General features: G+C 39.8%; 1 protein-coding gene across 3 annotated transcripts; it reads right to left on the bottom strand.

Annotated features, from left to right (window-relative positions):
- Positions 1-20,370: 20,370 nt before the first annotated feature.
- ATP2B1 (ATPase plasma membrane Ca2+ transporting 1) lies at positions 20,371-86,303 on the bottom strand. 3 transcript variants are annotated; one of them, XM_074902758.1, is made up of 22 exons: positions 86,121-86,302; positions 56,652-57,062; positions 51,506-51,703; positions 50,415-50,669; positions 50,209-50,334; positions 49,728-49,865; positions 46,789-46,827; positions 45,563-45,724; positions 43,703-43,917; positions 42,275-42,517; positions 39,663-39,904; positions 36,456-36,693; positions 35,379-35,558; positions 35,211-35,298; positions 34,845-34,951; positions 32,704-32,895; positions 32,287-32,500; positions 31,944-32,155; positions 29,961-30,068; positions 27,871-28,053; positions 27,482-27,568; positions 20,371-23,274 (listed from the first exon to the last, which is right to left on the bottom strand). In XM_074902758.1, exons 2-22 carry the CDS (start codon positions 56,854-56,856, stop codon positions 22,963-22,965), a joined length of 3,744 nt encoding a protein of 1,247 aa, XP_074758859.1. In that variant the 5' UTR covers positions 56,857-57,062; positions 86,121-86,302; the 3' UTR covers positions 20,371-22,962. The 3 variants fall into 3 exon arrangements, with proteins under 3 accessions (XP_074758859.1, XP_074758860.1, XP_074758861.1); XM_074902760.1 differs by having other exon boundaries at positions 23,115-23,274; positions 27,415-27,568; positions 86,121-86,303; XM_074902759.1 differs by lacking the exon at positions 27,482-27,568 and having other exon boundaries at positions 86,121-86,300.
- Positions 86,304-123,458: the final 37,155 nt, after the last annotated feature.

Raw genomic sequence — 123,458 nt, 5'->3', positions numbered from 1 at the left:
CTCCCTGAAAAAGTACTGCTCCAATAGCTGTGCTGGTAGAAAGAGGGTTGACATCAACTGACAAAAGGAAGGGTTGTGGTAGCAAAACTGTCGTTCGATATGCAAGTGTTCATGAAGAAGTAACATACTGCAATTATCATTTTTTTAAAAAAATTGATTCATCTGACATTAAACTCTTAGATATACAGAATCAGGTCAATAATTAGGCCAACATGTAAGATTTGTCAGTTACAGGACAGTTCCAAATCAATTAGGTTTAACCATGAAATGCACATTTAAGACAATAATTTAAAAAGTGCTGAAAAAAGCAGGATCATCACAAGTGCATAAGAATGTTTCCATAAAAATCTGCTAGCCACTTCTTACACTGATTCTGCAGGCTGGTTAATCGCCTTTACAGCTTCAGAACGTAAGTGTTTTTAAAAAGTAAGTGTTGGGACAGGACACATTGACTTTAACTTGGACCTAACTAAAGCTACAATTTTATGTCACTGTTGTTGGTTTGGGTTTTTTTTCTGCACAGCTCACTCACCCATACCTTTGTGTTACCTCCCATGATTTAATTATCACAAAGTAAAACATAGCCTTAAAAAACAGTTGGTAATGATAAGACTTAAATGTCCCACATTCTACCACGTTGCAGGAACAGTGAGTTAACTAGTTAAACCCAGATTCATTTTCCCTCTCCACCACTACAGAAATCTATCTTCCAGCTGTTTCTCAACTGTTTTTCCAATTATCATCTTTCTCCTAGGGTTTATCAGCTGTGAATGATGCCTCTCAGCAGGGAGACAGCCAAGCTACATTTAGATCCTATCCCTCCTGGAAGCAGGTTTAGTATCAAACTTTGTGTGATCTTAAGTTATTCCATGTTTTCCTTTCCTTTCCTTTTCTCTTGAATGACAGAAACTACCCCCTGTGCTGCTATAATTGTGTATTATGGTATCTCAGCATTTCTGGTACCTTATGTTCTCAGGTTCAGATGTGTTCTGGAAGCTCCTTAAAATCCAGTGGACAGAAGCACATGTTATTTTATTTACAAGCTGAGCTAAATGACAGTTCCCAGTTGTACTGAATCTTTTTCCTTTTGCCTTCTCTACAGCTGCTATGCTTCCAGCAGCTCAGTATCCTTTACTCATTTTGGAGTGCTAGCAATAAACTGGAATCTGCATGTCCTCACAAAATTCCTGAATTATAAAGTGCTAGGTGATAGGCATAAAGCAAAGGAACAACTGTAATTACTGAGAGAAAGAGGGTGGCATCTCTCTTTCCACAAATTGTTGGAAGAGTTTCTCAAATTCTAGGGGCTTACAAAGTTAATCTGTTCCTTGCTGTTTCTCCTTACCTGAGAGTGTTTTGAAGACTCCCAAATGCTTGTAGGAAGCGAAGTATTCCCTTGCCACAGACATATAATTAACTGTAACAACTGTAGTTATAAAGCTGGCAGGCAATAGTTTTTATGCTGATTATTTTTTCTTATTAGCATGCATAGATTTTATTTTTAGAATGATTTTAAGATTACTGTAACTCCTAATAGTTTAATACAATTATGAGTTGGCATTGTCTTTTTAAGGTTGAGAATAACTGTTCTGCAATATACAAACAAACTCTACTGTATTAAGTTGTTGTGCACTGTGATGACAATGATAAATGGTACATCAGAAAATATCTTCTAAGCGTCATGCCTTGGTAGGCTGCTTTTTCAGCAGCTGTGAAGTTTTTTTTCTCAGGGAGTGAGATAAGGTAGTATATGTCCAAACAGAAATCATATACAGGGGAACACTTTAAGATTGTAACTCAAAGTTCGTGCTGGCTGCATGGTCACTGTAGGAAAGGACCCAGTAAAATTACGTGTAGAATTCAAGGACACATAGCCAAATGTGGTACCCTTTGTGCATGTATGTGGCAGTGCACACGCCAATTCCACGGATCACATATGGTTTCATAATAATTGAGGTAACACGATGCATGTGCGCAAGGGGCAAGTGTAATATACTAGCCCACCTAAAATTCTGTCATATCTAAAATGAGGATTTTTAGCTTAATGTTAATCCCACTTTAAAATAAAACTGAGAACCCCAACTTCAATTACTTGGGATCATACTGAGGGCGGTTGTGTTAGCAGCAGAGCTGCCCAGACCTCCTGAGAAGCCTTTGCTCTTGCGCTGTTGGCAGATGGGGGACACAAGCAGGTGGTGGTGCGCCATGGGTGCTAGAGGGGAGTGTGAGATATGCTTTGCCAGCGTGGTGTTGGTTATTCATCCACCTACACGCAGGAGAAGAATGTAGTCTCAGGGCACAAAGATTTAATTATAGGCTGTCTCACAGTTGTAGAACCATTATACCTTATGCCCCCGGCATCTTTCCAACCTCTGATCCTACCTTTTTTTCTGCTACATCAAAAAGGTTATGAAAATAAGTATTAAAACTGTAAAATAATTTGTGGAGTACTGTTGGGTTTTTTTTGTTTTTGTCGAAATTTTCATATCAAAATCCCATTAAATTCTGTTTGCCAATAGCAGCAAGAAAATGGAAAAGAATATCACATAGGTACATATAGATTTGAAATGCAAGGATATTTGGAATACGTTGACATTACTTTTAGTCTAAGAAACATCCCAGGGTCCTGAGGGAATTGGCAGGTGTAGTTGCTAAGCTCTTCTTCATCATATTTGAAGAGTCATGGCAATCAGATTAAATCCCCAGTGGCTGGAGAAAAGGGAACATCACAGCCAGACCCTGGGAACTACTGACCAGTCAGTCTCACTTCTGTGACCAGTAAGATCATGGAGCAGATCCTCCAGGAAGTTATGTTGAAGCATATGGAAGATGAGGTGATCTGAGACAGCCAACATGGCTTCACCAAGGGCAAATCATGCCTGACTGATCTAGTGGCCTCTATGATGGAGTGACTACATCAGTGGTCAAGGGAAGAAAAACTGATGTCATCTACCTGAACTTCTATAAGGCATTTAATACGGTCCCCCACAACATTCTTGCCTCTAAATCGGAGTGATATGGATTTGATGGATGGACTATTGGATGGATAAGGAATTGGCTGTATGGCTGCATTCAAAGAATTACAGTCAATACCTCAGTGTCCAAATGGAATCCAGTAATGAGTGATGTCCCTCAAGGCTCTGTTTTGGGACCAGTACTTTTTAATATCTTTTTTAATGGCATAGTGGGATTGAATAGACCTTTAGCAAGTTTGCTGATGACACCAAGCTGTGTGGTGCGGTTGACATGCTGGAGGGAAGGGATGCCATTCAGGGGACCTTGAAAGGCTTGAGGAGTGGGCCTATGCAAACCTCATGAAGTTCAGCAGGGCCAAGTGCAAGGTCCTGCACGTGGGTCAAGGCAATCCCCAGTACCAATATAGATTGGGGCTGAATGAACTGAGAGCCACCCTGTGGAGGACTAGGGAATACTTGTAGATTAAAAATTGGACATGAGGCAGCGGTGTGTGCTTGCAGCCCGGAGTGCCAACCATATCCTGGGCTCCATCAAAAGTAATGTGGCCAGCCGATTGATGGAGGTGATTCTCCCCCTCTACTCTGCTCTCATGAGACCCCACCAGGAGTACTGCATTCCACTGTGGGGTCCCCAGCATAAGAAAGAGATGGTCCTGTTAGAACCGGTCCAGAGAAGGGCCACGAAGATGATCAGAGGGCTGTTGTAGCTGATAGATATTTGAGATTTTTCCTTGTTCAGTGTATAGATTGTATTTGTACTGAAGGATAAATACGAGAATTTAAAGTGCCTGAAGGGAAACGTGTAAAGGGAAACTGCACGATTTAAAACCAGCACTTTAAACCAAATAACCATCTGGATTAGAAATTGAGAGTGACAATTACTCTGCCAAAGAATTTGTTTTAAAGTCATTAGAATTTGTATAAGAGTGGGTGTGTTATCCAAGGGGTTTTTCTGTTTGTTCCTTTTAATTAGATGCTTTGGTATAGAAGATACATATCTTTCTAATGACTACAGGGATTAAATTCCTTAATGTTTCTGCCTAAGTACCCAAACAGGACAGTAAATTACTGACATAGTAATGTGCAGCTGAAGCACATGCTGAGCTGTGTGTAAACCTCTCTTAGTGTTATGTCAGATTGTAATCAGTGTCAGATTGTAACTCATACTCCCTATAACATATGTCCATTATTTGAATCTGAGAATGTTTGCAGCCACTGATTGATTGTCTTCTGGTAATGGGACTGTTTTGACTATAGAATTTTCTAGGATTTTATGGAATTTTCTGGATACACACATGCAATTCTAAATTTGAAGAACATCTTTCTGTTTCTTTTTTTTTTTCTTTAATGTTTTAATGGATGATCAATACCAGTAATGTTTATTGTGTTGCCAGTAACATGGGTATGTTGGTAAATATATTTTTATCTCTGTGCTTGTATCTAGCCTTTCTAAAACTAAGAAGTTGTTTTCTAAATAGATACGTGGTATGATGACTCTTTGCCATTGTATACAATACCTGAGAAACTGTCACATTGAAAAATTCAATGTGTTGGAATAGTGCTGCTTTAACAAGTTGTTTGGTAATGTGTGTTTAAAATCAAGAACTATTCATGTGTCTCACCAGGTTCATGAGTGTTAGAAGAAGTTTGGAAGAATTTAGTACAATGTAGCAAAGGTTAAAACAAATATATTAATGCTTCAGCATGTGTTCTATAGAATGGTGTTTATACAGTATCTCCCATTAGTACTGCTTAACAACAGCATCATCTAGTGTAATATGGGTATTAACTGCAAGAGTGAATTGATGAAAATTGATGAATAGTGAACTGTTGTATGGAGATACTGAGCCTCATGAAGTAGCTGGTTAGGTATATATCACAAGGCAACACTTCACCTAAAGAATATCATAAGGAGAATGAACTAGGGAATGGAATAAACAGGACAAAGAGAAACTAAAATAAACAACTAGAAAAATGAGCTCTTGATATCAGAGCTTACTTAATTTTCGAAAAAAATGTAGCTTTTATTGAAATCTAAACTCTGTGAAACTGAATTCTGGCTTAGCTGACAAATCTGTGAATAAAAGGTGGCAGTAAATTGGTTTGCTGGGTGTTAACAAGGAATTTGCTATTTGCACATAGAAGAATTCATATTAGTAGGTATTTTATAAGTTCATGTGGTTTGTTTTAAACCAAACTACATAAAAAATGTATAGGTGAGGTTTTCAACCATTAAACTGAATCTAGAGAAAATATAAGGCATGATAAAACCTTAATACATCATGCTTGACTCAGCTTTTCAAAAGGAAAATTGGTACATGCATTAGCTTTAAACAGAAAATGTAAAGAAGCACTTGTTTTTACCACCTCCAATTACATTGATTAGTATATTTCAGGAACCCAGAAAACTGTTAGAAACACTCAGAAAATTACACAAATTTCCTTTTGTACATAGATAGACAAACACGATATGAGACAGAAACATGAACTGAAGACTGTGTAATAATCCAGAGTATATCAGTGAGGTTGGGTAGTTGATACACCATTGAAGACCAAAGACAAGAATGTTTTTTTTTCTGTACTTGACGGAACAAAACAGAAAGGGATGCATAGGTGTAACTATGAGGCTTTGGGGAACTAGCGGGATTGAATGAAAAATTGCAATATGTGCATATCATACCAAAAATAATCAGATAAATTCATATGGTGCTTTTTATTCAGAGATTGTGAAGTATTTTTCTAGTTCTATTAGTTGTTCTACAGGTAGGATGTTGCTTGCATTCTCATTTCTGTAGAAGCACACATGGTGGCAAAGGCTATTAGAAGACTGCTGTTGGAAATATGCACTCCAAAGAAGCTAGTTTTATGAAGGATTATAGCAAAATCAGAATCAGAATTAATATCTGACTCCTAATTCTGATTTCAAGGCTCCAAAAAATTACTAGCGTGCCTCCGGAGAATACATACCCTCCTAAAATTATGTAGAAATAAAATTCAGAGTTATCAGAATTGTTTTTTAAGGAATGACACTTGCTAAAATTACCTGTAAATGAGCATAACACAGTCCCACTCGGATAATGACATTTTCTGTTCAATAATCCTGATATTATCCCAGATTGGGCCAAGGTTTTGTGTCAAGCTTTGCTCAGACCCCATGTCTTATTGTACTTTATGTTAAGTTTAAGAGAGAAGTAGTCAATTCTGTCATCTTAGCTGGTTAAATTGTCTGTAGCTTTTGTTTTCCACTAGCTATTTGTTGGGGATTTTTTTGGTGGTATCAGATTCATATGGAAGAACAAGGGAATGGCTGTTTCTGTGCTTCTTGCATTGCCTTGGATATGGTGGTTTATAGCAAGAGGTATATAGGTATTTAGGCAGTACCTGGATTCACAGTGTAGCTTAGGTCTGAAACAGAACTCAAGGGGTTTTTAAAATACCTCTTGCTTATGTTGATAAATTTAAATTTGGTTTAAGTGTCTTCTAGCTCAGGCTGAAGCTTAATGGGCAGCCCAGTATCAGCAAGGTTTGTCAAGGATTGTTCATTGGCAGTATGTCTAAATATGCTAGTTTAAGACTAGCTCATGTCAGGTACTACTGCTTTTAAAATCAAGTTACTGTGTTAATTGTGAATTTTCTTGCACCCCTGTACCATATTTATACTTAGTTGTAGTACCAAAGCAGACATAAATAAATGTAGTGGTTAGCTCCTGCCAAAAGGGGCACCATCACTCCTTCTTTTCATGTTGGCATTAGAGGTCGTCTGACCTAGGACTAAAGTGGTTTAGGAAGCTAAACTAACATGAATAGTAGTGTGGTGGTTGCTTATTTATTGTTGCTTTAGTGTTCTGCCAGTTTAGTGCATTGAATTGATTCTTCTCAGGATCAGATAAATGGTAGCTGGCACACATCAAGTGGTTGGAGCTTGCTGCTGAGTGCTGGTCTGCTCCTTCTGGCAATATTTAGTCAACACATTGTCTTAGAAAAGTTGTCAAACTATGCCTGTAGGCAATTAATTTTCCTAGTTTCAGTAGCATACAGCTGCTACCTCATGCTCAACCAGTAACAACAACCATCGTGATTCATGTGCTCATTTACTTTTTCTGCTCCTGACGGGGGGAGGAAATGGACATTATCTTACTTTCTGTCTTTCATAAGCTTGCTTGTCTGCACTTACTCAAGGAGGACTAGGGGAAAACACACATAAATGTATGAAATATGAACGAATGGTGAAGGTACCACAGAAAAATTTAAGCAAGTGCTTGAAACCAATGACCAGAACTGCCAGGTACAAAGTATGAGAAATGATAACAAATGTTATTATAAGAACAAGTGAGGAAAAAACCAATATGCCACTGTGGCTGGAAAACAAGGAACATAATGGTGGCTGAAGACCTGCAGCTACAAGTGGAGGAAGGGAGTATGTAGCTGTTAAACAAATCACAAGTGGAGGTCAGTGGGCCAGTTGATCTTCTGGGTCCTCCACTAAGACTTCCAGTTGAACAAGTCTGTCTATAGTGGAAAGGAGGGGGAACATGGTATCCAGAGAGATGGAGAAGGAAGCAGAAGAGCACACTGTGGAGCACGGACAGTCAGCTGCACAGCCTGGTGCACATACCATGTTTTATCTGTGGCATTAGTTTCTTCTACTAAATGCTTGCTGAAGGCCAGGGTCCGACCCATCAGAGACTTCAGGTGCTTAGAACAGAGCTGAGCTATATGCATTTGTTTAGCAATGTCATAATGCTAGTCTCCCAGCTCCACACCACCCACGTGTCCTCTAAAAAGGATCCTTCACTCTGTATCTTATGACTGGTCCAGACATGACTTGGGCACTGGATTATTAGAAATGTCATTGCTCTCTCCTCTGCTGCCCCTTTGTGGCATGTATCTAAGGACTGAACCATCAGTTTATTTTACCAGGGATTAACTAGATTTTTGTTAGTACACTGAAAAGAATTAGGAGAACTTGATTCCACTCTTCCCTTAGTTTAGTTTCCAGAGGAACATGAGTAAGGCAAGGTGTTTCTGACTAGCAGTGGCAGACACTTCTGATTCAGGGTTGTTACAGAGAAGACTGGGTCACATGAGAAAGAAAACCTTTACAGATTACATTTTTGCCACTTCATATGCAACCCTAAATGCTGATTGATCTGCATTCATCATTGCTATACCAGAGTAGGGTAGGAACTTCTTTGTCTGGAGATGGAAAGCCTGCATCTGTAGGTGTTTTTTTGGGGGGTTGTTTTTTTGCTGTTGCAGCACTGGCTGCTTGGGCAGGCAGAGCTTTCCAGCATGACAGTTGTCAAACCCACAACATGACAGAGTACCACAGATGCTTCCTGCTGCTGCCATTTAGATTTTCTCTTCAATATTCCACACAGAAAGATAAAGGGATAACTAGCAGTTTCCGACTCTTAGAAGTTTTATTACTAAATACATTGTTCTGTTTGCACGCCTGCATCACTTATAAAAGTGATGTCTCATAAATGAGACAGCTAGACACTTGTCTGATTCAAAGAGTAAGTGCTGTAGTTACATTTTGTCAAATGCTGCTTATGAAATCATAAAAAATCTAACCAATGAGCCCAATTCCACTGATGTGGCATGCAAGTATAGTGGGTCATTTTTGGGGTAGAAAAGTCCAAACTGCAACTTCCTCACTCCACACCTTGTTTAAAATTCCCTTTCTTTTCCTGCAGGAAGGCTGTATACATGCCTAGCTGGATGTGTGTCAGCTTGCTTCAAGACCTCTTGCAGGGGGCCTGATGTTATGAAATTTTATGCCGATCTCAACATAATGACTGATTTTGTTACAGAGAGGGATGACACAGTTCCCCGTAGGATTCTCATAGAAAAACTGGCTGCCCATGGCCTGGATGAGCATACGGTCTGCTGGGTCAAGCACTGGCTGGATGGACGGTCCCAGAGTGGTGGTCAGTGGAGCTAAACCCAGCTGGCGGCTGGTCACAAGTGGTGTTCCTCAGGGCTCGGTGTTGGGACCATTTCTGTTCAACATCTTTATTGATGATCTTGATAAGGGCATAGAGTGTGTCATCAGTAAATTTGCAGATGACACCAAGTTAAGTGGGAGTGTTGATCTGTGTGAGGATAGGGAGGCTCTACAGAGAGACTTGGATAGATTGGATCAGTGGGCTAATGTTAATGGGATGAACTTCAACAAGGCCAAGTGCCAGGTCCTGCACTTGGGCCACAACAACCCCCTGCATGGCTACAGGCTTGGGGAGGTGTGGCTGGAGAGCTGTCTGGAAGAGAAGGATCTGGGGGTTCTCATTGACAAGCAGCTGAACATGAGCCAGCAGTGTGCCCGGGTGGCCAAGAAAGCCAACGGCATCCTGGCTTGTATTAGAAATAGTGTGACCAGCAGAAGTAGGGAGGTGATAGTCCCCCTGTACTCTGCACTGGTGAGGCCACACCTGGAGCATTGTGTCCAGTTTTGGGCACCTCAATACGAGAGAGATATTGAGGTGCTGGAGCGAGTGCAGAGGAGGGCAGCAAAGCTGGTGAAGGGCCTGGAGAACAAATCCTGAGGAATGATTGAAGGAGCTGGGAGAGGGGAGACCTCATCACTCTCTACAACTACCTGAAAGGACATTGTAGAGAGGTTGGTGCTGGTCTCTTCTCACAGGTGATTAGTGACAGAACAACAGAGAATGGCTTTCAACTGCAACAGGGAAGGTTCAGACTGCGCATTAAGAAAAAATTTTTCAGAGAAAGAGCAGTCAGACAGTGGAATAGGCTGCCCAGGGAGGCGGTGGAGTCACCATCCCTGGATGTGTTTAAGGGTCATTTAGATGAGATGTTGGGGGATATGTTGTAGGGGAGAACTTTGTAGAGTAGGGGCTGATGGTTGGACTCGATCCCAAGGGTCTCTCCCAACCTGAATGATTCTGTGATTCTAGGAATGGCTGAACAACCCATGTACAGTAGAGAGAAGCAGAAGGTGGCATCTGCTTAATATCACAAAATGGACCAGAGAAGAATGCTCCTAATTTTCTTGTAAAAACAAGTTTTCAAGAACCCTGCTCAGGTTCCCTGTAGCATTGTTATATCACAACACATTACATGTTCTTATCCATCTGCACACTAATTGCAACGCTCTTGCATATGGACACACTATACCCACAATCTCCATCACAGTTCAGTTGGGATGCCGCAGGGTGTTTTACAGTGGCAGCATACAGCTACTATAGAGACTGGTCCCAACTAAAGGGAGTAGGGCCTCATAGCAGACAAGATGTGCAGCACATCAGTATCGCTGTAATCCTTGAGCACTACAGAAAAGGAAACAGAAGTCAAAGCACCTTCCCTTTGAAAGTTAGAAGGGATATCTGGGCACTGCAGCTTTTGCAGATGGAGGAATCGCACAAGAAGCATGCTCTGATGGCTTCTGCCTGTTCATAACTAAACCAGGTAGATTTCCTTCAGCGTGCTGTGAGGCTGCCACCTAACAAGTATTTCCACCCCAGACAATGTCTTCAGTGGAGAAAAAATATTAAATTCCTGCTAAAATGATCACAAGACAGCCTGTTAGAGATGATAGCACAGAATTTGTGCCCTGCTTGCATTTTTTTTGCACTAATTCTTACTTAGAAATTCTTTACTGGCTACTTTCACTCTAAGAGAATTCATCCTTAACTTGCAGACAGGCCCATTTTACTGTGACACACCACTTAAATTATGTTAGCCACATTTAATTTTGTTATTTTAAATAAAAAACAGTAGATTAAGTTTCTTCCGTCAGTTTATTTGAACGTTCAGTATTCCAGTCTTGTCACACTCCCTCCAACCTATCGTCACCTATGTGAAATCGTAAAATGATCCATAGTGGTTGTCAAATTTTGGTATTCAGATTCACAACACAGATCATAGTAGGTTCTCCTCCAAACTAGAACAAGAAGTAAAGATGAGTGAAATGCTCAAGTAAAAGTATGAACTGATGGACATATTTTGTAACACTCCTAACATTAGTGCCTCCAGCTGGAGGAGCCTCTTTAGATACACACTTTCCAACTTTTTGCTCCTCTGTCTCCTGTTACCCTGCATTGCTTCCCTTGAAGCTTTCAACAACCTCCTCACTGCTCATGCTTTTCTTTCCACTCCCATTTAATTTCCTTCATCCACAGTATTTTCCCTGTTGCTTCCTCCACTTCCAATTACTGGGGCACTAGGAACCACAGAGGGGAGGACCTTTCTATTTGAGTTTCACTGTCCAGAGAGCAGCCATGCAGCAGCAGTTTACCTAGAAGTGGTTTCAGTGTGGTTCACCATGCTGTCACAGAAGCTGTTGAAATGGCACAACTGAGGGGACACTACAGGATCAGAGCAGAGGAGGTAACCTGAGCCAGCATCATGGACTACAATCCTGCCGTGCGAAAGGCTCGGCTCCAACCCCATCACAGCCCCCTGCAATCAGGCAGAGCAGTTTGCTCGGAACAGGTACGATCTTCAGCAAAAATTGCTGAACAGACAAGGCTGACTGTACAGATATTAAACAGGATGCAACTTGTCCATGCTTTCTAGTGGGATAGCAAAAGAGATCTCCAGCACCAGGAGAGCCTCTTTGACAAGTGTCAAAGCTGGTTCAAAAGTCTGGAGATTGTAGAGTATCAGCAGCAACAAGCCTTAACAGAAAAATAACACTTCCCCCTCAAATTCCATTCTTTGAACTGGCTAAGCCCTTTTATTTCGTAACATTACTCTTCCCCCTCTAAAGCAAACTTCTTGAGCTGTATAATTTTATTAGGGTGGTTAGTGGTTAAATGTATTTCTTCATGGAGTTTCCTTAAAGACCTGATTTCTAGCTTACAGTACAACCATCAAGCCTTGCAAGACTGAAATAAGGCAAAAAAGCCACAGGAGCAGTTTTCTTGTATTTGGCAACATCCCAAATGCAGTCAGTTTGGAAATAACTATCTATGGCTTAACTGTTGCACTTACAATCAATCCAAGTGCAATGCTTCAAGCTGGGTTTATGATAGCATGCAGGAGTAGGTTTCAGAATTTTAGTCTTTTTGACAATGATTGTCAGAGACCAAGCATGACTTTGGAAAACAAACACTGAGGGGTCTATTGGTTGGGCTGGTTGCTTTCAGGGACAGTAATTAAGAAAGCTGATGTAAAGTAGTATTCTCAAGTGGTATTTTATCAATTTATACTCCTCATCCAGTGATCAAAAAACCTGTAGCACTTCTTTGTCCAAACATAAAATGCTGATCATGTTCATTGGCATCAAGCTGACACATGATCATTTAGTTGATATTCAGACTTGGACAGTTTGTGGTCCTTTTGAAAAAGAATCAGTTAAATGTAAAGCCGTAACAATTGCATTCAAGTATTGACGTGCCTGCAGAAGGGCTGGGGATCCCTGCTATCCCAGGCTCTTTAAAAATGGCAGTTCAGAATACTTTAACCTCTTGCTTTAAGATTTAGTTCATCTTTTATTGAAACATTAATACCTTTGAAATTAAACATGCTGCAGTATACTGGCCCTAAAGAAGAAAATTCAAATGATTTCTGCACCTTTAAGAATGCAGCATATTAAGATTTAGTGGTATAAGCATTCCCTCATTCCCCTAAATCTTCTAAACCTACTTATTTTAAATGTTTTAGTTTCAAAAGCAGTATGTTCTTTATTAAAAAAAAAAGAGGCTATGACAACTGTTTTGCAGAAACACAGCTATTTTTCCAGTGGTTATAACGTCAAATTTCTATTTGAATCATCTCACATTACTTTAACATTTGGTCAGCCAGCCAACTAGTTTTACTGTACAGCTTACACGTGGAATATTTGACAGAAGCTTTTTCCTATTACATCCTTTTTAAGAACAGAATGGCAGTTTTGTAATGTCACGCTTCCTACATTAGCATTTAAAGTTTTATATACAATTATCTGAGAATCGGTAAAAAGAGATTCCAAATCCGATATAACACTAAGTTCTCCAAGAGTTACAGAAATGTTTTGTTACACTAGGCAAAAGAGGGAGCATTTGTACGTAACAGCAGAACTGATGTTGTATTTAATTTTCACTGATACTTTGCTCAGTTAGATAAAAGCCTGTAACACCACCACTCTATGAACTAAGGAGAAAAGTCAGCTTCTCAATTCCATTTAAATTATAGACTGAAAAAATATTTTTCCGTGCTTTTTATTCTTGAACATTTAGAACAATAATAGAGATTGTTAACTTTATATGCCTTCAAGAGAATTTTCTTTTTCAGAAACTGATCTTAAACACATAAAACCAGAAAAAAAAAAAAACACAGTAGCTTTGAGAAAAAGGAGCAAGTTCTTGCAATAGAGTCCCGAGTAAAGAGCAGGGCAGTGAAACCACACAAATCTGCAAATGTCAGCTTTTCATTTTTCTTGGAAATAGCCACAATTTTTATTCTTTATACACCTGAAAGATTTGTAAGACCCAAATAACAGAATGAGAAATCCTCTTATTCCTTGAGGAGTGGCTGCTTTCTACAGGTCTGAAGCAGAGCTTTCTGGAGATCATGTTAAAATTTGTGGGATTTCCAATGAATTACAGAGTTACTTGGAAGTGGCATGTCTGGCTTGCAGTATAAAACATAACTACTAGAAGATATAAACAAACAACAGATATCCATTGAAGACAGTTAAAAAATGGGATCACAGGATAATTCAGGTTGGAAGGGGACTCAGGAAGTCATCTAATGCAAACTCCTGCTCAAAGCAGAACTGCATGAAGTTTCATTCAGATTATTTCATGAAGCATCATACCTTTAATGCCTGCAAAGACAAAAAGGCTATGAATTTTCCTCACTAAAGAGCTATTTTCTGCTGAATAGTCTCCCATTTCCACAAAAGAATAACTGAATAAGCTGTTATTTTGAACATTTGAATACTGATTTAACCCAGCATCCCTCTTCACAGCTTAGAATATCTTCCCAGACAACTGTTTGCAGGACTGCATTACACTGTGATGGGATAAGCACAGGAAGAAGGGGAAGGGGCAGGGATTAGGAGCCACACAAAATCTGTGCAGTACAGCACTGAGCAGTAACAACTAAACTCTGTGTTATTTCTCCTGCAGATTTCTCTCCTAACAGGAGATGAGGAAAGCTCAAGTCTGGTTTAAGATTCACTGACATTTAAGATTCACGGGGAGTTAAAAAAAAAAAAAGTCAAGGTATCAAGTCTCCTACAAAGAGCTTTTCATTCATGACCAGTAACTTAATTGCTGACCATCTCTGAAATCTAAAATTATCACCACTAAAGACTTCAAGATTAGATGTTAGTTTAAGATCAGCTCACTAGAGAACAACTCTAAGAACTGTAAAAACACTTCAGTAACGTTATTTGCACCAAGCTTCATGTTACTTACATTAGCCATAGGACAAAATTTTACTTCTTTTTATTCCATTTTCATCTTGTAAAATGATATGAGAAGGCTGCTAGAAAAAAGAAGAGAAAAATGCATGCTTTTGTTTACTAAAAGATGCTTCTGCAGAGGAACGGGAACTACAAGTTTTCTTTAATGCACACATGCTATCCCCTTGCTTCTGAACCTAATGGGCCCATCTTTCCAAAAAAGACCAAAGCCACTGGCAGTATTTTAGATAATCTGAGTCCCTCTCTTATAAGAAGTCTTCTGGGATACCTAAGAGGCCAGCAAGCATAGGATATCATCTTGCATACAGTAACTTAAAGCCTGAAAGTTGTAGCATTTTAGATAAAAAACAAACAACATGGAGTTGCTTATGCTTAATCCTATAATTTTGGGAGTACTTTTTAAATGGTAGCATCTTTCAGTGCTGTCATTTAGAGCAAGTCACAGGAAAGCTCTTTTGACAAGATGTAGAGAAAGAACTAGCTTTGAAAAAAACCCATGTATTTTTAAGAGTAACAGCTTTTTTTCCCTCATGAGGAAAACAACTCTATGAGTTTCATTTCAAAGTTTTGAGACCAGAATTGCTTAGTTGGTTACCTAGCACATCAGGATTCCAGAAGGTGCATCATGTCTTTACAAAACATAGCTAAAGTTAATGTCATTTTAAGACATAAATTTTTTACTTTCCTAGTCAGTCATCATTCAAAAAGGTTTACTGTAGCAGAAGTGATCCAAGCCCTGCTATCACAGTAAGCATTAAAGCAGGCAAGTATCAGCAAGCCTCACTGGTCAGGTCAGTGTAAGAAAAGAGAAAGACAAATGTCACTTCCTTTCCTGCTTTGGCTCAGATTTCATCACTTCAGTGACTGACTTCTTTGTTAAATTCAATCTATGTGCACAATAATATCCATTAGGCTAGTGGGAAAGCCCTATAGAATTACAGCTCCTGCTTAAGAACTTCAGTATCACAGAATGGCCAAGGTTGGCAGGGACCTCTGTAGATCATATAGTCCAATGCCCTGGTCAAAGCAGGGTCAGCTACAGCAGGTTGCTCAGGGCTGGGTCTAGTTGGGTTTTGAGTGTCTCTAGGAATGGAGACTTCATAACAACTCTGAGCAATCTGGTCCAGCATTTCATAGAATCATTCAGGTTGGAAAAGACCCTTGGGATCATTGAATCCAACCATCAGACCATACTCTAAAAAGTTCTACACCATATCCCCCAATCTCTCATCTAAATGACCCTTAAACACATCCAGGGATGGTGACTCCACCACCTCCCCGGGCAGCCTATTCCACTGTCTAATCACTTTCTGTGAAAAATTTTTTCTTAATGTGCAGTCTGAACCTCCCCTGTTGGAGTTTAGCCATTTCCCCTTATTCTGTCACTAATCTCCTGTGAGAAGAGACCAGCAGCAACCTCTGTACAATGTCCTTTCAGGTAGCTGTAGAGAGGGATGAGGTCTCCCCTTAGCCACCTTCTCCTCAAACAGAGCAGTCCCAGCTCCTTCAATCTCTCCTCATAAGATTCATTCTCCAGGCCTTTCACCAGCTTTGTTGCCCTCCTCTGCACTCGCTCCAGCACCTCGATATCTCTCTTGTATAGAGGTGCCCAAAACTGGACACAATACTCCAGGTGTGGCCTCACCAGTGCAGAGTACAGGGGCACTATCACCTCCCTACTTCTGCTGGTCACACTATTTCTAATACAAGCCAGGATGCCGTTGGCTTTCTTGGCCACCCAGGCACACTGCTGGCTCATGTTCAGCTGCTTGTCAGTTAGAACCCCCAGACCCTTCTCTTCCAGACAGCTCTCCAGCCACACCTCCCCAAGCCTGTAGCAGTGCATGGGGTTGCTGTGGCCCAAGTTGAAGTTCATCCCGCTAACGTTGGCCCACTGATCCAATCTATCCAAGTCTCTCTGTAGTGCTTACCTATCTTCATGCAGATCGACACTCCCACTTAACTTGGTGTCATCTGCAAATCTACTGATAATACACTCTGTCCTTATCAAGATCATCAATAAAGATGGTGAACAGATTTCACACCAGCACAGTAAAAAAAGTGTTCTTTTGTGTTCAGGAAGAATTTCACATGTTGTAATTTGTACCCGTTGCCTCTTGTCCTGTCAAGAGGGCACCACTGAGAAGAGTCTGGCTCCCTCCTTTGATTGCACCCATTACACATGCACAGTTGTGGCAAATTAGAAGCCTATGCAACTGAAGAACATAATACTTGGTTTTGGGATTGGGTGGTGGGAAGGAAGAAAGGCTGTTTGCTACCTGTGGCCAAGGGACCTGTGCAACAAAGCACAATCTGCTCCTGCTCATGTTAACTGTGTTGCAGATCAATCACTTCTCCACGTACAATCACTCCAATCACTCCAGGGATCTGCAGGTCAGGATCACTATGCTTGTTCAAGTAAGTAGATGTTTTATTATACAGCTACCTTACCTTGCCTCCCCACATATTTTCCCTATTAAGTTGTAACGGGCCTTTTATGCCTATTTTCAAAGTCCTGCCCTGAGGACTTTTTACTAGAAGTGGGTCCTCAGGATATACCTGACAGAAGTCTATTGTAAAGTTTCCTGCCCAAGGCTTAAATTTAAGTGTTAGCCTAATTCTCAGCACCTGTACATCTGCAAGCATGACCAAAGTCCTGCTAGGTGTAGAGGTGGAACCCTGTCTATATACCAAGGTGCTTTCATAGAAGCAGGCACAGAGGTACAAATATCAAGGGCTCAGCTAGGTAAAGGGTTTTTATGAACTACCGGGAAGAAACATTTGGTCTTTTAACACTCATTCTCTACTGCTCATTCTTATGTTAATTCATTGTTCATTTTTAGTCTAAAACCGCATTCTTTAGGCTTTCACACCTATTAAAAAAGTGGAAAGAGCATGTTAAGGACCCTTCACTGGAAACACCAACAGACACATTGCACAGCAGTTTTCCAGTGTGTTTACTGATAGCAGGTGAGATCCTGAAGTAAAAGGCAGAACTGAAGATCTTAAGACAGGGTAGAAGGATGATAAAGGAGACAAATCCACAACTGCACCTTTTACTCCATCTGTCCTTCACTGATCCTGTATAATAATTCTTGGCAGACTGAACAGGGGAAGAGGAGAAAGGGAAAAGTTACTAAGTTTTAGGTCATGTCCATACTACTGCTAGATTTATTAGAACAGAGCCTAGTTGATTTGCTAAAAGGAAAAAGCTATAACTGACTCATCTTTTTGGAAATTAAAATATGATAGAAAGTACTTTTTATTTATTTAAACCTACAAGTTTAATAAGAGTGCTTTTTAGATGATGGTCCTCAATGACTGTTACACTGATCAGAATATTAATGACCAATACATGGCAAGTGAGTAAAGACACACTCTTCATATCTTGCATTGTCAGAAAGCAAATCCTATTGCTTCCTACCAAAATATCAAGAGCTACTTATTTCATGTAATCTATGTCTGACCCATGTATCCTTTGACAGGTCCTATGACAAGGATCTGAATGTTCCAAATTGATAGTTTTGCAGGCTCTCTCCTAAAATCCATAGCATAAACCACTCAGCACACTATTCATAATCAGCTCCGTATTTTCCCACAAACATCAGTCAAATAGTGGCTTACCTTCAGGAGATCTTGAGACTAGCTTAGATCATAACTGAAGATGCTTTTGTACCTACAGCCATCAGAGCAACCAACTTGTGGAAGAGGGAAAATGTCAAGTTAAATCCTGTATTTGTAAAACTGAAATTCTTAAAAGACAATAGATGTATCTTCCAAGGTTTATTTGTAGACTAGTTTTGATTTTTTTATTGTAGTACCTTAAATAAGAAGTTTTGGGAGGCTATTCACACAAGGTTTAGAAGCATTTGAGCTGTACGGTCTGATTCTCTACAGAAGACTCTGAAAGCTTTTAAATAGGAAAAGCTGGTATTCATTTTGTGCTCTAGCAATTATCATAGAGCAGTGCCAAGATTGTGCCTTTGCCAAGGAGAAAGCCATAGGAAGTTTTACTAAGTTTTATGTACGATCATACTTACAGTCTTCCAGCATGTTTCATCTTCATGCCCTGTTAAGAGAGGCAGCCTAGGAAAGCAGACGAAGATGTTCAGAATACAGTTAGATACTGCTAGCTTTGCAATGAATCAAAGGGATACAAAATGCATACTTGCATTTCAGCAACAGCTGCTTCAGTGTTGGATTGACCCTTATCACTACACCAGAATTTGAGATGCCACATGATGTTCTGGTATTCCAGAATGTACACTTCCATCAACCAAAAGCTGTTAATTCCCAGAAATCCCCTTGCCAGTCATTTTTCCTGTCTTGAATTCCCACCATCTTCCAGTAGAAGCAAACTAGGGAACTCTTTTCAGCCTTACCAACTTTTAAAAAACTAGACGTCAGATGCACGTTAACAATAATAAAGTGTTACAGAGGAATTCACTAAAACTTGAAGATCAGAGATGGCTGAAGCTACTGCCCATCTTCTGCAATGCTGGCATCCTTATCTATCTTTTAAAAGAATACACCCAGAACCCTAACAAGATCTGAAGTAGTCAAAGTTGTATGCGGACACAGAACAAAGTCCTCTGCCTGCTCCATACAGGGCAGAAGAAAGCTGCTTGCTTCCTTGCAGCTCTTTATGTTTTAGACATAAACTATGTCAATCTCTTCATATATAATCTCCTGTTAATGCTGCTGAGTTACTAAGAAAGCATAAGAGTCACGTCCAATTGGTTTCCCCTATTGAGGGATATTCCCTGCTTTGTCAGATTTGCAGTGTAAGCACCACCTCTAGCTTTATGCTTTGCAACTACAATGATGCTGCCACTATCTAGCGATCTACCTGTTTCATGCTGTCTTCTTTCAAGTCTTAAAACCCATCCCATTGTTTTCTAAGCAAATCCTCATCCTAGACCTCACTTTGAATGAAAAGGACAATTGGTACCTGTAGGAGGCTTTTGGTTTAGACACTGTGTAAGCCATATCTCCTTGGTGGATGCTGCTGTCTCTTGAAGGTGGTTATAGCTCTGTATACAGTCCATGGAAGAAAAAAAGCAGGAACAGCTCTAAGGCTCTTGGTTCTGGCCCAGAATTTCTCATGACATGGCCCTGAATAAGCAGGCCAGTTCAGCCTGGAGATAAGTTGGATCTGGACCCTCCATGCTGGCCAGGCTCATCCAACAAAGTTAAGGTATTTCAGTGAGGGCTTGAAATCTGTAAGATCAGAAGATATGCACTGCTTGGAGAAGGTGGAAGTAGAAAAAAAGCAGGAGCTCTTTAGAACGAAGTATTTGCATCAGAAAAGCAGTACAGACATTAAGACATTCTAATTTATGCAAGGCTTAATATGATCTAAATTCTTCTAGGGCTCTGCAGAGGCTGGCACTACTGGCAGTAGAAACTGAACTTATCAGGCCTTTGGAATAACTTCCCAATACAGTCAGTCATACACAAGTTATACTTCCATGAATGTTACATTTGCTTGCTTATTTTGTAATGCATTGGAAAACTTCCTGTTATTCTAAGAAAGTCTCTGGGAGTGTTAGTTCATATATTTTGGCTGCTTACACTTGCTACAGACCCCTGCATTTACCCATCAGTTTGGCATTAAGGCATTTGTTTCCATTATTCACTGCAGACTACTCCATGATGCAGCATTTTCCTCTTCCTGTTAAGATCAATACAGAAAAAAATGAGTGCTCTTATATGACAATTTTCACTCCTCCCTCACAGCCAAGATTAGGTGTCCTAACATTTGTCTTATACACAAGTACAGTAGACATCCTACCCAGGATACCGAATATTAAGCCACTTCAAACAGTAGTCAGTCTAAAACTGCATTTATGTTAAAGGTTACTATTGCTTGCTTGATCATACCACCATCTACACCATGGCCTCTTGAAAGGGAATAAGCTTAAAAGTGTAGGAAGAGCGAGTTTATAGAATTGGCATGCATTTCAGGTTTAAATCAGTACTGCACTAACATTCAAGAATTTCAGTCCTCATACAGACTGAGATGAACAGCACTTTTATTTATTTCAGTTACAAGACAGACAAGTAAACCTTACAACCAGAAAGGCAATGAAGGCCTCATGAGCTTAGCGATAACCATTTCATAATCTAGGCAACATCTTATGACTTCTTGAGATCACAAAGAAAGCATACTCCCTTCTTAAACAACTTTTGCTTATTTCTGTAAGGAAATTTCCTGTAAGAACAGCACATGGATGTTAACAGAATCAAGCAGGACCAAAGATGTACAAAGCCTACATTCACCCTCGCACCCCCCTCAAAATGCTTAAGTGTAGACTTTATTCAAAAAAAGGTAACACGCAATCATGACCACACCTAGGAGAGAGGGAAAAATTAAAGTCTGTTTTCAAATGAAGTCAAATTATCATGCATTAATGAAATTAAATGAAGATACTTTCTCACATGGCCATGTACTTCATGGGTAAAAAACCCCTCTCCTCATTTTAAGTCAATGCTAATCTGACTTTTGTAGTAGGGAGAAAAAAGCTTACATAAAAACTAATCCCTCTAGGTAAGAGCTATGAGGTAAGGGAAGTGCTAGAAACGTGGGAGAAGTTACTATACAAAGTGTTAAGTGCAACCCCTCCTTGCCTAGAATTCAGTGTATTTACTTAAGTAAAACAGAAGAGACTGAATTCAGGAGTGGTTGACAGTGGGATACAGTGCTACAGATTGAACATTAGCCACTAAAGGACAAACCCAAGCATGTATGTATCCCACCACAAGGGAAAGACATGCTTGAGCTTCCTAACCGCCCATTTCTGTAGTTTGCTCTAGCATTATCTCCTCCCTCATTACTAACTTAACTCCTGCACTCCTTTGAAAGTATCCCTCTAAAAATCTCCCAAATTCTGGATTATTTGGCAGAAAACTTAACTTGCTATTTCAAAGAACACAGAGCTGGAAAAAGGAAGGAAAAAAGGAGTTTACAACTCATCTCGTCGGTTGATTTTCTAAGTGTGAGGAAGTACCAGATCAAATACTGTTCCATCATCCTTCACTGTTTAAACAATACAGTAGAGGCAGACCATAACTTCTTCAGTCAATCGCTAGCAGGTCAGTTTTGATGCATAAGATGTTAATCAACTGAAAAATGCATTTTCACCCATGCTGTATGTCAGTTCTCTTTCCCCTCACTTCAGTGGTCAGGGATACATTTATTATGCAGTACTCACAGTAAGTCTTGGAATTTCAGGCAGACCTGTTCATTCCTAAGTAGTATCCTTTTGGCTCAGTTAAGACTTTTGAGTACCTTAGCTTACATTCATTCTGGAGGCAGCCACCGTGATTCCATTTACGCAAAGTACTATTTTTAGTGGGGCTGTTACCATCTTGAAATTGCAGTTTAAAGTTAAGCAGTAATACAAAAGAGTACTTTTCAGTGTTTCCAGTGAAGGAGCTGAGAAAAAAAAAATCTGTAAGAAACCATTGCTGCAATTTTATTTTAACAAAAGGGCAGATTTATTCATGTTTACAAACAAGTTTCAAAAACAAAAAGGAGAACATGTATGCTACCCACTAACAACCTTTCAAAATGCCAACAGCCCTCATGCTGCATGAAGGATTCTATAGATTAGAAAAAAATCACAGTTCACTCACAGTTCACCAAGACAGCACTAAACTAACATGTTTAGACAAAAACAAAGGACTAAGATTCTGATGTATTTTGATTTAATCCATTTTGCCCGAGATAACAGAAATATTTCAAGCAAGTTCCATCACATATTGATGTCCTGCATTAAACAATCCTACTAAGTTCTGAACAAAAGTTATTCAGTAAGTTTCTCAAAATTTTTAAAAATTAAACAGTTGTTTCAAAACCATTAAGTAGTAAATGTATTTAAGAAACTAATTAGGACAGAGGCCATAACTTCATTAGAACACCACTGCTCATGTTTTTACAAAGCATTAGTGTTATCTATTTGGCTATTAGTATTAGCAATTTATCTACAATATTTAACAAGGTAAATTGCAGGCAAAATTTAGTACAGTTTCAATAGAAACACCCTTTTCCTGAAAATACAGCAGTATTTGAAGGACTATTTTTTTTTGTTGTGTTTTTTTTTTTTTTTTCTCTGCATCATTTATAAGGAAGCTTCCCATCTATGAACAGGAACAAAAAAAGTATCTACAAACCTTGTAAACAGATCTGTATCATTTATAAACATAAATAATCCAAATTATTAACAGCCAACAGCAGAAATTAAAGTATCAATTCAATGATCCAGGGCCTACTTGCCCTTCCCAGCCTTCCCCTCAGAAAAGGATCATGATAAACTAAAGCTCTGCTAACACACTGTTCAGGACCATTCTTAAGTACAACAGATGATCCACAGGTCACTTATGCTGAGTTACTGTTTATCTGTCAGAGTTCATTATTACTCCCACCCCCAGAAAAGCACCCTCCAGTCTGGCAGAAAGCTTTTTTTAAAAAAATAAATCTACATTCGTACAAGTGTGTCTTCTGTTGAAGTCCAAGACAAGAATATCATCTTGTCCATCATAATGCGTGAAGAGACCCAGTTTCAATTTCTTTACAATGCAGCTAGTGTGTTAACATTCAGCTTACAATCAGAGTGATGTTTCCAAACTATGTAGCGGGCTCCCTGGGGATGAAGAGGTAGCAGACTTGTTCATGTCTGTTGTAAGGTGAATTCCACTGTCAACCGCATTGTTATTTTTATTGGGAGAGGGTGGGGGAGTAGAGTTGCGTTTTGTTGGAGCATCATCTTCAGCATCAGTATCATCAATAAGGGGAATATGAGGCTCGGAGTCTTCTATTCTAAACTCAGGATGCGTCATAAAATTGTGAATTGAACTTCGTGTCTCGGGTTTCTCTAGCCCCTCATACAAGGAGCTACGAAATGCATTCACCACTCGGATCTGTAAACAAAGAAAAAAAATGTTGTTAAAATGTTGCAGATTTACTGCTAGTGGCATGGTTCTTATGAGTTTGAATCCACAAACAGCTAGACATGAGTGAATCAAATTTTTATGTGATGTAGTGGAACTTGCAATAAACTGTAAAAAATGAAGAGCATTTCAGTAGAGCACTGCCAGTCTACACAGTAAGGAATAAAAATTGTAAGAGTACTGCAAAAAGCTGAAGGGCCTAAAAATTCAGACATGGCACTAGAATTGTTCAATTATTTGACATGGGCTAAGCATTTTTCAGAAGTGAGGCCAACAGTTATTTACTTGTTCACAAATTAAATAAATCTCAATGAGGGTTTTATTGAATATGGGGCGGGGGGGGTGTGTGGAGGGGCAGAGGGTGAAGGAGGGGAGAGGCTGAAAATAAGTTAGAGGATAAAAGGGTTACTAATTCTCATGCTAGGAATTAGGATGTCAACTGACTATGACAAAGCCAAGCAAGTGTAAGCCAATGTCACAATGACCGGACATTTACGAAGAGTCATGCAAAAAAGGCTACCACTGTAACAGCTGTAAATATTCGAGTATATACCCATTTACCACACTAGAGAAATTTCCTTACTGAATAGTGCTTTGAAAACTTAAGATCAGAACTAGGAAGTTCAATATTGTATCGTACAACTAAGTAGCCACAACAGGTTGTAACTTTGAAGAGACTATTGAAGTAGCACAAAGTATGAGAAAAGCAGGTGATCAGCCTTTGTTTGAGTCTTCAATTTACATTGAACCCATGGACAAAATTCCCAGGATGAGTAATATTTAATTGTTTAATTAACATTTTTCAAATCAGAAAGCTAAGTTTACACAATTAATAAACATTTCAGAGTGAAATTAGATAGAATAAAGCACCGCTTCATTTTGCAAATTGTGCATGTCTAGGTTAACTTGAATTCAAAAACTTTCCAAACTGTAATTTGAATGATGAAATCACCTGCTCGCACCCCCATTCTCCTCCCACACCCACATCTTCCCGACAACCTACAGGAATTCAGGTTTTGTTCTCGAACTGGTAAAACAAATAAGGTTAGGCAAAAGTCAGTGATGCCTTTGTCCAACACTTTTGTCAAGATAGTTTCCCTTGTCTGTTAGCTTCCTATCCAGTTCAACATCTCTGCTCTAGGTCTCCAGCAAAGCACAGCTTTAGTCTCAAAGCTCCTCTGTTGTACAGCAAGCAGCAGAGCAACTCAGTAGTAAGCAAGAACCTATTGTTACAGATAGCAAGTCCAACTTAAAGATATTTTTTAGCATATCCAAGATGATTCATTTCAAGCTGAGAAATACATCATGACTATAGTGCTTCCATAGAGCTCCTTAATAGTAAAAATAAAGCGGCTTTCAGATGAAGGAACAAAGCTGGAAGGTCAAGCAGATCAAGAGCAGACTTCAAAACAGCTAAAATACACCAAACCACCTCACTGTAAACACAGAGAAGGGCTCTCCAAAGGCAATGCATTATCAAATTTGTATCCCCAGAATCAACGCAAGTGACAGTCTTATGTCTTGACTGTTCTTCGACCTCTAGAAACAGCACTGTTCCCCCACCCCTTCCCCCTCAGAGCATTTGCACAGATAATTTTACTCAAACTATCATGTCCCTGTTTTTATACTACAGGTACATGGCTGAGCCCCATTAACCATGGAAACCATGGTGGGGGGCACACACACAAGAGGGAGGACATAACTACCAGTAAAGGGAGGACAGGGAACAGCGTGAAAGTACTTGAGAAGTAAAAGATTACAACAGCAACTAGAACTTTACTGTTCATCACCTGATAAAAAATGATCACGCTGTTAGGGAGCTGGCATGCTGCATGAGCTTTAAACAAGTCCAGCAATCTACATAAACTGCCTTGGCACTTACCAAGAAAATCAGCAGTGACAACGCCAGGCTAAAAGTTTGCTATGCCTTTATTTGGCATGTTGCATCCCACAGTTCCACTGATACATGTGGCAAAATGAGTATGACTGCCTCGTGGGACTGGTTTTCCATTGCTTACAGATAGTAAATTTGAACAAGAAGCAATGGAAAACAATTTTTGACTTAACAGGATAGCTCTAATTATCATAGGAATATAAGCATACCCACAATGAAGGCTTGATGCCCATGCAGAATGCATACTAAACAATCAGTGTAGACACCCCTATGAACCCAGGACACTCAGAGTCCAGCTACGAAGGCAGAAATCAGACTATAAGCATTTTAAGTTATACTTAAAAAGGGAAAAATCTAATGTTTTGAAGGCTTATTTTCAACTACTTGAGATAATTAGATGAGAAGTAACTAAATAAAATGCATAACTGAAGAGCAAAGAAGACAATTTGTTACGTATAATTTATACTGTCATCAGGCCTTCCTCATATTAGTACCAGAATAACAATGAATGGAGTAAGCCCTCCAAATCCTCCTATCCAGATGGCTGCTTAAGAGTTGCAAACTCAGTTCATAGGAACAGCTGAACTGTTTTCCAAACAGCTCCAAAAGACAGACACAATGAAATAACATATCTGCTTGCTATTAAATCATATTAGTTATCAAAACATATTCTCCTGAAGGGTGTAGAAGGCGACTGTACTGCTTAGGAAGGATCAAAAGCTAGTTCTCTGCTACTGTAGCTCTGTATCTGCATTGGTCATTTGATGCAATGAGATGCTGCAATGCCCATTAGATTCTGCTCAAATGGCAGCATGGCATGAAGTTCTCTCTAGAGAATTCTGAATGTCTAATTAATACTCTTGAGTGTAGTTAGGGATACAGGTTACTAATTAGCATTTTAACTAGGAGATGCAATCCTGTGTATCATTACTGTTAAGTCTACTTTTCATTTCATGTTCTTGAGGCATGCGAATTTGTGAGTCGAGCTGCTCAATACTACTGCAGGATAGGGAAATACCTGTCTCACCAATGGAGAATAAGCAGAGGGGTAAATACTTGTGCAAGCTCACACAGGAATTTTCCGCAAGCCAAAAAAAATAAAAAAAAAAAAATCAGAAGAGAACATTTCATTTAAGACAGCTCCTGAAATTAAGGGTCTTCATCCATCTGGTAATCTGAAAGTTTAAAAAGCAAGGGGGAAAAAGAAGCCCCCTCAGTTATTTAAAAAAACACCCCAATTATTTAACCAGTCTCTAGGAAGTTAGAGAAGTTAAACGTATATAATTAGGATGGAAAACTCTTTCAACAATAGATACTGGCTATCAGTATTCAACTACAACTATTATGCATCTTCAGGCTCCAGAGTTTAAGCCTACATATATGAGCAATTAAATCTCTAGCCTCTACAGAGAGGAAGGCTGAAACTGAAATGCCACTTAGAGCACAATATAGAGGGCAGAATTAAGGTGAGACAAACTTTACTTTCACTGATGACTTATGAACTGCTGCCAGAAGAACCTAGAGAGGAAAAAAATAACCTTCAGTTTTGAATGAGTTTCACCATTCAATGCTTAAACCTTTTTTTTTCTTTTTATATTAGCTAATTAAGTTTCTTCTGACTTGTACACATTTTAGAGGCCTTGTTTCACCACCTGAATCCTGATGTTGAGAAAGTTGTGTTATTCAGTAAAAATGGTCCAACAAAAGCAGAGATTCAGAAGTTCTTTACACGCTACAAGGAAAATGCATTTAGTGCTCCATGTTCTAACTACATTGATATTTTTAACACACCATTTGCTTTCCCATCAGCTTGTTTACCTTCAGTATCATTTGGGCTGCAGTGCAAGGCATCTGTTTTTGTTGACCTGGGTCCAGGATTATACAGTTAATTCACTTATTCAATGTAAGTCACCCTAAGAGGCATATACTCGAAAATTTACAACAGTTTTCCCGCTTTATCTTAAAACATCCCTCTGTACACAAATGGATGAAGGCACAGGATGTGCAGGCTCACAGCTTTCACATTAAAGTCTTTTGTTGAAACTGTTCCACCTGTTCTCAGCCCTCTAAGAAAAAAAAGTCTTGAGGACTCCACTTTGTGGAAGAGCTCTATAAAAGCCTGAACGATGATTTTAAGTACTAAGGAGAAAATGAGAAACGTTAGGTACGTGAATTAGGAAATGTTAATTTCATGCACTTTAGGAACACACACTCACACCCCACAGTAGTAGAAGCAGTAGTAGAGGAAAACACTACATGTGTAGGGGTAGAAATATTTGTTACATCATGGTGCTGGCTGGCGATGGAGGGTTGCCGCCTTAGAGCGCCCTGAATGGTACTTCCACTCTGGAAAGCATTCACTACATCCATCTGCAAGGAATCAGAGATTGTAACAGCTTGCTCAGCAAGAGAGAGAGAGAACAAGAGAAAGGACCATCCCATCTATAACACACAAAAAGTAAAGAAAAAAGGCACTTTTTTTAACAGAGCAGATACACAGTCAAGAGTTGCATTGAAGAAAATGGAGGACCCTGAGGGATTATACATCCATCCATACCCCCTTTTGACAGTCTCAGTCACACCAGTTAGAACCGCCACCTGAGTCAAAGGACAGGAGATGGAGAGATTTCCCTCATAACACCCACTGCATCCTACCTTTTTCAAGACCATACCTGAGTTTGTATCCTGTTTAGGCCCCTAAACCACAAGATCTGACCACGACGTAATTCTCTCTCAGCATGATCAATCTCTTCTACATCTTCTGCTAGTTCTTCTTCAGGAATCTCTTCCTTTTGTGTTCCATGTCCAGCTTCTTTAAGGAATTTCAGACGGCTGGTTGGAATTGTTGATATCAACTAATGGTGAATGAAAAATATGAAATCAGTATTACTTTTTTTAAAAAAAAAAATCTAATACCAGACTTCAGGCTTAACATAATATCCCGCATACAATTAGCAAAGTTGAAAAAAACAAGTTATATAAATGGGATAAGTGCATCAATGTAGAGTGATCACTCCAGCTGAATATCTGCAAAAGCTGCGAATATCCTTATCACCTCAACTGAAGCGTGAAGTTAAACTTCGACTACAAACCTAGAAAACAAGACATCCTTGCTAGGGACAAACAATTCCACTTTAACATTACTTACTATGCCAGGAAGGAGCAGTGCTGAAGCTACAAGAGAGTCATTAATTCTGTAGATTGTGCTTGTATCTAGAGCTTTCAGACCTCCACCAGTTTGATGAGCATAATGTGTTACCTCAAGTGAGAACTACATCATTTAAAGTAGCCATAGTTAATTCAGAAATACAGAATAAACATGCATTCTTTTGTGACCTGGAAGGTATCAATCCATTTGCAAGGTGAGTCATGTTCCCAAAACCCTTAATCCCAAACTGTTACTTTGCTACTTGGTGTACACTAGTTCACCTAACAAACTAAACAAAAGCTACACACGGCTGTTGCAGCTTTCCTTTTTGTCTCCACCTCCAGGGCTATTCTGGTGAACTATGTAGTTAAGGGGAGTCATCTTTTGATATGTCCCACCTAGCAGATCCAGATCAGTTCCAAGACTGCTTTCCTTGATCATGACAGACCTACAAGACCATTTCAGTAGCTGCAGAGGGAAAAAAGACTGCTCCAAAAGCAAGATAAACAACCCTTTATGCTGAAATTGCTACTGTGAATGCTCCCAGATCACTTTCTACTATTCTCAGTAAGTCAAAACCTCTTTGACTTTAATGAGATGCTAGACCAGCATGAACTGCAGCAGGGAAGGTTTGCCCTTGCAAGACACTTTGGGTCAAAGGTATTTCAAAGCCATCTCGATTCTCTTCTAGTCTACTTTTAAACCTCAGAGTGTCTCTATTTGATTTTTTTAAATAATTAATTTTCCAGAGAAGCTTGTTAAAAAGCTTACAGCCACTTTTAGAATAGGCGTTTATGTATGCCTTTACAACTAAAATTCACCCTACCAATTTTATACTGAAACCTGAAGTGTCATTTACAAAACGAAAGGAAAGAAACTGTAATGGAAAACTCTTCATGTGGTATGAAAAGTTTAGACAACTATGTCATTAAATAATGGAAAACTCCGTAGGCTCTAAAGTTTCATGTAAATAAGCTTGCTGCTTACAAGCACTGTTGTGCATGCAATAATAATGAAACCTAAAGGGGGAAGGGGGGGATGGGATAAAAATCAAAATGCAATAGCTTAGTAGGTAGGAGAACTTTCCAATAATTTTATAATTATGCAAATAACTATTACAGAGAAAATTGTTTTGAGTTTTGCTGTATTTCTTGCTACTCCAGGAAGTTTTTAAACCAAGAAAATACTAGCAAGCTTAGCAATTCTGATTTTTCAAGGAAACTGTTCAACACTAAGTTAAATATCTTTCAACATTAACATATTCATTGCATCTGAATTCTCACAAAACTTCTTTTAGTACTTATCTGGCTAAAGATATAATTTCATATCTAAAAGGTAACTACAGCTGCTTCTACTTATAAGTTTCTAAACGTAAAACAGCCATAGTATCTAGTTATGAAATGTAACTAATTGACCAAGTCAGAGTAAAGAATATCCAACTAAGGACTTCCTAGCTATTGAACTAGTCAATTTTAATCAGTATTTACTGTTAATCTCCATATATTCCCATAGTCCACTTGAAAGATCTGAATGCTAAAGATAACGTGTTTCTGTCTTTCATGTCAAGTATTCTATTGCAAGTAGATATTTGGCATTTTGAAAAAGCTAGTTTACCTGGCCCCAGAGTAGTGTTCCCATGCCCAGGAAAATGGACCACAGCCACTGTTCAATTGAGAGTTCTGAGCAACTGAAAGGCTTTCCACCAAACTGCACAATAATTATCTGTGAAGAGCAACATCATTAAACAACATGTATCAGTGGCTTCTAGTAACAAAAAATTCCCTAAAGCTTCAAGATCACTACAGACAGCTCTGTATTAGAACATAGTATTTCCTGTCTTAGTAAACACACACTTCCACTGTCTCAGTAGTTTGAGCAAGTTAAACCTAAGCCATCTTCTTACACTTGTCAATATTTCAAGAACTATCCATTTATTCTTTAAATGTCACTCACAAAAACCTGTTGACTACATTTTGCTTTCAGTTCTTCCCCTTCATTTCATAATTACATGTATGCAATGCTATAAATTTACAGTGATTATTTATCATATGAACACCCATATCAGAACCAAGTTGATAAATAAACTTCTATTAATACAAGTTGTAGATCCACAATACATGAAACATTTCAGAAATAATTCAATAGAATATTACTATGTATCCCATGAGAGTTAAGTGTCAGACTTCAAATCATCACAGTGTGGTATCTATGTGGTATGCCTTAGGGGGAGGGGGCAGAGCTCAAAAGCTAGATTAAATGAGCTCCTACTGACTTACCTATTACAACAAGCTGTACAGGCCCTAATGAGCAAGGTATCCCTCTGCATAGGAATTAAATGCATGAAAGTCTGCCCTGGAGAATCAACAATTCAAGTAGCAGGGCAGGTGTGAAAAGGAGACAGTATTGACCATTAAGTAGGACACCTGACAGCTGAAAACCCTAAGAGTATCTTCTTTTATCAACACAGAAAAAAACAGAGACAACAACTCAGGAGTTACTTATTTGGGAAAACATTCAGTCTGCCAAGTTTATAAAGGGAACACAGTTGCACTCAGGAGTAATTTTACATATTTGTCTTTGTTGCACAACAGTCAGTGCTGCATATGCAACCCATAAAAATTAAGAGTAGCTTCTGAATAAGTGTCTTCTAAAAAAACCTAAGCCTGGGAAAATAAGTGAACTAACTTTATGTGAAGCAGAGGTGCATACATTTGCATTGCCTGAACCACTATGAATTTGGTTGACTTCAGTGGAATCCCAAGTCTGAGGAGAAGCTTAAGGCACAGGCTATATCTTAAGCCTGAAATAACTTAAAGTCAAAATGAAAAAGACTTCTGAGAAAAAGTAGTATACTGATTTTTTGGATATTTCTTCTGATGAATTAAAAGGCCATTTAGAAGGTGAAACCATTTCTTATAAACTATTTGCTTTAGATTCAATTTTGACTTGGTATTTCTTAACACCAGTGTGTTAACCTAATCAATTTCAGATAATTTCATTTGTTAGGAAATAGTGAGTTAATAGCTTTTACGAATCTGACTACATGCACCAACAGAACATCCCTAGATATCAATGTTTTTCACATAAACCAGCAGCATCTATATACAGATAACTCATTTCTGCATCAGGAAGATAGAAACTGATACGTAAGTTTCTAAAGCTTGTTCATGTCCTAATCTCATTAAGAAGATATGAGAAGTTGTAACTTTAATTGTTTAAATGGGTTCCCGTTCAGATGCACAGGCAGATACTAAGAGGAAGAGTTCCGATGGGGGAGGGGGGGAGAGCAGAGAAACATACAACTTCTTCACATTTTTTCAAGAGATTAGAACACTAAGATCAAACTGAAGAACTAAAAAATTCAAAAGGTAAATACCAATACTTCTATATTCCAATTTTACCAGTTTCAACAAGGTCTCACATGAAAATCCTGTCAAGCAGAGCTTCCAAGTGATTTATACTGTGTTTGATACTGAAGGTTTTTCGCATTGCAGAAGTGAAATGCCTGGCACTAGTTGATTGGTATTTCTAATGTAAGTAAGTACATCAGTGTATTAAGTGTGTTTTCCCCTCACCCTCCAAGAATTTATTACTTACCTGCACAACAAATGTCCCCAGAACAATAGAACAGAAGATAGCGTTGTTAAAGATTCCTTCAAAAACGTTTCTTTCACCATGAATTTTTCGGGCATTAATTTCATTAAAAAGCTGCATCATCACAAATGTATTAAATACAATAGTATAATGCTCTGAAGGAGGAGCATGAAGAGGTGCATTTCTTCCACTATCGATATCAAAAATTCTCTCACCTGTGTACAAAAGGCATTTATCAGCAGCTTAATTGGCATCCTTACACACACACACTAAAACAAAAAACTAATTTAAGATCACATCTCTGTACAACTTCTAGAATAACTCTGTAAAGCCTAAGTATTCTTACCGGCAAACAGGAGTGTGAAGACCACTACAAGTTGGTAGAATGCATGACCCAAAATGTTCTTCATCATTGTACGAGAAATCAAAGGTTTGTTTCTACCATAAGGCTTTCGCAACAGAAGAGCTTCAGTGGGTGGTTCTGTCGCCAGGGCAAGAGAAGCTAATGTGTCCATTATGAGATTTACCCACAGCATCTGCACAGCTTTAAGTGGAGAATCCTATAAAGACAGATATATAAAACCTCCAATATAAGTGAACAAATTGCAGTTATTAAAGGCATTTATTATACAACATGGGCGTGTTCTGAAGAGCATTATGTTTTTTTAGACTAGTACTTAACTGGAAGTTTGAATTGAAGAGTTAATCACTCATAGCATTTTTCAACCTTTATTAACTGAAACAATCCACCACCAGTACGTACTTGTGTTATGCATGCTCCTGTAAAAGCAACGATTACTGCTACTACATTGACAGTAAGCTGGAACTGAAGAAATTTGGAGATGCTGTCATACACGTTTCGTCCCCACATAACTGCTTTAACAATACTTGTGAAGTTGTCATCTGTAAGGATAATATCAGAAGCTTCTTTAGCTACGTCTGTTCCAGCAATACCCTGGAAGAAAAGAAAAACACTATAACAAGATGCAGTGTCTTATGTAATTGCAGCTATTATTATATCCTTGGTGCTTTCACTTTGATGCACCATGTCTGAAGGACTATTTTATTGTAAGCACCTAAAGTTCTACTGAATCAATTCTGCTTGCAAGTTCTACTCAAGCATGGGGAAAAGTAAACAAACAAACAAGGTAATGGTGTCTTTAAAGAACTTAATAAAAATCCTCAAGTTGATGACAAAGACACTATGTTAAGTTCTCCCAAAGAAATGTTACTGAACCCTGTACAAAGTTAAAGGCCACCAGATGGTGCAGTACTACAGTTTAGTCTATGTCCTAATGAGTTTGCTATATTGATTCCAGCAGTAGGGCAATGCATGCCTTCATAACACATTAGAATACACGTTACCAAAACCCTTCTGCAGAACAGCACTGGCATTAAACAGTAGAATATGCAATGTCATTGTATATAACATTATTGAGTGTTAAGCACTCCTGTTAAGCAGTCCTGTTAAGACTCCTGTGTAGTCTCCTACAGTATCCAAACAGTTGAGTTCTGCATTAACACCTGCTTCAAGGGTATTTATTTTCCTTTTGGCATTTCAAAAACACTAACTCAACAGCAAATTTAATGATCCTTATTCTTGATGCATTATTTTGCCGAGGAATTGAGTCAACTGCACAGCTATGTGTACACCTTATATAGTAGATGGTAAATTTTAAGTGGTATTTAGATAAGCAGTTCCAGAAATTTGTTTCTTGAACAGATGAACAGAAGAGAGAAACTGCAGGAAACACTTAAGTTCTGGAAGATGAAAATAAATCTGCCCCTGACAGTGCCAACTACAGCAGCTATACAACAATAGCAGAAAACAGATACTCATTAAAACCAGACTGTTACTGTATGGATAACATTCCATGTGTAGCTCTCAAATTTGTAAGTTATGCTTTTGAAAAATGTTCCTTAAGAACAACATGAAAGCTCTCCCTCTTCCCATTTTTTCAAGATTAGCATTTGAGTCAATGCATCTGCATGTGGTGTAGGAGTGTGGTCCTTTTTTTTCCTTCAGATGCTTCATAATGAGTTTTTAGACTAAAGTGACCTACTACCTACTAGCACCAAACTGGACCCTTTCAGCTTAATACCAAGGGAGAATCTTGAGGCAAGAGGAAGCTTGAGGAATCTAGCTTACAGTGTTTCAAAAGAGACAGAAGCAAGCTGAAGCCTACATACTAGTAAAATTTGTGCCTTTAAGTATTAGCACTTAACACCGAGACTTGGTTTGACTACCATTTGAAAGGGTAGTTGAGAACATAAATTGAAAAAGCCAAGTAATCTCAGGAACCATCTAGACAAATGCAGATCCTAGATTGTCATAAAACACTGTTACTTCAGTTGTACTAGAGAGGTCTCTTAGTCTAGCCTCCAAAGCCATTTTAAACATCAACTGGCAGTCTCTCTCATTATAGTCTCCCTCTTCCTATGCATCATGTCATGGAAAATAGATTAATAAACTCATTCCATATCGTGTATCAACTTTATGCAGTCAACATAGTTTGCTACTACCTAAAGTCATTTTGCCTTATGTTGATCAGATCTCACTTCAGAGTTCTTCAGTATCAGTAATTCTGTTCCTACATTTTGCAACAAGCCTTTATGTATAAAGGTTTTGATTTGCAAGAGACTAGGGATCTACGTTTTAATTTTATTCAACGGCAAATGCCACATTTTCCATCAAATAAAAACATGGTTAAGTTGGAAGACTGAGGAAGCAGGAAAAAGTAATTGGTATTAAGTGTAAGAGATGTTGACTCCATTAGCTTAGTTGTATATTAGGCACATGAAACAAGCAAGGTAGTTCAATCTTAAGTGATTTTGTAAGTTACTTTATAAGTTACTTTATCAGAATAGGTCTCAAAATACTGAAGATCAAAAAAAAAATCATACCATAGCAAATCCAACATCTGCCTTCTTCAGAGCTGGACCATCATTGGTACCATCACCAGTTACTGCTACAACTTGCCTCTGCTCAAAGATAGTGCTGTCAATTATACCTAAAATAAAATGACATCTCAGTGTTACAGTTTAAAATTGACAACACAGCAGATTTAACCTGAAAGAAACCCAGTTTCAGAGTCAACAGATATTTCTCGTTAGCAACATTTCTCAAGCAGAAAACAAAACAAAAAACATCAGCTGGCAAATGAAGACACCATCATAGGCATTTCCTACTGCTCAGTCCTAGATTTTTTCAGAAGCAGAAAAAAAAATATAATCTAGCTTTATGTAGAAGGTCAGATAGTTTTTACTTACCTTTTACTAGAGTGTGTTTGTCAGTGGGAGATGACCTTGCAAGAACACGGAGCTTTGGCCAAATTTTATCTATTCGCTCTTGCTCTATCTGCAGAAAGAGCATTGGTTTTATTTTACAGTTAGACTTACAATATCTTCTGATCTACTTTACATAATCAGTATGCTTACCTCTCCTTTTTCATTGCGTATTCTCCTGTTAAAGTCTTTGCCCTCTAAACACAGGAAGTCTTCACCAGGATTCAGAATACCACATTTCAATGCAATAGCACGAGCAGTGTTAATGTTATCACCAGTGACCATGCGTACAGTTATGCCTGCACGTTGACACTTTTTTATTGCATCAGGTACCTGTAAGCAAAAAAAAACCCCACAGGCTCAGAGACTGTATGTTAGCTGAATAAATCTAGACATGTGAGCGAAATTAATGATTTTGGCTCAATCCAAGATAACTCTTCTTTTAAAATCAAGACTGTTGTTATGGAACACTTGACTTTTTTTTTTTTAGTGGCTTGCCACAATTCTTTTCCTGAAAAACACAAATGGCAATTCTGTCAAAGGGGCTTTTTTGTTATGTCATGTTCCCTTCCCACCCACCTTAATTTTTCAAATACTGCAGTATTCAGAAATACCACAAAAACCTTCATAACACATTAGACTGTAGTATTCAAAGGTACTGAGTACTGGCTCTTCATTTATGATTATGTGAAATAAATTACAGCTCTACTACTTCACCCATGACTTTCAACGTGAAGCAATGATAGTGCAGATAAGACTGGAGTTCCACTACATTGGCATAAAAGCGTTCACTATTGAAAAATATTGCCCTCCTTAAACCTCAACCACAAAGCCACACTTCTTACCTCAGTTCTCAGATGACAAACCCTCCTTTCCATCATTCCCCATGAGAAGCTGGCAACAAGCACAATGGCTAATATTATCCTAAACAATACTCCTAATATTCCAAATGGTAAAGAACTGACAAGTTGTTCTATCTACTGAGACTCTGTACAGTAAGCACCTTAAGTCATTAATTTGAACACAGCTTCAGTAACACAGTATAAAAGACATTAAGAAGTTTTAATCTGCTTTTATAGCTCCATTAACTTCCCCGAGAAATTACATTTTCATTTATCAACTACACTTGTCATACAATAGCAATTCAGTTTCTTGTACTCTTTGCATTACAAACAACATGAATCAAGCTCTGTTGTAACCAAATCACTGCAGTTTAGCCAGTGACCCTACCTCAGGTCTCACAGGATCTTCAATCCCAACAACAGCAATGCATGTCAGACCAGTAACAATATCATTTTCATTGTCCCATTCTGGCTCAGGTTCCCCTGCTGGGAAGTCTCTGAATGCCAGACAGATGGTTCTGAGCCCTTCAGAAGCCATTGGCTCAATTACAGTTTTCACGATATCATCACGGTCCCTAGGTCTAAATACCTTTGGTTCTCCATTAGCACTCAGTATTTTGAAGCACCTGAAAAAGAAGGTTTAAAGAGTTATCAACTTCTAACCAGAAGTTCAGCCCATTCAGTGGCTTATGAGTCACCTCCAGTTAAGTTTCCACAAACTTTGTTTTCACCAGACACACACACAAAGCAAGCCAGTAGCAGCACCTCTTAAGGAAATCTTCTCCATATGAACTTAATCTCTTCCCAACTGCAAAATACACTAGCTGTAGAAAGTAACAGCCAGTCATCCTACAATGAAAATGAAGCCCAGTGAATTCAAGACACAAACATTACTTATCTCCCAGATGTATCCATTTCTCCAGTGTATGTAAACAAACTGGTGTCTGCACTGGTTGAATCAGTCAACCCAGTTTTAAATTCAACAGAATAATCCTACCTTGTTATACAAGTCTCAGAAGTATACTTCCAGAACATGCATGTGGTGTCATTAACAGCTGTAAGAACTAAACTTACAGCACTAAAAGCAAACTCCAGTACTGCTAAAGATTAGTAGTAAGGTTTGTGTCCCCCCTGTCTAAGTGCAGAGAATTCAGAGATCATTTGGCATAGAGTTCTTAATATGAAGTATTAAAAACAAATATTTAAATCTGATTTAAATGTTTGTATAAGAGACTAGATTCAATACTATGTACACCCTAGCATTTCAACATATGCTCTTTTAGTTTTGTTTCTTCATGCCAAAGATGCCTCTGCTTTCAAAGACAGCATACATACTTTACCAATACTGATACCATGAATAACACTATTGACTTTAAATAAATATAAAATTATTTAATATATTTACTTTAAAATTTATTATTTTAAAACATTATTTATTATTTAGGAAGTATTTAAAATATTTAAATATTGACGTAATTTAGGTAAAAATATTGATTATGTAAAATTATAAATAATTATTAATAATTTTATCATGTGATAAATGTAAAAATAATTTAGCTAAAATTATTCGTCATTTTTAAAAATATTTATTATTTAAAATGTTTACTTTAAATAAATATAAAAATAAATAAATTTAGGCTTGTTCCTCTGCATCTTTAACAAAATTTTGCCATAAAGCAATGCCATAAGCATTTGTTTCACAAATCAGTATTATTGTGGCACTGAAAAAAATATAAGAATTTATGACTTTAAAATATCCAGTTCAGACCTGGCAGATGTGCTAAAATGACTACTGTTACATTTAAGTGTTTAGTCCAAGTGTTTAGGCAATTCCTAGGTACAAAATACAAAAAACCGTTTTCACCTTTGCCAGCAACTGAAAATGAAGCAGTCCCTTAAAGCTTCATGATATTAATCAAAAGTGAAATTTAAGGACTATCTGAATTGCCTGATTTTGGTTATCTGTTCAAATGTCAGCATCGTGCTGTTACCTGCAGTCACAGGTTTGTGATAAATTCACGGCATTCCAAGATGACTAAATAGAAGCCAATAAGCTTTACATAAAAGATTTCATTGAAACTTGCTTAAAAATTTCACCTAATGGTAAATAAAGAAAACTACTCTGCTTGAAAGAGTTTACTGCATTTCTTCCACATCTACTAGTGATTCTTCTGTATCTTATAAATATTCATGTTTAAGCTTTCAGTGCTCAAGAAGGGTCATACATGTGATAATAAAGAACGAGCAGCACAATTGACAAGTCAGGTTACAAGCTCCGAGATTAATTTCTGGTACTGCATAGGAAGCGATTAAAGAAAATGGCTTATGATGCTAAGTTTTTCCTAGTCAGTGCATACTCAAACAGTTTTGGAATTACAACTATACCAACAGTATCCAAATCAGTCTAGCTTTTCCTGTTCTTTGCCAAATGCATTTATTTTCTTGTCTCAGTTATGAAGCCAAGTGGACCACACAAGCCTGGGCAGAATGAGTTCTAGCAACTTCTACAGTTCAATTGCTCAGTAAGGCATAAAATATTTCTGAAGGTAGAAGTAGTGCGCAAATATAGGCATACTGAGACTCGTCTTAAAATTTAACTATGAAAAAATTCACATTTAAATTCTATATCAAAAGGAACAAGAGTCCTTTAAAGAATGACCTTTTGTTGTCAGCATGAAGTTGAACGGAAGGAAGATTTCATCTTTTTTCTTTAGTGCACTAATACTTTCCTGGATAATGATGGGGGAAGGGGCTAGTAGCAAGGAAAAAGGTAAATTGAACTGATGAATATAATCTCTGTGCTACTCAGACTAGAAATTGTCTGACATTAGAACCAAAACCAGACTGGCTACAACTGCTGTTCCTGGAGAACATGATGCATACATGCTTGACTTCTCTCCTCACCCCACCTAATTAGGAGTTACCCACAGCTGCCTTCACACCTAAAGGTTTGTCCCAGTGGTGACTAATCTCTCACTAATAGTCTAATCTCATTCCAATAAATCCTCTATAGATGTGCAGATGGATAAGGAAGCAATTTGCTTTGTCACATTAAAAACCCTCCATTGGCCAAGTTCAACCTCATCATAAAATGATCAACCTGGACACCAACTTGCAGTCTTTTGAAGCTAAACGTAACCACTTTTCAAAGGCACAAATCCTTCCAGGAATTTAGGCATATCAGCTGTTGGGACTTTACTGGAAGATGGGCGAGTATTTTGCCCAACCGTACCTAAACCTAAAATTGTTTAACTAGAGAAAAGATCAATTCATAGATGCTTTCCTGTATCAGAGTAGCATTTGCAAGTTAAAATTAAATCATAGCCAGCTCTTTTTGGAGGGGATGGGCTGTAAGAATTAAAGTAACTGAAATGCTAATCGCTCATTTTACTGTAGAAAATCAAGTAGTTGAGGGAGACAAGTTGGGAAGCTGGCTGCAATCACAAGGGTACAGGACTGCTGCACTTGTCTGTGAATAAGACAAGAGAAATATTTCACAGACTATGGTACAATGTTGCTTAGCACTTCAGTCTCCTTGCCTATCACAGCATTTAGCCAAATTCAAGTGCTGAATTACAGTAGTAATTGTTCTTACTTTTTAAGAACTATCTCAGAGGCACCTTTACTGAATATCCGGAAACTGCCATCAGAGTTTTTTAACACAGTACTCATAGATTTTCTAACAGAATTGAAGGTGTACACTTTGTACAAATCCTCTTCTGGTATCTCATTTCTTACGTCCTGATAATCACGTTTTAAATCCAAGAGCAATCCCAGCAAGGCACATTCAGTTTTATTTCCAACATGACGTGGTAGGCCACCTTCTTTTTCAGGAGGCTGCAAGAAGAACAAGAACCTTTGCTAATTAGGAGGTTAACTTACAAACCACTGAAGTACAACATTTAGAAAACAAGGAAGATAAGGCCAAGCTTAGCTCTAGATGGGGGAGTTCCACTTTCGTAATGATTACTTAATAAATTCCTGTGAGTCATGAGTCAAAGTCATACTGCTGTCTTCTGTACCTGTTTAGCATCCTTCAGTCCCCATTAAGTTTGTATTGAATCCTAACACGACCTTTCTAAAAGGCATTTTCCACTGCTTGAAATATCCATCTGACCAACTGAGTGTAGTCCCCGAATAATTATTTTGCATTTTAGAAGTACAGGTAAGTTTAAACCTATTTAAGCAAGCTAAATGGCATTATTTCTTCTAAATTAAAGTATTTTCTCCTGTAATAACTCTTCCTCAATGACTTAAGACTACGATCACATCACCTCTTAGCCTTCTGCTGAAGAAACTAAGTCTTTAAGCTTCTTAAGTCTCACTACAAGTGCCAGGCCATGGCCTATTTAACTGGAAAGAGTTCAGAAACAAGTTTCCAGCCCATTAATATCAGAACAAGTTTCCTATCTCAGCAATGTGGAATATGCACATACTAGTGCCATAAGTAAAGGAGTATCTCTCAAGGTATTTCTGAGCTTACACAGCTGTAACATTGCAGTGTAGTTTGTAGCAAAAAAGGCAGAAGCACTTGCTCAGCACGACATGCCTCAAGCAGCTAGAGCTAAACTACATTAATCATAACTCAGTGATCCATTTTCATCAGAGTGGCAAGATCTTGGACTTGGCTGTACTGAATACTCACACTTTCAAAATGTTCACTTTAATGTGCGGTTTAAGGTGTCCAGTTCTGGGCTCCCCAGTACAAGAGACATGGACATCCAGGAGCAAGTTCAGCCATGGGACACAAAGATGATAAAGGGACTGGAGCACCTGACATACAAGGAGAGGCTGAGCGAGCTGGGACTGTTCAGCCTAGAGAAAAGAAGGCTCTGGGGGAGAAACTTATCAGTATGTATTAAATGCCTGACTGGGGCAGGTGGGTGGAGCAACAGTAAAAGCCTGCCAAGCCAGACTTCTTAGTGGTGCCCAGTGAGAAGACAACAGGCAAGGGATACAAACTCGAAATCACATTTGAACATAAGGGAAATGCCTTTTTACTCTAAGGGTGGTGTCAAATACTTGACCTGGTTGTCCTGAGGTTGCAGTCTCCATCCTTTGAGATTCCTAAAACCTGACTGGACATAGGCCTAAACAATGTGCTCTGGCTGACCCTGTTTTGAGCAGGGAGGCTGGACCAGAGGACCTCATGAGGTCCCTTTTAGCCCTCTGATTCTGTAAAACAGACTAATTATGACTGCATTGGATGCAATTTGATTAAAATTGTAATAGTAAGAGACCTGGTCAGTTTACACGCAGCTACTTTTTTCCTTTTTATAAAAAGATCTTCAGAAAATAGACTGTGAAACTCCTCATAAGTCATTACTAGTATTTCAGTCTTGTTTCAGAGAAATCAGTGCTGGTGATATTGATGTGCCATCTCAAGTACTGCTATTGAGGAAATTCTTTCAGAGGTACCATTTTTATTGGCTGAAAAGTAGCTTTTGGACTGGGGTTTTACTGCTATTTCTGTATAACATTGCATTCATAGTGGAGGCTTCTACTAAATCCTGAAGTGCTGATTTATTTCTTTTTAAAGCTAATTCCCAAATATTATTTACTGCCTTAAAGAATACGTAAGTTATGCAACATGTTGGAATAACTACAGCAAGGAAGCTACATTTCAAGTTGCATAAAATGATGAACACAGAAGTGCCAAATAGTCCAGTATTTAAAATGTGTAAAAGCCCATTATTCTTTTTATTTTGAAAGCCTCAAAAGAGGTATGAGCAAAGATGTTAAAATTCTGAAGCCTACAAACTCATACAACAGTGTCTGGAATAAAACACCATCAAAATCCTCATGTGTATTGGTGTTTTCTGATTATTCTAGCTAATGTTATGCTACTCGTACATGTTTACTTGAAGTAGTACTCAAATCGAGCCAAGATCTCTTCAAGTAAGGTAAACAGTCCTGCTTATAAAAATAAATTTAGACACAACTGTGAACTTAAAGGAAGTTATCTTCCTGAGATTGTATCTTTGAATTACCAGTTCTAATCTAAATTATCAGTTCTAAATGAAATAAGCTGGTTTTGAAGTTTAGTCTAAAATAAGTGGTTGAGCAATCTACAGCAGGTACAAAATACCTTATGCTGTAGTTTTCCACAAACTTACTCTTAACTGCCTACCATGTGGCCACCAGACTACTTGTATCTTTTGAGGATGTTGTTTAGTTACCTTGATTATAATTAAGAAATCCACTTACCAGTATTTTGGAAGTATAAGCACAATTAACAGAAATTCCTGTCACAAGGTAAGCCATAGTTTTCTCTGGAATAGCTTCTGGTTCTGGAATTTTTTTATAATGTTTTTCATTGATGTAGGCTTGGACCACTGTCATTCTGTTCATGGTCAATGTTCCTGTTTTATCTGAGCAAATAGCTGTCGCATTGCCCATTGTTTCACATGCATCCAGATGTCTCACCAAGTTATTATCTTTCATCATTTTCTAAGGAAATAAAAGCAGTCAACAGCTATCAATGACCGTTAATTTACATTTCAGAAATTCTCATTTCGGGTGTCCAGTCTCTCACAGCAGTATCAGATAACACTTCAGATGACACTAAGTTATCTGTCATCTTACAGAGGAAGAATTTATAGCTACTACATTCTATAGGGATTCCTTTAAGTCTATTACATCATAGTAAACTTCATTTTGAACAAGGTTCATAAATACAGTCTTGTTCTCCTGTATCTGCATGTCACACTGACTACTGATATTATTCAGACTGTTAACAAGCAAGTAGTTTATGGCACGACTTAGAAATAGAGGAGAGGTACAGACTGAGCTTTACCAGATACAAAGTTTAAAAAGTATTTTTGCTTACAAGAAAGATCAAGGTATGTTACAGACTTATCCGAACACCAGAAGATATACAATTCAAAGGTGCTAGAATCAGACTTAAAAATCAAATACTAACTGGGAACCTAATGTTTCAGCTAAGATAGTGAAGATGACAAGTTTCACAGATCAAATATTGCTTTAAATTCTTTACTTAACAGCTTTGGATAGTATTTTAACCTCAAAGAGGTAGAGTAACTTGAAATTATGCAATGCTCAGGCCACTACTAGTTAGTGCTGTAAATTAATAAGCTTTAGAACACAAACTAAAACAGCCACTGTCTTTACAATTAGATTTTCAGATGAAGAACCAGTCTCAGCATGCTGAAGCAATAAGAAAATTAAGAGAACAAAGAGCACGAGTTAAAAACATGCAGTATAATTAAGAGAAAACTATGTCGTACAATATTCAAGTCCTCAAGGAGAATCAATCTGGAAACTTTTGCAGTAGTTGCTTAATGAAGTTAGGTAGAAGTTCGGGTTCATAGAAGAATTTGTTATTTACAAACTCCAAAACATCTATTTATTATAAGCAAATGCTACAATGTTATGAACTAAACCAATTCATCTTTAGTTAGTGACAACTGGCTGTCACTACTCACTGTTCATGTTAGTGTGTACTCAGAAATTAAGAAAAATACTGCTGCAGATTTCTTATACAGTTCAGGGAAACAAGAAAAGCTTCTCCTCAGTTTGTTATGTACATGTAATGCAGCATATCTCAGCTGAGATTTTACAGTTGATGAATACACCCACCCACCTTTAAAATCTGTTCCCCATCTATCTACTTACCTTAACAGAGTAAGCCAGAGATATAGTCACTGCAAGTGGAAGACCTTCTGGTACTGCCACCACCAAAACTGTAACTCCAATAATGAAGAACTTCACAAAATACTGAATATAAATTGGTGTACATTCAGCAAGCCAAGGCCTCTTCTGAACCCAGAAGGTATCAATTACAAAATATAACACAAGGATAATGACTGTGATTGCAGACATCAACAAACCTTGTTAAAAAGAGAATAAACAGTTTTCAGAAATTATCTCAAATATTTGGCAATAAAGAAAGTGGATAAGTGCAAATACTTCTGCCTTTAATATCTTAGTTATAAATTAACTTCTATAAACAGGCAAGTCAAGAAAGATTGAGGTAGTTTTCAAAGGTGTTCCAACTTTCGATGCAAGTATTTCCTCATGTATTTCATCTAGAAACTTCTAAAAATTTTTTTCCTTCCCATTTAATTGAAAAGTATAGATCTGATTATGAACAGGAGAGACCAATATGTAAAGTCATTTAACTAAGCAAAATAAGAACTGAAATAATTCAGCAGGCCTTCAATGATTGTGCCGCTGACTGACTCAGTAGAGAAAGCTGCTGACAGTCTGCATCCTGCTTCCTGCTGAAGGTGGGACTAAATATGGCAGCTAAGCAGGGTGTTCAATGGACTAGGAGTAACTGGGAAGACAAATCAGAACTGCTGTTAGCAAGTTGAGTGGCACACTGAAGACACCACATGAAAACCGTGAAGGAAAATGCACCTGTCTGGAAAAAAGGAACAGAAGTCACTGAAGGGTCAGCTCTTTTTTAGAAAGATGCTTCAGTGTGTGCACCATCCCAAAAGAGCACGGCAGAAAAGTGCATGAATGCAGTAGATGAGCATTAAGGGTGTGTGGGGAATTACAACGGATCAAAAGGTCCATAAAGGAAAAGAAGAGCTCTTATGAAAGGTGTGAAAAAAAATTGTTTGACAAGAGTATTTTACACTAAACATACTGTGGAACCTTTATTCAACATTTGTTAGTACAAGTCTCTCTGAAAAATGAACACTGCCATACATAACTATGGAGTGATAAAGCTAAAAGTTTAATTGCTTTGTCCTCATACCATAACTGCTTGTCCTCACACCACAGACACTGACATCAGCCCTTTTTGAGCTGTGGGCTGAGCTATAAGGCTTCTAGAAGTTCCTCTAGTTTAAAATCTTTCAGCAGTTCTACATGGACCAAAATAAATCCTGAAATATTTAAACCAAACCTCAACATACTATATAATACAGCCTAAAAATCTACACTGAACTTCACTGTTGCTTTAGTCTACTTTCGAGAAGCAACAGTTTACCAAATGTTTTGACAGGACAACTGAATATTAGCTGACAAAAGAGTAACAGAGGCTAAAGGATAGTAGAAAGTAAAAAAAAAAAAAGTTACATATCAGCAAAGCATATGCTAAGTGGAAATTCCTAAGCCTCTGAAAGTACCAGAGATAACCTGGTTGACCCTACCACGTTTTCCAGACTTCACTCAATTTATAGTTCTCTAGGTACATCACTAAATGCCATATCTTATCTGAAATTACCTTTCCTAACAGTTGTCCAGCATTATGAAGTTGGAATTTTCTCTCTCAGAAGCTGACACTAAAGCCTGAATCTATTTACATCAAGGAAAAAGAAGAGTCATCCTCATGACACAGTCTGAGAAGCCATCAGCATACTCAGGCACAATGGCATACTTGCATGCATTGGTATTTTGCACTTAAAAAATAATCAAACCAGTCAAGGCTAGCTACTTAAGGTGACCCCTCACAAACTGTGCATGTTCCAACTTTATTAAAACATGTGACATCAATGTAAGGAGGGTATTGATACATCATACCTGCTTTGCCAATCTGAACTGCAAGCTTTGTAAGTTTGCCTTGAAGAACCGACTTTTCTTTCTTTGGCAAATTTGCTCTCTTCTTGTCTTTTTCATCTCCGTCCCCACCATCCTCACTCTTCAGTGGTTGCATTTCCATGGCTGCACCATCCTGAGCTTTAGCTAGAAGTTGAAATCAAGTAAAGTTTAGCCATTGGGGCGTCCCCAGAAGTCAGTGATACTTAAAAAGCTTAGTAACACCAGGCTCCATTAAACACCAGTACTGTGTAGTACCTTCTATCCAGAGATGCTGCGGTACACATGAATGTTTAAATAAGTGCAATGGGTGTAGGTGCCCAGGTACGGGCAGCAGGGGAGCCGCAGCCTGTGGATAAGATCACAGTGAGGCAGCTGTGCCCCTGCAGCCCGTGGAGGACCACAGTGGAGCAGAGATCCACCTGCAGCCTGTGGAAGACCCCATGCCACAGCAGGCAGATGGGCAGCCTGTAAGGGGCCGATGCTGAAGCAGGCTCCTGGCAGGAGCTGGGGTCCATGGGAGACCCATGCTTGTGCAGCCTGTTCCTACAGGACCGTACCCTGTGGGAAGGGCCCGCACTGGAAAAGTTCATGAAGGGCTGTATCCCTAGGGAGGGACCCCATGATGGAGCAGGGGAAGAACATGAGAATGACAAAGCAGAGACATGCATTATGAACTGACCAAAAAACCCAACTCCCATACCCCTGCACTCCTCAGGGGCAGGAGGTAGAAGTGAGGAGTGAAGTTGAGCCTAGAAAAAAGGCGGGGTGGGGGGGAATATATTTTCTGTTGATGTAGTTTCTTACCATTCTACTCTATTTTTAATAGGCAATAAATTAATCTTCCCCAACATGAGTCTGTTTTGCCTGTGAAGAGAATTAGTAAGTGATCTCCCATATTTTTCTCAACCCACAAGCTTTTCATCCTATTTTCTGCCCTGTCTCCCTGCTGAAAAGTGGGGAGTGAGAGAGTATCTGGGTGGGCATCTGACAGCCAGACAAGGCTAACTCACCTCAACAAGAGGGCTTGTGTTGAGACTACCAAATTCATTTAAGCATTTGGTTGGGGCAGATTCACTTATGCCAACTTTAGCATAAGCACTTTGGATTTAAGCATTCAATATGTATTTTCATAGGAAAGTATGTATTCATTACATACACTCTCAGAAAAATAGGGATTTGCAAGAAAGGTTCAGAGAACCTGCATTTACCTTTGTTACGGTTTTCAACAGCTCCATCTTGCTTTTTACCTGTCAGAGAAGGGAACATGCTGTGTTTTAAATTGGCTGTGCAGAACTTCATTTAAGTGTTTATGTTTATATATAATGCATACATTACCATATCCTAAAATAAGCAACTGCATTTTTAAAAGTGTAGAACAAACTGGAGACAGAGGGCTGACATAACTGAAGCTTTACAAGCATGTCAACTCTCAAACAGCTCACATCAGGTTTTTTCAACTTCATTTTTCACATATAAGACTGCTGCAGTGTTATGCTACCACAGTTACGTGTGCACAAATTACTGATACAGACATTTACTATGCTTGTGAGGAAAGCTTTTGAAAGGCTTGCCTAAACATTTTTCTAGGAAAGAAATTTGTGACATTAAAGTGATTCTGAATTTATTAAAAGACTGAAATGTTACAGTTAACTAGAAGACCAACACATCACGGGTAGCTTATTGGAGTGGGGGGGACCACACTACCTCTTTTTGTTTGGGTGACAAAATTTTCTATTAATTAGAAAAAGCAAGAGTTTTAATTACTGTTTGTAAAAACCTGAAATGAAAGCACAAAACCAAGGAACTTAAAGCAAAACCCAGAATTTAGTAGTATCTCTGGTAATTAATTAAATCTTCAGCCTTAATTTATGCGGGCTGAAACATACAAGAATACCCAGGTACAAGAAATCAAATTATCAAGCAGTGTGTCTGGCATGACAACATTTAATACCTTCACTACATTATTACTGTAGACATAGTCCAACTTCTATACATAAGATTTCCCCCTGAACATCCTCATAACAGCTGATGGAAAAAAAAAGCACGTTCACCTTCTCCAGAAGATGCCACGTCAGACTTAAGAAATCATCACTTAGTTTCGCATTTGTTCTTTCAGTTTATCTTCCCCTCTTACAAGAGCAAATTCCTACACAAGATACTTCTAGCTCCTTGTACATACATTTGCTTTCATTCTGAACCAAGCCATACACACCCAACTAAAAATAGTCACTTTAATCTCCTTAACATTCACAGAGAAGCTAATTTAGTTTAACCTGAGTTTTACCAAGGAGAATCTTACCAGGCAACTAACTTAAGGGAAAGAGGAAATTGTCTATCTTGGGAGACAAAAAAAACCCCACAAGCATTCAGGCCCTAGGACACACCAGAACACTACCTTTCAAAAAGACTTCTGCTTTTACAATAGGAAGCACTGGCACAATATTAATAAAAACTACAATCTTCTCCGTATCTCCTGTAGCTGCTGGTACTACTGCTTCCTCCTCCTTCCACTGTAAGGGAAAGAGCAAAGGATGGAAACTGGTTCACACTAATCCCTGGAAATGATGCAGGTCCACTTTTACTCTTCACTACCATGCTCGAGCTTGAAAGTAATTTTGAACTTTCAGTTCTTATAACAATTCTTGTAACTTTATAAGTTTCAAGAAGGGTCATGTCCTGCTTCAGTTAGGATAGGGTTAAGTTTCTCCCAAGCAGTGAGAAGGGATCTCCAGCTGGGTTATTCATACCCACAACATGGGAAGCTTTCCTTTGTGGCTTTTGTCATGGGAAGCACGCACAGCAGGCTGGCTGTGTTCACTTCGGTATTTCTCTGTGTATCTTTTGTCTTGTTTACTGTTATTACTGTTTATTGTTGTTATTACTGCTATTGTTGTTGTTCAGATTGTTTATCACACTGTTGTATTAAATTTCTCCTTATTTTAACCCGGGGTTTGTGCCCTACTTGTGCCTGAGGGTGGGGGAGGGACAACAGCAACATGGTCTCCGGTCCCAGCAGGGCCTAAACTTTCACAGGTCAGAACTGTAAAGTATTTGTGAATGAGGACAAGACAAAAAGCACAATTCAGTCCTCACTCCTGTACAGAGCACACATTTCAAAAGTCACCTTTAGTTTGAAGGTCACTGAGATTCTAAGCACATTTCTGTATGGCTTTCCGTTTATGGCTTTCTGTTACTATTTCATATGCCTCTGATGAAAAAGTGTATTTTTCTGACAAGAATCTTCTCTCAGTCCCATCCTGTAGACCTCACGGCTGTTTCTAGAAAAATTTTTGCTGTGGTGAAGCTCAGGACTGAGCATGATTTGTGAGAGCTAATATCAAAACATTACTTGTTAACATTTCTAAGCTTTGACTCTCAGGATAAAGGCTATGGCTTAGATAAGTGACCTTATAATGCCAGCTACTGAGCAAGTCCTTCAGAATAAGGAAGGCAGCCCATTTCACACTTCACAGAAGGGCTTCAAAATGCTCTGGTTTACAAGCCCCTCATCCCTCTAAAAATAAAGTTTACAGAAAAGTGCCACTACGGATTTGCCTTGTGTGTAATCTCTGAGCATTCAAAGTTCCAGCTCTGGAAGAAAACGTGTGGCAGAAGCAGCTGTCTACTCATCTTTATCAAAATCAGTCTTATATATGCTTAAGATATCCACGAACTCAGCAGTATCAATGATACAAGCTTTTCCTCTTCAAGTGTCATAGAAGAACTCCCTATACAGGACATTTTCTATCTGTCAAAAGCAGAGCGTGATACTTACTACGTTGTTATTGGTAATAACCTGTTTGTCATTAAAAAAAAAATTCCTATTAGACATGAATGTACTTTGAAGTTACAAGAGATAGCAGTTTAACAGTTTGTACATGGTATGGCTGGTTAGGAGCTGTAAACCTTCTAACCTCTAATTGATCAATGAGATTTGAAGTTTAATTAAAGTCCATGGGACAAGAGTTATTAGTAGTTGACATCCTCTCAGATCACTGGACCGGGGTTTTTGCCTGTGAAACTTGGTGAAAGTATGAGGTTTTAAAAAAAAAGATTTCTGGCTTCAGATGACTGGAACATGTTTTTATCCAGTAACAGTCAGGAGTTCACCCCTCCCTCCCCAATGATTTAAGATTACTATGCCTACTTTTCTTGTCCTTCTTCTCTTTTTCCTTCTCCTCTTCATCTCCTCCAGCCCCAAGTAAGGTAAAGATAATTCCAGTCTGAGAGTTCACACCTACAGCAGTAACTACCATTCTTCCAGAGCCTTCCATCACATGTGTACCTGAAAGATTGAAGCAGGTTTTCCACTGAGACTTGAGCAGTTATATGGCACAGCACAAAGGAAATGAGTTCTCAAACTTCACATCGATGAAACCCTAAGATACCACTGTGGCCCTCTAGAGCTTTAATTGCCAAAACTGTCTCGAAAATAAACCCATATAAACTGAAAAACATTTTGTGTAGTTGCTAAGAGTCTGCTAAAGTTCTGTACTAGTTGCAAAGTTTTTAGATAATTGTAGGAGTTAGACTAGATAAGGTCTACTCTGTCAGATTTTAACCTCAAAATAACCAGTTTATTCCCAGAAACAAACTACTTTCTTCAGGAATTGTCAAAAGTTACACACCTGACAGCAGCATAGGATCTCTGTCCAGAGATTTCTTAACATGATCAGATTCTCCAGTCAGTGAGCTTTCATCAATTTTGAGGTCATTTCCTTGAATGAGTACACCATCAGCCGGTAAAAGATCACCTACAAGAGATCACTGGGTATGTTGACTGCAGTTCCTTTTTTAAAAATAAAAGAAAGTTCAACTTTAAAGATAGGTTTACCATATTTCACTTGTGCAATATCTCCAACAATTATGTCAGCTACTGGTATTTGGATGACTTGGCCACCTCTGATGACTGTGAATTTCTGTTCTTGTTCAATACGGCTCTGCAATCCCCGAAACTGTTTCTCTTTACTCCAGTCATTGAAAGCTGTTACTAATACCACACAAACTACAGATAGGAGGATTGCTGCTCCTTCAATCCAACCTGCTTCAGATTCCTCCTCCTCTTCACCAACATTTACTGATCCACATACTGTAGGAAACAGGTTTTAGATTTAAGAAAGTTCACACAGACAGTTATTTCAACAACAAGGTTTTGCCAGACAGAAGAAACTAATAGCTGCTAAACATTTTCCATGCTAGCCTTCTCTGCAATTTTACATTTGTTTTCAGTAAGAGTAATGCACAAAGAAGCTAATGAACCTGAACGCTAGAGCAGCTCAAAGAAGTTAAACTACCTACTTATCTGAACATCCCTGCTTATCTGAACATAAGAGAAGTTGATATAGAAAGTTACCCATCCCTATCATCCTATTAAATGATGGCAAAAGAATGCCAGACTAGACCATTAGTTAACCACCTTTTACTTTCACAACATTTCCCACCTTATCTTAACAAGACAGACATCACTGCAAAAATTCAGTTCCAATACAGGCCAGATCCCTTCATCTTCCATTTAGAAGTATAAATATAGCTTCATTTCTTAAATTAGAAAGTTACCAGTGTCATATTGCGAATCAAGAAAAATTTAGCACATGACTGCCAATTATAAATTGTTTAAATATTTAGGCAAAGCTAGAAAAACACTTGCACAGAAACATGACTGATCTCAGACAAGTCCTTGTTCCTGCTGCCTGCATTTTACCTTTGGCAATATTGTGGTCAGAATGATAGCAGATCATAACCAGGGGAATCTTATGTTGCCCTTTTTAAAGGCAAGCTAGAGTTTTAGTAGTGTTTGCTCAAAAAGGAGTAAGTTGCTTTTCCCCTGACTTACTGTCTCATCAGATTTACAGTATACGCATGCTGAACCAGGAAAGTCAGTGGTATAATACAGGTTCATACCTACTTTTTAAAAAGTTTACTTACGTGATTCATTTCCTCCTGGAGGCTGGTAAAAAGAAAGGCCCAAGGATACTACAGCTGCAATTTCTAATATAATTAGTGTAACATCCTGTAGTGCTTCCCATACTAACTGAAGAAATGTTTTTGGCTTTTTAGGAGGTATAAAGTTCTTCCCAAAAACTGCTTCTCTCCTTTCTATATCTGCTGGATTTCCACTTAAACCTATTTAATAATAAGACAAAGTTAGTGACACTTATTTGTATTTCACCCTCACATTAGAACTGATAGTTTTCCCATTCATGGAGTCAAGTCGCACTCCGTATTTCAGTAACAATACTGAAAAGCCATATCTCAAATATAATTACATAAGTATTATCCTTAAATCAGAGTCACTATAGAAAACCAGCTATATTTTATAATTCGTACTTTGCCAATATAAAGGTCTACCTACTTGCATATGACATAGCAACAGAGTAATAGTAGCAGACATACCTTTGTACCAAGTAAACAAGTTTGCAAGACAAGATCATTAGTAGAGTTACTACTATCGAGACTGAGTAGCACCATGCAGCTTTAGCAAGACCACAGCCTGTGAAGCCAGCTCTGGTTCCCACTGTAGGGATTCTGTATTCAGAGATAACATCCTAGGATCCTACAATTAATGTAACATTTATAATGAAATATTTAATATAATTAACAAAATATTGTAAATATCATATTTGTGTATTATTTATGTTATAAAAGACTTAAAAGCTGGTGCATCGTGTGGCAAGAGGCAGCCACTGAATGATACTGCTTCTATGTGGACAGCAACTGTTTGCTCTTCTGAAGCTTCACTTTCTACTTCTTCCCACAGAGAGCCCATATTTAACACTGCAGCTTCGTACCCATCTTTTTTTTTATATGGCATATTTCTTTCAGAGTCTTCTTCTCTGTCTCAACTCTTGTACCATCCTTAAGGGACACTAGCAAGTAAGAGTGAGGGGCCTTCACTAAAAGGCACTGCCTGCTTCGACTTAGCCCAAGTCCTTAAAAATCAAGGAATATCAAGTATATTCAGTGCAAGGTCACACGCTCAAGGTATTCCATAAGTACACCTCCTGTTTACTCCTTCAACAGCTTCCAGTTGCCTAACCTACCATTCAGAATTTGAGAGACACGCTCATTTTTCAAAGCAAAATGGCCAATTGCCCAGCCATGTTCAGAGGAAAGGTCTGGATAATCCAGCCATATTTTCCCCGAGGTTATGATCAGCACCTGCTTAAAGAAAACAATTTTCCCAGTAGCAGGTTTTTTAGTAGTTAAACCCAATTGTTAAAGACCCAATTGATAAAGACATTGCAAACACGCTAGGTAACTGATAAAAACAGCAACCACTGCAACTGGCTTTCACAAGTGGGATATTTAACACCTCTAACAGACAAAATTTCCTAGAACCATCACGTAATATTTCAAGACACTTTGCAGCAACTACTGAACTGCAAAGCTCAGTTTTAAATGCTAACAACTGCTATATAATCATTTAACTGAAAAGCATAATATTATGCGCCGATCATTTCAAAAGTGAAACGAATTAGACGTACTCTTAGTGGATATAATAAATCGGATGTATTCCGACACTCTCAGATGCACCTTGAATTCATGGCTTTGGAAGTTTAATACAAAGAAGCAATTTTACTATCTAGCCATAACACTGCGCTTCTGAAGTTCAAGCTCTGAGATGCCTACTTTCCACTCTCAAAGAGCACTGCAACACCATTTTGAAAATCAAGTTATATGAGAGAGTCTCAGGAAACTTAGGACAGCTTGGCCATTCCAAAAAGGCTGGACCATATTGCTATTTTGCCACAGATACCATTTCTCTCTTCCTTTTAGCATGGCAGCTTGGAAGATTATTTACTTTCCTCCTCCCTTCACAGGGTACCAGGATGCAGAACATCAGAAGTATACAGCAAAGGTCTTCAAAGAACAAAAAGTGTTTTCCAACAAGGCCGTATAAAGTCAAGCTACTATCAGAACCCCTTAGTGAAGATTAGTAAATATGTCTAGCAAAGACAAAAAGCATTTGTATTTTTAGTATTCACCATGATACACCATGCACCATTACTGAACTTGCTACCACACAGCTGGCAATTTCATAGTTCACAATCTACAGTCCTGGGGTTGAAACTACTGCCATTTTTCTGTTCATTATGTAACTTAGCTAGGGTAATTTAGGTTATTCAGGGCTAAGTTTGAAAATATTAATGAAGGGATAGTTAAAGCTTCATATACAAATTTTATTAGAAACCTAGAAGTTACTAGACAAACAAAATTATGCAGACCTGTGAAAGTATCAATGGTGGTCCATCTCTCCAGAATATAGGAAAGCCTTTTGCTACTACAGATATGTCAAACATTCATTTATTCACATTTGTATGCATTTGTACACATGTAAAGGACATTAAATACTAAGCAGTAAAGTCTGCCAGTGTCTTTTTTTAGTAATACTGGTAAAGAACAGTTCCCATTTCTCACTTCAAATCAGGTAGGTCTGATGCACCTTTTGCCTGAAAACAGACATCGCCTTACATTGTCAACAACTTCAAAGCAAAAAGTAATACAAGCTGAACTCACCCACTGTGTAGGATTTCAGAACTACCTGTACTTCTGCTGTGAAGTCACTAGTAATTACATAAGTCAGCATTTCATATCATAAAGAAACCTTCCAAATAGGAAGAAGTCTCAGAGGGCCTGTCCTGGTTCCGACCAGGATGGACTTAATTTTCATTGGAGTATTTCATTCCATGTGATGTCGTGGGGTGGAGCTCGCTCTCCCTGGCAGCACGGCTTGGCACCTGCTCGTCAGGCCGTCTTGTTGTGGGGGGCGGGGGGGGGGGGGAACCGGTCACTGCATTTGGTAAACCACTGCTGCATTTTACCTGTTTTCTTTTGAATTCACTATTGTTACTGTTGTTATATTTAGTAATTTTTTTCTTTTTACTCAACCCACGAATTCTCTTCTCTTGTCACTCCCCTGTCTTACCAGAGCGGGGGGGGGTGGTGGGGATGAAGGGCCTGCCACATGGCGTCTGGCTGCTGGCTGAGTTCAAACTTCCGCAGCCTTGCAGGTGTGTGTATACATTTTAGAGAGCTAGAACTAGTGTAACACATAGCAGTTTTCTGCTTAGATCTTGCCTAGATTTTTTCCATTAGAAATGTCTCAATTTCTATACTTACAACTTGAATTTAACAAGACTTGGTTCTACTTTTACAAGAGCTTTCCAGCACTACCTCCAAGAAATTTACAGCAGCATACCTGACAGAGAAGCTGTTTCTCTAAAGGTTCATGTAATGATTTTGAGACAAAATGACACCTTTGTAGAGGACACAGCTCAGAAAAGGTTAAGTAAGATGAGTTAAGAGCAAATTAACACATTTGACTGTTGAGGCCTTGCTGTGTTTAGGAGCTACTCCCACACTTCAAAAAAAGATGGTGCCCTTTTACTAAGTTAGTGATCGTATTTAACTGATTGCAGGACAGTACATCAAAATGTCAAATACTTTTGAAAAGGAAAGGTCTTGATCACACAGTCCTCAGTACAGCAGAATCAATCTGCAGGAAATGGCATCTAACCCTTTCTAGTTTATGCTGACATCATTCCCATGTGTTAACCTGCTTGTTATGTTATGAAACGAAGTGAATCCTGCAGTATACTAGGTATTTGATGTTTAGTGCATCCTGGTCATCTACAATTGTATGCATGCCTAGCTTGCAGTAATAAGGGGCCTTAATTAGCTTGCAGATTACTGTAAAACACAATTCAACTCTCAGTTCTGTACCCGATTGTAGAAAACTAAACCCCTTTCCACTGAGAAAGGAAACTGCCTTTCAATACTACTCAAGAGCTCAATAGGGTAATGAGAGACTGCTGCTCCTCCTACCTAAGGGGTGTTACTGCTTGTACACAGCTGTGCTTCACACACATGCACTAAACTTTACAACTCCATTGATGCCAAGGAACTTTAGAAGTTTGCCCTCCTCATGTTTTATAAATTCCTTCTTCAGCCTTAAACTGCTCAACTCCCATTCACTGGCCAGTCAGGCACGAGAGCTACTGGCTACTTCCGGTTTGGTAAGAGGAACTCAGTTCGTGTACTGAAATACCTTCATGAGTCTGGCTTCAAAGCAGATCAAGCCAAAACATGCTAAATGCAGTTGTGCCCAGAGATACCTTATGGCATTAGTAGGCTGTTCTTGATCCAAGGAGACAAACCTTTCCATAGCATTTCTGAAGAACAGAAAGCAATAGCTAGCCAGGTTTAAGATAACAGGTACTTTACTGCCACCAACACAACACATTAGTTAAAAGCTGCAACACCACAGTTTGCCAAAACAAAGATTTTGGTACTTCTCAATCACTACCAACAGCAGGACTTCACATTAAGTTTGAGTTAAGATAAAAATATGCAAAAATATTTGTACGTGATACTACAGTTTAGATATTTTAAGCTATACGACTTGCCTCTTTCACAAATTAAAGCTTATAGCTTTCATTTACACTGGAAGAGTAGTAAGAGCAGGCCGAATCTTAAGCAAAACTTCTGGAAAGCTCTCAGGAAAAAGATTTGATAAATTTATTTACTTCTTCTCTAGAGTTAGGCTGTACAACTGTGAGCAAAGGCATCAGGTAGCCACACTTCACAGAATGCCATCAAGACCAACATGGCAAAGACTTCTTTAAAGATGCTTACTTCTAAATAATAAGATTGTGTGATCACTTTACAGACCTCTACTAATAGTAACAGTACCTCTTAGTGCCAAAAGCTGTATTAATCGCAATAGCTATTTTGCACAGATCACATGAAATCTCCAGAAATACCATAGATTTAAAAACTAGATCCTGCTCTTAAGAATTTAATGTAATACAAATAGAAAACAGATGTCACCAGTTTTACAAATTGTTGCATCACCACTAATCCCTTATCTCACATGCAGTTTAGATCAACTGAAAACTCTTGCTTACTTATTACCATTGAATACCTCTGCCTTAGAGGAATAAGAAGTAATATTTTATTATGGTAACAAATACTTTTATGACCTTTGTTATATTACAAAAAGAAGTGGTTTTATTGACTAAGGTTTTTCCTAAATGGAGTTTCCTCAATAACAGTCTTAAAATTGACTTACCTTCATTTGGTGAAGTTTTCAATTTTGTACAGATACCATGTACATCTCCATAGCATTCCTGTATTTTATGCAGTGCATCTGTAGCTCGAAGTTCCATAAGAGAGCGGAGCTCTGCAAGAGTAACTCCAAAATCTCCATGATTAACTTCTTTTACAGCATTTTTTACGCCACTATATGCAACCGAGTTGTTTGCCATATCACCCATGATGCATGCAGTCTTTAGTGTAGACAGTTTCCAGTAAGGAACAAGATTTCAGCTTAAAATATTTCCAAAAGAAAAATAAATCCTTTGGGTATGAAGACAGTCAGAAGAGCAGACACATCACCCAAGTAAGAGACCCCATCTGGAGAGATATCTTTGAGGTTGTCCCATGGCGCGTTCTGTTTCCCAAGCCAAACAGCATGTACAGTCTAGGGAAAAATATAGAAAATTAGAATAAATATACATTCAGTTACATAACAGCTATACTGATAATACACTGTAAGACAACCCTACTCTTTGTATTGAGGTTACAGAACAAATTTCTGCTTAAGGTCAATTTCTTCAAACTTCCTGTAATATTTTTAGTTAGCATTCAGCTGGCAAGAGTGATGAGGCATAAAATGGATGTTTCCCATCCCAAAATAACCTTGCAGTATTATACTTTGTTAAAGCGTTAACATCTTAGAACAGCTGTTGCCTTTAAGTCTTGCATTTTGCTTGGTATACCCATATGGTTCATCATCAAGAGGAAACCTCTAAAAACACCTGGAAGTAAATCTGTTTCCAAGGAAATAGAGTTTGAAGCATCCACCACTGATGTCACATGGGGTAAAAGCATGCTCAAGTTAAAAACCAACTTTTCACTGAAGCTTTCACCTCAGAGCTGGGGATGAGCAAGCTTTTGTGTGTTCCCATGAATTTATTTGCACAAATCTCAAGGAAAACAGTTTCAACACTAAGTTAGCCCACACATTAAGTACTTTTGTAGTGTTGCAGGAGTATATCTCAGGCAGAGCTAGGTCTTAATGCATTTTCATGTCCAAAGAGTTTTAGGCCCCCTCCAGCCCATTTCATCACAACTCAAGACTCCCACAGTATCTGCATTTAATTCTTTGCAAGAGGGAAAAACTGCACAATACCACCTTCCTGCAGAAGTGATAGGGAGACAAAGAGCAGCTCTTCTGCCTGATTATCATAGGACTGTAACTGAGAAATTGACATCTACCCACAGGATTAACTTGCACAGGCACTCTATATATAATCCCTGCTTGGCTGACACATCTTGCATGTACACATTTATCTACACAACAGTACAGTGAACATACAAGCACTTCATGCCTTTATAAAGATCTGCTGTATGCAGAAGACAGAAGTCTGATCATGTTAAGTCAACTTTATCACCATAATAGGGCATGAGCACAACAGAATATTCCCCCATGAGATGTTATGATTGCCAGACTCAGGTGAACAATAACTTGGATGCTATCAGGTCAACAAGTACCTCAGGTGTCATATGCCTAGCAAAGACAAATGATTACTACTGACAGCACTGCTTTACAAAATCAAAGAATCAAATAGCAAAGAAAAGATTTCTGGCTATTGCCCTGCCAGGTTAGAGGACTGCTCAACTAAACCACTGTATCTGTGTTGAGGTCCACATAAAAGCACCTAATTACCAGAAATTTAATGTCTTGGTTCCAGAAAAGTCTCAGGTCTCTGCTCTGGAAGCAATCACTTTCAGCTATAATCAATCTACCACTCTAAGCACCATGCCACGGTACTGCATTGGTACTGAAGACAATCACCTGATGCTGAAGGACCCTGAAATGATGTCACCACAAGTGACAATTCATTTTCCAGCAGAACTACCACCACTCTTCCTATCACTAGGAGATTCTGAGAAAAGCACCATCTATGGCTGTTTTCTGGAGAGCCACAAAAACCATAAAGCAATCAATACTCATATGTTTAAAATAACATCAACATCCTATAACAGCAACAAGGTGCCTAATTTAGAATTTTTAATCTTTACAATTTTCTCTGTTACTTGCAAAATATGATGACAGTTGTAAAGTCCATGACAATGGGTTAACCTGCATGCTCAGATGCAGTTTTGATTAACACAAGTTCTTCAGGTGACAATAACATGTTCTGCTAGAGTATCCTGTAAGTGAAGAAATTCATGCAAATCATGTACAAAAGAATGCTCTTTAAAGCCACACTGCATCTTTATCTAATGCCCAAACACTGGATGCTGTTGGCCAACTAGTAGCCTAGGAGGATTTATCAATTGGCATCTGATCATAAACTATGACAGTATAACAAGAAGCAGAGCAGGCCAATGAGTTTGTATAGCTCTGGAGAAGATGCTGCAGCTGCTAATTAGGCAAAAATAGACTAAGCAGAATGCCCCACAACTATTTACATCAAACTCAATTCAATTTTAATTAAGAAAAGCTCTGTTCAAGCCTTGAGCAGAAGCCCTGCACTTGAGGCCCAAATACACCCAAATCCAAGTACAGACATGAGGTTAGGAAAAGCTACAGCTCTAGTCACTGCTCACTTGGCACTGAAAAGCATTGAGACCGAGTACTGGGCCAGGGCAAGACTGGCTTTCATGTGCAAGTAATCTTAAAAGCAGTAATATTGCTTAATCATAGCTCATACTGTGCTTTGCACTCTGGCTCTATCATCTCTATGCATCTTGATCCATTTTTGTTAAGACCTAATAGTCCAGTGATTAGCTATTAACAGTTCATACTGAAAAGAGGTTCTCAGATGTTCTGAAATACCTCAGTGGTGTCCTAGCATACCAAGGGACCCTCAGGGTTCACAAACAAGTTCAGTAAGCTTATGTTAACACTATAAAAGCTGTGCGGTTCTGCAGATTAGCTCTAGTAGTGTTACAGACTATTTGGCACACCATGTTAGGAAATAGCTGTGGAATATTGAGGGGAACAGTGTCAATACTCTTCAAATTCTGAATACTGAGCAAGAACAGTTTTACTCCAAATCATAAGAACTTGGTTAAACATTAGCAATTGTTACATAAATCAGACCAGAAAGAATCTGCTTGAGAAGCCCATTTTTACCAGGCATTTCAGCAGACAATACAAAAGCCTTTCAGAACACAGGTACAAAACAGACTGACCTTAACATAGTCACTTGGCCGATTCCTACAGAACAAAAATATTGCTACAAATTTCTTGCAGAAATATCCTTAAAACAGTTTTGATGTCAAACGTTGCAACATTCGATCGCTTCCTGTTACAGCAAGTTCCAACAGTCTACTTTTGTAACAAAGTGATGATGCATAATGCAACTATAAACAGTGAAATTCAAGCATTATAAAAGAAAGCACTATTTTAAGCTACATAGATCATTATCTCTTCAACTAGTGGAATACTTTATTTGTTTTGACCAGTGTTCCAGTTCTCAACTCAATTCTTGAAGCAGCCATTTGACATACATTGAGTAGCATGAGCTCTGAAGTACTATTGTTAAAAGCAACTCGCCTCAAACTTCCAATCTGCTAATATCTCAAATTTTAAATGCAAGAAACAGTCATCAAACAAAGTCACTTATACACCATTGCTGAAGTTGCAGCTTATTTAAAGTTTATTCAGTTGATGTTAGTGTCCAGCTTAAACAAGCTGCACACAAGTTGATTATAAAAAGTCTGTCTTTTATTAGGCACATCAACTTCTGGATAGTCCTATGTTTACTTATCACTGATAGTAGGGAACAACATTAAAGCTATTGTCTGTCTCACTCAAGTGACTAAAAATCCTGTACTGCAGAGGCATCTTACAGTAGCAGCACATACTTTCATTGGCAGAATTCAGATACTTGTGGCAAATCTCTCTGAAAAGACCCTGCTGCTCTATGACTAATAGCTTCACTGACATATCCTGTCATCACAGCTGCCTAAGAGTACTGAATCTTAAATTCCTCAGCCAAATCAGTATTTATTGCTAAGTAAGTGTGCTTTGTTACCAAAGACAATAACCCAAAACCATAACCCATGAAACAAAAGTTAGATAATTTTACCAGTGCTAGAAGTTTGACAACCTCACAAGCCTCTGTACTTGGACTGGAAAAGAACAAGCTCTAAACAGAAGCCTACATGTAGAGAACTTTATTAAAGCATGAAGAGGCTATAGATTACAAATCTAATTAGTGCCACCAGAACACAGTGTGTTAGCAAAGCTAGAAGCTGTAACGTGTTTCTTGAAATGTTCTTGTAACAACACTTTAAATATAAAACGATGTTAAACCCCTGCCCAAAACCCAGCTACTTTTGAGGCAGCCCTGAACATTAACTATGCTTCAAAAAGGACTCCAGAAGAAGTCCTACATAAGTGAAAGTATTTACTAATTAGTAATTTACAGAATCCCAGAATCAGCTAGGTTGGACAGGACCTCCTTGAAGAACATCCAGTCCAACCATTAACCTAACACTGACAGTTCACAACTACACCAGATCCCTAAGCACAGTGTCAACACGACTCTTAAACACCTCCAGGGATGGGGACTCCACCACCTCCCTGGGCAGCCCATTCCAACACCAAACAACCCATTCTGGAAAGAAATACTTCCTCATATCCAGTCTAAACCTTCCCTGATACAACTGGAGGCCATTCCCTCTTGTCCTGTTGCTTTGTTAAAGAGACTCATCCCCAGCTCTCTGCCGCCTCCTTTCAGGGAGCTGTAGAGGGCGATGAGGTCTCCCCTCAGCCTCCTCTTCTCCAGACTAAACACCCCCAGTTCCCTCAGCCGCTCCCCGTACGACCTGTGCTCCAGACCCTGCACCAGCTGCGTTGCCCTTCTCTGGACACGCCCAAGTCATTCAATGTCCTTTTTGTAGTGAGGGGCCCAAAACTGAACACAGGAATCGAGGGGCGGCCTCACCAGTGCCGAGTACAGGGGTCAGATCCCTTCCCTGTCCCTGCTGGCCACGCTATTGCTGACACAAGCCAGGATGCCATTGGCCTTCTGGGCCCCCTAGGCACACTGCTGGCTCCTGTTCAGCCGACTGTCAATCAGCACCCCCAGGTCCCTCTCTGACTGGCAGCTCTCCAGCCACTCCTCCCCAAGCCTGTAGCGCTGCTGGGGGTTGTTGTGGCCCAAGGGCAGCCCCTGGCATTTGGCCTTATGGAAACTCCTCCAGTTGGCCTCAGCCCATGGCTCCAGCCTGTCCAGGTCTCTCTGCAGAGCCTCCCTACCCTCGAGCAGATCAACACTCCCACCCAACTTGGGGTCATCTGCAAACTGACTGAGGGTGCACTCGATCCCCTCGTCTAGATCATCAATAAAGATGTTAAACAGGAGTGGCCCCAAAACCGAGCCCCGGGGGACACCACTCGTGACCGGCTGCCAACTGGATTTATCTCCATTCACCACAACTCTTTGGGCCCGGCCATCCAGACAGTTTTTTATCCAGCAAAGTGTGTGCCCATCCAAGCCACGAGCAGCCAGTTTCGCCAGGAGAATGCTGTGGGAAACGGTGTCAAAGGCCTTACTGAAGTCAAAGTAAACTACATCCACAGCCTTTCCCTCATCCAATAAGCAGGTCGCCCTGTCGTAGAAGGAGATCAGGTTTGTCAGGCAGGACCTGCCTTTCATAAACCCATGCTGACTGGGCCTGAGCATCTGGTTGTCCCGCATGTGTTGTGTGATGGCACTCAGGATGAGCTGCTCCATCAGCTTCCCGGGCGTTGAAGTCAAGCTGACAGGCCTGTAATTTCCTGGATCATCCTTCCAACCCTTTTGTATTCAGTAATTCCTTCTTTTTGGGAGAAAGCTATAATCTGTGTTCTACATTTATTAGAATTAAGTCTGTCTTGAAGTGATAGTTTGCAGTGGCCACGTACTGACCATCAAATGCGAACAGCAGAGTTTAAGAGTGGTGCGTGTAATTACTATTGCCCAGATGCACAGAACCTAGCATACCTTTGGCCCCTAACTAAGCCTTTCCTATTATTGAATTTGCATTTAATACTTGCTTCACCAACCTACAGGAATGCATTTTAATCTTGATTAAGAAAATTAAATCTTAAAACACCTAAGCATATTCATATCTCAAGAGTCAAAGCTCCAGCAGTTGTATATCTCATGTCATTCAATTTAATTTATACATCTGCTTGAACACTGTGCATTCAGATAATAAGCATTAGCTGGTACTAGCATTTGACCTTCAACAACAAACTAAAGCTGGTTGCTGTAATATAGGAAAAGGCTTGCAAAGTGATTATCTCAGGAAAGCCTTTGTTTAATCTAATTAGTTCAGTGAAGACCAGACAGATCTACATACCAAGAGGCTGCAGTGATAGAAACTGTCCCCACGTTTTAGTTGTCATGCCATTTTAATCTGTTTCAAAAAACAACTTTTAAGATACAGAAAAATATAATAAGCCTTTGCATACTTTTGTTTGACACCCACAGCACTGGGCATGTTCCACAGCTTAAAGCCATTACATGATTTTTTCCTTTGGAGAAGAAAAAAGTTGTCCATAATATTATAATGGAAAATAATTGTAACAGAGAAAGTGACCTGACAGTCACACTGGAAAAGCCTGAGGTAGTCTGCTCTGGAGGGGCAGATTTTAAGAGACAGACCCCCTCATACCTACTTGAAAGGCTACAGAAATTCACCAGCTGTTTCACAAGAAATACAAATGAATGTTAATAAAACATAAAGTTCATACAGAACAACATGCATTTACAGGTTACTATCCCGTATGTTAAAATGTGCCTAAGGGAACAACTCTAGGAGTTAAACTATTTCAGTGACATGCTGCTGTTTTAGTGCAAGCATCTCAGAGCCTGGCTTATGAGGAGACAATTACAAGTAGATTGAACAGCTAAGAGGGAGAGGGCACAATCGTGGAAGACATTCCACAACAGAATGTTTTTAATACATCACCTTCACCCTTAAAATGTGCACAACAGTGTTGCAATGCCAAGTTTCCCTTATTACTACTCCTGTGTTATAAACAGTAAATTCGAAGGTTATGAGTTTTGCTGAGTTTTCAAACAGAGATCTGACTTCATTCTGAAGTTTAATCTCTTGCGAGGCAGATGTACTCGCCTAACTGAAACGAAAACTGGCTGCTGTTCCTAGACTCTTGCAGTGGATGTAAACACTAGTATTTATCACACTTAATCTAAAAGATTGCTGCTGTCTACTGTGATTGACACTTCTGTAGTAGCACTTTCATCCAGTGGTAGTTTCTTCGCTTTAAGATCCCAAATGATTTATTATTGAAATGATGGCTAACAAATTAGGACTTCAGTAGTCTGAAGTCAATTTGGTCGTATAAATTAGTAATGTTCACACAAAAGATTCCTGCATCATTTCTCTCCTATTTTGGTAGCAGCAAGGGAAAATTATAACAGTCTTGAACTTGAGTTATTACAGCATGAAGACCATGACCTTCTCTTATGAAGCAGCTTGCTCCACAGACTCTGCAAGGAGCCTGGCAAGTGAGCAGACATTGTTTTATGCCATCAATCAACCACGCAGGCCTGTACTCCCCTGCCCTTTCCAAACTCATGAAGCAGGTCAACTCCAACTGAAGTGATAGCTGGATTAAGAAACAAGATTGGGAAGTGCTGTATAGAATAGTCTGAATAGAAAAACTGTTTTATCAAAAGCTTAAACTAATAATTAGCTTTCCGTATTTAAGGTATTTTAACTTGAAAATGAGACCTGAATAAATACAAAAGACTAATACAACAAGTAGCTCTTCAGGAAGACCTATGAACACTTTCAAGGGACATCAGACTTTGAGACATACTGGAAAGCCCTTGAGAATAAAACCAATGTGATCATCAGTACAGAAAGCATCCAGGGTCCTGTGTATTTAAAATACTCAGCTTTCATACTCTCTCATATTACAATCCTGAGTTGTCCATAGAAAGCCAAACACTTCAAGACAAACCCATGCAGAAGAGTTAAGTTTTTAACTACTTAAAACACTTTTCTGGAAGCAGGAGTTACTCATTCTAAATATCCATCAACAGAGCAATGTCTTTAAGGGTCTCCTAAATCCACAGCTCTGATCAACACTCAGCTCAAAACAGCTTTTCCCTTCTCCACTCGCAGGCCCTGAAGCTTCCTTCTCAATACTTCCTTTTACTAGGCTAATCTAATTTTTGCTCTGTGATGACATTGTAAACTAAAACAAAAAGGCTAAATTTGACAGGACTTCTTATGATACCAGGTAATTCCAGGTTAAAACTCTAATCTCAGAGAAGAAAAGTTTTAACCTCTAGACATTACTCTGTCCCATTCAGCATTGTTTATAGCATGTTCAAGTATTTAAGATGCATTTACTATGTGTGTCAGCTTCCTCAGATAACTTCAGATTAGTGGAGCTGCCAAAAATTGGACTAAGGAGCTGATGGCTGAAGGCAAATCTGGGATATCATGAAGTTCCACCTACCAGTGTTTAAAACCCAAGAAAAAATTTGTCCAATGCCCATTAATATTTTCCTTTACTTCAGATTGAGTCCTAAATAAAATGACTGAGGATTTAAAGTCCCTTAATCCTGTACAGTTCAGGTTAAAAATATTTATTTGGGATAATTATGCCATAAAGTAAGTTCTATTAACAGGTCTGTCATATTAATAACTTTATCTATAATCCTAAAAGCAGATATATATTTTTAGTGCAGTTAAGTCATGCACCAACAAATACTGACAAGTTCAGAACAATTTACCACACTTACCAATACTTATCAAAACTATATTGACAAAAATTACAAACTTTTTGAAAAAAGAGATGGTAGCATGGCATTCTACTTAAAATCCTACTTAAAATTATGTATGACTACAACAGAATTTACTTGCAAAAAGTAAAAACTCAAATTGCAAAATGCATTCCAGTCATAAAACCTGACAGTTATGTGTTAAATGAGGCATATAACGTCATTATATGCAGAAAAGTTTCGAGTAAAGGGAAAGTGAGATGCTACCAAATTTCACCCAACAGAGCTGGAATCAGATTCCTGTATTTCAGACACTTACTGCATTTAAAGCTCAGTGCGTGCCTGTGAGCAATGCAGCCAGCTGGTCAGTTCTGACAATAATTATGACTCAGAGCCAAACAGCAGCTGACTTCTTTATAACAGTTATTCCTACAGGTATATTACTTGTCTTGAGACATCTTTTTACCTTTTTTCATAAAGCCTCTAATTTATGCTGCTTCTCCTTAACCCTGCCTCCAATCCATTTTGAGCTAAACACATATTTCAGATTTTACCTCTATTTTTATTTACTTCCATCTTTCAATTCCCATAATACCACTGCATACCACTGAAATTGCTTTAGTCAGTTTGAGCAATGGTTTTCTTACCTTCCTATGTCATTAGACACTAAGTAGCATCAGTGGAATTTTTTTTGTTCTGAAGCTCCAAGTAAACTTCAGGAGTTCTGAAACCAGAAACCTTGTTTCATAACACACTGCACCCATTTAAATGAAAACATGTTTAAATTAAATTGCATATAACATTTCAGCCGAAGTCAGATGTTTACCATCTCATTCTGATTTGAACACTCCCCCTTTTTTCTCGCAGAAAGTATTCTTTCATATTGACATCCATTTAAGCAGAGCAGTATGCTTTTGACTGTAACCATGCTTCCCAATATCAAAGAAATGCCAAAAGCTCTCCAGAGCTATGAGCTTTCAGGCAAAGGCAAAAGTCCATCCCTACCTGATTCTTTCAGTATTCAGGAAACCTCAAGTGAAATTTAAAATTAAGACTTAAAACTACTATGAAATATTTATGCCTAATGAGATTAAGCCTAATTACATCCATAAAGTCACTCTGCATATGACTAACTTCCTTCTATTAGAGTAGTAAAATTAACTTAGTAGGGTAAGCTTAAAGGGTTTTTTGCTACCTTGGACTAGTTACTGCTATGTAGAAACAGTACTATGAAATATTCTATAAGCTCATCGAACTGTAAACACATAATATATAAATAGTAACATTTAGGTGACAAATCATCCATTTATGATCCTCAGAAACACACCCATCAAGTGATGGCTTGGAACATAAAAATAAAAATCCCAGTTCTGGTCACCCATCTCAAAGAGCACACATTATGATGCCAAGTTGGATATCTGTTTTGTCCTCTCATGACCAAAGTTTAAGCAGCTTCCTTCTTGTTCTGTAACATGCCAGTTTAAGAGACTTCATCTTTAGATTTTTCAAAGGCCTTCTGGAAATACAAGAACAGTTTATCCTTATCCTCAAACCTTTAAAAAGCCTTTCTTCTTGAAAAATTTGTAATTGGAAAGCTATGCTAGCTTCCCCTGCATGTCATATTAATCCCTGCCTGCCAGAAATACACCAACTGACTTAAGAGTCTTTCTGAGAAAACCCCGTTCAAAAACTGCAATTACATTTGCCATCTTTTATTCCTAAAGAGCCAAAGTTTTTTTAATTGAAACATCATAACTAGTTTACACTTGAGTAGCTCTTTCAGAACTATTGAACAAGTTCGTGGCAAGAGGAGGTTCATGGTTTCTTTTGTTGTTTTTTGTTTTTTAACCTCAATATTTGAATCTGAGAATCCACTCTGTGGCTTTGCAAGAAACACAGGTGTGGAATCTCCTGCAAACATCTTCATTATGATTATACTGACCATCCCTTTCACTCTTTGATGAATTTTGAGAGTTTAATTCACTATTCCATTCTAGTGGGCCTCCCCTTTCCGGTACAGTACAAGAAGCACCTTCAGTAAGGTAACCTCATGGTATTATCTGATACATTTTACCATTTAGTGAGGCTACATACTACTTTATCCTTCAGGCACATCTCCAGTTTCACAACTAGTCCTTCCTCTTGATTGTACTTTTTGATCTTTCTGAAGTCTGACACCCACTTAAAGGCTAAATTCTCATGCTGTCTGCACTGTCCTGCTCTTTTAGCTACTCCTTTTAAAGAACCTTCTCATTTATGCAGGGCTTCTTGCTGATCTTGAGGTTTTTGCATACATTTAAGCATTACTTCAATACAGTTACTGGTACCTGTCCAAAGGATGATGTTGATTTAAATGCTGTGTGATCAGTATGAGTTACATACATGACAATCCCTGCTCCACCATCAATGTAAGGTAATGAATTCCTCAGTTTGCTTCTTTAACTTAGGGAGTATATGAGCAGTTACTAGACAGGATGCACAAAGCTGAGATCCTCATTATAGCACTTCGTACATCTGATGATGCAAGTAAGTCTGTCACATCCTCTGGTGACCAAAGGTATGGCTGTCCTACAGTGTGGAGGCATCAGACTTCCACTCACAGAGGTACTGAAGCAGCTCTCATTATTTGAGACTAACAACACTGCAACTTATTCTTTTTCATTGGGTAAAGCCACCTACATTAATTGGCAACTGCGTTAATGAAGTAAGAGACTATGTGAAAGCCTGCTGTTGCAACAGTCACACAGGCAACCCAGGGCTCAGAGCGGTAACCGCTTGTGTGCCTTATTACTCTTCTTTCACAGCACCTCAGCCACTAAGAGACAGCAGTTAGTTTTGGGTCCTGCTCTAAGTCCATCTCTCATGGATCACACAACATTCCAAACAGTTTTAGGATACTTTCCTCTACTAATCCTTTTTCCACTGGTCTTGCCTTCTCCCTGCATTTTGATGATCTTTAAGAACAATTTTTTTTTTTTTGACAGCAGTGCAATCTGCCCCTCCAGATCCAAGGAGACAGAAAGAACCACACATGTTCTAAGCCTCCACCCTCCCACTAGCTGTGATCGTAGCCATGCAGTTCACTTCTTTACAGTCTAAGAGTGGGATACTCACAGCAGCCTGATGCAGAAAGCAGTCATCCAAAAAGAATTTTCCCCCCACACCAGCCACAAAATAATGCCAAAAGATTTAAATATAAGGGTTTCTACTGGATGAACAAGTTACCACAGATTCCCCAGAATTTTTTCCACAAGATGCCATAATAGCTGATTTATTTGCAGAAGTCCTAAAGGCAATGTGGATATGCCAGCTTAAAGAACACACATTCAGCTAATGCTGGGAACTTCTTCATCATGGAACTACGTTGCTGCCATTTTAAACATTAATCTCCATTCAAGAAAGGTTCATTTTCTCTGTTATTTCAGGTCAAGTGACATGCCACTACACAAATCACATAATATATCACTTTACTGCCAAGGTCAGACACCATTTGGACTGAAGAGCAAATTCACTAGACCATCAAACAGCAGGTTGAGCAGATTTAGTAAACTTAATTCATTTCTCAGTTTTGGTAGGCTATTTAATAATTGCTGTACAACTGGCTATGTGCCATTAACAACTGCAGCTTCATTTCTAATGTCTTCAAGTGTGAAGATCTGTACCATGCATAACTCTTTTAGGTTTCTGAGAGCACAAGGACATCAGTTGCATGATTAATTCATGAAAAAAAATGACTGGGAAAAAGAATGCAAATGGAGCCATGGTCTATGATAATATTTAAAAGTCCTATTCCACCCAGTAAAGGAAAACCCTCCCAGAGTTTCCCATAAACCAAAGGTCTTAACTCTTCACTAGTGTCCTGGTTCAGATAGGATAAGGTTAAGTTTCCCCAGCAGAGAGAGAGGGGGAAGGGATCTCCAGCCGGGTTATTCATACCATGCTGATGTCAGGTCCGGCATGGGAATTTTTTACTTTATCCTTGGTGGTCTTGGTGGCAGGGAGCTGTTCCGTGACCCTTTTGCAGTATTTCTCTGTATATCGTTTGTTTTGTTCACTGTCATTGCTGTTTATTGTTGTTATCATTGCCACTGTTGTTGTTCAGATTGTTTATCACACTGTTGTATTAAATTTCTTCTTATTTTAACCCGGGTTTGTGCCTCACTGCCAGCCTGACCGGCTGTGGGTGGGGAAGGGGCAACAGCAATGTGCTCTCCAGTCCCCGCAGGGCTTAAACCACCACAACGAGTATCAGCAGACCCTAATGTAATTTGTATAAAGTTGTGTTTCCAGTCTAAGCAGCAAGCATTCAAACTAGGAGGTGAACTAGGTACCTATTTAGCTCTGGCACAATGCTTATTCCTCTCAGTAGGGAAAGGCCATGCCTTGAAAAAACTTCACAGCAACCAGCTGGACCTATTCAGTACTGAGAATCAGATATTTATTTCCCTCACTCCCCTGCCCAGCTGAAGCACAAGGCTATCAAATAACATGGTAAACCAGCAGGAACTCAGGTGCCTAGAGCATAACTACCACTGGCATACATAGTGAGGTGTCACTCTCCTGCTAAGGCAGCTCTGAATTATCAGCAGTAATTCCTAGTGGCTAGTTCAACAAGGGTAATGTTCCCCCTTCCAAAAGACAGTATCTGAATTGGGAGGCTACTGCCACCAGTTCAGCTGCAGCTGACCCTTAGGGCCAAGAGTCTACGCATCCATGAAGACTACAGATTGTCGTTTGCCCTCAGCTAGATCAGACCCATTTTGTTCCTTCTACATAAAGCTACTTCCTGTAAACAAACTGGTTTATTCTACAGTGGCACACTGTAACAATCTGCAACTTCTGCAATCAGGTCATTTTTAGCAATAGCACAGTATCTCTGAAGAAAGGGAATTGGGAAGAGTGGTATCAGCTCTTCCACTCAAGTGACAATCTTCAAGCAACCTGCAAACTGTTGAATTTGTGCACGTTAGACTAACTGGCCACTGGTGAAAGCAAAAACTCTTTTAAGAACCAAGATTTTTACGTCCAGCTCATTGTTTCCAACAAACTTCCTCGAAGGGCCATTGTAACTACATGTCTGACTGTAGCACACCTCAGCTCAGCATGAGTTTCTTCCCCCATACAGCCAAGTAGGGGCTCACAGTCCAGTCCTGTTAAGTCAGCAGCTAATCACATTTTTAATCTAACCCCTGCAGCTCACAAGTTTCCCTTACTGCAGCAAATGATAAAGCAGAGTAGAGAAGCAGAGAGCTTCCTCTAGCCTGAGGTTAACAAGACTCTGGGAAATTACTGTTTCCCCATAGAAGGGAAATGGCTGAAAAAAACATCAGACTATCATGAAACAAGAGTGACACAGCACCATGAAACAAAAGATAACACAAATTACCAAAACTCCCACAGTTAGGGACGCAGTCTTTCTAAGGTAATTTTGGAAGACGAACAGAGGTTTCCCCCTCTGCCTTCTGCTCCACAGATTCCTAAGCAGTCTCCTGTATCCCTGTCTTCCTCTCAGGATACCAGGTTTATCAGCATCTTCAATAGACTCTTTAGCTTGAAGGACACACAGCAGTCTGTCTCCATTTCTAATGAAGAAAAGAAAGCAGACTTCTAGGAAGCAGCTGTGCTAGGACTGTTCTCCAAAAACCTGTTTACTATTTCAGTCCCATTAAGAATTACTTGCTTCAATTAGTTTGTCAACAGAAGTACATGAAGAAGCCACCTGAAAACCTTTATAATTAAGGATGACTTTAGTATCATTTCCAAAAAAACCCCACCTGAGGTAGACAAAACTTAGAAAAAATTGGTGCAAGCATGAAGTCTGCTAGTAAGAAGTAGCAGACTTGTTTTTCACACTTTCAGACTTCATAAGGTCTCTCTAGGCAGGCTACCAAACACTGGTTAGGAATAAGTTAAACTTCTGAGTCCCACACATTGAAAAATAACCATACACCTCACTTTAAAGTTATGAATTTGGCTCATTTAAGTTATGTGCATATTCAAGTCCATACGCTGTGTCAAGCAGGTTGACAGCCAAGTCCTACCATGGTCTCTAATCTCTTCTTACTTTGATTCTACTTACAATATTGTTTTCTGTTTCCTCCTTTTCTGGAGGAAGGGGATGCTTGAAAATAAACAAAAATTTATACCAACAGAACCCTGAATATCCTTCATATGTTTAACATTCACAGGCATTAGCAGCACGCAGCTTAAAAAAAGTGCTTCCAGTTCACCTTCAGAATAAACATGCATTTACAGTGAACATTTATTTACAGGCAGTTTTGTATTTCGCTCTTGTAGACTTGATACAAAAAGGTTAGTAGTTTTCTCTAGACTGTTAACAGCAAGTTGATTCTTGTTGTGCTACACTCCTGCTACAGGAGTCAGATATTTGCAGGTGCATCCATTGAAAGATTGAAATCTTTCCCTCTAACCAAACCAGCATGAAATCAGGGTTGGTTTCTTGGGATTTTATGGGATCTTTTTTGGTTGGTTTTTTTTTTCTTTTTTTAGGGGGGTGGAATATTTTATTTTGTTGGTATTTGAACAGTTGAGAACAGTTACCTAATTAAAGGAACTCAGCAATGTGACCAAACAGTATACGATCAGAATATAGAATCAAACTAAGTGTGAAGGAACAAACAATTTTAGGTAGTTATACAGATGTCTGTCAAAACTACAATCTAGTTTGAGGCACAATGGTTTATGCACATTAAGACTAAACAGCTTTTGAGACAGCTTTCTTCCTGAAAACTCAAAAAGTAGGTACTTACTAAAACATTACCTTGTTGTTAAACAATTATTATTAAAATAAGTCATTTTAGCTGTCAAAGGATTTTTCCCAGAGCAAATATTTTTACGTATTTGAACAACTGCCTCACAGCAAAACTGCTCAAAGAAAGCCTAAACCAAGTTATTTTAAGCTACTTTATTATTTGAAGCTATTTTAAGATTAGGAGTCTCTGACTCCTAAACTTGGAGGTTTCTAAGATACACTAGGCTTTCTGAGAAAATGGAAGCATTTCCCTGTGCACTGAGAATCCTCAGCTGTTCTTGCTTGACAAGACTAGGGTTCAAGGCAGGCATTACTAAGATAATTTCACAGCCTATATTATGCAGGTCTGCAAGTTTTAGTTTACTTGTCAACTGACATGAACACTATTAAAATATATTGGACATTGAAACAAAAACAATTGAGTATGGCAATAAAAGTCTAAATTCTGATCATAAGTGGGGGATATCCAAGTCATAGGGCTAAACTTCAAGACCTTAATCCACAATAGCATACCCAAAGGGAAAAACTGGAAGAGCAGGATAGAAGGTACACACTCAGTGTAAGAAGTTTTAACCTTTAAGTGAACACCTGGGCAACTGCCTGTTTTTATACAGCCAACCAGTCCCTTCTCAGTAGAGCAATGCCTAAAGACATCTGCAGACAGCCACAGGTATACCCAAAGAGAAATCTAACAGGAGGAACCACAGAGTGTTTGGCTGGAACAAACTCTTAAATAGGGTTTGCATGGTAGTCTTACCATTCCGAAATATTTAACAGTCATGAATTATACAAGCAAATACCTGGACAAAAGACTGTGCTTTCCAGGAAGTGTACCTTGTGGGCATGAAAAGTCAGAAAACATCCTCAGACATAAGAAACCAGAAGCCAGGCTTTCCACATCACAAGGCTCAGGGGTTCTTTTTCAGATATCCTGAACTAGCTAATGCTAAAGAGGCAGTTTGGCCTGTTACTCTGCTTACCCAGCTTCAGACCAGTTACTCTCAGTCCTACAAAACTGTTAAACCATCCCTAAGTTCCAGAAAGTAAAAATAACTAAAATTGTAGTATAATAGAGTAATATTATTAGAAAACAAGAAAACAGAATTAACTGCACTGGCATGTAAAGTTATCTGTTGACTTCCAAGAGCAATTGTTTTGATTATGGACCTAATAACACCTATCTATACCAAGACCTTATTCAAGGCCTGAGCTTCTTCCATTCTGGCTTAGAATTTTTATATCTGATATCTCTTCACACAGGAAGAAACCAGTAGTCTCAGAATAAACAAATAAATGTGCAGACCACTGTAATTTATGGAAGGATATGTTCTCTTTCCCCATGGGAGGCTTCCAGATATCATACCTCTTTATGCACGTATGGCAGACGGTACCTACAAAAATAGGGCTCAAATGTATGACTAGAGGTACAAGTATTTGGTATCTTATTTTGGATAGCCCCATCCAATCATTGATACAAAAAAACAGACCAGACTACAATTACAAAGGTATATACAACACCAGTGTTTACCATTATGGCACGAGATAGCATCTGAGACACCTGATTAGCTTTCAGTAACTATTTGTTGACCCATTTTTTCAGGAAAATCCCTCTTTCGTTCATTAAGCTATTCTTAACTCAGAATTTCACACAGGTATATTTGTAAGAGGCACTACTCAACTATTTAAGCTCATGAAAGCTATTTTTTCAGAGCCAGCAGAGGGAGTACAGACATCATTTTACTTATCAGCTGTGGAAAAGATACTCACCTTGTAAGAAAGCAGTAGAAGAGCTGTGCCTGCAAACCTAATGCGGTTAGTTTAAAGCATGCCAAGAACTTCCTCAGGCTTTCAGTGACATGTATGTCAATGGCCAGCAGAGCTGGTGTTTTGTTTCTGATCCCAACCAGCAGTCACATCTCAAAGTCTCATATCTGACAAAAAACGCAGGATCAACTCTAACAAGCACTAACAAGCACCGTAAGCCTGATGCTTCACATGTCAAAACCACTCCATTATATAGCTACAGTTCAAGCTAGTCAACAGTTTCTATGCCTATGGATTGTGCTATTTCAATTCCAGAAAAGCTAAACCCTTTTGGTTGTTCATTACTTAAAAAAGCAGCTTCACTGACAGGAAAAGTTGAGAAACTTGAGAGTTCAAGACAACCCACTAGCAAAGGAGCAAGAAAGGTACGGTTGGACTGGAAGGTAACAAACAGCTAACCTTTCTGCTGGCGTTTGCAGAGGCATGCACCTCTACTGGCACATGTAGTTTTCCCCATCCTCTGAGGCAAGAGCTCTGCTGCTTTATTTAGCATTTCCATTGATCAGCCTGCTTTGGAGTTGGGAATTACAACTGAATGGACGGCTGCAGAAACAGTTTGAACAAGGAACAGGTTTTAAGCAGGCAGATTGATAGCCTTTTTTACCATCTCATGGAGGTGAACACTAGGCTGTAGGCCAACATACCTTCCCGGCAAAAACTCCACAGACACTCCTTCCTTGTTTAGACTGATTTTTTAATCTTTTGTTTTAAAAAAATAAAGTCAGTCTTTCCCAACTTCTTAGTAAGAAGCTAAGCCAAGACAAAATTCTTGCCAATCACAAGCATTTATCAAATTATTTTACTGGGTGGCTATTTCTAAGTTTCACTATTTAAAAGTTTGTATATGAAAAGCTTACACAAATGCCATGAGCTCTTTAGTCTCAAAATTTCCTCTGGAAAAGCAGGAAAACACCCTCTTCATTCCAAAGAAAAATTCTATCATCTTAAACTTCACATGAACTTTTAAAAAGCTTTGACAGCTTGCATCATTAGATTTTGATTACTACCTACCCAAGAAGAAGAATGTGCCTGTAGCTGTGGAATTTAGCCTTCGCTTGTTTCAAGTTCTGAAAATAGAAGAACCACCCTTCAGCAAGTTAGATGGCTGCTTCTGCTCCCCAGTTCCTACTGAAAAGCAGTGTTCACATCTCAGCTTCATTTTCACATAATAGATTCACTAAATATGTCAAAGCAGGCCAAACTGGTTCCCATCTTGCAGAGAACACAGATGCATATCATATAGCTGACTAAATTTTCTCCCCCAGCATGGAACAAGACCACCTCACAGTTTTGCTCTTGAAATTGAGGGCTCCAGCAGTGTTCCCTATTTGTGTGCTGTGCCTAGTTGGTTCCCAGGACTCTGGCCAGGCTGCTCAGTATGCTTTACGTAGGGCAACCACAGCAGGAAAAGCCCTGCCTCTTTCATCACAAACATGGTGATGCCCAAGTAACAGGATGAGTCCCAACCACTCTGATCATCCTGCTCTTTCCCACGTTATTGCTGTCTCTTGTGACAATGGTGAAGCCTCTGCAGATACATAAAAAGCTGATCCAGAAAAGAAAAATGCTGTTTTTCAGGCAGGCTGGTTATCTAACCAGACTGACCACACAGATAATCCACTACCATTGCCAACCCAAAACAAGCTACAGAACTACACTGAACCTGCTTGAATCAAGCAAATGTAAAACCACACTTGAGGGTAAGTTGCACTTTTCAATAGATGTTACTGAATTTATGACTACAAAGGTCATAAGGTGGCATAAGCAAGGTGAATGCCAAAAATTCACATAGCAATTTATTGCTGGAGTATGATACCACAACTCTAATCCATCTTGCAACTGCAGCCTCATTAAGCTCACAAATAATTGTAATTCCTTTTACATTTGAGACACTGATATTAGGCTTGTAATCAGCAAGTTAAAACATTTATATGGAAGAGGTAAAGGGAGGCACTGAAAAGCCCCTTGAAACTCGAATATGCTTGGAGCACTCTTCCTCTTGGATAAGTTTCTACAGCATAGTCCACAGAATTTTACAAACTACTACATCTACCTTTAAGGATCTACAGAGGTTTGTTATCTCAGGTTTTTATCCTGAAAAGCTGAAGACCTTACATTTAGTATGAATGACATAATTACATTTAGGATGAACAACTACCGTTTCCAGTTTTAATCACTCCTCAAGATTTAGTGCTTCAATAATTAGTAACAGATAGCATGCAGCAGATACAAGAACTTAATAAGAAGCCAATGCCCAAGTTGTGCACTTCCTCATCCCCTTCTCTCACTACTTGGAGGTCCTATCTGAAGTTCTGAAGCCTGTTTGCGTTCCACAGGTTAAAACTTTATATTCCTCCCATCACATGCAAGATTCACCTAACCAAATAGCACCACCTATATCTAAGGTAGACACTTCAGGCTTTTTTTGTTTGTGCTTTTTTTTTTATAGCCAATGGATAAATTATAACTTCTCTGACAAAAGACTGAATTTAACCACCTAGGACATGAGCTAACATTCACATGAATCTCATCTTAGATGCGTTTCTGTGTCTTCAACAACAGAAGAGGCCTGGAATGACTGGTTTCAGGTTTTTTTAGGATATTAATATGAGTGGCCAGGATTGTTTTGCTTAAGTCAAGCACAGTTGGCTGGGCTGAACTCACATATTGAGCAGCTGCACTACCATATCAGAGCAGGCACATGCAAGAGGAAGGATGTGGTTTCACAGTTAGTTTAGGAATATCTGAGCCTATGCTACTGCCAGAAGGTACACTCCTGCACCAGCACCAATGCACATCTGACCACAAGGCCAGGGGACAGGCCCAGATGAGAACTGATGACAAAGAAAACAGCAGAAACACTGGAAGTTCCTCCTGAAGGTCACACAGGTGACAAGATGACTGCTCCATTCCAGCACAGGCCTCACCAGCTTAAGTCAATCATGGAAGCTCTTCTCCTTACCACCATGTTCATCCGAGGAAAAAGAGGAGCATGACTGCACCTCCTCTGTGATGCCCCACTGAAGACTATCACAAAGGTCCCTCATTAGCCGTCTCCCTTCCAGGTCAGGCAAAGCCACCTCATTCAACCTCTCCGTACACACCACCGGATGGCTCCTAACTGGCTTAGTGACCCTGTGACAGCCTCTGTCTGTCAGGGGAGCTGCAAAACACAACCAGATTTTCGATGTAGCCTCAGGACCATGATGGAGGGCAGTAACTCACTGGCCACTCTTGCTAATGCAGTCCAGTGCAAGCTAGTCCTAGCCAGCAGAGGAGAACCCTACTGCTGACTCAGGCTCCCCTGTCCAGTGGGGTGACCAACACCTTTCCTACAGACCTCCTCCTCCAGCCCCAACTTTCTCATTCATCCACACCCTTAGGGATCTTAGACCGCCCAGCAGCCCTACCACCACAGTCCAACACCGGACATACGTCAGCATTTCCAGCTACTTCCAACTGTCTCAGAGAAGAAGAAAGCCCTTCCTTCAGCCCTTCAGTGTTTTTACTTTGCCAGTTCAGTAACAGTCAGGAGGGGCCTTTGGCAACTCCCATCAGGAGCCTGAAAGAGGCCTGTTTTATGATCACTGACTCAAAGTAACATGTATTTACTTTGTCCAGTTCAAAGCATTTTGCCTGTGGTTATATATATATAGCTTTATTCTCTACATTAATTTCTCTAGCTTTAGATTTGACAATAAAATGAGAACAAAAAGCTTCAAGCCTATGAAAATCCAGCATTTCAGTTTTGGAGTTGTCCACTCAAAAACGTTACTACAGTACCTTCCCAGAAAATATAAAATACTCCCCTCAAGCATCCACCTGTTGTATTTTTCTATCTGGTAAATTGATTTCCTGTGCTTTGAGGTAGCTTAAGTTCACACCACAGCTTTAGGGTGTCAGACTTTGCATAACCAAGACAAACTTTTCTGAATGATTTTGGTAATAAGGTTTGTGGTGCTGCTGCCCAGGTCCAGCAACATCAGGATCAACAAGAAAAAGGGAAAGCCACAAAAGAATTGTCCACTTACAAGCAGATGATACCCTCAGTATGTACCACTGCTTTATATGCTGGTATTTCATTTTTGGAAGTGCATGTTTGTACTAAAGCTCTTTCAAAAGGTTCCTGTAACCTAGTACGCACCATGAGCGGCCATCTCCACCTGAAGATTAGCTCCACTAACAGAAACCAACCAACATACATGCACAAATAAAAGCAAAAGAGACTGTGTTTTTCTCAAATCCTAGATAATTTAATGCTTTATTACCAAATCTCTTTCAACTCACTTTAGAAATACAGCTCCAGTTCAGAAACAAATGCCTAGATCTTCAGTTACCATGGCCAGATCTACCTATTGCCAAAACACACATCTGAAATCAGACTTTGTGGAGATCTTAAGATATCTTACTATGCAAAGCAAACTCATTGCAGAATGTGAAAACCACTGTTAACTACATGAATTTCAGAGATGAAGTAGGTGAACAGAAGCTGAAATTGAGTTGTTAATAAAGCAGAAGTAAAGCAATTGTGCTAACAGTGGTAGAGCACATTCCCTACCCTCCCCAGCTGTCAGTCTCAACTATGTATATTTGAAAACCATCTGGCAGAGATCCTACCAGCCAGTTTAAATCATTTCATGTTTCATACAACCTCAGAGCGTGGCTGCTAGACACTGCTCTAAATTTAAGTAATGATTTGCATTGTATTCCATAGGCTTCATCAAGCTTCGCACCAGCTTCGTTACCAAGTGAAGGAAAATTGGCAGGCCCAAGCAACGTAAAGCAATTTCAGGTGCAGTATCAACAGTGATACCAGTAGCACCTAGATGGAAGTGAAAAAACTCCTGCTCAATATGCATATTAAGATCCTGCTTTAGTCTCTACCATGCCAAAATAGCCAGGAGAGGTTCAAAAACATTATCTGAGAAAGGGTGATATAAGGGCTAACCACTAGTGTCATCTTTTCTACCCACTTGTTACTATCTCCTCAGTCTTATCTAAGTAAAAACCTCAGAAAGCAGGTCTGGGGACACAACACAACAAGCTCTTCTTCATTTCCTCCACTGCAGTATCAGAAACCATGCAGGTATATACAACTAATGTGTTTTTACTTCGTGCAAAGATCTTTATGGATAGATCCAAAAAATCTCTTCTGGAAAGCCATTAGTTGAAGGCTGGCACTCAAACTACTCTCATAATAACAACTTCAGTTCTTCTACATGAAAAGGTAAACACTCTCTAGAGAATGGTTTCACATGACAATAATGCAAGGAGGAAAGTTCCCACACACCAATTTGAAGACTCATGCTGCTTCCCTTGTGAGAGCATTGCCTCTCACCTTGGTGAGCCCAGTCTGTGCCCAAGATTGTGTAACGCAAGTCAGCTACTGGTGCAGCAAGTAGATACAAAGAAGCAGAGATGGCACAAAGGAGGGGGGAGTTACTGAGCAGCCCAGGACAGGGTGGAAATTAAAGTAGGTACTAGGCCACCTCAGCCACCCCATCAAACTTTCCACTCACAGTGACAAGCCAAATAGGCAAGTACAAATGAGGCTGTCTCACTGTCCTTGCCGTTTCTTGGATTATGCTGATCAACACAGCAGCTTCAGAAGGCCATGATAAAAGTGCGCCATAACTTCAGAATATTAAAAAGGAATCAAACATTAACAGAAGTGACTAACAAGTCTTTTGATCAAGACTTAAAAGACTTCCATCTCTTGAAGCACCTACCATACAAAACCAAATATTTTCCAAGCTTTTGGAGTGTAACAGTGGTCATCCTCTTAACTTCGTAGAATATTCTACAAGTATGCCTAAAAAAAGTTTGCAGCTGATAAAAGACTTCTTTACTGCTAGTGGCTTAGTGGCTAAGTTCCTTTTTTCAACAAAGAACACAGCACTATGGCTATTTCTTTCTATGGTGGAAAAACTCCATCAAATACAGCTAATGTCTCTTCTTCCTCGTTTCCCCATATGGAGCTTTCAGTTGGTTTTGATCTGTTTTAAATCCAGATATATTCTGGTCTGATTCACAGATGAAGTTTATTCTATCATAAAGCAATCTATTTATTTTACTTTAAAAAAAAAACCCTAAATTGTTAGCACATAAGACCCAAGACGTCTTGATTTCATTAGAAATGCAGTAGTTCAGGAAGCCAAATTATACATCGCAGGCAACACATCCTTGTATCTGCAGAGACACGGAAGCAATCCTGAAAGAGTCACACGGACAAGGCTCCAGTCACTTCTCAAGTGCAAAAACCACTGTGTGATCTCTCTGTAAGGGCACATCTGTAACACTCCAGAGAAAAAGAGCACTTGATTTTTCTTCCACTGGTGCATGTATTGTAAAGGTGATTAAGATCATCTCAAACTCAAAATCTTAAAATTAATACCAAAGTTTGAGTCTCAGTGAAGACATAAGACAAGCAGAAAAAGAGCACACCACTGCGAACATTGTGTTGAGTCTCAGGAAGTTAGCTACTTAAGCAAGAGTGGCTGAATCATCTTTTCTGCCTTGAGATGGGGTTTGTCGCTATCGACTACACAGAGTACGGTACATCCCGGACCTCCTCTTCGTAGACGAGACACAGTACACCAAGTGGTCAGAATCCAATAGTGTTGTATTCCCTGCTGCCACCTTATCTTTCTGTGAATATAAGGGCACAAGTAAGGGTAGCAGATTACAAGTGATAGGCTCCACAGAAGTGTGTTTTAAGAACATGGTGTTTCCTGTGCTCACTGGGAATTAAGGCAGCATGCAGCTCATAAGCAATATTAAAAAAAAAACCACTCGAGACATGCAACTGCCGAATTTCACCATAAGTAGGAGGCCATGCAGAAACTTACCTAGCTTTCTCCTCCAAAGCAGTATCAGAAAATAGCCAGCAACAAGTCAACATTACCCATAGTGCTGAAACCAGACGTGTTTTAAGTGGCAAAACCCGCCAGACTGAGCGGCCAGCACTAAAGCTTATCACCTCTGTCATCCTCAAAACGCATCCAATGCAGCCCTTAACTGCACAGCACAGCTGCAAACAACAGTAAGGGAAGGGTATACCCTCTTCCTCAGTCCATTCCCCTCCAAAGGCAAGACAGATGTTATTTGCCCATCTTGTAACAGCATGTTACATCCTATCTCTCAGTGGACAAAGAGAATTTGGATTTATTTTCAGAGCTATTTCTGGCTTTTTTTTTTTTTTTTTATAAAAAACGCCTCCTACATTTTCTTTGCATTTCTTCTCCCACCAGACCTTTGAAATACCAACTGAGAAAGCCTCATGCCTACTTTGCAATTCACCAGAATTAAACTAATAACACCTCCTGCTGTCATCTGTCAGTTAGAATAAGATTTTTAAGTGGCAGCAGAAATCACTTTCATAATGTTTACAGGAATATGAATAGCCTGAACAGGCAGATTCCTCAAATTTACTGCTCATAAAGTGAAACCTGTCATGAAAACTAGAAATTAATTGTTATAAACAGTATCTGAAAGCCTGACAATTTAGCAATAAAAGAAACTGGACAGTACCATGTACTTGTGTTGAAATTACATTCAGTGTGAAAGGGTGCAACTGTTGCAAGGTGAGTTAGTCTAATATTTTGTCTGTTGATTTCATTATACAATGATACCTCCCAGAAATCATCCTTCTATACTACATATTGTCATCTCCTCCATCTTCTGTATGCAATTGTCCTGTTTCAGAGATGCTGAAGACATTCTTAGTTTTTACATGCCAATACATTTGGGGGGGGCTTCACAAACAGAAAAAAAAAATCCTTCCTTCCTTATTTTTTATTACTCTGCTGTACAATTAATGAACATGGTCTTTTCAACTATTTGAAGTCAAACCTTGGGGAAAACTAACATTAGCAACAGTTATTTAAAAGTGAAGAAGTCAAAATCTAAAGACAAGCCATTTTGAGTTAGATTAGCAATTCCTAATGCTTCCAAGAAATACCCATCCTCTACATAAATCAGAGGTTCACTTTTCTTTTTCAAACAGGCAACAGTATCACTTCAGGTCCACTGCCCTCCTTGTTCTTCAATCAATTCACTTTGTAAGGAGAAATAAAAATATTGCTTTCAAGAGAAAATCCAACAGGTTTGAATAAAAAAAAATAAATAAACCTACTTGAGACTGTTGCACACACTATAGCAAGCCAGTAGGCAGAGCTAATCTTAGGTTTTTCGACAATACTGCAACCCCTAGATTTTATCTAATTTTTAATTAAAATACTCTACAAAGAAAGATCATTATCTCCCAACAGCAGTTTTTAACAAGTTTTATTATTCATTTTATGACAAGTTGAGAATACTAAAGAGTACAAATTTAAGATTATTATTGCGATTTTATTGATCCTTTTGAGGGAAAGTAAGAATGTGTTTCTATTTTTAAAAAATCTGCTATAGATTCTAGTAGTCTTCCTTACTTTTCAAAAGATATTTGCATTTAAATGCCCTGGGCTAATCATGGCTGTTCGTTATTCTGCATTAGATTAAATTTTGCTAACTGACACCTGACTTCAGCTCTGAGCAAAATGCACATCCTTGTTGTACTAGTGTTATTTTCCCTTTAAAAACAGAAGAGAACATATATTAAAATAAACAGTTCAAACACTGAAAGACATCACTGAGGTCACATTTCAGTGGTAAAGAATGCTCAGTGCCATTAATATTTAGTCTACCTTAATGGAAGAAATTTGAGTTAGAAGATACTTTAGGTTATCTTGTCCACCCTTATGTCAAGGGAGACTTGCTTGCTATGGCATGTTATTGATTGCTCTGCCAAGACCATTTTTAACTTGTCAGTTAATATTGAGTTCCCAGCTCTAAAATCTTAAATGTTGGCAAAGTTAATTCTTCCAAAGAATCCATTTTTGAGGTGGCTTCAGCAGATCAAACCTACATTTCTTCCTCTTAATGTCTTCATCTTATAACTGTCTCCACTTTATCATATTCTTCTTTTCCAAATAAACTCAGTGGGAAAAAAAAAAAGGTAATTACTAGACCTTCATGACTGAGCTGCAGGGTATTTACAAGCCTCTCAGCTTCCTGTTAAGCTTCCACAGCACGGTTTGGAGGTTCTCAATTTTAACAGCTGGCAGAAGTTCTCTATATTGTGGTCCATGAAAGAGTCACTTTCTAAATGAGATTCTAATGTTAGAATGCAAAGCATTTTAATTAGTAGGATCACTCAGAGATTATTATCTGCTTGTATATTACACAAATGGGGATCCTTTGCTTATATCATTATCTATATGTAATGCAACTTTGTAAGAAATCAATACACAGTTTACCCAATGCTAATGTGACACCAGTCTGTTTTCTGCTTTAAGTTCCCAAACACGTCTGCTTAATATGCAGTAGTGAGTCACTGTATGTGTGCATACAGAGTACTGCCACAATTCCCTTCCAAATTATTCTTGACTTGTATCATTTCGGTTACCCCCATTGTAAGCAGCATTTTTCTTTGAATGAATTTAAGTAGTAATGTTGCAATTCAGCACCAAGATAGCAACATTGATTGGGAAAACTTGCAAGAGTCCATATACAAGACAGGATCCCCGTTTTCTCCAGATAATCAACATAGGTGGGTTACCATAATAAACAAAAAGAGCATCAATACACCAAATGACCCCAAGGATGCTGTTCCAGACCAAAAATTTCACATTGAAGTGTATGAGGTTTTTTTCCCCCTCACTGAATTCAGTGACCACTTTTTCCACTGACACTGAGAGTTTCCATTCATTATGCCATAAGTATTAAAGTCCTAGTACATTGGAAGCTATTCCTGCCAAAAGAGCCAATAGTTTGAAGATACACAAGTTTACTTCTGTTGGAATTCATAATTTGTGGTGTTTGGAACAAATCCTTGAAGAGCTCCAACAAACACGCAAAAAAAAAAAAAAAAACCAGGCACTGGTTATAGCTACAGCTACCACCTTCTGAATACACTGTATGATGAACCAAGGAGTTGGCAAGTTATCTAGCCAAGATCTTTTAAAGCACATAAAAACACTGTTTCAACTCAAATACATTAAGACCCACAAGTGCTTTAAAGATGCAGCAGCTTTTGGACAGGTCATGGTTTTCCAAAGGCACACTCTACTTCCAACAACCTTGACTTGCAGGGGGCAATCGCTAATGGTGCAAAGACACGTTTCACAGGTACATTTGGCTTGGGACTTCCACTTCCAATGAGGGACATGATCTGAATATTTACCTAGCCAGTCACCCCTCAAACGCTGCTAAGCCAAAACACCAATGTAATCACATTCTCAGAATGGTTTAAGGCAAGGCATAAGGTATTATCAGCAGTTCCTTTTGAACAGACCTTGAAGAAAACCTCAGCACCTAAAGTTACAAATTTAAGAAAGCTGTATGCAATAGGTATTGTAAGATTTCTGTAATGGGGATCTTAAAATAACAAGAAAGAGACCCCGAGATTTTGTTAACGGCGCATCTTCCCTTCCCACCCCTCCCTTCTCATACAGTTTAAAAAATGAAACGTAAAAAAAAGCATATGAATATTAGTAAGGATTTATGTCGAGTGTGGAACATGCGTAGCACTGCATAGACTCCGATTACAGTGGTGCAAATAGGTTGCCCCTGAGGTTGAAAAACCTGGGACTGACTCACGCACAGCTCCTGATTTCCAAAGCCATCTCCGGGCTCAGGCTGACACCCCCACCGCCCCGGCAACCTCCACTCGCACCGCTGGGCAAGAACCGCTCCCGAGGACCACACGGCCACCTCCACCCGTCAGCTTGCCGTGAGTCCTTCCTCCCGAAACGCTCAGTCCTTCCGACTTCAGCCTTCTCCTGCAGCCCGAGGGGCTCGGCGGGAAGCCCGGGCAGGCGGCGGCGGCGCGGCCACCCGCCTTCCCGCCGCCCCGCTCCGCTCCGCCGTGAGCGCTCCCTCCCGCGCCCGGCAGCGGCCAGCCAGCCCCCGGTGGAGGCTCCGGCCCGCTCCCCAACTCACGTGGTGCCGCATCCAAAGGTTACCCGCACCGCCGGGACGAGGATGACACCGCGGCCGCCGTTAGAGGCGCTTCCCGCCGCGCTCCCGGCTCCCGAAGGGGCGCCGCATCCCTTCCCCGCCCGCGCCGGTCGATGAGCCGCCCGGCCAGGCATCGATAAATCAAAACAGCCCGCCCGCTCCGACGGAGAGCGGCGTACGACCCAGCCGCGGCCAAAAACACCGCCCCGGGGGGGCGAGGCGGACGGGCTGGCGAGGGAGGGAGGCGGCGGCGGGGGAGGCTGCGCGGTTGCGGGCGTCGGGTTCCCCCGGCCCTCGCCGGGCGGCGGAGAGGCGCCCGGGATGTCGGTGTCGTGCAGCCGCAGCGGGCTAATCCCGGCTACTTAACCCGGCGGGCGGCGGGGGCCGAGCACCACCTTAATCCGCGGCGTGTGCGCGCCCGCCCGCCGGGGGCTGCGGGGCCGCGGCGTGCCGGCCCGGCCTGGCCCGGGGGTCCGCGGCGCTGTGGCGGCGCCGCGCCCGGCGGCTGCGCTCCCGCGGAGGCTCAGCCCCGCATCCGCTGCCCTCAAGGTCACGCCGCGCCCCGGCTGCGCGGCGGCGGCCAGGTGTGCACTTCGGTTACCTGCGGGGAAAACCGGCGAAAGCCCGGGAGAGCGGCACCCGGCCCCACCGGCAGCCCCGCTGCGGCGGCCACCCCGCTGCACCAGCCGCGCCGCCCGCCGCCACCCCGAGCGAGCCCGGCCACGGCCCACGGCGGGAGCGGAGCAACGCTGCACCTGCCGCCGCGCCGCCGCCCGCCCCGGCCAGCCGGGAGGAGACCCGCCCCCAGCCGCCGCCGCGCTTACCTCGGCGCTGCGGAGCCGACCCTGCCGCCGCCCAGCCGCCAGCCGGGGGCCGGGACGAGGCGCCCGTGAACCTGCCGCCGCCCGCCCGCCGAGCACACAAGGTCCCCGCGCTCCCCGCCCTGCCCACGGCCGCCCGGCCCCGCCGCGCCGCCCCCGCCCTGCGGCCGCGGGGGTAGGGAGGGAGGGAGGGAGAAGGGCGGGAGAGGGGGCGGGGGGGAAGCGGCGACCGAATTGGGGAGGGCAGGGGGGAGGGAAGGAGGGGGCACCGGCGCGGAGAGAGCCAGGGGAGGAGGAGGAGGAAGCGGGGGGGGGAAGGGGGGCGCGGACGGCCTGCCCCGCCCCCGTCGCCTCACCGGCAGAAACCAGCGATTCGCCCTCCTCGCGGGCGCTCCCGCCGCCGCTCCCCGGGGCCCGCCCGCCTCCTTCCACCCGCACGCACCGGGCAGCGCCGAGCGCGCCGCCGAGCCCCAGCGCCGCAGAGCAACCGCTAGAGGAGTCGGGCGCCACCGGGCGGGGCGGAGCGCAGCGATCCGCCCGCCTCCCTCCTCCGCCCGCCCGCCCGCCGCGGTCACTCACTTGTTCGCTCCCGCCACCCCCTCCCCGCCCCGCCCGGCGCCGCAGCCGCGGTCTCCGCCACCCCCCCGCCCCTCACCGCCTGCGGAGCGCCGGTCACGTGACGGGGCCCCTCGCGCGGCCGGGGAAGGGGGGTCCCGACGTGCGGCGCCTTCAATGGGGAGGCGAGGGAGGGGCCCCGATAGGCCCGGCGCCTGCGGGGGCGGGGCCCGCGCCTCTCCCCGCCCCCCGCCGCCGCTGGCGGGCGGGGCGCTGACGCGCTTGTTTCCATGACGTTGGCGGGCGGGGCTGCGGCGTTTAATGGGGCCCGGCGGGCTTCGGGGGCCGGTGACTTTGCCGCGAGCGGATCCCTCGGGGCGGGGCGGGGCGTCCCCCCCTCCTCGCCCGCGGGCCCCGGGCCGCCGTCAGCCGGGCCGGGAGCTGCCTGGGGCGGGGATCCCCCGGCGGCGGGAGAGGCCGCGGTCCCGCGAGGGAGGGATCCGCTCCGCGGGGCCGGGACGCGTGGGTTGTCCCGGGGGCGGTGGCGACGCCGCGAGGGGAGGCGTGACCGGGCGGAGCCGCCCCAACGGTCCGCTGGGGCGCCCGGGGCGCGGTCCTCCCCTGCCCCAGGGGGCGCGGGGACGCCTGCCGTGCCGAGCCGTGCCGTGCCGTGCCGTGCTCGCCGGGGCCCGTGTTGGCGTCGCCTCACGGCTTCCCCCCTCCCCGCGCCCGGGGGCAGCCGGGCAGAGTGCTGAGCGCCGGGCCGATGCCTGTGGGAGCCGCGGCGTCTCACCGGCGCGTTCGCGGCTCCTCAGCGGGGAGCGCGGCGGAGCCTGGGCGAGGCTCTGCCGCGGCTGCAGGGGTAGATCGGGCGCCCCGAGGTGCGGCGCGGCGGGAGGTGTCGAGTCCTACCGTTGCGCGGGGCCGCAGATGTCTGGAGCGACGGGAACGACTCCCTGCCGGTGGTGGGGACCGGGGAGCCCCGGGTCCAGCCTCCCATCAGGTGTGCCCGCCCCTCCGGGAACCCTGGCAGCTCCCGGGGGAGGTCGGGGATGGTGTGGGTGCCGCGGGAGTTCAGCACCTCCGTGTCTCCAGCCGAAGGGTCTTCGGTTGGAGAAAGAAACATAAATGGGATTATGAACGTCTGAGCCCAAGTGAGTTGTCCGGGGAGACGCTGGAATGAGTAACAGGGCTGAGAATGAAACTGGAAATAAAAAGACCCCGATTTCAGCTCTCCTCTTCCAATGCGGTTGGACACACACACAGAAAAATAGCCATCCATAAACCATACGTAATTCTATAACCCGTTTCTGTGTTTTTTCGAGCCTTGTTTTGACATCCTACGCACCCCTCTGTTGGGCATCTCGCTGGAATGACTGCCCAGCTGTGCCACAGGCTGTCAGGTTCTTTGAGCCTGCCATAAATTCCCCACTTCTTTGTTACCGTTCAAATCCTACTGCTGCCGGAGACAGTGCTGCAAAAGAAATGGAACGAAGAAGCTCATGTATCACTACTGGTGCAGACCCGAGATGGTGCAGAGCCTAGAGGGTTAAAGCAACAGCACAAAACAGCCCACAAGGACTGGCAAATAAATAAATCATCCTAACTACGTTATTATCATGGCTTTCCTGCGCTTCATTGTCTCTTTTCTTTCTTACCTGAATGCTTGTTACATTTTTCTCCTTGTTCAAGAGAGGCAATCAAAAGATACTGTGAGCAGTAAATGGCTCCTGCCCATTTTGGATTTTGCTAAAAATGCTACTTTACCTCTCCACATCTAGAGGTCAATTTAAAAATCAAACTACTGAGGTAAGCAATCCTGCAGGCTGTTCTGTTGAGGGAATTTCTTGCATTTCTTCCCAGAAGGAGAATATAAAACTGTCTGAACATGTATAAAACAAATTCTCTTGCATTCTGTCTGCAGTTCAGCACCCTCCTCTGCACTGACCACTGTAGCTCAGCAAGGCTTCCCCAGGCTCTTGGAAATTGCATTTCTCGATGCAGCTTTATAAGACTGGCAGATGTGTTCTGCACAGTTCTGTCATATCTCCTAGCTCCCAGGCAGACAAAATTAGCTTTGGTACAGCTAAGAAGGAGATGATGTGTTTAATACATTGCAGTTTGGGTACATGTCTGTACCTGCTTCCTTTTGTCTTGAGGGAGGGTAGGTAGGTTGTGCTTCAGTTCTTTGTCTATGAAATGGGAATAATATCCTCTTTTCTTTGCAGGAAGGAAGCAACGGTGGGAGGGGTACATATCAATTTCTTTAGATACTGTTAGGGTAGAGTTCTCTAAGTGGATACATTTTTCAAGGCACAACATGGTTATTGTTCCATGTACCCCTTGCACTGATACACAAGGGCAGGATAAAAACATGCAACACGTTGACTGAAAGTAAGAAGAAATTTCTTCTAGCTCTACAGAATCTTCTTCCTGAGGATTTCAAAATGTTTTCCAAATTAATCCTTGACCTACAACACTCTTCATGATTTTTTGTGAGAAAATAGGCACTCCTCCTGTTTCTAAAGGTTAGGACATGTAACTGACTAACAGAAAACATTCCATGTAATGTAGGTCACCCGTCATATAAAGCAAGCAAAACCAAGATGCACAAAGGAATATTTCTGGAGATCTTTCATTTCACTTTTGAGGAAACATTACCATTTCAGGAAAATTCAGCATGGTTTGCAGACAATTTGGAAAGGCCAGACTTGACAAATCAGTGACAATAGCTCAACTCATTATGTGAACAATACTCTAATGACAGAAGTATCATATGTTTTAAGAGGCAGAAAATGTGTCACAGAGAATTTAAGTAGGTTGCCTGAATATGATCTGCTTACTAAGAGCCTTTTAACATAAAGAGTATGAATTGAAGTATTTGGATCATTACAATATTTGGTCAAAAGTGCGTAAGATGTCCAAGGTCTGAGTGACCACCATTCCATATGAACTATGGGCCTTTTGCCAAAATCACATGATGGGCTTGACCTGAGAAAATAGAAAACAGACTTTTCATACTTTGTGCATAGATCTAAACTTTATTTCATTTTGAAACTGCTTTCTTAACTATCCTGCTAGTGCTGATCCTGTTCAAACTCAGTCAATGAATTAAATTTGATGAGACTGCAGAGCATCGAGAAAATGTGAGCAGCTGGGAGAATATTTGTATGTGAGCACAGAGAGGTGAGTGTCGAAAGATTCCATGGGGCTTGCAGAGCCAAAGATTTTCCATACCAACTACACTTCTCCCAGCTGACTTTCTCAGACCAGTACTACCGTTTGACCGCTCTCCACAGACCCCCCTGGAGAAGATTCCTGTTCCTGGTGCTCCTGGCTGGGGCCCTGCCCCGATTCCTGCTGGGCAGTGGGGGCTGCATCTTGTGATGCTTCCACTTTCCTGAATCCTAACAGATCAGTCTGTTGCCTAAAAGACCAGACAGCCATCTAGATAAGCAAACAATTGACCTCTCCCTCATCTTGTATGTGTCACAACGACCAGATTACTCTATCATCCACCCATGCAGTTTAGCAATGGCCTTGTGAAACAAAACAGTATCACACAATACATCCTGAAATTGTCCATCCTTCCCTTAGGGAAGAGGCCTATCTGTAGATTTTGCATTTTTATCAGCTCAAATTCTTTTGACTGTTCAGGACCTGAGGATTTGTGCATAATGTGTTTCCTGTTGTGAATCCATATAACACTTTTTTGTATATACTGTTTTGTTTTGTTTTGTTTTGTTTTTCTTTTAATTTTATGTTCCTTTACTGCAATGCTGCAGAATCAGGAGGGTGAAAGATAAAAAAGAAAGCAACAGTTATGCCACAAATCACTTTTTCATGTATATTAGATTAGAAATAGAAAAAATACACGGGACTTCATTTGTTAACTGCTTCTTCTTTACATGTTCTTTTCAGATGCCACCACAGCACAGCAGTATTACAGCTCCAGACCAGATGAAAGAGTGGAAAGATATTTCATGAACAAAGGTGCAGCCTCTACATGCAAAGAAAAAAAAACAACAAAGCATAAAATCCTGGAATTGATGGAGAATCTGACCAGTTAAAGGACTTTGATCAGGCATGAGAGAGAAGAAGAAAAAGAGAAAGCAGGGTAGGATAACCATACTTTACACTGCTTTAAAGAGCAGGAAAAAACATGTTTGGTAAGCTTTTCATGATAACACATGAAAAAGTAAAAACAAGTATGGATGTGATGAGACAGTATGACCATGCCTGCCTCTCAGAAAGTGAGAAATGACTGATGAATGGATGTGTGTTATTACTCTAAAAATAATATACTAATAGAGCTCAAAAATACATACAGTGAGCACCCTACTACCTCCACTGCAGTTGCTTTTCATACGTAACTCTTACCCAACTGGGAGTTGATACTTTCTCCCTCATGGCTAGATCCTTAACTGCTTCATTATTGAATTCCTAAAGGATGGCCAAAGTCTCAGGCAAGGCTGTCCTGAAAGCGATTTGGTCCAGGTCACTAGGAGGGTTTGCTAAAAATAACACTGCTGTTTCCCCGTCTCCCTGAAGCTGCTATCAGCCATTATCTCTCCGTGCCTGGCCTTGGTATGGATATGTATTGGTCAGGCAGCTTACCTACCACGACAAGACTCAAAATGTGGAAGTATCCATTATAATTACCAAGGTACAAATGTGCTTTTGGGGGGTTCATGGTATGTACAATTATGCATTGAAATAAAAAGTGTTAGTAATTTGATTTATGCTACCGTGGGTACTTTTAGATGTGTTGCTTTTTAAAGCATCTTTGCTGAATTTGCCTGATGAAGTGATCTGTCTTATCTTGGAGAACCACTCATCAGCTGATGTTAGTTTGTGAAGTTTCATTGATTTCATTGTTTTTGTGAGCCTGTTCCAATTCATGCTGAATGAATACCTCATTCAGAAATTGTAATGATCTGCTCTTCTGTGATCAAGTGACAAGGATTTTGTTTATTTTTCCTCTCCTCTCCTCCCCAAGATAAGAAGCGACACAGGTAACCAAACTATCTCTCTCTGAGGCTAACATCAACATCACCAATCAGTCTGAGTCACGCTTCTGACTCACAAAAATTGGTTTAAGGAAGAGTAAATGTACCCTTCCTCTCTCTCATCAGTGCTGGGTAGTTGTCTTGAGGAGAACAATAAATTATCTCTCAGCAATGCTACTTCAAAGTCCTTTGGATAAGAAAATAGATAATTCAGTTAAGTTTTATGTTCCTTCAGAAAACATTAGCATTTCTGCCCCTTGGCTGTTGTTCAAGATGGTTTTGAAACATTTAAGAGTCATTAGAGCTATTAGCTTCCATTCTGTATTTCATTCACAGAGGAGTATCAGAAAAAATGCACTGCCTTATTCCCGCTACCTTAACCAAGAATTAAACATTCAAATAATAAACAATGACTGGAACATACTTGAATAAACTGTTTTCTTTGTTGTTCAGATACAGCTCTAAATTATCTTGGCTGTTTTAACATACTAAGAAAACCACCCCATCTCCCTAAAATTGTATTTAAAAAATACTAATAATGACCTATTTCACATGCATAATTTAAAACTCTGGGCTCAGCCTTGCAAGCCTTATTCAGCAACAATCATTTCCAGATTATAAATAACAGATCTGAAGATTATCAAGATCAAAATCTGGGTATCTATGAAAAGGTGAGGCTATAAAATATGTAGTATCAAAACCCTAAAATAAATTGCTATTCATAGTAGCATAAATTATAGTAAAAGTATTGAATAAAATGTTTATACTTGTATATATATAAAATCAAGTATGCTTAGAGTGCTTAAGTGTAGATTATGGGCAGTCAAAAGAGGAAAGTCTTGACTAGGGCATTGACTCTATCATCAGGTAGTAATACATCTATAAATATTATGGGGAGTAGGAACAAATTTAAAAATAATTTAGAATGTCATAAAACCAAGGAAAATTAATTGAGTTGTTGTGACATCAACTACATTTCTATTATGTACTACTAGAAATGATTAATAGGATTTTCCTCTGCCTAAATTCCCTTTAGTCAATTGGATAACAATGGCAGCCATGTATTGAACCACCAGAGTTCAAATATATCATGTTACAGGCACATCTAGTACTAGGACTGATGTAGGTTGTTTTCAGGCTACAACATGTTATATAGCAGTAAAGACAGCTGGTTTAGGACAGAAGTGGATTAAAATATATAAAAATATTATATATAATATTATTATATTTGGGATAAAAATATTATATGACAGCAGTCCAAACACTGACAGTTTTGTTACCCTTCAGTTCTGACCGGATTCAGTGAGAGCTGCACTTGCTTAATAATTACTAAAACTGACACGTATGTTACTAAAAATACCTTGAATTACTAAATGGGATTTTAAAATGAATCCCCATAAAATTCTTTTAGATCTATTGAATTTTGTATTTATAGTAAATCTTAAATTTGTTTATCTTTTGTGTTTCACTCAGCTTGATGTTGAAAGCAACCAGGTCACTTTCACTGTTCCAGCCAGTCCTCAGTGCCTTTCATGTTCAAGCCCCCAAGCCCCAACAGTGGCTTTTGAACTGCACGCCATACACTGAGAACAGCCCACCAGGATACCAGAAAGGGCCTGCAGCTGTTCTGTGGGACTAGAATTAGGAGTATGAGATGTCCTTGCCAGCATATGTAAGGGTTTTCAAAAATATTAAGGGCTGGTGATAATCAACAGGTCCAAATCATCTGAGAACCACTGTTCTAGTGCATTTGTGCAGTTTTTGGCTGTATACGTTGAAATCAATGAATGTATCAGTCTCTACAGGAATACTTGCTCTACAGGTCATTGCAGAAGGGCTTGTAATGGGACTGGAGTGTGGGAGGTTTAAATCAAACTCGGATACAATCACGTCTCCCCATTGCCTGCTCTGGACTGAAAATACTAGATGGGAGACTTTTGTTTTATAATGAAGATGACCCAAGTGTTCATATTTCTCTGCTGTACATAGGGAAAAAGTAGGGGTGAACCAATCAAGTATTCGGTCATGTTATAGTGCAGTTTCATAAACAGCCAAGGTAGGCATTGGGAATCTTCTAGAGATCTTTTTTTAGGACTTGCCCAGCCCTGCACCAAAGTGCTGAGTCACCCAAGTCTTCCACCTGCTTTGTTCCTTTGCATAACTCCCTTTGCCTCTTTTCCTTTTATGTCCTCCCTCCTTCACTTTTCCTTCAGTTTAGTTTCTGAAGTCCTTTAGTTACTTTCCCAAGTAGCAGCTTTCTCACACTTCCTGCCAACCAAACCAAAGCAAACCAAACCCCAAGAACATCCCATGGAACTAATGCCTCAGATGATGAATTTGCAGTTTGTGGTGTTGGTGTGTGGTATTCCTCCCCTTGCCAGTAGGATGGGATTAATTTGTCCTCATATGGCCATCTAAAAGGGACACGTCTAGACCTGTACTAGTAACCCTAGGCTCCTTTTATAGTAAGTAGTGAAAAGCTGCAGCCTTCAGAAGGCAATGTATGTCATTCTAAGTTTAATGTTTAGAATCATTCTGTAGTTGTCTCTGTTTCTTCTTTAATTATGGAGGTAAACAAGGGTGACTAGTTTAAATTTAAATGTCTTAACTCTTAGAAAGTTAAGAGTGGGTATGTGAGATGAACTTCTCTTTCAGACTGCATGATCTTCTGGACTCTCTTAATCTACCAGCAGTTACTTTTAAGTGGAGACTGAACAGAAGAATGTATGCCAAAATACACTAGCAGAACCAGGTTTTAAGACAATCCATTGCTAGTGATTTTTAATGAATGCAATTTTTTTAACAAATGCAACTTTTGCTAACAACTTTTCGTAATTAAAGCACAGAAACTTGTATTGAGGTGAATAATCCATACAACGTAAATGACATGATCTTAAGTAATGACATGAGTGAGGTATGTCTGAGTCCAGTGGAGCCATCTGTAAGGAAAGGGATATTGGCATGCAGAAGGCTTGAAGGACATGGCTCCTGGCTTGAATTCCACTGAGCTGGTTGGTTGTGGTCCTGATAGCCTCAGTTTAGACTAAACTCCCCTGAGATTGTCCACTTTGTTGCTAGGTCAGCCAGCCATGGGAAGAAAATGAGTGTGGGTCCCATACTGGAGTTTCTTAAGAATAGGATTTGAGATGCAGTGTCAAATTGCCAGCACTATCACAGTCTATTTTGAAAATGATACTGAGACTTGAGTGACACTGAGACTAAAGCTTTGACCTTTCTAATCACTAGATGTTTGTCTGCCTCCCACCTTTTTATGGTTCTGTGGAAGTCCATGATGCTCTGCCAAAGTGCAAGAAAATGTTAGCACTTGGAAAAGTGTCAAGAACTCCCCTCAAAAATAAAGTGTTGGTGTGTATAAATAAATATAAAAATATACATATACATAGAGAGAATCTGCTTAAGAAGGCATCTGTAATCTAAAAATATGTCCAGCTAAAATTCTAAACCAGTATTACATTTAGCAAAAATAATAAAAATTTTAAAATCATAAACCAACAGTAAAATGTCCATAAATTCTGTTGGCATTAGAAAATCCAGCTTGTTACCTAAACCAAAATTGTTCCTTTCCTTATTACTGATATTTTCCTCATGCATATCCCAATCCATTTTAATTTTGTTGAGAACACAAGCAAAAATATCCATTTTAGAAAAAAAAAAATAGGAGTTCTGATCGTTTGATGTGGGAACAATGTCTTTTTTTAAAAAGGAACAAAAACTCTTATGATAAACAATAGATGTTAACCAAGAGAAATGAAACCAGAAAGAGTTAATTAAGACCTCTAAAGCCAGTAAACTGGTACTGATACATTTTTTCCCCCTCTGATCTTTTCCTCTTGCCTAAATTAGATAAAAAAATACATGAAACATTAAATTGGCAGACAAGTAAATCTAAGATAAAGTACCTCTCTTAAACCCATAATGCCAGGAAATTCAGAGATGAAGCTACAACATTACTCTTATCCTATACTGCAATACTTTTGGTGTGTGGGGTTTCTCATTGTTGACACAATATTGAGAAAGGTAAAAACACAGATAATTGTTTGCCTTCCGTCAAAATTGTTTTGGTTTGAGGTTGAGGAGTAGGGGTTTTTAATAGCTTACTACAACATTTCTATTTTCTCCTTCAGGGTGTTCCACACATTGGAATATATTCTTATTTTATTTTTGGTTTTATGGTTGACTAAATAAAATAATGTGAGAGAAAATTATGAATACAATATGTGTCTTGTACCTGCATTAGATGAGGGGTTTTTATTGTTCTGTTGCAAGCTTCAAACAAGAACATGTATGTAGATTAAGTTAAACTTATGCATGCCTTTGCAGGTTTAGGACATAAACTGCCTAAAGGAATTAATGAAAACATATTGCTTGTGTTGTATCAGGGAGTTTCTGTATCTCTCTCTCAGTACATCCATTGTTTCTCATCTGCAATATTAAAAAAACATTTACCAGAACTCCAGTCTGTTCCTTTGAAAATTTAAACATGAATACTTATTTTCCATTGTTATGATAATAAGGATTTTTTTTTTCCTTAATATATTTCAACTTTATTGCACTCCTGAAATACATCAAGGAAGCCTCACAGTGTGTCATTTTTAGCAGAATTACAAGGATCAGCAAGTATTTTTAAAACAGAAATCACTGGGCTGGGCCAATTTATTTTGCTGTTCATCTTTTCCCAGTTTTTACCTGTGGCCCACTGTCTGGAAAGGATGAACGACTTTGCGTAGTGTTCACCTCTTTCAAGAAGTGGTAGGAGGGAGGGAGGAAGTAAGAAAATTAATCAACGAAGTCCTGGTTCCACACACCCCTACACAGCTACCACTTTGTATATCTTGACCTATTATAGTAGAAAGACATTTATTAGTTCTTCAGAGTAAGGAGAAATCAGAGGCGTAATGGATCTCAAGCATGAGCCTCTGAGTCATTGTGTCTTAGACATTCATTCACAGACTTGTGCAATCTAGTCACCTCCTATTTTTCTTGGCTGTCTTTAGAGGTACTCTATCAGTCTACAGGAATTAAAAACTAACTGAGCACAAAAATACAAATAATCATATAAAATGCATTCACCTGTATTCCGATTCCTTTAATCTGTATTTTGAACCACCAGTGAAATAAGAGGTGTAATATATCCAAATGTATCTAAATTATGTTTCAAATATATTTTTTTTTTTAGTTTTTAAGACAGATAATTGTATTTTTATACCATAAACTATATAAACATCAATGGCATGGTCTGTTTCTACTTGGCTTTGGTAACATGAGTTATTTTTTGTTTTATTTTCTTTTTAACCGTGACTCATGAGGTTCTCTATGCTCCTTATACAATACTTCTTCCTTCCCGATAATGCCTATTTGTTCTCTATTTTTGGCTTGCTTTTCCATTGTTATCTCTAAATGATGTACATTTAGCTGATGACTGGACGATCTGTTTAATTAATACAACCATTACAGAATAGTTACTGTATTTTGCTATATATTAAATGTCTTTGGAGAAATAATTTTTAGTATTTGGTGCTTTCATTTTACTCTTCTACAGTGTTCCTATACTATGATACACTCTATGCACTAATTATGATTTCTCTGATTACAAAGCCAGAAATAAGTTTAAAATATAGTCAGGTTTCCCTGAAGAAGGAGAAGTTTCACATTATCAAAGTCAAATGGCAGGAAGAGTAAAAGGTGATATTTGTGTAAACTGTGGAAGGCGTATCAAAGGTTCATGAGAATTCAGATGGGCTAAAATAATGTTAATGTACATTGATAATGTAGTAACTTCTTATTGTGGTTAAAAAGGTGTGTTAGTTTACGCCCTGCTGGGACCGAAGACCATGTTGCCGTTGTCCCTCCCCCACCCTCAGACACAAGTAGGGCACAAACCCCGGGTTAAAATAAGAAGAAATTGAATACAGCAGTGTAATAAACAATCTGAACAACTACAGTAGCAATGATAACAACAATAAACAGCAATAACAGTGAACAAGACAAAAGATATACAGAGAAATACCGCAATGGTTACAGACAGCCCCGTGCTTCCCACGACCAAAGCCACAAAAAAAGGAAAGCTTCCCGCGCTGCCACGCACACAGGACCTGACATCAGCATGGTATGAATAACCCAGCTGGAGATCCCTTCCCCCTCTCTGCTGGGGAAGCTTAACCCTATCCTAGCTGAACCAGGACAAAAGGGAACAGCCTTCTAATAAACTATCAATGCAACAGTTTTTAGAAAAACTAGTTCACTAAATTCCAGATAGTACCATTTCAGTAGGTAAAAAAATAAAGCAGTATTCATTCAGAATTACCATGGCAGAGTCAAGCTTCTAACAGTCTGAAGAGCAGCTGGGAGAAAGGTATCCACATTTTATTCTTGTCTTCTCTGGTATTTGCTTTCTTCCATAGTTAATATTTATCCTAACAATGGGTTTAATATTGCTTTGAGAAACAGATGATACAGTGAAAGAAAATATGTATCAACACTGTATAAGCTCAGTTTGTTCTCTAAATTTTAAAATTCTGATTTCCTTAATGAAGTTTACAATCCTTATTTTTAAAGATAAAATCTAATCTACAAAGAGATATTTCTTATCCTTTGGTATACTTTAAGTTTCATATATTGTTCACTCATTAAATTTATTTTACAAGATAATAAAAGGGATATATTTTTCTGAATATAGTTTGATATAATTGCTATTCCCTATTTAATGATATTACCTTGCAATTAAAAAATTTGATTTACCCAGACAAAAATTTTCCTTTATATATCCTTTTCTTTTTGTCCACTGAATTGCTGCTAATTCTGAGGTGAAACTATTTGTTGTTTCATCACACTCTTTTCCTTTGGAAACAGAAAACACAGAAGAAAAAATAGTGTTGTCTCTGGAAACTTGTATGGGATATAAACTGTCATTCATAGCCAGTATAAACCTATGAGGATTATGCCTCTGCAGGATAATGATGAAACTTTAAAGGAGAAGAATTCAAGTTTCTATTTTTGATGAATTATTGTCTTCCTTTAATTGTACCCAACTTGTTTTACAAGTTATGTGGTCTTTTACCAATAAGTTATGTAGTCTCTCACTACTAAGTTATATAGTCATTCAAGAGTTCTGTGTGTAGTACAATGTCTACTCATCAAAACTGTAATCAGGCACCACTTGCATAATGGTCTGAATTGCTATGGTGCAACTGAGTTTTTACATCAGCGTTACAGTCTATCTGACAGAAACTGCTGCATATTTTGGGATATGTTTTTCAGAGACCGTGTCTCCTGGTTTGTTGTTGTTGGAGCTGCTTTATCCGTAACAATTTGAAAATACTCTGAGTGTATTCCGCTTAGAAGATGGGACTTGCACACAGTGTAATGACAACATCCATCAGCTCTTCTTCAGAAAAATACCCTGTAGTGTAGGAAACATGGCACTGAAGTGCCTTCAGGAAATTCTTTACTCAAAATTGTCCGCCAGATTGTTTATGCTATTGGGAAACTGGTGGTAGGGAAAAATAAGGCCAGAATTAACAAAGCATAAAGCCCAAAATCTTAGAAATTTAAATCCAGTGTCTATCTATCTGAGACAAATGAGGGGAACAAACCACATTCTGCTTCAGCCTTACCTCTTCTGAAAATGTCTGCTGCTAAAGGTTAGAAGGAAAACCCGCCTATATGTCTATTTGGCCATACCATTAGATTTATTTATAAATTCATGACCCTTTTACTTGTACCTATTCATATTTGTAGTTCTTCAGTAGCTGACAAACAGTAACCAATACACATATGTGTCAGCTGGGTTTACCCACTCCAGCTTGAAATCCTGGCTAATGGCTAAGCCAGGTTCTTAACTAAGTTTTCCTGCCTTTTGTTCAGTTTTTATATCAAATACTGCATATTACATCCAGATTTTGATAATGTAAGGTATCATTTTAACCAAATGGCCTCTATGAGTAAGGCAGAAACATTTTTTGTTTTCTAGGGCAATTAATTAGACATCCACATTGTCACTCCCACACTTAAATTAACCTCCATATGTTCAGATATAGGAAAAAAAATAAATGAAAGGAGAAGCTGACAGGAAAACTCTTAGCCACATCTCTGCAACGTTTTTTTAGACACCTAAATTTCTGTCAACATGTTGGGAATTCATAACCTCATTATTACATGCTTCACTACTCAGCACACTTCATAATTTCCACACAAACAATGGCCCAGTCACTTTTCATCATATATTTATAATAAAACAGAGAAGAAAAAAAAAAAAAAAGTCTCACATGAGACTTTAGTACTTTTATTACATGCAGTTTAGGACAGTTACTATTTACCTGTGAAATACTGATTCTGATTTAAATAGCACTTCTCAAGTGACTTGTTTTGTGATATATTGTCTTTGGTTCATTTAATAACTTGTTTCATTTCCTTTCTAATTTAAAAAAAAAAAAATCCATACTTTTCTGGTCATTTTTTCTGAATTGCCAATGTTCTAATAGGTCTTGTTGGAAACTCTTAGATCACTTTTTAAATTAAGTGTCTTGGGTGATGGGTGGTCTCAGGTAAAAAAAGAAATATGGAAAGCACATATGAACTAGTGAAGCACTTTAACACAGGAGATGTTAAGAACTTGCAGCTAGTGAAATGCAGAAATATAACACCTTATGTATCCCTGGCCTGATACAGTTTTTTTCTCTATGTAACTTTCCTGTGTTTTAAGGTATTAAAAATGTTCCCAAGACAAAAGTATCCAGCCCTGTCCCAGCATTTCAGCTGCTCAAGAGACAGTCTGACTGATCAGTACATATGAGGGAACAGACTGCTATTGCCTTGGGTGCGACTGAGATGGAGTTGATTTTTCCCATAGCAGCCCTCATAGCCCTGTGCTTTGTATTGGTAGCTAGAAAGGTGCTGGTAACACACCAGTGTTTTGGCTACTGTTAAGCAGTGCTCACACAGCATCAAGGCTGTCTCTCCAACATTCCCCCCTCACCAGTAGGCTGGGGGTGGGCAGGATCTTGGGAGGGGACATAGCCAGGACAGCTGAACCAAACAGACCAAGAGGATATTCCATACTGTATGATGTCTGTTCAGCAATAAAAGCTAAGAGGAAGGAGGAGGAGGGGGAGCATACATTATTACGATGTTTGTCTTCTGGAGCAACTGCTATGTGTGCTGAAGCCCTGCTTTCCAGGAAGTGGCTGGACATCACCTGCTGATGAGAAGTAGAGAATAAGTCTTTTGTTTTCCTTTGCTGCTGCTCACAGCCTTTACTTTTGCTTTGTCTTTACCCATGGGGTTTTTTTTTCGATGTTACTTTCATCCCCTCAATCCTGCTGAGGAGGGGAGTGATAGAGCAGCTTGGTAGGCACTTGGCATTCAGCTGAGGTCAAACCACCACAACCAGGCACAAATCTTTCAGGCAGGGCTGCACAGCTATCAAGAGACAGATTCATCCCCTCTTTTAGGCTGGTGCACGCCTGTGTTTAGGATACTTACTGAATAATTTTGGCTATGGTAAAGAGTTTTCTCCCAACTTTTAGAAAAGAGTATGACGAATGAATTCTAACACTCTGCTGAGGCTGTTGAATGATACTAGTGCTATCATTCTTTTCTCTGCAGTAGTTCAAGGTATTGCAGGTACTTGAAGCTTATAGTTTTAGGAAGCTGACAACCTGGAAGATTTTATAGTCTACAAGTAAACAAAACCAGATTAAGGAGGAAAGTGTTTAAGCCATTATGTAAAGATCTGTTTCATATGTCTTATATTAGTTCTGTGACCTTCCTGTCTTTAAGGCTTCACTTTCAATTTCTGAATTTTCTTGGTTCTCAGGATCTCATTGCTTACTTGGGTCAATGTTTTCTTTTATTCACCGTTAATTTGCTCAATTTTTTAATTCCAACTAGGTTATTCTCCATGTATAGCTTTAGGACAGAGAAGACTGCTTAGTTATAACAATGCCTTTTTTTTTTTTTTTTTTTTTTTTGAGGAGATTGGAGAAGGATGTTGGAGCTTAATCAGTTGTATTCAGAATAAAAAGGCCTCCCTCCCTCCCTTTATACTTCTTATATTCCTGCCTTTCTCCCTTTTCTCCTACCCTTCCTCCCTTCCTCTCTTCCTTCCTTCCCTATCCACAGAACCACTAAGGAATTCAGTGAGATTTCTGAATTGATTGTAACTATGTAACTAGACATTAGAAGAATTATTCTTCTGTGTAAGGGCAAATAAAACAGCAGTTTAGTGAGAAAATTTCCATGGAAACAATAGTTCAGTGACAATGAAAAATATTTCTCACCACAATGTGGTAAAAATAACTTTACAAGTTTATAAAATTGGACAATTCTTTTCTGATAGCATGACAGGCAAAACCATTGTATTTTTCATCTGGAGGATAATATGGCTCATTCCAAGCTCTGCATCTTTAATTCTTGAATAGGATAACTTTGCATTTCCAAGCCTTCTTTTTTAAGCCTATTCTGATGTTAGGTATTCCCATTCATCTAGATACAGGGATTACAAAGCAAAGTGGACTACATTGTGTGCTCGGTTGCTTGCCATTTCCCAAATTATCCTTCACTGTTGCTATCTCATGGCAATACTAAGATAAATTCCCTGGGAAAAGAGCAAGTAGTGTGGATCTGCATGTTCTTCGCTATAGCAAGAACTGTGTATTCTTTTACCTTTTCTACAATTTTTAAAGAAAGAAAGGTTGACTGACAGTTCCTCTACAAGATACAATAGAGCAGTTAAATTGGATAAGCAGTCCTTCTTCATGAAAACTGTCACTGTACCATATATGCTGCTGCTTTTATCATCTGGCTTATGAAATTCCCTTTGGGATCTCAGTTTTATGTTAGTATATCCAACAGTCATGTATGTCCTTGGGGTTTTTTTCTGCATTTGGTTTTCAAGTGCAAATATATAAACACATATCTGTGATGATTTGTGTATTTAGCTGTATCTAGTTGATTGATACTGGTAAATATAAAGTATACACTAGTCGGCTGCAGACTGCAACTCTGTTTTGTCTGTAATGGTTGTATGGTCATACCTTGTTTTCCCACCGTGTTTCACTGTCTTAGTGAGCTAAAATTTCAGTGGAATTATCTGTATAGGTTGGTTTGTTTAGCTAACTAAAACATCGTAGTCATAGAGGAAGGAGTTAGTTTCTATGAAATGAAGTAGAATTGTACAGATCACTTGGTCAGCAGAGTTGTCCAGCAGGGTTTTGTGGTCATCTGATGGGTCTTGTCTGACAGACTGGAAGGTTTAGAACAGAAGGAGCTAAAGTAAATATGTGTACTTTTTCATTTTTGACAACCTACTTAAGGAGAAATTGTCTGCAAGAACAGTTTGAATGAAGAAGAAATATTCCTGTCTTCTTGCTGACCGCTGGGTCCTCAGGGCTTTCAAGATGAATGGGTTTAAAAGTCCTGTATTTAGATCTGCTACTTATAAAGCAATCTCTGACTATCTTTGTTTTCTCCTTTGAATAAATGAAACTGTATGCTTGAAAAGATCATGTAGAAGTGCAGTTGCTCAGAATTATCATGTGTTTTTTCTGAGAAAAGGTATAGCTAGGTTATGGTGGTAGTTGGAACTGGATGCTACTTAGACATAGCCAGATTGTGGGTTTGGCTCTGAGGAGAAATGTTAGATAGTTGCTCTATGTTCTCAAATTGAAAAGTAGCACTTGGATTATGTCCAGATGGTGGAGGTCTCAAAATGGGAGTCAGTAACTGAATCTCCTCTGTTACATGAGATTGTCTGCAACTGGGTTCTTTGTTAGGTGTTACAGTGGTGAATGATACAGGTTACGGTCTTGTGGTGTTTTCTGTGCCAAGGACCTGCTCCTCTAAGTCTATTTGTGAACCACTCTGAAGAAGTAGTATATCAGTAGCTTTAGTGCCTTAAGAAATGACTTAGAAAGTTAGAGAAACCATCATAATTCAAATATGTAAACATTTAAATATGAAGAAAGTCTTTAGGGGGTCAAGGTCAATACACCAAGACTGCATAGCCTCCTCCAGTCATATATTGGTAAAGCAAATCTAATACTCTTTTGAACATGAAATTCTGAAAAAAAAAAAAAAATCATTTGAGAGGTAAGATGGGACATGCAATGATAAAATAATGACAGCTTTGTCACATCATTGATAAAAAAGAATTTTAATGACCAATGTATCTTTCTTTAATATTTTGTCCATCTATGTAATAAGATTTATTTTTAGATCAGTTCAACTTAAAGTTGAATATCTGTGACATATTTATTTACTGGTGGGAAAGAAAAAGCCTAAAATTTGGATTCTGAAGAAGAAAGTTGAGACAGAACTCTCAAATGAAGGTTTGACTGAAAGAACAGATTGGAGGGGGAGGACACACTCCTTATTTACAACTTTGAGGCAGAATGAACACAATAGATGAGATCACTGAATAGGGCCAGTATAGAAGTGCAAAGAAAATGAAACCTGTCTTAAATGGAATTTCTAGGTTAGGTAAGGACAACATGAAGCCTTGTTGACCATCCTGCACAGGGCTTTGTGGCTGGCAAAATGGATAGGGCCAGGACCCATACATCTTGACTGTCAAAACCGCCTTTACTCTACTAGTGGCCTTTTCTGGAAGACCAAATTGCTTTTAAAACTAGTCTTAATATGCAGGTTTTATTACGTAAACATGTTCTAATTTGGCATCTCTACATTGATTGAGTGACTCAATTTCTTTGTGCTTGGAAGTTTTGTGGCATTCTCATTAGTGATCATGCTTAAAAATACTTGCTTTGAGTAGACAGTCTTCTCTGCACAGTGGATTTAATAAATACTCTGAGCTTCAGCATTTGCAGTCAGAACTCCCTTTAAGTGGATTTTGGAATGTCAGATTGAACATACCTGTTGTGGTAAGGCATTAGCTGTCTTTTTCTATCTGCTAAGCCACAGAAATGCGGCGTTCAGATCACAGCTAACCCTTGCAGGAGGTTAAAACCTTTGCGGGAACAAAAGCACAGACACCAATACGATGGTTGCTACTTGTTCAACTTATAAGCTGCGCAATTGCTTTATATATGCTCCTTAAAAGGATCCACCTTAAGCATGGCTGTGTTTAGGTAACGTTCTTCTTCGGCATGTTTGATTGGTTCCCTATTCTTCCCGTACATCGCAAGATCTTCCGAGCACCTCTCCCTACACATACCCTCCTGCCTGTGACCAGAGCAGTCAGCCATGTGGAAGGTTTTCAGCCTCTCTTTGTGCTCTTGGCTCCACTGGCAGTGCAGGTCTTGCACAGTTGATTTAAGCTGACTGTCAGCAAGCAGTTTTCTTTGCTACCTGTTAAAGATATGGGTAACAGTTTATGCAGATTATGTAGACCGTAACTTGAAAACCTTTAACTTAAGAAACTGTTATACTGCATTATGTGACATATTAAATAGTATGTAGCACGACAGACTTGAAATGGGCTTGTAGTAATGAGCATTTTATGCAATAATTATTTTAACTAGGTCCCTTTCTTTGCATTACCTGAGCCTAGATCCAGAAAAGCATATATCTGTATGTGTCTTCACTAATAGGTCATCTGCCCCTGACCTCCAGCCAAGACCTAGTAGCCATTTACATTGCATATACCTAAGCTTTACTCTTGCAGAGTCTAGTTTCATCCTGGAAGATCCGAATGTCCTCCCCAGAGGTTAACCTTGTTCCTGTGGAGTTTGGAAACTGAATGCATACTAAGCGCTATTTATAGGCTGCAGATGTAGGTAATTAATTCTAGAATATGGAACACTGAAATTGGCATTGCCTGACACCTGTGTTATGATGGGTGTCTTTCTACCAGTAGAGTTCCCCAAGTGGACATAGGTCTGACCTGAGGGTGCTCAGAGACACTGAGGAATGCACAGGACTGAAAGAGTCACTGAAATGAGGCAAATTAGGCATCAGCTTCCAAAGTGTGGCTATTCGGCTAACCCACTGTGTGTATTTAGAGAGTGCCAGCTGAAGAAAACCTACCCTAAACCTCAACTGTGATGCTGGAAGAACTCTCTTTAACTGCTAACCTGATGCTTAAAACTCTCACCTGTTAGATGGGGCACGAGTCTCATTTCCTTCTGTACAAGATTTCAACCTTCCACTTCCTGGTGAAAATCTGAAGATCAACCATTAGCATATTCTGGGTTTGGATCTTGTGGCATCTTCTGATGAAAGATGAGAAAGAAAAGTGGAAACACAGTGTTCACCTAGGTGAGGCCACATCCAGCATGCCAGCAGCTCTGGTGGGTGCTTGAACATCTGTTGTGACTGTCCTCCCAGGCTGACAGGGAGGGCTCCTTCTGCTTGGGCTGCTTCAGTTCTTCAACTCTTCCATTCTTCTCATAAAGGATGTGAGGCTTTTCTTGTGTTATGTTTCCCAGAAGTGGAACTGGCTTTCTTCTGTTCTTTCAATGAGGAGTGGAAACATTTTTTTTTAAAGTATTCTAGTACATAACTACCATTTGGGATAGGTTGGCTGTTTTCTTGTTGTTTATATAAATAGGTTGTCAGTGTTTCATTCAAAACTAAAATAAATCTGAGTGAAGACACAGTCTAAAGGAAAGGACTGCCGGCTCTGTTAACTCTTCTCCCACTTGGCAGCAGATGTTGCCTGAAACATTAGGTCAAACGTTTCTAGAGACCTAACTCGTTGACACAGGAAAATGCTGCAAACCTATCCCAGTGCTGCTAACAGTTGGTTTGCTCCTCAGGTGCTGGCAGCATTTAGAGCCTTGAGGTAAACAAAGCTGCCAACATTTTCAACATTGTTATTGATTTAGGGCAGGCCTATTCAACACTGCTTAAAATGTTAAGAGGCCGTCTGTGTTCTCCTTATGCTGTGGCTCCCAACTTTACTGATAGTAGGGAAGATAAATCAGTCAAGATTTTAGGTGTTGCCGTGGTTTAAAGGTTTATAATTATTTTTTTTTACTGAAGTCTTCTCCCAGAGCGTAGAGTGTGTACTCTGGTTCCACCGGGATGGCCATGCTCTGCAAGCTGCCATCACAGCCTGGAGGTGTAGTAACACATTTTAGCTTCTCCCTAAGAGCTGGGATTATGGTGAGAAGTACAGGATGTTCTGCAGGAATGCAAAAGGTGTCATTGGTGGGCCCTGAAGAAAACCTGCTAGTAATCTTGGTCCAGGCAGGAGGCTGCTATTTGAGAAGAAATGCCAAAAATTGCCATCAATGATGTAATGCAAATCTTCTGTTATATCAGAACAAAAATTGGTTAGATATGATTTTTTTTTTTTTTTCAGTTAAAAGATAGTAAATTAACTACATCAACATAGTCCTTTGGACTTCAGTTGTATCAGACCACACTTCTATAATATTAAACCAGAGATGACTTAAAACTTTTTATTTGTGTTCAGTGGGTCAAATTCTTAGCTTCTGTGACATAAATCAGATTCTGATCTTGTGAATGCTCACATATGGTGCTTTGTACTGTAAATCACATACGTTTTTCAATATATGTTGTACTGCAAAATAGAAAACATCTTTTTGAAAGTCAGAGATTAGGAAGAAAGGTTGATATAAAGCACAGCTGGAAAACTTCACAGTGCCTTTTATTGTGCCTTACATGACATAAAAATATATTTGAACATAGGGTGATAAGGACAGAAAGCTTGATGAAGGCCTTTGGCTATTTTTGTGACACCTCGACTGTCTGCTTTGTTATGTTTGCTTTAGTTTTGTCTTGCCTTTACTGAATATCTAATATTTTTTAAATTTTCTATATATTTATGAATGTTATTTTAAGCATTTGTTTCCTTTATGTTATTTGTATATATTTCAAATAATACTTTGTCACAGAATTATCAGAGTGTAAACTTTAAAGCCTTGATTGGACTTCATTCTTGCTTGTTAATTGAGATTCTTGGGGAGACTGTCAACTAATTTCAACTGGCATTTTTCTTACAAGTTTTAGGATAACATTCCTAAAAATGGAAATTTAGTCTACAAAGAAATAATTTGTCACTGACCTTTTGTATTGCTACTTTGCCAAGTTCAAAATACTGTGGAGTTTTCCTTTTTTTTCCTTCAAGCTTAATTTGTTGCTAAGTTCCCACCACTGTATATAGTGTCATTGTTTCACTTATTCTATGTGGTTTTGTGTTCTGACTAGATTTAGTGGAATGACTGAAAACAGAAAAGTTGTAAGGATGCTTTGTGGGATACTAAAGCAGTATTTAATTTCTGGCGACATATTGTAGGTATTAGCTGTGTTGTAAAAATACTTAATATGGATAGGAGGAAGGAAAAGGAGAAAGAGGCAAATCATGCTCTCCCTTACATGGTTGTAGAAGACAGACAAGGGTCTGGAAGGAGCAAGTAACATTTCTTTTATAGCTTATGTAAAGGTTTTGGTAAGACCACAGGGTAGCTGCTGTCAATTTGCCCTGAAAAAGTCTTGTTGGAAAACAATGGAGAAGAAGTGGGGAAAAAGGTCATTAGCTGGTCTAGATGAATAAATATGTACCTGTCAAAAATGTGCACCAGTTCACTTCCTACCTTACTGACACATCACCATATCTCAGGAAGATGCTGAGTAGCAGAATGCTTCCACAAGAAACCCTCAAGTACCCCAGAAGCTTGAATAACTAGTTTGTTCTTCCATGTTTTGTAAAAAAAAATGAAAAAAAAAAAAAGGGGAAAAAAAAAAAAAAAGGGGAAAAAAAAAAAAAAGAAATCAAACATGGTTCCAAGCATGAAGATCTTCCAAAGGTCAGCTTTGAATAACAGAGAACACGAAAAATGTTTAGAAAGAGGAAGACATAAAGAAGATCTAGGTAAGTTAGTAAAGGTGCGGTGAGGTAGTGAGTTTTAAATAGGGCTTGAAAGCAAAGAAAAGTGCTTGGCTGACAATGAGTGGGAGGCTTCCAAATATAGGAAGAAACATTAAAGAATGTAAAAGTTGAAAGAGGCAGAAGGATAAAAGAAATGAAGAAAGAAGCCAAAGCTGAGATAGGGACAAAAGGGTCACTTGAAGTTTTCCAGTTCTATTAAATTATTTACTTTTTCCCCTGTCAGAATCTCCACCTCTTCAGTTATCTGAAGCCACTAAAGAGTGACTCCTTTTCTTTTCTTTTCTTTTCTTTTCTTTTCTTTTCTTTTCTTTTCTTTTCTTTTCTTTTCTTTTCTTTTCTTTTCTTTTCTTTTCTTTTCTTTTCTTTTCTTTTCTTTTCTTTTCTTTTCTTTTCTTTTCTTTTCTTTTCTTTTCTTTTCTTTTCTTTTCTTTTCTTTTCTTTTCTTTTCTTTTCTTTTCTTTTCTTTTCTTTTCTTTTCTTTTCTTTTCTTTTCTTTTCTTTTCTTTTCTTTTCTTTTCTTTTCTTTTCTTTTCTTTTCTTTTCTTTTCTTTTCTTTTCTTTTCTTTTCTTTTCTTTTCTTTTCTTTTCTTTTCTTTTCTTTTCTTTTCTTTTCTTTTCCTCTCCTCTCCTCTCCTCTCCTCTCCTCTCCTCTCCTCTCCTCTCCTCTCCTCTCCTCTCCTCTCCTCTCCTCTCCTCTCCTCTCCTCTCCTCCCTTCCCAAATTTCAACATATTTATGTTTAAAGTCATTGGGCAGTACCAATCCTACTCCCTTTTTTTCCATATTCTGATAGTGGAAGAGAACTTAAAAACACTTTTTTCCCCATCTGTTTGTGAAGCCGAAATGAACAAGTTTGAGACCTGAGACTTGCTACTCAGCATCTGTATAGCAACTCCTTTTTAGCTTGAAAAAAAAAAACCACCAAAAACAAAAAAACCCACAACATTGATCTGAGACTTGGCTTGGCAGGTTTTACATTTTCATTAAATATTGATACTCAAACATCATCTTTGTTTACACTGCATGTAGCTTCCTCTAGGTTTTAAACAAGGTGAGGTTTCTGCAGATAGTGTCGAAATCAGGAGTTCATAACGACTTTACTTATTGATGTGTGATAAGTTTATCAGTGCGTATTGAACAATATGGATATACTCAGGTATTGTGAATGATGCTTAAAAGCTGTGTTTTTTATGATATCAGGTTTCTGACTCCAGTCATCTTAAGGAATGCTTTCAATTAAATCAGTCATAGTCTAAGAAATAATCTGCATAAATATCATGTTAGGTTTGGTTGATGCACTAGGATGTGAATAGTAAACTTGAAGGACATCAACATTTGAAATTGATTTAATCTGCCATCTTGTCCTGATTGTTTGCATTGTATTTGCTTTCTAGTGAAACGTATTCTGGTGGTTTAAATGAAGGAATTGCTTGTGCGTATATTCTTTAGTTTGATTTTCCTGTTCTCAAAAAATTATTGTATTTTATTTTGTATTTGTCTCACGGATTAGGGAGAGGCAGAAGGAAGGCTGAGAAGAAGGACTTTAAGGTAAAATTTTGAGATTTTGTTAAGATAAGCAAGGCCCTGCTTATGTGTTTAGCTTCCCAAATCGGGGTCAGATCCTTCCTTGAGGTCATTACAACAGGGTAAGTCAGCTGCTGTTGGCTATTGCTGCCTTGTGGATAGATGTGCTGGGATTGCACAATCTCACAAGCGGTAGGTCACTTGTAACATGACTGGAAGCAGATTTCTCTCAGGGTATGGCAGAAAGGGGAAGGACTGTCTCCATCTTACTTCCCCATGTCTCTTCTAATAAAATCACATGAGAGAGTATTAAATCAGCACTTTTTCACTTGTCAGTGATACCACTACCCTGAGAGTTCATGGGAATAGAAAGTTCAGGATATCTGCGTTGTCAGCGATTCAAGAGGCAGTGGATTGGGCATGGTGCCAAAGTTTGCATGTTGCTACATCAGTCTAGATTTAAGTAGCCCTGACTGCCACACAGAGCAGGTGAAATCATGGAGCTGTACCATGAACACCTACTACAAGGGTAATGTAAGATGACACCAAAAAGCCCATTAGAAGGCAGAGGCGTAGGCTAACTCCATCTTACATCTTCCCATAGCCACCCACTCAGAGCTTCTTTTGTTTCCAGTCCTTGCATACAGTAATTTTGGCTTACCCTCGTGTCATCTGGAGCACCAGAGACACCTATGCTACATTAATGTCATATCACATATAACCACCTCTTATCTGTGAAAGATCCTGGCAGATATCATACAGTTGCTAAAAGAAAGCTGTCTGAAACTGATGCATTCTTGAGTTACTGAGAAACATACAGATTATACAGCCACAGCCTCCATGTCATCCTCCTTCAGATGGCATTTGGGTTGCTGAGGCCATCATCTGCTTTCTGCACTTTGCTGGACTGGATCCACTGGTCTTCCCCCTTATGCTGGTGTTGGCAACCCTCAAAACAAATATAAAATAAAGTAACTCAAGAAGTTAAAAAACAAGTATGTCCAAGAATGAGAGCTCTGAGCCACAGCTATACATTAGGCAAGCCTGATGGACTATTAGAATAGTTTGTCAAAGGAGGCAAGTGGATTCTCTGTTCAACCCCTAGAGACAGATTTTCTCTTTCATAGAGATACTGTAGTTCAGTCGGAAGTTACAGCTTCATACAGAAATTAGTTGGATTAAAATTGATGACCTAGATTATCACTGTGAATATATTTGTTTTGCAAACAGAGTCCATGCAATAATCTGCTTATATCTGGCAGAAAAAAATAGGTAGGCATCAACATAATTTAAAGAAAAGAAATCTAAGAATAGATGCAAACTGGAAAAGTACCCCTGAGGTCAGTAGAACTATTCCGATGTAACTGGCACAGGTTCACAGTGAACCACAAACAAGTCATAAACAATGTTTCAAAAGGAAAGAAGGTATATGGAATATTAATATCTTAAGCAACGAATAAAGGTGAGTTACTATCACCAGCTCATTTTGTTTATCATAGTAATGACTGGCTATGAAGGGAGGCAATTATTTCATCATTTTCCATGAGTAAGTTTTTCCATTGTATCTTTTATGCCCACACAGAACAATCGAAGATACAATGAGGAGTTGTAAAATGGTTTCTGAAATTGTATGCCACTGGCAGGCTCAGGTCAGAGGTAAATGGGTGTACCTGCCACTGTGTGGGGCTGAGCTGTGCCAACTGCTGTGCCAGGAGGCGTGACAGGATGCCCTGCTATCAGGGGTTTCCTCCTGCCCCAAGTTCCAGATTAGGCCTTAGGATCCATCACTGGGACCAAATCTGTTAATTAACAGGAGCCTGATGTTTGGATGCCAATAGTGTCAGCCAGCAGATCTGAGAAAGACAAGTGAAAGGAAGAGGATGGGCTGATCAAAGCTCAGATTTCTATGCCAGGAAAAATGAGCAATAAGTGAATTAAACTTCACAAGAGGCACAGAAATTTGGGCACCCAAAGATGGAATTGATTGCTGAGTCAATCTTTCCACAGGACTAGATAACCAATACAGCTAATGCTCTGAAGACCACCACCATCCCATGTATGTCTGAGAGGAGGAGAGGGAAAGACGGGGTGAGAGCTGGAGTATCATGCATGGAGTTGACAGATCTAGCTTGTCTGTCATCCATTTGAGCCTGGCTTGTTTGCGTGTTAGCCTTTGGCTCTGGGTTAACTAATTAGGTCGTCTTTTCTCTTCTTCCTTTTTTTTTTTTTTTTTTTTTTTAAATTTTGTTTAACACTTCTGGGAGATATCTTGCATGTGTTTCTCAAGTTAAATGCTTTGTGGTGAGCTAATCCTCTCTGACTGCATGGAACATGAAGACTCAGCAGCTCAGCTTTTCTTCTCATGCTTTCTTGAAATGTCAGACAGCAGCGTTCGTATCTGTGCAATGACAGGGCAGGAATCACCCTGTAAAGAGAGTTTCAGTATTGATGCAGTTCTAGTTTCTTTTCAGCTGAGTGGAAAAAAACTGACTATTTTTTGGCAAGTCCTGATAATAAATGAAACTATTTTTCTGTATGTACATGTGAATTGTTCCACCCTGCCAGCAGCAAGATAGGGAAATTAATGTAGAAATCCAGCTTGACCACTACGCTTCAACAATATAAAACTGATTGATTAAACTGAGTTCGCACTGCTTCGTATTGCCAAATAAAATAAAGATATATTTCATAAAACCAACTACATCAGGCAATAATTCAAAAATTGTAGCCAGGACACATTTTCCTGTATTATCTTATTAATTGTTTGCATATTTTCCTGCTCTCAGAAGCCATGTATTGTGATGACAATGGGAATTTTGATTACTGTGTGCATTGCTGAAGAGATCATATAATTTTGTTTAGACCTGAGAAAAGAGTAGTCAGAAAGAAGTTCCAGAGTTAAGAGATTATGAAAAATATATTTGTAGCAATTACATTTGATTGGCATAAACTCTTTCTAATCGAACTATACTTGGGGTGAACGGTACCCTTTTCTAGCATGATTTATATGTCATAATAAAAGCTATGAAGAAAGAAATGAGACTTGATCTAATAAAGAATTGTGGGTTTGAGTGCTTTTAATGTTCAATATGACTTTGTCTACAACAGTATGCAATAAATCATATTTAAGCTAGTATAATTTCTTAATTGCAATGAGAATTGTGATCTCTACCATCAGACAAAAAGTCCACAGGTTATGGCCTCTCCAGGACAGAACAGAGGAGGAGAGAAGGAGATGTGTATGTATGTGTGAGAAACCTGATGACAATAAGATCACACTGCGTGCTCATAAACAAAATAATCAAGTTACTAAGAATCTGAGAGCTTTAATGGCTTATTTAGTTGTGAATGCTAGTGCTAGAGAGAATGGAGAAAACATGAATTGACTGAAAATTCATTTTGCAGATGTGTGAACTCTTTTTTGCAAAATGCTGTTTGATCAGTTTTGACCACACCTTTCCTGTCTTCTAGATAAAGCTAAAAATATAAATGAGGACTTGTGGTTAGAAACTGACAACACTTATTTGGTTGCATGGTTACAAGCTGTAAGCATATAATATCTGTTAGGGTAAATGGATTTATGTTATTGTCAGCTCTGAGTGTTTTGTGGGGTTGTTTCTAGGTACAGTCCCAGAAGCTGTTGTGTAGATCAACAGAGACTTAAACAACAGTTAATGTTTTGATGAACAACTGCTGAATTCAGTTAAAAAGGAAAAGGAACAACAGAAACAATAACAAGTAAGTTTTGTATGCTGAAAATGAGAACATTTACACCTTACTGTACTTTAATTGGGAGTTCAATGGAATTTGGCTCTGCATTTTTAGGGGGAAAATGGGATGAAGGATGTCTTACAATGCAATGGAGAACATAGTTATGTTCTGCAATGGCAGAACATAAACTGTGCAGAGCTGTCCCTGAATATTGTGTCTTGGAGGTTGTTTACAGGAAAGAGTTACCATGTATTTAGAGCATACCTACACTTCAAGCTAATCTGATTTGGATGTACTTAGCACGCAGTATGCATGATACAGCTGCTTCCACTGAGAGCATTTCACAACCTGAAAATAAACTACCTTCAAAAAGAATGGGCACAAAGGCAATATCAAAAGCAGAAGTTTGGCTCTTGAAATGCAGTGTTGATTTAGGTCTCTGCGCTAAAGCATGCAATTTTAAAACCAGAATAAAATAAAATAAAAAATATAGAAATAGGCCTGAATGACCTGTACAGTGTCCTCAAATTCTTGATGAACCTAAGTTTCATGGCAAAAGTCCCTTGCAGGCAGTTTGCTGGTTAAGACAATATCCTGTGAGGGGGAAGGGGCTACTCAGTTTAAACTACTGGGTATATTGCAGGAGTGAAAAGTAATGTAAAATTCAGAAAGTTTCCTGGAAACAGATGATATAGTAATCCTTCTAACAATGTGCTGTTGATTTAGAAACAAATGAGGCAAGAGCTGAAATGGACGTGAGGCAACAGAACAAAATGTCACAAACACTGTTGTGGAAATCTTAATAGTATTCACAGATTGTTCTTGCCCCCATTGCAGTCACTGATAACTTTGTTGGTTGCTCTGTCTAGCAGGAGTTTCCTTCTACTCTGGCTTTGATTTATGGGGATTTAGGCTGCACAAGGTCTCACTAGATCCCTAAAATTTGTTTGCTAGCAGGGAAAAAGCTGACTTGTTACTCAGTTGTCATGACATCTTCAACCATACAGCTACCAAACTTGGGATGAAGGCATCTATTCAACCTGTCTGTAAAGAGACAGTAAGATCATGGCATTCCACTAGAACTATTCTTTCATTCTTACTATGGACAATGACAGTAAATGGAGCATAAGACCTCTCTTGGAGAGTCCAAAAAGGGCTTTTTTTTCATCAGGACATTATACTGTGCAAACTGGCATAATACCCACTAATTGAAATGGAAATAATCTGGTTTATACAGGAGGTGTTGTTTGAAAAAGAAAATCTTCTTGCAGAAGTCTGTACTGCGGCTAGAACTCTTGGGGAAAAAATGCAAGCAGGCCAACAGAAAAAAACCTAAACACAATGTTTTAATTATTGCATTAGTTTTACAAATTGTTAATATACATACTGCTAAATGAGTTGTAAAAGATGGTCTAATGACAAAATGATACGTTACATGATGGAATTAAAACCAGGTGCTGGCTACATTAAGAACACTTGATATTTCATCATGATCTATACATTTATCAGCACTGTGACTGAGATGTAAGTAGTCCTGAAAGTATTCTCCTGCAGTCCTTCAGAAGCCATTAAAGCAAATAATCAACAAAAGTCTAGAGATCAAAGATAGACTGCCAAATAGCTGGGCATGGATTTTCAAACCCATAGGTATAGTAATAACAGATAAAAATCTTCATGTGTCCATGCTGTTTTAGCCCATGGAAAACATCAGGTCTGGCAATGTTTATATTGTAATTGCAATATTTTTTTCTGGAAAAATCTATGCCTTTAATAGGCATTACGCATCAATGTTCAGTAAAAGTATATATATAATTTTTTTTAAAAGTGGCAAAAGAGTGTTGTGGGGTTTTTGTTTTGTTTTGTTTTGTTTTTTTTTTTTTTTTTTTAAAGGCAATCCAGCTGTTACTGATACCCAGCAGAAAAATGGACATAGTTTAAGAAAGCTTGTTTATTGAATTTAGCTCTGGTATATATAAGCATACAGGCTTCATGTCTGTAGAATCTGCAGTATTAAAGGCAATAAAAACATTTTGGCAGAGAGGGGTTATCTGAAAGGGAGGTTACAGACTGCATAATGCTGGTAAAATAAGCTCACACTTTTTATGTCCACACCATATGGCCTATGTATAAACACAGTAGTTCAATAGTTGTCTCATTCTTATCCAACATTCTCTTCCTCTTATTCTCATCTTCACTTCCTTGTTTATTCTTTCTGCTAAATCAGCAACATTGTCTATGGACGAGACAGGCATGAGCACTAGAGTTTCATATAAAGTTGTAATTCCCATTATTGGCTTTTCCGCCCCCCCCCACCAGTGATCAGCATCTTGAACTATTCAGAAGTGTCTACAACCCTTAAACATGTGAACATAAATTCCTCAAACTCAATTAGCTGAGTTCATTGAAACTATGATAAAAGGGCATCAGACCACTCATGCCTAAAGAATGAATCCAGAGGAACAAAGAAATATTGTGATAGGTTATCACTGGGCTGGGTTGACAGTGAGTGAGTAAATGTTAAATGGTCAACAGGGAAAGTTAACAAAAATATTCACTAGCTGAAACTGTAATCACAGGGAGAACCGGTTCGACCAACTCAGGTTTATTCTAATTCTTGGTAGCTTGGCTGATGGTACTTGTTGCCAGCCAATGGAATAATGCACTCCTGTGGCTGCTGCAGTTACTGTCATCTTCTTTTTCCATGCCTAAGAACAGTTGATTATATTTACTAGCTCCACCCTGTCTTATATCAGCTAGTTAAGATATACAAGCAGAAAATGTTTCCTATTACCTTTGTGTAATCCCATGGACCTCTATTGGCACTACTAATGCTGATGAGAGAGACGATATTGAAGTACCAGAAAGATCACAGAATCAAAGAATCATCAAGATTGGAAAAAGACCTTGAAGATCATCAAGTCCAACCATTAATCTCACACTGACCGTCCTCAACTACACCATATCCCCAAGCACAGTGTCAACATGACTCTTAAACACCTCCAGGGATGGGGACTCCACCACTGCCCTGGGCAGCCCATTCCAACGCCCAACAACCCGTTCTGGAAAGAAATCCTTCCTAATATCCAGTCTAAACCTTCTCTGGTGCAACTTGAGGCCATTCCCTCTTGTCCTATTGTTTGTTACTTGGCTAAAGAGACTCATCCCCAGCTCTCTGCAACCTCCTTTCAGGTAGCTGTAGAGGGCGATGAGGTCTCCCCTCAGCCTCCTCTTCTCCAGACTAAACACCCCCAGTTCCCTCAGCCGCTCCCCGTACGACCTGTGCTCCAGACCCTGCACCATCTTCGTTGCCCTTCTCTGGACACGCCCGAGTCATTCAATGTCCTTTTTGTAGTGAGGGGCCCAAAACTGAACACAGGAATCGAGGGGCGGCCTCACCAGTGCCAAGTACAGGGGTCAGATCCCTTCCCTGTCCCTGCTGGCCACGCTACTGCTGACACAAGCCAGGATGCCATTGGCCTTCTTGGCCACCTGGGCACACTGCTGGCTCCTGTTCAGCCGGCTGTCAGTCAGCACCCCCAGGTCCCTCTCTGACTGGCAGCTCTCCAGCCACTCCTCCCCAAGCCTGTAGCGCTGCTGGGGGTTGTTGTGGCCCAAGGGCAGCCCCCGGCATTTGGCCTTATGGAAACTCCTCCAGTTGGCCTCAGCCCATGGCTCCAGCCTGTCCAGGTCTCTCTGCAGAGCCTCCCTACCCTCGAGCAGATCAACACTCCCACCCAACTTGGGGTCATCTGCAAACTGACTGAGGGTGCACTCGATCCCCTCGTCTAGATAATCAATAAAGATGTTAAACAGGAGTGGCCCCAAAACCGAGCCCCGGGGGACACCACTCGTGTCTGGCCGCCAACGGGATTTAACTCCATTCACCACAACTCTTTGGGCCCGGCCATCCAGACAGTTTTTTACCCAGCAAAGTGTGTGCCCATCCAAGCCTTGAGCAGCCAGTTTCACCAGGAGAATGCTGTGGGAAATGGTGTCAAAGACCTTCCTGACGTCAAGGTAAACAACATCCACAGCGTTTCCCTCATCCAATAAGCAGGTCACCCCGTCATAGAAGGAGATCAGGTTTGTCAAGCAGGACCTGCCTTTCATAATCCCATGCTGACTGGGCCTGAGCATCTGGTTGTCCCGCATGTGTTGTGTGATGGTACTCAGGATGAGCTGCTCAATCAGCTTCCCGGGCATTGAAGTCAAGCTGACAGGCCTGTAATTTCCCAGATCATCCTTCTGACCCTTCTTATAGATGGGCATCACACTGGCCGATTTCCAATCCGTTGGAACTTCCCCGGTCAGCCAGGACTGCTGGTAAATGATGGAAAGTGGCCTGGCGAGCACCCCAGCCAGCTCCTTCAGCACCCTCGGGTGTATCCCATCTGGTCCCATAGACTTGTGTATGACGATGTGATGCAGCAGGTCACTGATTATCTCCTCCTGGATTGCAGGGGTGTCATTCTCCCAGTCTCTGTCTTCTGGCTGTGGAGGCTGGATTCCCTCAGTACAACTGGTCTTGTTATTAAAGACTGAGGGAAAGAATGCATTAAGGACCTCAGCTTTTTCGTCATCACTCATTTCCATGTTTCCGCCTGTTTCTAGCAGGGGATGGAGGCTCTCTGTGTTCTTTTTTTTTGCTGTTGACATACTTATAGAAACATTTCTTTTTAACCTTGATTGCTGATGCCAGATTAGTTTCTAGCTGGGCTTTAGACCTCCTGATTTCTGCCCTGCATAGCCTCACAGCATCTTTGTAATCACTGTGAGTGGCTAGCCCCTTCTTCCAAAGGCTGTAAACTCTCCTTTTCTCCCTTAGTTGCAGCCAAAGCTCCCTGTTCATCCTGGGTGGTCTTCTCTGCTGCAGGCTTCTCTTACAGCCCCTGGGGACAGCCTGCTCCTGTGCCATTAAGACTTTCTTCTTAAAGAGCGCCCAGCCTTCCTGGACTCCTATACCCTTCAGGATCATCTCCCAAGGGATCCTGTCAAGCAGTTGGAAACGTGCCCTTAAACATATACATGCATACTTGTTTTCATATTTGCATATATACTCTGACATATGTGAAAAGACGTATCAGGCTGACAGATGAAGACATATGTAGCAACATCAAACCATTAAGGACTGAGCATGAGTAAGCAGTGTGCCCTGACTACGAGGAAGGCCAGCCACATCCTGGGTTGTGCTAACAGGAGCACAGGCAGTAGATTGATGGAACTGATTATTCCTCTTTACTCATGAGGCCACACCTAGATATTGCATCCAGTTTTAGGACTCCCAATACAAGAAAGACATCACTGAACTGAGCAAGCTCATCAGAGGGCCACAAATTTGGTTGGGCTTGGAGCACTTTACGTGGAAGGAGACATTAAAGAAACAAGACTGGTTCATTATGGACAAAAGAATATTTTAGGGAGACCTAATAGCTGCATCCACCCCCACAATGCCTAGTACCTGCAAGGTATCAAGGGAACAGTGCCAGGCTCTTCATGGTGGTGCATAGTGGGTGCACAAGGAACAATAGGGATAAATTAAAACAAGTGAGGCTTCTACCTGATAAATATATATATATATTTTACCATGAGGGCAGTCAAACAGGGGATGGTCTGAATTATATTTTTCACTGTGTGGACGGTCAAGCAATGGTTGCCTACAGAGGCTGTGCAGTCTCTTAGATGTTTCCAGGACTTTACTGGATAAAGCTCTGAGTAACCTAGTCTGATCTCAAAGCTGAATCTGCTTTGAGTGAGAATTTAGACTATAGACTTCTTGAGATCCCTTCCAACAGGAATTATTCTGTGATTTTGTCATTCTACATGGATGAACATATTTACTATATTGAACTTTAAATTCAGCCCTATTTAAGCAAAGAAAAATGAGAGACTATTCTGTTATTATTAGTGCTACAGCTGTGATTGTGAAGCTAAGATGTCAAGATATGAAATTCAATAAAAGTGCATTTCAATTAAATTTTATTTTATAAACCCACTTCCTTACAAACCAGATCTCAATTTCTTGAGACTTACTTGAATACAGCAAATGTGATATAGCAGACACTGCATGTACATAGAAGAATTTATATCAGACCAGACTTACTACATACAGAGAACTTTACATATTGCATGCAATGTGCTGAATTTCCTGATATTTGTTGTTGTTTGGGAACCATATAAAACTAGAGAACCAAAGGCTGGTATCCTGTAGAATGGCTTTGTCTTGTCTAGTTTTTCTCCTTGAGGAATGAAAAAATGCTCACATATCACATTTTGCCTCACTCCAGGTGCATTAAATGATGTTCTAGATATATATCTTTAATATTTTATAAACATTTCATGTTTCTTATATTTTAAAATAGAACTATGTCAATAAACAATAGGATAATATAAATAAGGGTGACAAAATAGAAGGAAAACAGCAAAGTTAATGTTCTTTTTATCAGACATGAACATTTGAGGATTTTTTTTTTTAAAGTTCTCTGGATTTGCTCTGGAATTCCCTGTTCATAACAGCAGAATTAGACCCACTTGTAGATGTAATTTTTGAATAAAGCAAGATGCAGTGAAAAGTGCTTCTCTGGAATCAAAGAATGCATGGAAGATGTACAATTTTGCTTAATTTTCATTTGCTCAAAGTAAATTTCTCTTCTATGGCAAGGAGAGAAACGGATTCAAATATCATTTATATCATGTCCTACCAAACAAGTGAAAAGATAAAACTCTTTGTCCTAACAGTAGTGAATGAGTTGGATCAGATGAGAGAAAATGTGGTTCTACCCAGGCAGCATTTTGCACTCTGAAATGATAGGGTGATGGAGTCTAGTGTTTTCCAAGGACAAACACAAGCTTTAGTACTGCCCATAATTTAGCTAGTGATTTCAGAAGAGCAGTAGTGTGTTTAACGGTGCTATAATTCATAGCAGTTATTGAAGTAAAGGTGGCAAAAGAGTCCCCTGATCAAAACATATCTCTGGAAGTGTTTAGCCCCATTTCAGAATTTGCTATGTTATCTAATGCAGGTTAACAAGCACTTTTTTACTTTCTGGTATCCTGACATGCCTGGGTATCCTAGGGCCATCTGTACTGTGCAAGACCTGGATGCGCAATGAGGATGCTAGTTACGGTTTGCACACTTCTTTCATGGCACCCATCTTCCAGAGGTACCTGAGAACCATTCTGACTGTTATATGTGACCACTTCAATCACAGGTAACTCTGGCAACAGAATATGTAAGGTGTACAAGCATTCTGGATACACCCCCTTTTTTCAGAAAAGAATCTATGCCTACTAACTTGTGCTTATTTCTCAGAGGAAATTTCTTTCTGATCAAACACCTATATTTATGTGCTACTTACACCACTGAACAGGTAAGAGTAACGTTAAGAGCTCAAGGTTGCACAACAAATCTGTGACAGAGGGAGTTAGCTCAGATCTTTCAGGCCCCAGTCTATTTTGCATTTAGCTGTGAAGATATTAGACTCACAGGTTGTGAATTCTCTTATTCTATAATATAAACACTTGTGTCCAAAAATCCCCAACCATCTTTAACTAAATGTGACATTTTAATAGAAAATACTTTCATTCCTTTTTTTAAAAAAATAAATATATAGACTGACTCTGCAATAAAAAATTCCTTGTTGATCAAACTGTATTTTATTTTAGAGAAAGGCTAACATGTTGTGCTAGTTATAAATGTACTCTAATTTGATAGCCCTATTATCAAAACACTGCTTGTAATTTATACTATACCTGGGTGAGCATCGTACATGTTTATGGTTAGCATTACAATAGTATGTGCAGTCCAAAGAGATTTGGTGTCTCATTCTATGAAGGTATAAACACATAAAAAAGATTATTCTGCCTGTGAAGAGTTTTCATGATTAACTAGGTGTCTAGTTATTAATGACAAATGATTTCTATATTTCAACTAAGACAGGGCTTTAATTCATTAGCTGACATTCCTTAGATGAGGCTCTACATAGAGGACTTTGGGTTCATACATGTTAACCTCTGTTTTGTTTCAGTACTCACTGTAAAAACCCTCTCTTCACCTCACACCCTCTGAAAGCTGCGTGTAAAAGAATGCAACAAAACAGAAGTGCAATTGTTTCTTGATTATTAACTGAGTCCTCTCCTATGATGTGAATTACCTGTATCTTCACTGGAGCCCCAGTAAGCTCTAAATTAACTAGGAGGAGTCCTACTTATTCTTGTAGTTTACCCATTGTAGTATGGAGTTGTTAATTTCCCCTTTCAGCTGTCTTCATGTCAGAGGCTGATTAGCTGACAAATATTCCTGTCCATTTTACTTTCTTCAGTACTGATAGCACGCTGACCATTTTTATTCCATCTTGAATCTGTAGATCATCCTCCTCCCAAATGGTTGACCCACTGAGATTAAGTAAACCCTAGCTGTTTATTCTTCTTCTCATTATAGCTGATCCATAACGCCATCTATTCTGCTGTCTTATACATTGACACAAAGTGAGTTTTCTTCTATTTACCCCATCAGGTATTTGCTCCTATTCTTTTAAAACATATTACAGAAGCAGAGCTCAGAATGATCTAATTGCTGTCTCAGGAGGCCCATGCTGAGCTCCATGCTACTGCTCTACTGAGGTGATTACTGCCAACCAGGGAAGGTGCCCCCCTGGACCTGCTTCTTGTGAGCAGGGAAGAGCTTGTAGGGGAAGTAAAGGCTGGAGTTCGTCTAGGGTGCAATGATCATGAGATGACTGAATTTTCAATCCTTGGAGAAACAAAGAGAGGGGTTAGTAAAACTGCCACCTTAGACTTCTGGAGGGCAAACTTTGACCTGTTCAAAAGACTGATGAACAAAATCCCTTGGAAGGCTGCCTTGAAGAATATGGGAGTCCAGGAAGGCTGGACATACTTCAAGAGAGAAGTCTTAAAGGCAGAGGATCAGGCTGTTCCCGTGTGCCAAGAAACAAACAGGCGGGGAAGGAGACCGGCCTGGCTAAACAGGGACCTGTGGCTGGACCTCAAGAAAAAAAGGAGAATCTATCGCCTTTGGAAGAGGGGGCAGGTCTCTCATGAAGACTATAAAGGTGTAGTGCAGCTATGCGGGAAGAACATTAGATGAGCCAAAGCACAGCTAAAGCTCAACCTGGCTACAGCTGTTAAAGATCATAAAAAATGTTTCTATAAATTCATTGACAACAGACGACTAGGGAAAATCTCCCTCCCTTATTAGATGCAGAGGGAAACATGGTAACATAGGATGAGGAAAAGGCTGAGGTTCCCCATAGAATTCTCATAATAAAACTGGCTGCTCATGGCTTGGATGAGCGTATGGTCTGCTGGGTCAAGCACTGGCTGGATGGACGGTCCCAGAGAGTGGTGGTCAATGGAGCTAAACCCAGCTGGTGGCCACTCATGAGTGGTGTTCCTTAGTGCTCAGTGTTGGGACCATTTCTGTTCAACATCTTTACTGATGATCTTGATAAGGACATAGAGTGTGTCATCAGTAAATTCGCAGATGACACCAAGTTAAGCGGGAGTGTCGATCTGCATGAGGATAGGGAGGCTCTACAGAGAGACTTGGATAGATTGGATCAGTGGGCCAACATTAATGGGATGAACTTCAACAAGGCCAAGTGCCAAGTCCTGTACTTGGGCCACAGCAACCCCATGCACCGCTACAGGCTTGGGGAGGTGTGGCTGGAGAGCTGTCTGGGAGAGAAGGATCTGGGGGTTCTAACTGACAAGCAGCTGAACATGAGCCAGCAGTGTGCCCAGGTGGCCAAGAAAGCCAACGGCATCCTGGCTTGTATTAGAAATAGTGTGACCAGCAGAAGTAAGGAGGTGATAGTCCCCCTGTACTCTGCACTGGTGAGGCCACACCTGGAGCATTGTGTCCAGTTTTGGGCACCTCAAAACGAGAGAGATCTCGAGGTGCTGGGGCGAGTGCAGAGGAGGGCAACGAAGCTGGTGAAGGGCCTGGAGAACAAATCCTATGAGGAGTGATTGAAGGAGCTGGAACTGTTTAGTTTGAAGAAGAGAAGGCTGAGGGGAGACCTCATCCCTCTCTACCTGAAAGGA

The sequence above is a fragment of the Athene noctua genome, chromosome 3, assembly GCF_965140245.1.
Source record: "Athene noctua chromosome 3, bAthNoc1.hap1.1, whole genome shotgun sequence".
NCBI lineage: Eukaryota > Metazoa > Chordata > Aves > Strigiformes > Strigidae > Athene > Athene noctua.
This window is presented reverse-complemented; position numbering and strand designations above follow the sequence as displayed.

Bases quoted from the DNA above. Each gene is read 5' to 3' on its own strand.
- ATP2B1 (XM_074902758.1), bottom strand. From the start codon at position 56,856: ATGGGTGATATGGCAAACAACTCGGTTGCATATAGTGGCGTAAAAAAT. The intron at 32,896-34,844 runs GTATGATTTTTT...CTTTTCTTCCAG, and splicing joins CAGATGTTGGATTTGCTATG to GGTATTGCTGGAACAGACGT. The intron at 32,156-32,286 runs GTAAGAATACTT...TTTTGTACACAG, and splicing joins CTTCACACTCCTGTTTGCCG to GTGAGAGAATTTTTGATATC.